The sequence below is a fragment of the Numenius arquata genome, chromosome 18 (assembly GCF_964106895.1).
Source record: "Numenius arquata chromosome 18, bNumArq3.hap1.1, whole genome shotgun sequence".
Classification (NCBI taxonomy): domain Eukaryota; kingdom Metazoa; phylum Chordata; class Aves; order Charadriiformes; family Scolopacidae; genus Numenius; species Numenius arquata.
The window spans coordinates 4364512-4467818 of record NC_133593.1 but is presented as its reverse complement, the minus strand read 5'-3'; the positions used below and the strand labels follow the sequence as shown (position 1 = coordinate 4467818).

At 47.7% G+C, this 103307-nt stretch overlaps 4 protein-coding genes across 6 annotated transcripts; 1 reads left to right on the top strand and 3 right to left on the bottom strand.

Moving 5' to 3' along the window:
* Positions 1–1416: 1416 nt before the first annotated feature.
* DHX33 (DEAH-box helicase 33) lies at positions 1417–14024 on the bottom strand. The gene is given in 12 exon segments (XM_074160571.1): positions 1417–3740; positions 4502–4588; positions 5484–5687; positions 6250–6377; positions 6962–7050; positions 7481–7640; positions 8019–8130; positions 8856–9041; positions 9837–10007; positions 10758–10985; positions 11695–11855; positions 13730–14024. Coding segments are annotated over 12 exon segments (2130 nt in total). The 3' UTR covers positions 1417–3431.
* A 739-nt stretch (positions 14025–14763) lies between these two features.
* DERL2 (derlin 2) lies at positions 14764–21153 on the bottom strand. 3 transcript variants are annotated; one of them, XM_074160593.1, is made up of 7 exons: positions 21049–21153; positions 20509–20574; positions 20159–20232; positions 19660–19753; positions 18927–19122; positions 18273–18363; positions 14764–16261 (listed from the first exon to the last, which is right to left on the bottom strand). In XM_074160593.1, the coding sequence occupies exons 1-7, from the start codon at positions 21139–21141 to the stop codon at positions 16156–16158; spliced, it is 720 nt and encodes a 239-aa protein (XP_074016694.1). In that variant the 5' UTR covers positions 21142–21153; the 3' UTR covers positions 14764–16155. The 3 variants fall into 3 exon arrangements, with proteins under 3 accessions (XP_074016694.1, XP_074016695.1, XP_074016696.1); XM_074160594.1 differs by having other exon boundaries at positions 14793–16261; positions 21052–21141; XM_074160595.1 differs by lacking the exons at positions 14764–16261; positions 18927–19122; positions 19660–19753; positions 20159–20232 and having other exon boundaries at positions 18331–18363.
* A 446-nt stretch (positions 21154–21599) lies between these two features.
* Positions 21600–22232, top strand: MIS12 (MIS12 kinetochore complex component). Its single transcript, XM_074160829.1, has one exon. The coding sequence runs from the start codon at positions 21600–21602 to the stop codon at positions 22230–22232; it is 633 nt and encodes a 210-aa protein (XP_074016930.1).
* An 11893-nt stretch (positions 22233–34125) lies between these two features.
* Positions 34126–90010, bottom strand: CAMKK1 (calcium/calmodulin dependent protein kinase kinase 1). The gene is made up of 15 exons (XM_074160566.1): positions 89454–90010; positions 79732–79779; positions 77961–78014; positions 70168–70219; positions 69460–69593; positions 68822–68858; positions 66355–66376; positions 64285–64373; positions 50859–51058; positions 50094–50147; positions 48610–48683; positions 44138–44225; positions 43439–43567; positions 42278–42381; positions 34126–35703 (listed from the first exon to the last, which is right to left on the bottom strand). The coding sequence occupies exons 1-15, from the start codon at positions 89907–89909 to the stop codon at positions 35631–35633; spliced, it is 1614 nt and encodes a 537-aa protein (XP_074016667.1). The 5' UTR covers positions 89910–90010; the 3' UTR covers positions 34126–35630.
* Between the last annotated feature and the right edge of the window lie 13297 nt (positions 90011–103307).

The window sequence follows — 103307 nt, the reverse complement described above, 5'->3', positions numbered from 1 at the left end:
TCCGGTGTTTGACAACCCTTTCTGTGATGAAACTTTTCTTCAATATCCAACCTGAGCCTCCCCGGCGCAACTTGAGGCCGTTTCCTCTTGTCCCATCACCTGTGACTTGGGAGAAGAGACCGACCCCCCCCGGCTACACCCTCCTTTCAGGGAGTTGGAGAGGGCGAGAAGGTCTCCCCTCAGCCTCCTTTTCTCCAGGCTGAACACCCCCAGCTCCCTCAGCCGCTCCTCACAAGACTTGTGCTCCAGACCCCTCACCGGCTCCGTTGCCCTTCTCTGGACCCGCTCCAGCACCTCAATGTCTTTCTGGTCATGAGGGGCCCAAAACTGGACACTGCACTCGAGGTGGGGCCTCACCAGCACCGAGCATAGGTCACTGCCCCAGTCCTGCTGGCCACACTGTTCCTGACACAGGCCAGGGTGCTGCTGGCCTCCTTGGCTACCTGGGTGCACTGCTGGCTCGTATTCACCCCTATTTTAACTTGAAATTAAAAAGCAAAGACAGTAGGACGTGTACTGGCTGCCTCTCCCTGCCCGGCACTCAGGAAGCTCCAGGGCTGTGGAAAAGCACTAGCGCTTCCCTCTTGGCGACAAGAAGAAGCAGCAGCGTACGTGGTGGAAGCTTCACTCCCCTCCATCGCCCCTCTCTGTTAGAATAGTTGGCTTTCTGGCAAGACCTCAGCAGTTTACTCAGAAAAAGAAAAAAATATTTTTATTTTTTTTTCCTTTAGCAATAAATACTTTACAGGGAAGATTGACCAAGGCAAACTATTTCCCGGCATAAAGCGTTCTCTTTGTCTAAAAGCTGGCGCTATTGCCCTCTATTGAGTAGAAGCACAAAAGGCCCATTGCTCACCATGTGGCCATAGCAGGAGAGCATCGATATCCCTTCATCACGTCGATATTCCTCCATATCACATCGATATCCCCTCATCATGTCGATATCCCCTCCCCATCACATCGCTATCCCACAAGACACTCCGACAAGGAAATGCTGGGACTCGTACCTGAATGTATCGTACCTGTGATCGTTTCTTCCATCCCCACAGCTTTCACGTCGCACAAAACAACACGCAGGACTTTGATTTTTGCCATCACTTCTTTATTTTGGGAAAAAGATACAAATTAGTTCCAAATAAACACCCATCCCCTCCCTTAAACAGACCCTTGGGTTAGACTGCCCAAACAAAATGTGCTTATATTCCATTTTTCCTCTACAGATGCAAAGTCTGTAAAACCACGGAACAGACAGACACAGTGCTTTGATAATTCCCTGCAGTGTGTGTGAGTGAGAACAACTGAAATAGCTGCATTCTCCTCAAATACCAGTCCAAGACTGCCGCTGGTTGTACGTACAAAAGTGCCAAGTTTTGCCTGTGCCCCACTCACCTTTTTTTTTTTTTTTCTTCATTTTTTCAAACCACCAAAGAACAATATCGCAAAGAGGCACGACAAAGGGATGTGTGTCCATTTCCACTGCACCCCTGCAGCCACTGAGTGTCTCCCTTCCTAGGAACTGCCTGAGAGATGAGACCCTTCCAGGTACCTACCTACGTACGCTCTTTGGGAGACAGCGATTTGCAGACCAGCACAAGTGACATTCCAGTTAAAAATAAGAAACAAAGAACGAAAGAGGTATTTTCCTCAGTTTTCAAAGAGAAAACCAAGGTAAAGCCAATACTGGAGCCCGAAGACGAGGCGTGTGACAATGTGCTGTGTCACCGTGATGCGTGTAACCAGAAAGGACAAAAGCAGCTCGTCCCCACCGATCACAAGCAGAGCCAGCAGCTCTCCCCGAGCCAACAGCCAGTGTGACCGCACCCCTGAGCGGCCCTATCCATATGCCATATATTTTTAGTAAAAGTTGCTGTTTGAAGGATACAAGGACTAAACACCACCATCCCTTCCCAGCCCATGTAAACTAACCCTGCTGTATCACACAACAACACTGCGTGTGCAGAACAGCTTCCTCGACCTTCAGCCACCTGACCTGCTTCAGCTCATCCAAAAATCTGTATAAATTACTACATTACGTCAACAGACTCTGTTGAAATGGGAAGTTACCTCTCCCAGAGAGGTTATTTTAGAAGTAAATTAGGATATCATTTAAAAACAACTCACATTTTTTCCCCCCTACCAACACACAGTGATAATGGAATAAATCCACTTTCCTTCACATTCAAGAACAAGTTTTCCCTTTGGAGTGGCACTAGTTTCTTAATTCCAGTATTTAAAAGGACAATTAAGTTTGGTATTGCCACTTTTCTCCAACAGGGAAAAAAAGAGATAGGTAGATGCCAAGGGAGTATGGAAGAAAAAAACAAATAACAGATGGTATATAACTGGTATATATATATATATACACCATATATATGGTATATAACAGATGGTATATAACTAGTAGTAGGTCTGTGGTTCTTGACAGTGTCAAGGTCCAAACTTCTAATGGAAAATCAAAGTATAACTGGGACAGGGTTGGGGGAGGCAGAAGGGGGAAGAAGCACTGGTGTCAGAGCAGAAGATCCAAACATTTGATCAATCAAGGACCTTTAAAAGAAGTCCAATCTCTAATCCACATTTTCATTTTGTAAGGCTTCCTCAAGCTGGCCTGATTAGCCGTTGTGGAGGGTGTGCCAGTTCCAAAGCCAGAAGCGCACGGGCAAGAGTCAGAAAAGCCAGAAGTATCCGCTGAGGAACAACATGCTCTAACAGCGAAAGGGTGACCAGAGATGATGCCAAAGATGCCACAGGCAGCTGGACATCTCCAAGAAACCACTGCTAGCCCCTGAGGCTTAGACACAATCAGTGAAGACCTTGTCCGAGCAGATGTTCCCATCACTGGCCTTTGCATGGTCCCAAATAAGACGGTGAACATGACATGCAGGCAGAATAACGTTTGATGAGGTAAAAGACAGTAGCACCTCCCTTCTAGAAACAGTAAAAAAAGGCATTTTTTTCACCTGTATGTAGACATTTAAAACTTTTTTCTCCTTTTTTCCCCCCCAATAAAACCTGGAAAGGATACAAGCACAATCATCAAAAAATACCAAGTCTGCTCAGAAGAGCTCTTAGGATTTCGTTTCCTCATATACAAATCTGTTAAACTTCAGGAAGTTTTAAAAACTGGAATCTGACACCAGCTCCCCTTTTCCCCCCGCAGTATAGATTTATCACACACACATACACACGCGCACAGAGTACATACTACCGTCCTCTTTTACAGACTAACTGTTAAAAAACGGGATGATTGTTCTAAGCCATGGAGACTTGTGAGGTCTGGCTCTCATGGAGAGGCCATTTTCCTCTAAGGTTTTTACCTGATTTGTGAGGCAAAGCTCTACTGCTCCCGTACGTTCATTACAAAACAAAAAAAATAAGTCTTTTAGGGTGAGCCTAAAAACCCCGGACCTGTCGATTCCAGACCCAGAGGGTCAGTTCTTGGCCGTTCGGAGCTTCCTGCGGAAATAGTCAGGCGCCGCATCGTAGAGCCAGTCGGCATCCACCACGCACAGGTCTCGCATGTAGCACTTGTTGGTGTGAAGCAGCCCGTTGTAGACCACGCAGGCCGGTTTGCAGTGGAAAAGCACGGAGGAAGGGTGGATGGCCACCGACTGGTGAGTGTCCACGGTGCTGTAGGTGCCGTCTGGCTGCAGCTCGGCCGCGTTCATGAAGAGGCTGTGAGCCAGGCAGCGGCGGATGTTTCCCGTGTCTGAGCGGGAGGACTCGATTGGCATCGATAGCTGTGCAGCGGCGAGAGACACAAGAGTAAGCGCAAGCGTGTATGTGCGCCCTCGTGGGGAAACACAGCCCCATTTTAGTGGGCTTCCAAGCTCAGGTGATAAGTGTCAGAAATCCTGGGGATTATAAAATGAATCTTGGGAAATATAAAAGGACAGCTAGAAAATCAGCTCAAGTAGATGTTTAGCTTAATCCAGGCTAATAGCAAAGAAACGATGAGCCGCAAAATGGATCCAGTCTCTCCTGGGAGTGAGTTTTAGGCCAACCAGCATTTGCAGCGGGACAGGGGTGCCGAACGGTGGCTCCCGTGTCACGTACAGACAGCAGGCAATCCAGCAGCAGCTCCCACACTGCACCTTCCGCTCTGTGACCAGCAGAACAGCGCTGATGGGAAAGCTGCTGTTAAATTAATGCCCGACTCCATGAAGAAGCCAGCCAGCACGGGCTGCTGGGGCTGACGGCACTCAACGGCACACACAGCACAGTCACATCTACACTAGGGCAGCCAAATCCCTGAGGAAAAACCGTCCTCTACCTGAGAAGCCTTCCTAGAGCTCCCCTTCTCGCTTCACCTCTCCTCAACCTACCGAGATTTTGGGATGCAGCTGCAGAGTCGGGAGTTTTACCTGACTATTCATGGGAGACTGAAAACAAACCCACATTTTCTCACCCCTAGGACTTGTTGCACAGTGAAATCAGTTTGGGGACAAACAGAAAAATGCAAACAGGTGGAACAGAGAAATACAGTATGGCAACGAGTTACCTTTACACAAATGTCCCTGAGCTGAGCTCTGACGTCTGAAACAAGCATCATGTTCCTGCCGTTGACAAAGTTCTCTTTGCACCATTCCTGCAACAGAGACGTCAGGAGTTAGAAGGGGCTCTTTCTTCACCCAAGAAGCACAACAGTCTTTGGATACCATGGAAAGCAGAATCCTCCAAACACACAATCTTTCTCAGAGAAAAGGTGCTAGCCCATTTCCTTGTCGTATTTCTACCCCTGATTACTCCCCTTTGTCTACATTCCCTCCCACAGTGCCAAGAAATGGCATGCTGTTGTTCTCTTCCCACTCAGAATTGCCCTGCAAGGTCACCGAGTGCTGCGAAACAGCACTTGCTATCCCACAGGTGGTGAAAACAAATGACGTGCAGAATGACAGATGCTGCAAGGGATGGGGTACAGGACTCTACAGATCTACAAATCAAACTGAGGAGTTTATAGGGTAGGATAAATCAAAATCTGCTTGTAAATATGCTCAGTGTTTTTGCAATGAATCCTGCCAAACAGCAAGTCTCAACACTCTCCCACTCCCTCCTGTTTCCAGCTGGAACCAGAGAAGGAAGAGCCCTGGCTCTGATTACAGAACCGGCCTCACGAAACTTTTGATAACCAGTTCTGCTACAGCTTTCTGGGGGATCCTTCGGCACTGGAACAGCTTTCTCCAATTACCCAAGTGTAAAGGATGAGTAAGTCCTCGCTTCTCATTCCTTTGGAAGGATGCATATTGCACCAACTGCGAACAATGCAGAGAGCACTCTGCTGTGTGCCAAAAAAGCTCCTCACCACCCTGGAGGTGTTCAAGACCAGGCTGGACAGGACTTTGGGCAACCTGGTCTAGTGGAGGTGACTCTGTCCACGGCAGGGGGTTGGAACTAGATTATCTTTAGGGTCCTTTCCAGCCTAAATCCTTCTACAATTCAGCTCAGACAGCTCAGACAGCACTGGCATCCTCAGAGCATCCTACCTTGTTGCCACTGACATTCCTGAAGGCCCTGTAGACATTGAGCAGGGTAAGATGATCTCCCTCGCTGGAGATGAATTTCTTCCTGACGGATTGGACTTCATCCCGCCGTGCAGGGGGGTTGTAGAGGACACTGTCCACTGATAACAGCGACACAATGGTCAGGATCTCTTCCGTACAGTGGAACTTGGGGGACAGGAGGATTGTCTGCAAATCACAGAACAAAACTAATTATATGTTGACCAAATCCACTTCAGATGGGCAGGCTTTTCTGCTCGCCAGCAGCCCAGGAACTTTACCAAGCATTGTTTAAGGCAATTTCATAAACATTTGGGGCTAGAGACAACTGTAAATCCTCTTACAGACTCACCAAGCAACTATCATGTTCTTTCCTGAGATTGGCCAATTCATATGCAGTACAAACATAGCGACTAACATCAACTACAGCATCAGACACTTCATGAATCTGCTACAGTGCTACCAGCAAACCTGGAAACTGCAAGGGAATTAGCCTTGTTTCACCTTCAGAAGTTCCAGAGGAAAGAAATTCTCTTTAAAAAAGTCTCCCTGAATTAAAAAACAAATGACAAGCAAATCAGCACAGCTGCTGGAAATAAATCTGTGCTTCATTAACATACTGCAAATGTACCAGTACAACTGCAGTTGCCCCAAATTCCAGATCTTGTCTAAGAAGTTCGAAAGACAAATGCCAATGGTACTAGGAAGAGCTCGTGAAACAAAAATTAGCTAATTTTTCTGTAGTTTTTACTTTAGAGAACTTTGGTTCCAGTGGAAAGGTTGACATCTTCCTTCCCAGGGGTGTTAGGACAAGCTGATCTTCCTTTCGTTCCACAGCTCCCAGCAGCTCCAGCTGCTCAATGGCTGCTTGAATAGCATCTGTCAAAACAAGAAGGTTCAGGCTGTGAGGCCCCTGGCTGACACTGGCAGGGATGTGAAGGATCAGCTGGTACCATCACTACATCTTCCCCTGGCCAGAGGGACAAGTACTTTCTGTTTAGAGAAATCAGTGCCCCAAACTCTGGTTTATCCTCCTCTATCCCATAGAACAATCATCTTTTTCAATTCAAGTAGCAAAACCAGAGGCAAAACTAAAGCTGCCATCTTTAGCTTTGAGCAGAAGCCACGTGAGATTCTCTATGGCTTTCCTTGGCAGGTAAGGCCCACCTTCATGTTCTTTATGACTCAAAACTGCTCCCTGCTCTGCTCGGAAGCTGGACTCCCCAGCTCTCTGCCCTAACCATGGCTGCTCTGACGAGGCTGAGCAAAAGCAACGAGCAGTAAATGAATCTGAGACTTCTGAACCAGGAGGAGAAGATGCAGCAGAGAGAGACAGCTCCCCTTTCACAGGCCTGACCTCCCATACTCCACCTTCTCCAAATGGCCTGAAGACATTACTTCTAAGCAAATCCTCGGTGACTCATTTGTCAATTTTTTCCAAGGCTGCCCTTGTGACTACTTACCAGGAGACGGTTTGGACATGAAGTCAAAGGTGAGCACATTGGGAACTCTCAGGGCCAGGAGCTGAAGCATCACGCTGGCCAGGTTACACCTGCACAGGCAGAAAAAAAAAACAATTGAGATTGCTTTTTTTTTTTTCCCTTTTCTTCTTTTTTCTTTTCTCTTATTTGCCTATAAGCTGAGACTGAGTCCTCAGATTTGTGCTGCAGCTTGGCAGGGACTAGTCCAGCACTGGCCAGTGAAGCCTGACTCCCTAAAACGCAAAAGGCGAGTCCAAGATTTGGAGGAAAGTGAAGAGAACTATTGCCCATGTGTGTTTGGAAACTCGAAGCCCAAATGCCCACCCTGAGCAAACGCTTCCTAGTTTTTCTGTTCAGTCTCTAGAATTCACTTTTCTTAGAAGTCAACCAGTCACTCCCTAGATCCAGTTTTGCTGTTCAGTTCTTTATACAGATCCATCTGTAACGGTATATGAAAGAGTTGTGGCAAGAAGTGTGATGGCATCAGGGTTCTTTTCTCACCTCTGTATCTCAGGTATTGTCATTTTGTCAAACTTCTCAAACTCATCCTCTGTGTAGAGCCGGTAACAGATCCCACTGTCCTCTCGCCCTGCTCTCCCTGTTCGTTGCCAAGCCTGGGCTTTCGACACCCGCTGGACTGCCAACACTTCCAGACCAATTTCTGTGTATGGAAAAGCATCGCTTCAGTCAATGTCTGCGTAACACACAGCTTTGAAAAACATCACTTTGTAAGATTAACAACAAAAAACATCCCAGGGTCTGCCACCCAAAGAGTGCTCAGATTTCACTCGGTTTAGCACCCTCAAGCAAAGGTAATTATCCTGTGCTCTGTCCATGAAGAGAGGATTCATTTGACAGATACTTACCCCTGTAATGCAAAAAAAACCAAAACCAACCCAAAATCCCACACCTAAAACCTACGACATTAATTTAGGCAGTGCAGAGGGTGTCCTAAATCAGCTCTCAGTGGGGCTTATTGCCTCAAATAACTTCTACAAAATCGAAAACAATCTCTGCATCATTCCTTAGAATTCCTCACCAGGGCTATACTTCTTTGCTTTGACCATGCCTGTGTCCACAACGTATTTTATTCCCGCAATGGTGATGGAGGTTTCTGCGATGTTGGTGGAGAGGATCACTTTGCGACAGCCCTGGAAGGAAGAGCAAACCAAAGCCAGTCAAAAGCCATTTTAGATCAGCTGCAACAAAAAAATGCTATTACTTTTGGCCAGCATGGGCCAAGCCCACATATTGCAGCATGCTCTGACCACATCCCGTGCTCACTATTGCCAGCTCTCGTAAATTAAGATAATCTCTAGTTCCTAATCAGTTTCTAAAACATGTGCTTACTCTTCTTGCAACAAAATACACCACCCAGGACAGCTGTTATCAATATGTCTTTAAACCATTTTGATTTCATTTCTGGCACAAGGAAAAGATTTGAATGCTTATTTATCTGCTGAATAAGTACAAAAAGGCCCGAGGCAGCACAATTTCCTTTCGTTATGGCCCTGACAAATATGCCCAGGTTTTTAGGTTTCTTAGTATTTGGCTGGCCCTGAAACTGCTTTCTTTGCATTTGTGTGATATGGACATGAATTTCCTATGAAATGTGGCAAATTTCAACTACTCCGCCCTTTTCACTCCCCCTAATCCTTCCTTCTTTTTACGATCCCGATGACTTATCTGTTTGTACGATCCTACTTGCATCAACTTATATCACACTGGAACCATTCACCCTAAAGTCAGTAGACAGTGGAGACTATTACTTACTACCAGTACAGACCATTTTAACCCCTTAAATTCCATATTTCTTCCAAACATTCATGCAAGCAAACAAACCGACTCATCTTGTTTACCCATCATATTGCCACACCTTGGGGGCAGCCTGAAAGACACGGAGCTGTTGGGAGTAGGGCAGAGAAGCATAGAGAGGCATCACCGTCATCTGTGGGCAGCCATCGGGGAGATGCTTGGCAATGTCTCGACAGGTTTTGGTCATTGCTTCGATTTCTTCCTGACCAGTCAGAAACACCAGGATGTCCTGAGAAGAGGGTGCTTCCTGGAGCCAGAGGAAAAAGCAAGCGAGAAGTTAAGATGGTTTGGATAGGGAAGGAGAACTGAGATTGAAATGAGATGTTGCCCTGACAGCAAGTCAGCAAAGCAAGTAAGGAAGAAAGAAAAGGCACACGTGTGGTGCAAGCAGCCTGACGTTCCCAATGGATTCACCAGAGGTGAAGAGTAAACTCCATTTTGCAGGATTGAGTCTTAACAGGATGGAGGAACCATTTAAGGTCACGTCAATCGCATTAAATAACTGTTCAGGACAAGTGAGGGAACCAGCAAGCACCCAGGTACAAGCCAGCAAACCCGGGTGAGAAGAACATTTAGGTATTAGGTATGAATTGACATCAGAGAGCTTTGCTTAGCAACTTCTTTTCAACTCCAGCCTTGATGTACAAGTCCCACAATCCTATCAACTGCAGCATTTTCAAAGCATTTTATGTGGGTAATAAACAGTTTTATTAAATGATTTATAGCTTAACTATCTGGCAGTTTCACATTCAAGCATTTAGTCACAAAATGTCTATAAACTGTTATTTTAATAGATCCCTACTTGCTCCGCGGTTACACTTTGTCAGTAAATTAGAACAATCTCCACGCTGCTGTCATCTTCTCTTGAGCCAATCCAACTCACTAACCCGGCACATTCCCAAACTATCCTGGAGGATGCAGTGCAGCATCTCAGGGACATCTCTGACTTGGCAGCATCAAGCTCAAGCCACATCTTCTGTGAGCACCCCCAGCCAACAATCTATGGCCCTGGGGAGGCACAAACCTGAGGAGACCACCGTACCTGGTGGATTTGGAAGACTGACACCAGCGCTGCTTGGAGGTAATCGCTCTGAGGCTGCTTGGTGTAAAAGATCTGAATGGGATGTTGCCGGCCTTCTAAATAGAGAACAGGAGCTCCATTGAAGTACTGGGAGAACTGGTCAACATCCATTGTAGCTGACATGACGATCACCTTCAATGTGAGTATAAGATGGGTTAGCACTGCAGTTTAGACACTTACCACTCAGAACCAGCCAAAAGCCAGCCTCCCAAGACCAAGATATGTGCTTAGAACAGCGAAAAGCACACGGAGTTTGGGACAGGAGAGTGATCTTTCCCTGTTAAAGCCATCACCTTTGGTATCACACAAGCATAATGTGTTGGTAAGATAACACGAGCAAAGACGTGTTAAAATTATCTTCTGACAGTTAATAAACAGACCTGAGTCCCCACAAAAGTAGGCTGCACAAAGGTCTTGACTGCTAGGACTCTACCAGTCCCCTCCATGCCCTCCCCATCAAAACCAACATGCTCTCACACACTTCCTCATGCACTCACATAAACTCTTGTGCACCTGACACACATGGGCTCCCCAGTGTGAGCATGTCATACAGCTGCCACATCAGACAGAGTGCTCCTGTACCCAGGGTGCCCTCAGCAAGAGTAGCAAAGCCCCCCCAGACAACGTGTCTACTCTACAGCTCACATCCAAGTGGCTCTTAAAAAAAAAAAGGCAACATGGGTTTGACCAGAAACCTTGTTCAGATATGTTATACCGAGCCCACACATTGCAAGTTCTATTCAGATTCAAAGGGGCTTTTTAGGAACAGGAAAACAGTCAGGGCTGAAATTTCAAACACTTTGGCAAACCCCAGGAGGTACTCAAAGCGCTTAAGGCCCAAGCCTCATCCCTGCCCCTCGCTGCCATCCTAGGTGCACATACCTTTAGTGGCAGTTTGCCCAATTCCTTTCGCTTCTTTTGTGCAGCTTTCACCACTCCAAAGAGTACATCCGTATGGATTGTCCTCTCATGGGCTTCATCCAGGATGACAATGCTGTACTTCCGCAGCATGGGGTCCCCGATAGCTTCACGAAGCAGCATCCCATCTGTTAAAAACTTGATTCTGGTTTCATCAGATGTGAGATCGTCGAAGCGTACAGTATAGCCAACCTATGGGAGTGATCATTACAGAAAGTACAAGCACATAGTTACTTTGATTTCTCGTGGCCGTTGTACCACAAAGAAGGACTGCAAAGCACCCTGGTCACTGCATCGCACAGAGCCAACCAGGACTCCAAGCAGACTTCGGAAAGCATAACGGTGTATTTGCAGACTGTGAGCAGTCAGTCTTGTAAATCTAATAACCCACCCAAAGGATGCTCTCAACATTGTATCCCAGTTGGCTTTTTCCCAACTAGAAGTTCATCACAAACGTTCCATCTTTCCTTTCCTTCCTCTCCTGCTAGAAACTACCCCACGGTCTCTGAAGACTTTATATAGAGAAAGTCTTTCTCCTCCACTTTTCTCCCAGAGATTCACAGACCCGCACACATTAAGCACTCTGCTCTCCTTGACAGTGACTTTTGATACACGAAGCAACGTGTATCAAAGAGAACGCGGTATTTTTTGTTTTATTCACTAACCAGTATTTTTTTCAAATGGAGGAACACAGATAATAATCAAGAAGTAAAATACCACTGCGAGAGAGTCAAACATATCCTCCCACCCCGAGCCACAGAAGCAGGTAAAAAGCCAATTTTTCCACTCAGGCATATTATTAAATCCTGTGTCTGTTTATCTGACCCATTAAGCCCTGACACAGTCCCACTGGCACTGCAGTACTAAACCGACTCCCTAAAGACTTTGTAAAGCAACCTACCAGTTTCCCCAGCTCTGTCTTCTTTTCATCCGAGACCCTGGTGGCTAAGGATATAGCTGCTACTCTGCGGGGCTGGGTCACAGCAATGATGCCTTGGCGGCCAATTCCTGCTTCGTAAAGGTACTGAGGGATCTGAGTGGTCTTCCCCGAGCCCGTTTCTCCTAAAGAACATCAAAGGAATAGAGTTTTTCCCTTTTGTAGCATCTTCAAATGAAAGGTCCCAAGTCATTTTTTTTTTTTATGTTAACTTTTAATCCTATTTCTGGATGAGGAGGCTGAAGGACAGGAAGAGGTTGGACAGCTTGCCCAAAGTCACACTGTAAATCAGCAGCAGGCCACAGCCAGAACCCAATGCCTTGGCTCTAGTCTCTAGACCACTCCTCAACAAAACGCCTTTCACCCAGGTTCTCTCCAGCCACACTCTGGTTTAGAAACATATTCCAGTCTGTCCGGATATGAAGCTGTGCGACACAGCCAACATAAGAAGATAATCGTGCAGAGCAAGGAATAGACACTGATTCGGTTTCATGCATATATTTACACTACACACTAGGAAGTTTCAAACAAGAGCTGTAAGCAAATTAAAGCAAAGCTTTTGTCACAACAGCAAGTAGCAAGTTATGGTTTGAGACTCTCTTAGAGGAGCAGTCAGGGCACGAGCAAGTCCTCTGCACCTTCCTGAAATCAGAGACAGTCCCTTCAGGCTCAGGAAAATGTCTTCTCCACCCATACAGCGCTAACTCACAACATGACAAACACCACCCCATTTCTACTCAGGTGTATTTCCAACACAAACTCTGTGTGGTCTACACAGATGGCCTCTACCAAAGAGGGCAATCAGCAAAAGCAGAGAGACAGCTACCATCAGTGCTTACTGCAGCATCGGCAACAAAAAGGGCGACTTACTGGGCAGAGTATAAAGCAGCACAAATCTGTGCTTAGAGGCACTGCAAGTGAAACTGTCTCAAAGCACAACGTGCAGGGAAGAGCAGAGAACGTTTTCAACATCACTGTCGTCTTCCTGCACGTTTTAGTACAGCTTAAAACACATCTGTGACTCAAATCAGACCCCCTTCAGCTTCCTACTAGCCTGTTACAAGAATTGCTTTACGTGAAAGAGTGCGAGGCTCTGGAAAACAGAGCCCTGTACTCTCAATCCTTGCAAGACAGCAAGGGCACGGAGCACGCTGGGGAGGGAGGTGAGAACCGACAAGAGACAGAGGAATAAGTGTGAGAGATTTAGAAGGATCACCACCAAGCAGAGAGGAATCGGAAAGCCAAATTGTAAGCACCTCAGCTGCAGACTGGAAATAGCATAAGTGAGCTTTTTAGCTCACTCCACAGCTGCAAAATTTTAAGTGGCGTATTGTAGAGTATATTTAGCAAGTAATAATGACAATCACGGGATTATACAGAGCAGAGGAGATAAACACAGTCATGTCTATCAGTTACCATGACTAATTTTTTTTTTTCAAGAGTTCATTTATAGGAACGAAATACAATGCATTTTTCATTTAATTTCAAGAAACACTGAGTCTTTAGACTTCCAGCTGCATGTCTTCAGCTCTGAAAATAAGACACAAAGCTTATTAGCCTGGACTCAAAGAAACCATAACAAAATTAGTCAATATCCCTGAAAATGTCTCTGAAAGGACGTTTTTTTGAAAAGTGGGGGTTCGCCACTTGGCTTGTAAGTTGAAGGTACTCCATGTGGACGGTGAAACAGAAAGGAGGGCGAAGTATTTTTGCCTTCTCCATAAAAATTAAGTCACCAGCTGCCTTAACCAACGCTCAACAATAAAAACATGGCCAATTTACCACATTTCAGATTTTTGCCCAGACCCTTTCCGTGCAGCTTCTCACGGGCCGCGCCATTCACGCACCCGGCCGGACCAGCCCAAACCCCGCGCTGGGGACACCCGCTGCCCTTCTCGGGACGCCGACAGCCACCTCGCCGCCGCCGAGCCCCGGGGCTGTGGCGCTGAGGGAACCCCCTGCCGGTGCCGCCGCGGCCTACCCGGTTCCCGGCACTCACCGATGAGGACGGCGTTCTCCAGGCCGCGGAGCTGGCTCAGCAGTGGCCCCCGCGCCTGGAAGATGGGTAGGCCGCGTCGCTGCGAGTCGGCGGTCGGCGGGTGCCGGCGCGGCGGGGGGGAGGCGGGCAGCATGGCGGGGAGCGCGGCCTTCAGCCGCTTGGCCGGGGGCGCCCCGTCGCCCTGCGGCATCGCCCCGCCGCCGCGCCTCAGGCAGCGCGTCGCCCGGGAGACGGCTCGCGCCCCGCCGTGGCGTCAGCGTGCTGCCCACGTGAGCAGCCGCACGGAGCGGGGCATGATGGGAGGTGTAGTCCAGGGGCCTTGTGGGCGCCATTTGCAGGGCATCGGTGACCCCCTCCCGCTTAGCTGGGATACCCACGGGAGCGAAACTCCAGCTAAAACGGGCAGAGTCGAATTATTTTCAGGGAATAATCTCGGAGAGGCAGCTTTGAGGGTGACATCATTCCAATTTATGATCGATCCCTGTCACCACACAGGGCTGAGGATGCACCCTCCGAAGAGGGCTGTGGTATCTAACACACTTCTCTGTGGGACAGGCAGCCTGAGAACACTCTCAAAGGCAATTAAAGGCCAAGTTAAGCAGTAATCTGACAGCAAAAGTCAATTTTGTCCCAGGGTACAAGTAATCAACGGTCCCGAGTTCCTTCCACAGGGACAGCAGGGTGTCACTCTGTGCAGAGGAGGGTACGGCTCTCAATGTCCCACCGCAGAGGGAGGACGCGTGCCATGAAAGCAGCTGCGGAAGAGCAAGGATGGACAAGCTGCCGTACCAACGCATGACTTGGAAGAGGAGGTCACCCTCGGGACGGGGCACATCGCCGTCCCCACCCCAGGGTTTGTCCCAGCCCCCGTCCCCATCCCTCAGCTTCATCCAGAACGTCCCACCAGCAAACTACGAAGAGGCTCTTCAACGCTGAACTAAAAAAAAAATGTTTTGATCCAATTCCTGTCTCAAAATCTACCCTGAAGCAACACTGCCCAGAACATTTTTAATACTCCCAGAGAGCAAGATTTAAAGTCTTTTGGGGAAAAAAAAATAATATAAATCTCCCTTAAGTTTTTATTATCTTTTAACAGATAAAATCCAGATACAAATGGACTCACCAATTTGGTTTATCAGAATCTAACACGCTGCTTGTGGACAAAGCGTTTCCCCACGCAATCCCAACACATTCATCTCCTGCACTACAAACAAGTTAAAAACCTGTAGCGTTTTTAAGAACAGCAAAATCTGAGACTAAGCAAGATGATCACATGTGCGTGAAGGGCGAGCCTATCCTCCCAAATTTGGGAGGAAGACAATAGTTTCAACAATACCTAGTTTTATCTATCATGATACAACACTGTGCTCTGAACTCCTCATGTAGATATTTATAATCAACATAACTTCAAGCTAAACCCCACTCAGTGTCACCGACCTGCGCTGGACACAGTCCTCCCCCAACAAAAGTCAGACACATACCAGAAACTCAACATCTTGAGCACACATTAAAGCTGTCTCTTCAAGGACTGGCTTTTTCCAACCTCTGTCTTTTCACCAACTGCCTCAAGACTGTAGGATTATACAAAAAGATTAACAAAAAAGGATCCACACGACATTTTATTCAACTCATCGTCTGAGATATTTGAGCAGTTCCGACTCCAGCCAAGTTTTCCTCCCTAGTGCTCCAAAGTCATTTAATGCCTGTTAGAAGTGTGCATGTGTGTGTGGGGCTGGATTTTGTAGAATTGCCTTTTCAAACAAACCAGGAACCTGCTGATGTGAACACACAGTCTTTGGGGGGAAAAAAAGCCATCAAATTTTCAGCCTTCAAGTGTATTCACACAGAGGCCCAACTGGCAGAACGCAAAGCTCGCGTTATGCTGCAGGGTGTATTTCTTAAGATTCAAACCAGACTGGAGTCTACAGCATCTCAGATTAAAAAAAACCTCTTTTGCCACTGAAATAGGGAGTTACACTTTCAACCATCTTGTAGCTGTTTTATCCAAGAATAAAAAAAATGAGTTAAAACCCCAAAAGTTGTTTCTGTCCCCTGTAAAGTTTCCCATATAGTTTCCTGTATCAAATAACTTGAAAAAAATGAAAAATGCTTTAGAAATCTCTTTAAACAAGTACTCATGGTCTTGTTAACTGAAGTTGACAGGAAATCATTTCCAGTTTCAGTTTTTTTGGCTCCACTGGATTAGTACTTTCATTACCAGCACAACAAATTCCCTGACTGGGAAAGACACTGGTAGCCTGGAAGTGTTGTGGATCAGACTGTTGTTTCATAAAGTGCTTGTATTCAAAACCATAGAGCCGTCAAAAAGCGTCCTTTCTGCCATGGGGAATGAGAGACTCCCCAGGATGGAACTTTATTCAGGTCAGTCTCTCCCAGTTGTCGCTGGGTTTTGGCACAGACAAGGATTAGCCTCCAAGGCGCTGACCTTCTCCCCACGCAAATCCTCCTGGTCGTTCTTCTGGCAAGGGATTGTAATTAGGGTCATCCTCTGGTGTATCAAATATTGCTTTCCTGGAAAACAGAAATTTGGTTTCTTTTATCTTTAGAATACATGTTTCACAATAAGACCAAGATGGCTCAAATTCTACACGTTTACAGCCCCCTCTCTCAGAAGCAGCCTACCAAAGCAGCCGTGATTTATCTCCAACTCACACGCGGGTATAATTAGAAGCCACTTAGAAGAAGGTCTAGAATTATGTGCCTAAATCAACTGAGATTGACAAGATTCAGCTGAAAGTTAAAATTCCACCTCCAGCATAAGGCAGAGTTTCACACAGCCAGCACGGTCTCCCAGGACAGGATAAGGGAGCAAAGCATGAATGGGATATTGAAGAGCTTTTGGCATCTTGAGAAGGGGACAAAGTAAGAGTCTAACACAGGCATTTGTTATTATACATAATAAATATATAATACAGACATATATTACTATCTCAGTCTCACAGGCAGGATGCAGGCACTGACAGGCAGTCTTGAAATCCACAGAAGAGCCTGCATTTGGGACATTAGAGGCTTGGGTTTCTTATCTATTACAAAAATCATGTTTAGTCTAGTAGCTTATTTTGCCTCTCTCACAACTAGTTTTTAAAGGTTCTCTCTCTGTAGATTTGTTTATCCAGAAACAAAAGTGGAGCACATTCTTTGAAATAAACAAACTAAAAAACCCCATTACAGACTGCATACAAACAATCATTATATACAAAATATCTTAAAAGTAAAGTGTATTTAACAAGACAGTTCTTAGAATAGCTAAAGCGATTACTTCACTCAGAGTGACAGGCCTGACTTTCAGAGAAGTTCTCAGAACAGGAAAAAAGAAATTACCAGGGATATTAGAGGATTACAGTTAAGACATCAAAGAAAATTAAACTATCTGGGGAAAAAAATTTCCACAATTCTAGACCCAGGTAAGAATCAGAAGCAGCCTTCTGCACACAGACATCTGAAAGGTTTTAAATGGCAGCCTGAAGAGAGGCTCACACCTCTTCCACAGAGGAAGAGAGTTACTGAGACAGCACAAGCTGCTCCAACAGCCTTGGGATTCCTCCTGCATCCCCTGGGAAAATGGGAAATTGCAAATATTACGTATTGCACGTGTCGTCAGACACCTGATTTCTCCAAAGTGCATTTATATGAAGGTAGCTCTCGCCAGAAACAGCCTTCAGCTGCTAAGGCCAAGTCAGATCAGCACAGGCCCACAGAAGCACCCAGCGCAGCTGCTCTGGGACAGCTGTTCTTCAGCCATCAGCTGTACAATTACTTGCTGAAGACAAACCCTATACTGAACAAAAATAAACCATCCATGTAAGTGGATGTGTCCAATCAAACAGGAATGACCTATAAGTTAAACTAAGCACGGGTCTGAATATGACATTTTAATTACCCAGGCTTCTGGAGTCCAGTTCAAACCAAAAAAAAAAAAAAAAAAAAAGAGAATCAATTCAGCTCTAGACAATTCTAAGAGTCTGACAGAGCTCAACTTCCAGTGTCTCAACTGCCCTATGGTTTAGGCAAACTGCTCTCCCCCAGGCTGCTGGGCAGCCCTCTGCGCAAGAGGGAACTGAGTAGGAATAGCCCCACTCAATAGTACAGACACCAAAACCTTTTGCCAAAGTTGTGAAATAGAGAATGATTTATAGATGAAAAAAATACTAGCTATATTTATGCCTCAGTCACCCTGTTCACACACGGCAGGACTCTTCTTACTCTTCACACCTCAGTATCTTTGGTGCCACCAACAGGTGAAACGCAGTTAGCAAAGACTAAAAAGTGTTACCAAAGAAATCAAGGGTTACAAGACGCCTTTAGCCTTTCTCCGCAACAAGTTAGTTCCCATTTACACACCTGTAAGGCCTCCCTCCTTTGTTTGGCAACACAAGACTTAATTAAAAGAGCAAGTACAGACACACCACAGCTCTGCCTCAAACTTTCCAAGTCACCAGGAGTTGATGTGACTGAATTATAAACAGTTTTCCATGCAAGCACTTTTTCTGCATCCGTTCCAAATCAAGACACCGATACTTACAGGACAGATGGTGTTCTCAGAAGCCTTCTACCACCGGGCTGATTGGGAAAGACATCCTCTAAGAAAAAATATATATGCCCAACGGCAATGCCTGGTACATAAAGAAAAGTCAAATGGTGATTTTCAATACTTCTCCTTTACCACTTTCAAATGCTTCAGTAGAGTTTTCAGGGGAAAAAAAAACCCAACAAAACCAACCACAAAACCACACATTGATTCTTTCAAAGAAAATCTAAGAAATACAAAAAACAACGAAGCACATTGATATCAGATGAGAAGCTTAACTTACGCCACAAGACATTAATACAAGGAAAACTGCTTGTCATTATGAAACATACTGATGTTATGGCTTCACTACCATTGATAAAAATAGTAATAAAAACTATTTTACTTCAATAGTCTAATGCCCACAACCAAATTATACACCTAGGCTGACTCCAAGTAATAAAAAGCCAAAGCATCATCTTTCCATCCTTGTTATAGTACAAAATACGCTACAGTGTTTAGAAAGCAAGAAAAGCCTGGTATAAATATAGCACCATTATATGAGATTTACTAAGTAAGAGGCATTTAGCACTTTGGTTTTTCCACATTTTTTTGTTTCACATAAAACACAAGCAGGAACAAATCTTTGTGATTCTTGCAATTCCTTACCCAGGAGATCCACAATGATGGAGTTCCCCAAAAGCAGTGAAAAGCCCATCAATACCCAGGGTAGAAATGGGGCTTGAAAGATGAGAAGGCCAAAAAAGTTCATCCGGACATAGGGATTCCTGCGGCTCCACACATACACCAGCATTATTGTGAATGCCTGACCCAAGAAAACCAAGTTCACAAACAGGCCAAAAACCTGCGATGGGCAGTTAAAGAAAACAGTTCACCCAGTAATTGCTGTGAGATCAAGCTTGAGAAGAATTTCACAGCTTAACCTGTAATCCCGTGTTTTCCATATAACTACTAACTCTGTTTTCCCAGGTTCAAGTCAATCAAACCTACCGTCACTCAAATTCAACACCCATAGCAGGATTCAGGGTTCCTGCAGCATGAACAATCTCTTTAAAGTATAATTTAGCATGAAATCACTGAAGCACCAGCATTTCTCTTAAACAACTTGAGCATGATTACACACCTGAGCGGTCCCCTCTTATCTCCTAATCTCATTTCCATAATCCTGTCAAGCAGTAAAAAGCCTGAAAGATCAGTCCGGTATTTAATAGCAACTGTCACAAAGCATTCAAACCTAACAAATATTCTTATCCCTCGCACTACAAACAAAATATATTATCATCTAAGGATTAAGACAAAAGTAACATCCTGGTTTCAGTTCTCATTCACGTATCTTCAGCTTTACTAAAGCAGATGGGAATTAAAAAAAAAAAAAGGATACAGTCATTAAAAGTCCTCCAAAAAGGAACATAAATACAAAATCTGCCGTCCGACCTCGAAAAGAGCCTTCTTCAAGCATTCGGCAGTAACGATATCTGAAGTTGCGGGTCAGGAAAATTTGATTGCAAATGAGTTTAAAGAGAGATCCAAGCAGAAAAGGATTAATTATACATGAGCTTAGACGCAAGTTTTAGACCAATTACACCCAGGAGAAAAATGTTACTTGGAATTTTCTCCCGTATGTCAGAAGCAGCCTGAAGGATCAGGCTTGTACAACAAAGTCTTAACATGACAAAAATAAAAGGCAAAATTCTCAACAACTTATGAAGGAGATCCTGTTGACATCCATTCCCGACACCAGTGAAACCGGCATCATTAAACTCCCAGGAACTTCACGGTGGAGCAGAACTGAACCTTTGCCTATAGGCACGCACAGCAACATGCCTGTACTCTGGAGCTCTGCCTTCCAAGGGAAAAAAAACAAACTTGATGAAGGATACAAAAAGATCATGTTAAATAAAAAATTAAAGCCAACTGGTCCAAAGAATAAGTAGTTTGTGATTAACCTCCATACCTGGAAATAAGACAAATACAAGGATTTTAAACATGAGAACTTATTTTTATTGTCTAAACATAAAAGTAACAGTATAACTGAAACATCTTTTACAGTCAATGAATCCAAGACCTAAGCTAAGACACTGTGATCTGCACTCCAGCTTCAATAGCTTTTTTAAGATATAATTTCAACATGAAAAGTCATAGTCACTTGCAACACTCCATTCTGAGAAGACAAGCACTTCCAAACCCAACCGTTTACTTAAAAACCTCCCATACTTTAGAAAACACTTACTTGAAAGTGTTTAAATATTAGTTCAGGGTTGAAATACAGCTGGAAGGGCGTGATTAGTTCTAATTGCTGAAAAATAAGAGAACATTTGCTGAAATCAACACACTAACAAAAAGCGATATACACCCAAATAAGTAATCCCCTTTCTCTGTCAAAAAGAGCACAAGACGACTTCAGTCACCAAGCTTTCTAGCAAAACCCAGCCTCGATAACCTCCTCAGCCCCCCTCAGGTTGTTATCATTTATTTGTGCTTTACTCCTCTCCAGGTCTCACGGCCGCTCCGAAGGCCCTGAGGGAGAAGAGACCCGGCCCGGGGGCGGAGTAGGTGTCCCAGGTAACCCCCTCCCGCGGCCCCCAAGCCCACTCCTCTCCCCAGCCCGCCGGCACGGCTCCAACAGCCCTCACACCCCCTTCCCGGCCACCCTCCGCCGGCTCCATCAGGGGGCGGGCGGCCGCCCAGGACCAGCCCCACCGCCCACGGGCCGGGCCCTCAGCGGGGCCGGCGGGAGCGCGGCCAGCAGTGCCGGGGCGACCCCACTCACCACGGCGGCGGTGGTGAGGACGCAGGCCGTGGTGTAGGCCCGCGTCACAGGCGGCACCTGCAGGTACTCCTGCCGGAAGGTCTGGTACGCCATCTTAGCGCTCCCCCCCCCACGCCGCTTCCGCTTCCGCCGCGCGTCTGCGCCTGCGCGCACCGCCAGCCGCCGGCGGAGCCAATCGGCGCCGGCTCCTCGCTTTGCCCGTCCCCCCGAGGGCTGGCGCGGTTGGTGATTGGGCGGCCTGTTGACCCTCGCGGCCGCTGATTGGTTGCCGGCGGGGCTGCCCTCCTGAGGGAATTCGAACGAGGCGGGAAGCGGTGGCGGAGCGGAGGGGCGGCGGCTCAGCACCGGTACCGGCCTCGGTCACGGCTCTGGAGCGGCAGGAACGGCCCCGGTGCTCCGGGTAACAGCGGGAGAGGCCGCGGCTGCGCTGAGCGTCCTGTGGGAACCAGCTTCTCCTCAGCCCCGAGCTCGGCCCTCCCGCTTGCAGCCAGGCCCGCCGCCCCGGGGCCTGCGGTTCGCTCTCCTTTCCTTACCGGCCGTCGTCCGCCGCCATGTCGGTCAATCCCATGGCCTACGAAGCGCAGTTCTTCGGCTTCACCCCCCAGACGTGCATGCTGCGCGTCTACATCGCCTTCCAGGACTACCTCTTCGAAATGATGCTGGTGGTGGAGAGCGTGATCCTGAAGAAGCTGGATGGGTTCCCCGGCTGTAAAATCAGCCCCAGCCAAATCCGGAAAAGCACGGAGAAATTCCTTCTCTTCATGAAGGAGCACTTTGACAAGCTCTTCAGTAAAATGGAAGAAGTGCTGCTGCAGCTGGTATTAAACATCCCTGAGAATGTGCTCCTTCCCGAGGACAAGGTCCATGAGCAGTATCCCTACACCAAAGAACAGTTCCAGGCGCTTCAGGACGAGATCCAGCAGCTGCAGCAGCAGTACAGGGCCGAGGCCTCCGCTGGGCAGGCGCTGCGAGCGGAGCTGGAAGAACAGGACGCTGTTCGGGCCGAGCTTGAGAAGATTTTGCAGTGGTTTGATGGGCTCGACAATATCTGTAGGGAGCACGGGACCAGCAACTTCAAAGAAAGCTTTGCATTCTTGACGCAGAACTCTAAGAAACTGCAAGATGTGCTGAAAGATGTTGAAAAGAAAAGCAACAAAATAAAGAAGCATGATCAGTTATTGTAATGGAAATGCTGACAAGACAACAGAAATCATTTAGACAGCTTGCTTAAGATGATTGGGGCATATCTTTCCAGAAGTGCCTCCCCTAATCCCTTACTCCTCCAACCCTGCCAGGGTCCAGACTGAAAGATGCTGAGCTGTGTCAGTTTGCACCTATTTAACACCTCCCCAGGGAAGCAGGGAGAGGAAAAAGCCTTGTTTTTCTGTGAAATGTAACTCTGAAAATGGTGATTGGGAATAAATTTTGGGTTGAATAACCTCTGCGCCTTAGGAGCATTACCTCTGAACACGGCACAGCATTTCTTTATTTTGATTACTTAAAAAGAAACAATCAACCTGTAAGAATGTCTAATTAGAGTTTCCAGACTGGTACCCGTTCAGAGTCGACGTTTTTGGACGTGGGGACTTTGTACCAGTTTCCCGAAGGAGCGGATTTGCACCAGCAGCATCTTCTTACGGCTGAGGTGCCCTTCTTTTAAAAGCCAAGAGCTAGGAACTCCTTAAAGAAGAGTGAGACAGTGACGCCGTTGTCAAGGTTCTGATGAGAAATAGATCTGTTTGCATCCAATACTGAATTTCAACCTCATTTCTGAAATTTCGGGGCTTCTTAGCATTCCCCAGACGTTGTGAAGAGGCAGCTTGTGTGGCCTTGAAGCCAGGACAAGCTGCTCCGCAGACGGAAGATACAGAAGCCACGGCAGGAAATGAGCAACTCGATCACTTTGTCTTACTTTAGCTTATGTTGCTTTATCTACATCTTGTTTGTTTTCACTTTTGTTGTCCAATGTCCTTTTTCTACTAAATAGCAAAGTTCATTTTATTCATGGTTAGTCAGATTTTCCTGTAAAAAATGGTGAGAAGACTGATATGCTCAGGTTCTCTGAAATCACTTAACCTTATTCTGTCTGTACTCAATTCAAAGTACGTTACACTCTGCGTGCGGTTTTCTGTTGGCCTCGGTGGGTTTGGAATCTGCTGCACGGACGTAGCCTGAAATATTAATACTAATTTTGACTTTACTGGTATCTGAAAGACATTAAACTTGTGAATAAGTTAGAAGTTACTGCCATAAAATAATAAAAAAGTATTAAGAGCATAAAATACACTTTTCAATTCTTTCTTCCCCGACTTGTGAAGGCTTCGTACAGAACTGGCTCGGCAAGAGCGGTGTCTTCAGCCGTACGTTGCCTCGAGGTGTGGCCGGAGACCTGTGAGACTCGGTGGCCACTGGTGGAGGAAATGAGTTTCCAATGTCCAGCTCCAGCTTTCTGGAGTCCGGGCGGAGGCCAGAACTCACAGGAGGAAAAAATAGGGAATGGGGTAAAAATTAACGTGTTTGTTCAGAAAACAACTTAGTGAGTTAAAACTTACCTAGTGTTCTCCAACCTGAAGTTTGAAGAGCAGGAAAATGTGATTAATCCAGTGTCCACTGTAGATAGTTTTACCAAAAAGGTGCATTGTCATTTTGTAGCATCGGTTTTGTTGCAGAAAAGCAGCCACGAGACTTTGAACTGAATGCAAATACGTAGCTATTGTTTCATTTCCTGCTAAATTGGAAAGAAGAGCATTTGAAGAATCCGCTGAGAGACGAAGGTGGTAACTCCAACCCCAGGAGCCCGGGAAGGGTTCCACAAGGGAGTCACAAGCACCGGTTTGACAAAGCGGGGACGAAACAATCGATCGTCGCCTGTTCGGGGCACGGTTCAGCGTAACGTCTGTCCAGAGCTCGTGCTGTCACCATACGGTCATTGAAGTCCTCAAAATTGTCGGTGGCGTGTATTAGAAATCAACGCTATAAATAGGTATCGGAAATCAATGAATACATCAATAATACGAACAGGTAAGAGCCGCTTACAGCCCGCAGAGGTTCTCAGCAGGAGATGGGTTACACTGAGCTCGCTCCTTAGGCTTCTCCTCAGCCAGGATTAAATGCTGTCGGGCTGATGACAAGCCCGTTTGTTTGAAATGTGTAACATATGGAGACGAGCAGGTCTGTGAAGGAAAAAAAAGGGACTTCGCCGTGACCCCTCTGGAGGGGCTTCTTAAATTCCACCACCATTCAAACCCTGCGACCTAATTTCTCCTCTTCGTTTTTGTTCCTAAAATTGATTTAAAGAATAAAGGTCTCCAGCTGCAGGGTGGGGTGGGATACACGGAGAAGGGCGATGCCACATATAATCCTTCCCAAAGGGTAATAAAAAGTCTCACCAGGAGACGCAGGGTTTTTCAGCAACGTGTGGCAGCACGAAATTGAACAATTATTTTATGAGAGGGAATAATGCTTTTATTTTTTTTATTTTTTTTTTAAATGCTTACCTATGAACTGCAAATAAGCATTAAAAGTCTTTTTTTAAGAACATTTTCAATAAACTGGTGGATGAAATGGCTATCCATGGCGGGTTTAGCGGAGGGGTTTGACACCCACGGGCTCTCACCTTACCCGATGCCAACCCAACCGTACGGAACTGAACACGCTGTCACAGCGCAATTAGCGCTAACGAAGCGAAACCCCGGAGCCCCATCAGCGAGCCCAGGGCAGGAGCCCCCCCTGCATCCCCCCCCAAGATGCCTGCAGTGCCACCGTGGCCGGGCTGCGCCGCCGTCCCGGGGATACCGGCGGCAGAGGGCACTAGGAGACCGGCCAGGGCTCCGCCGGAGGAAGGGGCTGGTTTGGTTTTCCCCTTCCCCGCACTTTCCCACGCACCAAGAGCTGCCAATGTCTCCTCAGATAAATCAGTTTTACCCTTAATGAGAAGGGGACACTTTTCTTCGGGAATTACACGCTGTGAGAAACCTCACGCGTCTCTGCCCAAACCCGGATCGGGACGTACCGAGTCCGTACACCCTAATGCTTTATTTACCTTTAAAGAGGACTTACTCTTATTTTCCCTCATTTTCCCTCAGACCTGTGCTTTCTCCTCTCCCCCAGGCAGCTTGTGCGGGGCCAAGGTCCTCTCCAGTGCTCCCCCCCCGTGAGCTGGGAGCCGGTACTGGGTGTGATGGTTGTACTGGGATTCACCCAGGCGTTGCTTTAGCAGCACAACACAGCGATAGGCGGAAATCACAACAGGCAACGATGGCAAAGTCCCCTGTAACGGCAAATGGGTAAATATCTCTAATAAGTAAATCTGACATTAAGCACCCAGCCCTGGGGGTGTGAGTGTCTGTGGGTAACTGGGGCAGGGCCGCCCCCACACTGGCCTCGCACCCTCCTGCTCCCCAAAATGACACCCTGCCACGTGCGCACCCATCCTTCGAGCCACCCCAACCAAATATTTTAAAAGAAATTATTTCCTGGTGCCCCGGAGAATGGTGTGGGAGATGCCTTTGACCTCCAGGCTGAGAATCACAGAACGATATGGGGTTGGAAGGGACCTCCGGAGATCACCCAGTCCAACGCCCCTGCCAGAGCAGGTCCACCCAGAGCAGGTTGCACAGGAACGTGTCCAGGTGGGTTTTGAAAGTCTCCAGAGGCAGAGACTCCACCACCTCTCTGGGCAGCCTGTTCCAGTGTTCAATGAGATACTTCATGTAAAAAAAAAGGTAAAAAATATAACCAGCTGGTACAAAATGTTACCAAAAGCCTTTTTTAGGAGGGGGAAACAGCCTTGCTGAAGTGAGCTGGGTCCAGTAAACACCCCGCAGCAGAGCTGAGGCTGAAGGGGAGTGAAGCCACCGCTTTTCTTACCGGGATAACACAGACTCCTGGTCCAGAGATGCGTGGGAGCCCTGAGGCTCATCAGGGTGAGGGACGTCCCAGCAGTCGGATATGCCAGCAGGATGGGGAAACTCTTCGAGCCCCGCTGCGGGTACCGGGAACACCAGGTTTTCAGCAAAACTCACCCCAGGGAACAAAAAGCCCTCGGTGGCTGCGGGGAGGACGTGCCGCTGGATTTGCAGCCCCCACACACGGAGAGAGGGTCGGCAGCGGGGAAGGAGCCGGCACCGTGTCCCAGGGGTGGTGGTGTCCCCAAAGTGCCCTGCAAACGCACAGGGGTTCAGCTCCCAATGCAAGGGGAAAAAAAGACAAATAAAATTAAGCAATTTTTTTTTTTTTGGCAGCTTTCTCAGTCAATTTGAGCACTCGGGGTCAGGCGACGCAGCCCTCCTCGACGTATACCCTGATGACGGTGTAATTAGCAGACGTTAATAAACCCCCACCTGGCAAAATGCCAGCCTTGGGCCGGAGGGTTACCATATGCCTCCTCATTAAAAGCTTTAATTACAGGCAGGAAACGCCGGTGGCAGCTACACACTTTAATTGCTTCACCTCAAGCTGGCGGCGGGTTCAGCTCCCTTCCTCGCTGGCAATCCCACGGTGGCCGGGGGCTGCCATCCCCATCCTCGTCCCCATCCCGCAGCAGGGCTGGGGGGACCCGCAGGGCAGGGAGGAGATGCTCATGCGACACCATCCTGTTGTAACAATGAAAAAAAAACCCACCCTGTTATGCAAAAAAATTTTCATTCACAGGGATTTTGGTTGACCCAGACTAAGCAAGAGCATCCCCCCTCCCCAGAACAGCCCTGGGAAACCTCCTCTGCCCAAAAAAACAGAGCTCAGCCGGGCAGGGGGGGATGCAGGGAGGGATGCGGGGAGGCCCCATGGGTGATACGAGTTGTCCTGGCTGGTGTCCCCTAATGGCTTTGCATACCACACCCCGTAAAATCAGAGAGGTGTGAAAGCACCTCTCTGGGATTTACGGAGAGCTGCCTTGGTGCGGCCTTCCCACCCCCACCCCACCCCCCCCCCCCACACCCCAGCCCCGGCATTAAAATAAATGGGGCGCAGAAAATGGGCATTCAGACCACGTTAGTGGCAAAACATTGATTTACTCAAGCGAAGAAACTCGGTCAGGGCTTGATGCTGGCGGCTCCTGGCTGTGTTTGCTGGACCTCCCCGGCAATTGCTTTGAAAAAGAACACGGTAAACAGCTTTTTCCTACTCAAGGAGAAGAAAACAAAAAAAAAAAAAATCCTTGAAATGTTTGGGCAGCAAAGGGATCGCTTTCACGTGTAAGATCATTTTTTGCCCCCCAGTTAAACCAAAGGAAAGAGGGAGGGGGATTAAACAGCCTCTGCTGGAGGGAAGCCTTGGAGGCGGCCACAGAGCAGCACAGGTAACGACAAAGGGTGAAGTTTATAAAGGGGATACTCCTGGTTGGGTCTGTGTCATCTGAGGGCTGATCACTGCCCCTTTGCTGGGGACAGGAAAAGCCACATCCCTCGCACAGCCCAGCACAGCTTTGGCTGCTTCCCCCGTCCACCCTGCCCCGCATCCATCCCACCAACGCTGCAGGTATTTTTAAGTGGCAGCCCCGGCTCCTGGGGCTACACTTGGAATGACAAAAATGTGATTCAGAGGTCGGTTTGGCTCCACCTTGGCTGTAACTAAAGACTCAGGCTTTTGCTTTAAAACCACCACCCGTTTATAGCCCAAAGTCCAGACAGCAGCTACTTACCAGCACCCGAACCTGCAGCTCGTAAGGACACGCTCCAGCATCTAATATCAGACCCAGCAGACCCATCTTCCCATCTTTTGTTGGAGATCATCGTAGAAAAGTTAATTTCAGCCTGAAGAGGCAAAAAACCCAACCCCAAACAATAAACTAAGCAAATGAACTAGAGAAATAACATTGAGACAAGATTGAGCCTTTGGAGCTCATTTCCCTGCGTGAACCCTGCCAGGCAGCGATGCCCCAAAACTGGATGCTTTGGACCAGATGATCCCACTTCTGGGGCTCGTCTGCTTAGAACCATAGAATTGACCAGGTTGGAAGGGACCCTCAAGACCATTGAGGCCAACCATTAACCCAGCACTGCCGAAATCACCACTAACCCATGTCCCCCAGTACCACGCCTGCCTGGATTTTAAATCCCTCCAGGGTTGGTGACTCCACCAGTTCCTTGGGCAGCCTGTTCCAGTGTTTGATAACCCTTTCGGTAAAGAAATTTTTCCTAACATCCATCCTACACCTCCCCACCCCAGTTCTCACACCCACCAGCCGCTCTGATTATTTTTGTCCCCTGTCCCCCGTCCCCCGGCAGCTCCCCAGCCCATCACCTCCCTGCAAACCCTCTGCCCGGGCAGCCGTGCCTCCTTACGCGGCTTCTGGGGATTTTATCGCCTCTCATTTCCCTGCAGAAAGAAAATTCTCCCGCTGCTTTGCCTCACTTATCCCTCCCAAGCTGTTATTACTCCTACTTACACAATTCAGAATATTATTCCCTCCTGTCACCTTAATTTCTAATAATTAGTATTTGGTGCAACGCTACAGCAGAAGTCAGCTCTTAATGAATATTATAATAAGCACTAAATTATAATTTACTGCTGAAGAAATCCATTTTGAAACGCAGCCCATTTAGAAGAAAATGAGGGGGAGCGCCTTTCAAACCATTTACCTGGCTGGATCAAAACCCAAATGGAGTCCCCAGCGAGATCCTGGAACGACTGTAAACCCTGGGGGCATTTGCTGGCCTGGGACATGTCACCGACCATGGCTTGGGGCTGGATGCGGGGTGGTGGCGGCGACGTGACCCACCGAGGTGGGACCAGGACACCGCGTCCCTGGGGAACAAGAACTTACGCAACTTCAATATTTTATTTACTCTCTGACAAAACGCTGGGGTCTTAATCCACCCAGGGTGGGAACGGGCGATAGCATTAAACCAGGAAAAGCGTTTGTGCATTAACGAGTCCTCGATGTCCCCATTCACACACCAGGGCCCCCCCCGCTGGTCCCTCTCACCGAGCGGTTTTCCTTCCTTTCCTTCCTGGTGGCAGCGGGTTCAGCCCCGTTACTATGGCGCTGGGGCACATCTGGGCATGTTTTTCTGAGCTTATCACGCCAATCGCTGCTCCCGTGGCACAAAGCAAGGCGCCACCGTCCGTACCCGCTCAGGCTCGGCCGCTCGGGATCACCCCAGCACTCAACGACCCGGCCCCAAAGGGGGTTTCGGCTCTCCAGGCACTGATTTGGTGCTGGTGTGCCAGAAGTATGAGAAAGAAGTTAGGAAATCCAACTAGGGGAAAAAAAAAAAAAAAAAAAGGAGGGGGAAAAAAAAAAGTTTAAAGTGATTTTTCAGCAGCTGCCTGGACCTGCAGGAGCTGGGGATGGAGCTCATCCCCCCTTTCCCCACACAGAGTCAGCCCGTGCCCCTCGCAGCTGCCGAGCCCCGGCCATTTCTGCCCTCATTTTGGGAGAGCTGCAGCCGTCCGTCCTCATCACCACCCCCAGAGAGGGTCATTGCCTTCCCAAAAACACAAAGACTGGGCTTGTTAGGGATAGAAATAAAGCTGCGTGGCTTATAAAAGTCAAGCAAAACCCCCTCTGTGTTTTAAACGGGGCTGCACCCAGAAGATGGTCATCGCTAGATCCTTCCTTACACGTAATGGAGCCACAAAGTGCTTTTTGCTCAACATTTCCAAACTAAATAGCAGGTTTTTGTCTCAGGGTGATTTGCTGGGAAACACCCGTCATCATCTCGGTGCGCAGTCTGTCACTGCATGCAGAACGGGAAAACGAAGCCACAACATCCTGACGTGGAGCACGGACGCGCCTCGTTACCTCTGCTGGCTGTCGGGGGAGAAGCGAGGGTGGGCTCAGATGGGGATGGGGATGTGCTGGGATGAGATTCCCGGCAGATAACAACTGGCTCAGGGCACAAAGGGGGCTCCTGCTTTCTTCAGGGAGACAGGTAAAGGGAGGTCAGGGATTTCCCAAGCTACGGCCACACTTGGAGACTTCACCAAAGCAAGTAAAATGGCAAAGCCCACCTAGAAACAACGTGGGTCGTCTGGCAAACCTGAGTGTTCAACCCCCAGAGCCATCCCCTCCTGACAACACAACAGCGAATAACCCCACTCCACTGGAAAAACACGCTTGAGGACACAATACATCCAAGTTTTTCCTTTTTCCATTTCCTCCTGCTGTCTGGGCGCAGCTGAGGACCTGGACCCACATGGGAGACCATCCCTGGCTGGAAAGGTTTTGTTCTCCCTATTTCCATCCCTTGACTGCAAAGCCAAACAAATCAGCTTCTGGGAATCAGAAGCTGCGCCCGGTTTGTTTAACCAAAGGGAACCTGCACTGTACACCCCCCCCCCCCCCCCCCCGAGTGATGAGCTGTTTGAGGGGACACCCAGCGTTCAGGGGACTCGGCTCCTCCTGGGCACCTCATCGGGGTTCTCAGGAACAGGCCGCAAAGGCATCAGGAGAACAAACAAAGCACAGGGCGCCTTAGTGACACACAGGACCCCGGAGCCAGTTCACAGCCTGTCCTTCGTACCTCGGGTCCATTCAGACTCAGAGGGTGAGAGCAATTTCCACACCCCTGAACTAACGGTTGTGTTTAGTATTAGTGGTTCTTGGGTGGAACATCAACGATAGGTGATGAGACATCACCTTTACCTTCCCCCCGCCCCGTTTTTTTGGTATTATAAGAACCAGAAGAGAGCGGTGCCTCCGTGTGCCTCACCTGGAGGAAGGTCCTCAGAGCACTGTGGGACCAGCCACCCAGTCCTGCCCAGTAGCACCAGACGAGCTCAGGTTTTGCTGTGGATTCCACAGACGCGCAGAGCTCACTCCAGCCCAGCCCGACCCCTCCTTTTCAAAGCAAATTGCACATTTCTTCAGAAGCAAATGCAATTAAGGCAAGGAAACATCACAGGTCACATTACAGCCAGATGCTGTAACGGCTGGGGATGCGGTACCAAAGCACAGCGGGTCCCTGAGCCTCCATCCAGGGAAAAGCCTGGCAGGGATGAGGGGAGCGGTGGAAGCCCGGCAAGCCCCTGGTTGCTGCAGTAAAAGCAGAGCGAGGGCTGGAGCAGCAGAGAGCCTGCCAGAGCCGGCAGCAAGAGCCACGTCAGGAACCCCACTGAGGCCACGTCTCATTTCTGTAGACTTTATTGTCATTTTCTCTTCAGTTCTAGAGTACAAAAGCATGCAAAAAATAGCATCTCTATTCATGGTACATATTTACAGTGTAACGGCCATGTGCCATTACAGTACTGAGTGCATATACATCATGCTTAAGTGATAGCATAGTACACATTTAACATCAAATATAATAAGAGACTTAAATAATAACAGAACAGGCCTATAAATCAGAAACAGCAGCAAAATTACGGCACAGAGGATCCAAATTATATCCCCAGAAATTGCAATTTATTTTTTCTTGAATTTACACTAATTTTTTTTTTTTTTTTGGAACGCTTTGACTTGATGGCTTGTGGTTACTGACTGAGGACCTGGGCATTGCCAGCAGCGCCTCTGAGCAGACATGGCTTTCCTGCAGGGAAGGGAAGGTGCAAGGCAGCGACCAGCTCTGGAGCTCCTTGCCTTCCCCGGTCCTACGGGAGGCTGCGTTCAGAGCAACGGGGTCATGGGATAATCCAGGTTAATTCAGGTTGGGAGGGACCTGATCAGAGCACTGTCTTTCACAGGAGTGAAAGATCCCTTTCACTGCTTTGCTCAGCAAACACCTCTGTAAATGTGCCCTGGTGAAGTGGAGAAGTTTGGTACCCAAACAAAGTTACAGATACACAAAACCCTCACTATCTGCTTCTTCCCTCTGGCAGAAAGGAGCCATTCCTGCCATCGCCATCCGACACGGAGGTGAGACCACCCATCCCAAAGAAGGACCAACTTTTATTGTAGCAGAACAACACTGAACAGGTAGCAAACCCCTGAAGATGTGGGCTCTGTGTCTGGCAATCACCAGTGAAAGGTGTCCAAGACTGAAAATGAGCCTTTTAACTGGCACAGCCAGGCTTCCCAGAGACAGCAATCCTCACTGCGCTTGCTTTGAACCTCTCGCATGGGCTGCGCCATCAAAGGACAACCTGCTATCGTGCTACAGCTCCTCACACATCTCACCGTGCTGTTCGGTGTAAGGAAGCCCAAAGCACCAGCTACGGGACATCGCTCACTGCAGCCGGGGGCGATGAGGGGCTCAGCACCAGCGAGGGCAGACGGGACCCTTAGAGAGAGACGGTGCCCATGGTTGGTGGGATGAAGCTCCTGGCTTTCTTGGGCAAGATGCAAGAGGAAAAGCACTGATCCAGAGAGAGCAAGCGAGCTCTCACAGCCACTCACCACAGAAATGGAAAAAACCTCCTCCAGCCCCTGTCGCAGCGCTGCTGACGGCTTCAGAGCTGGGCTGAAGGGACATAAAATTCCTCCCCAACAGCTTCCCCCCACAAGTCTGGCAATAGGCATTTTTGCAGGAGTCCTACCAAGTCTTTGAATAAATCTGAGTGGTTTTCTCGCTGCTAGCAGACCTTTTTCATTCCATTTCATGCATGTTTTCAGGCTGCTGTCTGCAAAGCAATATGGATGGGTTCTGGACATATAAAGGCGGGACCCACAAGGCTGGGAGATTTGCTGGAGAGGCAAGGTATGACCAAAGCTCAGCTGTACAACTCTGGTTGCTCCCTGGAGCTGTGGAAACAGCTCCAGAAGGATTTCTTTCAGCAGAAAGGGCAATTTTTTCAACATAGATTTTGAGATAATTATGAAATGCACCCATTTCCCCCATTCCCCTCCAAAACTGAAGCGATGCTCCAGCTATCACTAAAGGAACATGACACAGAGCTAATTTGTAATTGATCATTTGTTTGGTCGCGTTAATTGATGCTGAGAACAGCTTTCCTGCAGCCTTGCCCTGAAAGCTCCCACCCCCTTGGGCATTACTAGAATAACCCCAACAACTGGCTGGATTAGCAAAATGTCTCTCCATCCCCAAATTATTCTTACCACATATTAAAAACACAGTAAATAACCCCACATTTGCAGTCTTAGAGCTGTTTAGGCACCACTCAAGTATTGCTTAGAGCTCAGAAGAGCCATGGGGATAAGGATTACCGGTACTTCCTCTTTCCCCAGGGGTAAAGTGACTTCCCAACATGTGTCTTTGTCCCAAGATCATCCCTCTGTGCAGTTCAGGGGTTCCTCTGGCATCGGAGATGTCCCCCCCGCTGCCGGCAGCCTGGTCCTGCCACAGCAGAGCTCCACCATGGCCAGCCCTGGGGACACCAGTTGGAGAGACATTTTTCCACCATTTTTCCACAAATAAGAGGACAGTTTGGCCCCACCATTTCCCTGGGGCCGCTCAGCTCAGCCTCTGGTGCTCAGCAGAACCTGGTGGTGTCCCAGCGCTTTGTCCCCAGCACAGACCTGTTTGCATCCAAAGACCATCCCCTCCACAGGCAGCGCTTCCTCCTGGCCAGTCCCTCCTCCTGCTTTGCAGAGCCCCCTGCACCCTCAGCCTCGCCAAGACCCCATCTCCATTTGCACTCCCTTTCACCAGGTGGTTAAATCTTCATTACAAGGCAGCAGGGTTCAAGCAGGTGCTGGAGCTCACCAACCCATGGGATGCATTCTGGTGGGCGGCCGAAGCGGAACCACAGGTCCTCGGAGGATGCTGAGCACAGTTGATGAAGGCAGACACACAAATGTGGGCAGGATATACCATCTGGATGCGAGTGATGCAGAGCACAGGCCCAGAGCAGTAACCTTTACAGGATACAATCCCTTTGCCTGCTTTAAAAATTAAAGGTCTTCTTAATAAAGCACATTAGCTGCAATGCTATTTCCCAATTTGCCAATATTTACAGGCGAGACACGGGGCAGAGCCCAGGCTGGCGACTCCTTCTGGGCATCCCACCAAGGTGGCTAAAGACCAGCGAGGGGAAATGCAGGATGGGGACTAGGAGCAGAAGGCACCAGCAGCAAAGCCCAGTTAGGAAAACATTGGGAATCACCAAACTAGACTGCAGTAAACAGAATGGGAACACCAGTACACCAGTCTCTACCAACAATCCTCATACACAAAATTAGGGGACAAAGTCCCAAGCCCTCAGGATTAACCTAAAAAAAGACAGTAAGATGATTATGTAGGAACCAAATTTAATTATGTCCTTTATTTAAGTACTATAAAATAAAAATCCAATCCCATTGGCTTCCCAGAGGCATGTTCAAACTCCATAAAGCTCAAGGGAAAATATTGATGTGTATTTTGATGGATTGATGTCACTGGTTTTAACTCTCCCAGTGCAAGAGTGAAATTCCTGATTAAACACAGTCCATACAGTCAACAGCTACTGAAATGGCTGCATTTGCACTTTTAAGTGCAATCTCTCTCCTGTTGTCAAACTGTAGAGATGAAGCTTCTAATCCCAAGTTTAGAAGCAATCTATGGATAAAATAGCAGCATCAGCACGTGCATAAAAATTACAGTCTTAAAGTAAAATTAAAAATTAAAGCCTTAAAAAACCCAAAAGATCAAGTTTTGATCTGTGTTCTGTAGCGTTCCTTAGCTTAGAAACCCTCCACCAACACCTTCCATCTTGAGGAGCTCTCCCAAGTTTGGGTCATTGATCAGGATATTAAAGTTTAAAAGCATCAGGTACATAATTTTAAAGGAGCTAAGAAATGAGCGAGGGAAAGGAAATCACCCTTAAATAAAATTAACTCAAAACCCACCACTTTTCCCCTTCGAGAAGCAGGTCCGTGCGCACAGGACAGGGTGCAATCCCAGCTCTCTGGGAAGAGCACACTTGGTGCACTAAAGCCTTTCCATTAACAGTGTATCCCAGTGCTCCAGATCTCCACGATGTTCAAAGGCTCACTGCACATTACAGAGAATATCGTGTAGTTTTCCTATTTTACAAGACAGCCCCAGCTAAAGCCATCAATGCCAGCAGGATTTACGCTGTGCAAAACTGAGGGATAAGAAGAGAAGGGAAAAGGAAAGAAAGGCATAGAGTGACAGTGCTCACTCCAAAATGAAGATCCCATCCTCATTTAACCGATATCCATAGGAATTTTGCTGCCAGCTCCAACAGGAGCAGGATGTGTCCTCGTACACAGAAGTGCTTTACCTGTGCATTAAATAAAACTGTTGCCCTCTGACGTAAGATCTGGCTCTGACGTAATTTTTTCCCTCCCCAATGCTTGAAATAGAGAATGGAAAAAAGCAAGGAAAAAGTCTCTGGGGTGAACGACCCATGAGACAACGTTTGGTTTGCTGCGTTACGAATGAAACTATATTGATCGGCCAGGACACCCAACTACAAAGCCCACACGTGAAGCACAAGTGGAGAGCAAGGCACACATGGAGGAGCGCAGCCACCTCGCACGAGGAACGCAGCCACCCACGAGGCCGAGCCAGCCCTCTGCCAGCCACGCTGCCCGAGGACTCGCTCTTCTCCTCGTTGCTGCTCTGTTCCTCCTTTCTCATTGTCTGGGTTGGTCTGTTTTGGGGGTTTTGTGGTTTGTTTTTTTTTTTAACTTTGCAGGCCCTGGACTTGGTGATGAGGGTAGATGTGTGCTAGACAACACCACAATGGGTACAACAGCAGCAGCACGTGAGCGACCAGCCTGCGACAGCCAGGCAGCTTCAGGACGTAGCTTCATCTTCACACACATCGGGCAGCTCCGGGTCCCTGCCTCCTTCTCTGCTCCCTTGTTTTCTATGGGAATGGCAAGGAAATAAAGAGATTATAGGCACATAGCAATACAAGAAATAAAGCAGGGGGTGTTTTTTCCAATAGGCAACGCAGGTGAACAACTTCAGTACTACAAGGGAATAGCAAAGAGCCAGCCTGTTGTGCTGGTACCACACAAACAGCCCAGCTCAATGCGCTGCAGGGCTGTGCAGCTTGTGCCTTTCTTGGTCCCCGAACCCCATGGATGAGCTTTGCACTTCACGAGGGCCCTTCACCTGGCTGCAGCATCACGAAGAGGTATCTGGTTCTTGGAGAAAGTCTTGCAGACCATCAGCAATGCTTCCAAATTATCTGGTTTCTATTTGGGGAGTTCTGGTTTGCTTTTCTTTAATCTGATTTTTTTTTTTTTTGAAAGATCAGAGTGATGGCTTGGTACTATAACTGCTTCTCCAAAGCTCTGCTGTAAGAGACAATAAAAACTGAACGCTTCTACCAGAACCCAGCTTGCCCTGCTCAACAGCTGTTTGATTTCCGCTTCTGTGAGTCCGGTCCCCAAAATTGCTCAGCACATGAGAGCAGCAGTCCCTAAAACATGGCCAAGGTAACTTACTTGCATTGTATGTACACCACGATAGCTTCAAGCCTGTCCCCCTGCTCTTAATTTTCAGTGTCTTCTTCTACATAGAAGGCTTGAGCTTTGCTGTGGTGGGATGGGACGGAGACGGGACAGGACACCTACCTCTGCCAGTGGGGAGGCAGTGTGGATTTGAGGGTCTTGGAAAGACACTGAAAATACACCTAGGGCTGTGCCAGTTTTCAAAGAAACCAGAAAAGATCAAAATCATGTTCCCTACTCCATCTGCTCCAGCAAAGCCTGGCAATAAACCTGACCTTGAACCTGGAGCATGGACCATTTCCTTAGGGAGGCAACTTGAGAAACAGCCCCCTTTTCGGTTCCTGTCATCACCCTCTTTAAACGATTTATCACCCTGCACAGGAGCAGGAGCTCCTTTCTCTGGCACAGTACATCTCCCCGCCTGCAGCTGCCTGGAGAGTCCTGCCGAGCCTGCCCCGTGCCTGGGGTGCGTTCAGCACTCCCTGAGCATCCTCTGCCTCTCCAAACATCCTCTGCCTCTCCAAACATGGGAGAGGTGCAACACAAATCAGGTTGACCTGCCGGCTGTGCAGGGTGGTGAATATCAACTAAATTTGAGTTACATGCATGGCAGCTGTGATCAAGGCATCAGCACCCTGCAGTCTGCAAGGGAGCCAGGGCTCATGCTGTGAGGCCTGAGGCTGAACGTGAATCTCCATTAACTAACTCTTTTTAAGAAATAAGATTGTTCCTGCTACATTTGTTTAAACCCCAGGGGAGTGAAGCCTGACCTACACAATTATCCAAGAGACCATGTTGCTGTTAACCACAGTGGCTGCAGGAAGATCACAGCCACTGGGTATTTACACCGTGTTTCATGTCCAGCAAGGAACGAGCCTCACACCACTTCCCTCCGAGACACGGGCAGCACAGGACAGGGATGGAGTGGGACAACCTACAGAGAGCTGAATTACAGCATATACACACACACGCTCCTGGTAAAGTGCTGAATTCATCCACCGAGCCCCCGTTTAATACCAATAATCTGCCCTCGTCTAGGCTGGTGATGTCCCCTTCCTCTCCGCTGAGGACACAGGGAAACCAGCCACGTGCAGGCTGTGCAGACACTCCTGAAATACATCCTGAAAGAAAAAGGGCCATTCCTCATTAGGAGTTCTCTATGAAAAAAAATGTAGTGGCAGGCAGCAGCACCAGCTGTCACCAACAGCACCACGTCTGTCCCCATCCTCTTCCAACTGCCTTCTCCTAACTATTTTTGGAGAATCTCTGCAAGTCCTTCCTCACTGGGAGTGGGCCCCATCCTGGCTCTGGCTCATCCATGCATCTCGGAGCAGTAAACTGGGCAAGCCAGAGTCTCCAGAGCCATGGAGCTGCTCCCAAAGGGATTTAGAGGCTTATGGTTATTTCCCAGCCTCTCACCCCAGACCCGATCTCCCCAGACCTGGGTGGAGGCTGTGTCCTGCCTAAAAAGTAGTTCTTGAGACTTCAGGGTGAGAAGTTTAAGCGGTTTGTCACAGTTTGCATTGAATGCTATTTTGTTATTTACAGAATTAATCGGACTTATTCCTAGAAGGGTCTGTGCAACTGGTCAGACAAATCACTGTGTTTTAATGAAGTCCTGGCTGAGGTGGGGTGGTTGGTCACACAGAGCAGACAACTTTGGTCAGCCCAGAGCCCTCCCAGCACTTCATCAGAGGCAGAAGCACAGGGCAGTGGTGGGACAGCCAGAGCAGAGAAGGCTCCAGCTCTATTTCTTTTGCATAACCACTAAATATTAAACCTGAGCCCAAATTACAAAGTTCAGCCTCAGCCTTTCCCAAATTCTGTGATTCTTCCTCTGCAAACCTGGGGCTGAGCAGCAATTCTTGCTAAAACCCAACCGGCTTTTTTCAGCCTTTCCCTACCAAAAAAAGGCTGAAATGCCAAAGAACCACAAATAATAATAATTAAAAAAGTATATATAAACATTAGTGCCACACACACAGAATTACTGCAGTAAAATTGCTCCTACAGGAAGGAAGGAAGGATGGAGCCAAATGCTCTCACTACCACACAAATCACGCAGGCTGAGGAGAGGACACACATTTCTACAGCACCCAGGGGAAACACAAACACTGAATTACCTTAAAGACGGATGCAAATATACAGATGGGTTTAAGAGGAGCCTGTCCCTGAGAGCAAAACAATGAGACAAAGGAAGAAAGTGATCATGAAGATGATGGCAGCAGGCAAAGGAGCTTGTATTTCTGTACCTAACAAGCAGAGTGAAATGGAGGATGGAGCAGTAGTCACATTTAATTGCAGCTTGAAGGGACAGATGGGGACAGGCACTGGTAGCAATGGTACAAACCCACTCCAGCCCCTACTGCTGCTGAAAACTCCAGCTGTGCTTTCCTGGGCCATGTCATCTGGCACCTCTGGCGGTTTTGTGTCCCATCACTGTCATGGCATCACCACCATGTGCCATGGGACATGCAGCGGCTGTGCTCAGCACAAGCAGAGCCACACGAGCACGGGGCCACCCATTGGAGTGTTCAGCTGAGGGTGGGTCTTTGTCAGGGAAAATCCTGTGCCACAGTTGGTGCCTCAGTCCTTAGTCAGACTGTAAGGATACCTACCTGCACCATGGGGCATGGCTCGTCCCATGAGAGACACAGTTCTCTTTGCAGTGAAAATTGATGTGGTTTTTGGTTGGGTTTGACTCTGTTCTGACAGTGTCTATGTGGTACCTATCCAAAAATCTTCCTGGGACCGGAAATACAGACACTAAGCACTAGCAGAGACCAAGGGAGCATCTTTAGAGGAAACACCTGGCAAATTTAAACCCAACCTGCAGCTGTTCCCTTGTCACAGATGGTGCTGTAAACCCAGCTGCCCCAGTGCCATCTCTGCAGCCTATTTTTGAGCAGCCCTATGGCACCGAGCCCTGGGACTTTCTCAGCACAAAGCCCCCAGAGGCAAGTACCTCTCTGCTGCTTTGGGAGAAGCTCCTTCTGCTCGGAGACCTGGGTCAGCCACTTTTTTACCTCCCTCTCCCTCCTGGCTTTCTCATGCCTAGCCTACACGGACAGTATGGTCCTAAGGGCAGTGACGGCTCTTTTGCTCTCTTTTTGGGAAGGCTGGGAGCAGGGTAGGTTTTCTATACACAGACTGATCCCCCATACAGGAGCTGACAACCACATTTCATCAATAGTAATAGCAGCCATAATGGGAAAGTAAATTGGGTCTGTCAAAACACAGCAATTAATTTGATAGGTAGTAGTTGCAATAAATGAGAGTAATAAGATGTGGTGAAGCCAGTGCTGACTCAATTAGGAGAAACCTGGAGCAGGCAGAAGAAATGTAGCAAACACTGCTAACAAACCCAGAACTTAGCTGTGAACACTAAACAGCTAGGTTTAAAAATTACTCTGCAGCTGGAAATGTTAGAAATGATCAGTTGTTTCTGCAGCCACCTGCATCTTCTGGGAGATCCTGCACAAAAGGCAGGATCCGGTGCCACCTGGACACTCGGCCCTGGCTACCTCACAGCTCATGGGGTGACATGACAGCCGGCAGCACTCACACCGCTTCTAGGTGTGCAGAGGTGCTACTCGTGGGAGAGGCAGCCACTGCAAAACAAGAATTGCTGAACGGGGGCATCTTCATTTTAGTTCCCTTCTATCTAGTAAATGTGCCTGCCATTTTAACAGCTGCCTTTTAAACTTTTCAATGCTACTAAACAAAGCAATAAATAAATCCAGGAGATGATTTGCTACTTCCAGGTCTAAGGAGTTCTAAAGAAGCCTTTTCTCCTCCCAGTACTAATTTAAAAACCATTTCAAATTGCTGGTGTCTTGATGTTGTCCTCCAAAGGAACAAAGGCTGTGGCAAACATGAAAGACCTCCTGCTATCGCAAAGACTTCTGCAGGAAGCATTTCCAAGAACAGAGCCCAGCACACTGTGTACAGGTAGTGCAGGGAGAAAGTAAAAAAAAAACCACCACAAACAAATCAGAACACACTACATGATTTACACTTTCCTCCTCCCCAAATCCCAAAAAATGAGCTGTTACACTGGCTCCCTTCTCTTCCTATTTTCTTAAAGGACAGATCCATTTTAAGGATCATCAATTAGGCATCAAATACCAGAAAGACTCAGCTGTCAGAGGATTTCCTGCAAAATATATTCTCAGTATGGGCACAGATGTAAGATGCTTGAAGCAGCAGCAAGTGGAGCTCTGGCAATTTCACATACAGCTAAAATAAATAAATTGAGTGTGAAACGGGAGTTTTCTAATTGCCTTTTTTTATTATATAGAAACACAACAAGTTATTTTCCACCTGTACCGGAAGGAGATGCAATACAATGAGAGCAATATTGCCTCTCTGTAAAGACACTGTCACTGGGGAGGAGAAGCTCTGTGGTGGAGAGCTTGGGAACTTGGCAAGTGGCTCATTTTTCCCTTGGCTCCTTGTAAGCAACCACACAGCAGCGTGGCCAGAAAGCGGCAATGGCTTCTGACACTGCCTTTCTTGCAAGTCCCACTTCTGGGGTGCCACGTCCAGCTACAGGGGTGGAAACGATGCCTGACAGGCAGGAAATCTACAGAGCCTTTATGCTACAACAATATTATCTGTTCCTGCTAGGCCCTAGAAATTTATAGTCATCCAGACCCATTCAAAATTTACTTTAACTAACAGCGCTATTCATAATATTTGCACTGATGTTATATTTTATGTGTGTATTAAGGGCGGTTTTACTACAGAACAACCCACTATGAATTAAGAACTGCACGGGCTTAGTGTCTAGCTCTGTTTGAGCCTGTGGAAATAGCACTGTAATCAAGAGATAACTCACTGAACAATGAACATTCCCATTTACACTCGGTTCACTTAAAATCAATGCATTAGTTTGAACAAATTTAAAGCAATTTCCATTAGATTCAACCAGTATGGCATTTTTCAAAGTTTGAAGTGCGGTGAGACTCTTGGCACACCCTCAGGTGTGCCACACCTGCTAGATATGGTACTGGGATTTGGGGTGGAAAAGGATCATTTTGGGACAACACAGCATTGTTGTGAAGTGTAGCCATACGGATCCTGTGGGGTAAGAACATGAAAATAGGTGGCTAATTGTCAGGTCAGGCTAATTGTCCAGATGTAACCTACTGGACTGATGGCCCAGAATCCTGCCTCTGAAAGGGATCAGTAACAAAAATGAGGCAGAAAGATTAAGAATCAAGTAAAGGACAGAGAAATCCTCCCCCCACCTCTGTACATCCAGACCATTGTGCTTTAAAATTGTTGACGAACCTAATCGTCATTAATTTGTCTATTACTTTCTTAATCTCAATATAGTCATTTATATCCAGCCTCCAAAATAACCTGTTACAATGTGTTCCACTATTTCATAACTGGCAGTGTGAAAAATACTGCATGTTTTCTTAAATGAAAAAGCAATGTTAAAGCGTTCTCCGCTGTCTGCCCATGTGTCTCCACGGTGTCTCTGCCCAGACTTGGGCCCCAGACCACAGACAAACCACATCATCTGATTTTGAGTTTATAAAACATGCAAAACCACTTATCTGGCACCTTTCTGTTGTCCACAAAAAGGAAAGGAGAATTAAACCCTCCAACACATATCTAGACTAGACTCTAAACTTATTTTACATCACCAATCTCTAATGGATCTTTGATCGCAGCATATTATAAACGAACAGGTTAAAAACCAGACCCAAGCTTAGCACCTTACATGTGTTTAGGCCAAACCCATCTTAGAGAGAGAACTGCATCTATAAAAAGAGCTTTTAGGCTGCTTTAATGCATTGTATTTTAATCCTAGAGGACTTGAGGTAGATTTTATCTTCAGTGCTTGATTTAGAAGGGAGTGTTTTTTCCTTAAATCCTACAGAAAAAAACTCGCAAACTGCTTCCTTCATCCTCCCCACATACCTTTACTCTGCACGTACCGCAGAGCCAAGCAAGGCTGTATATACGTACATCAGCAAGTTCCCTGGAGCAGACATGGACCTCTCCTCCCGTCTCGTCTGAGCCTCAAACGGATTTCCAAAGGAGCGTTTTCTTAGCATGGCCTTCACTAGGATCTTTGAGGAAGAAAAACAGACCAGTGAGAATAGCAGGATGACTGACTCCTTGAAGCTAGTTCAAAGGAGTCTAACAACAGCTTCTTTAATAATTCATACATTTAACAGCATTATAGCTGGAGCACAAACTAAAGGAACCCACAGAAGAGCTATCTGACTTCCAGGCAGTGACACCACCACTCCCTTGGGCAGTGAGCTCAGACCCCTGGACACACACCACTGCTAGCAAGAGGTAAAGCAGAACCTGATGATCACTGCCTGCCACTCACAGTGGTCCAAGGCAGTGAGAAAGAGGCACCAGAGCTCTCCTGGACCATCCTCCCAGGCAGACACCATGCAGGGAGTGCCACCAGCTCCCGTGGGTGGGTGCAAAGGTCCTGCTGTCAGGGGAAAGGATTTTTTTCACTCCCCAAGCTGGCTGTTGGGCAAGCGTCTGTATTAACATCACACCACAAGAGCTTTGAAAATGGTTCCTCATTGTGCTCAGCATCCCTCTCCCCAGTACAAGGAACCCCCAAAGGCACTTAACATCATAGTAACTGCCTAGAGCAGACCTCCATTTGGCTACACACAAACTGCTGAGAGAGCCCCGAACACCCACTTGTGGTCCCCTAAGGCTGGCAGGCAAGTGCCAGCCATACACTCCGTTGACAGATGTCCTCTCCCCTGCTTCTCTGGCCATGTCACCTCCAGGTTTGGAGCCTTCATTATGAGGATCCAAACGAGGTGTCTTAAAACCTCTACGTTAATGAAACAAAACACACTTGGGATGCTTCTGGTGTTCTGGGATGTCTGGTGCCAGACACTTTGAGCAAAACGTGCTTGATGTGTGACCCTACAGCTTTTATGAGAGCAGCCAGCCAGATATGAACAGCACTGCTCACACAACCAGACCTTGCAGTAGTCAGACACAGAGTTCACACTGGGTTGAAAGGCCAAGTTTCTCATGCCAGGAGCACACGTGTACCCTCTCCAAAACTCCTTCACCAGTTGAAAGCTTCAGCAAAGTACCGTGCTCTTGACCCTTGCAGAGGATGTGGTTGTGGTTTATACATACCACAGCTGGCAAACTTGGAATCGTCTTCACAGAGTTCTTCACCTCCTCCTCCGTCACCTCCACCACAGTACAGTGCTCTTCCTCTAGTGGCAGGGGCTCCTCACCATCCTTCGTTAGCCACGGATGCACCTGTGTGGGGAGGAACACAGAGAAAGCTGTAGCTCTCCCTCCTACAGTCAGCAATAAGAGAGAAGTGGGGCACAGGACTGATTATGGGGGTAAGCTGTTGGTACTGCTCCATTTTCCACTTCCAGTGATGCATCTCAACCCTTGGAAATCACTGCATTAGATGGTGATAGAAACAGATGTGCTGCTTTGAGTCTGTTGACCACACAGGCACCAGAGGAGGAACATGCTTCCAGCCCCTGTAACACAAGTCCAACGATGACAGCACAGGCTCTGCAGCTAGCAGTCCCCATGATAATGTCAATTCTCTCGGGGATTTGCCAAAGATCAGCCAGCTTTTGAGTAATTTTAATTTAAATAAGTAAACAAGAAAGCTTTTGTCAATATTCCCCAAGCAAGCAGCAGCGACAGAGCTGTTAGACGCTGCAAAATGAGCACTCTCCCTTTCCGAAGCGTTGTGCCAGAGAGAGCTCCCAAAACAAACACCGGGAGCAGCTCTGCCTCATTAGAGGGTACCAAAGGAACAACAAAATCATTTGAGACAAAAGACTATAATATCAATGTCCAATTTACCTTAATTTCAGGGACTGTTATCCTTGTTTCTGGATTTTTATCGAGCATGCGTAGGATCAGTTCCTTGAGCTCTTCGCTTATCTGTGGTCTGAGTACAGAAAATTGCAAGTATATAGTTAACAGGGGAATTGTAAGTGCTCAAGGCATGAACAGTCCTTACTGCGGTTAGTTGGTAGAGAATCTGCTCCACTGAGAAGATATTTTCTCTGCAAACCCTGCTTGTTAAAGGAAGGTCTAGTTGTCTTGGCTCCTTCTCAGGCATCGCGGTCACTGCTACGGGCTTTGGTTATCCTGCTCTGCCCACTAACACAGCTACACGCTCGCAAAAGGCAGCGCAAGGGACCAGGCAAATGGATTGCAGGACATTTTAAAAACCAACACATTATAGGGGAATTTCAGAGGACTGATTCTGGGACAACACCACATTATTGAGGACAGAACTGGAGCTGGACTCTACGATACAAGAAGAGCACAACCCGATATGCAGAACCTGCAGCATGAGTAACCACACGCTGGAAGAAACATCCCCATTTGACATTCAGGTTCCCAGCTAAGCTTACAGGTTGTGTTAAATTGCTTCCATGAACACTGATGGCAGCCAGTTTGGCAACTCGGTATTTCCTACCTGTATAGGTCAGCCTTGGGGTAACAAAAGGAAGAAATGACTAAAAGAAATGCATCTGCCTGAACCCAGAAACCACCCTATTCACACAGAGCTCTTGGTCTTGCAGTCTGTCCCTCTAGACCAAAGGCTTCAATGATTTCTGTTGCTAATGGTGCAGGCAAGGTCCTTAAAACACACTTGATCTGTATGATCAAAGTGCTACTGAAATAAAATGCCAGCGTTATGACAGAATCACATTAGACAGTTGAAAGTCTGTATCGCAAATGACTTCCGAGGAGCCGCATTTCTGCATGAAGATGGGATTTGGCAGCTCACTCCCCAGCTGGGCTGGATTTCAGATAGAAAACAGTGATGAGGACCAGGTGCTGTGCCCACCTCCTCTGCACCCCCCACAAGCAGAGGAGGGAATAAACTATCATAAACCTAAATGACCACATCACAGTGAGGGATATTATAATCTGATGAAAACAGAGCTGCTGTTTAATAATTTATGAATACTTTCTGTGGACTTTGGTTACAGGTTCTTAAACAACCACAAGGAAACACTGCTCGTTCAGTGGGAAGGGGCAGAAAGTGGGTTCAGTTTAAAAGTCTGAACACCTTCAGAGCTTCATCAAGGGTCTGCAGAACACAGGCAACATGGGCCAGACAAGAGGAATGGCAGGATGAGTCCCTCAGAGACTTCCCAATTCCCAGGCTGCACCACGGGTGACAATTTAGGTGGGAATGGGAAGAACAGTGCTGCTCTTGACATGAGCTCCAGGCAGAAAGGAACAGCTGTGGGGAGTGACAGGGCATTTAGCAGGTCAAGATAAACAGACTCCTACAGGAGGACCACACTGAGACATGTGAGATGGTGTTTTTAAAATACTTATCAGATCAGTGCCAAATTGGCAACAGCTTTATTTAAAATACAAGAAATAGAATTTATAATCACCTAAAATTTCTGGGCACCAGATTGATTTCTACAGAACATAGGATTAACATCACAAGGAAAAGCCCTGTAAAGAGGACCACAAAATTTCAGGTGGGTTATAGCCAGGTAACAGAGTGCATCACCCTGTCTCCATTTTTGCTGCTTCTGCCATGGTGCGCACTGTACCTGATGGCATTTTTCATCTGAAAAGCCTGCGCTATCTGGAATTTCTCACAGTGATAGTCCTGTAACAGCTCTCAGGAAAAGGCCAAGCATCACAGAGCTCAGCACCCATTTGGGAGGGCTGCCAGCACCATAGATCATTTTACAGGGTGCCCGCAGGTCAGAGAACATCATCCTGGGCTTCAGCTCTTCACCAGGAGGGACAATGCAGAGCTTCTGTCTCTCTTAATACATGTTTGGACAGAAACTTCTCCAGCTTGCTTTTTAGTCATGCCAGGATCACTGGGGTGTGAGCTAACCCCATTTACCTTGTGTCAAACCAAGGACTCATTGACATGAGTAAGAATTCCAGAGCGATAAATATTTATCCCAGTGTCTCTAAGGGAAGGGAAGGGACAACGATGCTGGTACAGTCAGCTCCATCTCTGTCCTAAAGCTTGTCAGGAAACAGGCAATGAGTTTCCATGGACTGTCTGCAAAGAGGAATGTGTCTTTTGTAGCCATGGTGAAATAAATTGAAACCAAAATACTCCTAACTGTAGTGAGGTGCTAATTCTGTGGGAGGTCAGGGTGGACCCAGTCCAGTGAATTCCAGCTTTATGTACGTCTCTGTAACTGCCTTTATCTAGCAAACAGATGTAGTTGAGACAGCCGTCAACACCCAGTAACTCTCTGCTCCTCCAATAACCTGACGAGGGGTATAGCTTTTTTTAGACTAGGAGAGGTCACCGAAAAATCCAAATAAATCATGCAGCCCAATTATTGCTGAAGGAAGTGTCTGAATGAAGAACAGGTTCTTAGTACAACCCAGTTATCCCATTAAATGTTAATAACTTACTGCAGAGACAGATGGGAACAGTCACTGGTAAGCTGACTGCTAACCCAAATATATGATGGCTGAGAGAGGATAGGCACTTTGCCAGGACCCAAGCAAGAAGGGAGAAGACTGCCAGGGAAACAAACAATTTTTTTTTTCCCTGCTGCAGTGCTGTCAAGACAAAATCCTGCCCTGACCACAGAGCAACTGGTGGGAACACAGCAGCGTGGCATGACCAGCCTTCCTGCTCTTAATGCCTAAAGCCTGGTTAGCTGTAAGGCCTCCCCAACGGCACAGGTTTGGCTTGCCAGAATTGCTCTACACCCATGACTGGGCCCTCCGTTTGCCAATTAACGGGTGGTCTGACCTTGTGGCTGCAGGTCCTTGGGAGGTGCACTCCACACAGTCCTTGGTGTGGGCTCCACCAGCCTGAGCAGAGATGGCTCCGTCTGAGCTATCTGCAGTGGCCGTGCTTCATAGTCAATGGAGAGGTAATTAATGCATCCCATGGAGCCTGGGGCATGAGTCATCCCATCTAACAGAGATGTCTAAAATAGGACAGCCTGAGTACCCACTGCATTCTGCACACTCAGAAGGAAGCCTGGGACTGCCACGGCAGAGGCCGAGCCCTTCGCTATAGGTGCCTAAAAATTCAGTGAGCATCTCACAAAAAAAAAAATAACTCATGTAATAGATGGTGGATACAGGTACATATCACCATCGTCCCTTCCTCTCCAATATCAGATGTGCCTTTCATTAGAGTTTTAACTTCTTCATCCTTGTTTTAAATCATGTCATTTTATCTCTATGTTTTTATTAGAATGAGCAATTGGATCAAGAAGGTTAAACATTCTTTGCTTGACTACTGTGCTGATTTTGGAAGGAAAATAAAGAGTCCAACTTCAGCTACTTCATCTGGTAGCAACCAGGAGAAACAAATTAATCACCACCAGAAAGTCACCAGAGGCCTGAAGACAGAGGAAATGCTGAGGAGTGGCCAGTACATGAAGGGAAAGGCCTGGTGGCTCAGTGGCAGAGACCAAGGACACATTGAGTGTAATCATCTGCCAGCCTCATCTGACCAGACCACAAGCACTCATCACTCAGTCCTTTGACACTGAACTTCCCACTGCTCAAGTGGCATGTGAGTGGCCTTGCCTTGTCCCCCTGCAGCGGTGAGTGCTCTGGCGTGGGTTAGAGGACACATTGTGACTGCAGCTAGCCATCCCACCTAACATAGCCCAGCATCTCCACCAGGCAGCTCTGACTGCGGCCAACATAGGTTTCCTTCACTGACCAAAGAGGAGGGCAGCTTCTCAATATCAAACAGGGAAATTAATTTATTCTTTTTTTTTTTTTTCCATAAGTAGTCCTAGTCTGCCAGCACACAAGAAAAACCCACATTTTCCTGGAGCGTGTTGAAGGAGGCAGAGGAGGGGAGACGCACCAGGCTGTGGTTGGGTATCTCAGGACGAGCCTCCTTTCATGAGACACTTCCCCAACTCCAAGGTAAGTCCATGGAAGTGGCATGTGTTTTCTTAGACTGAGGTCTATAAACCACACTGCTTTTGAAAATACATTGAATTATTCCGGTGGCTACCACATGGGAGAAAAACAAAACCCCAACTAAACCATGCTTCCAGCATCTCCAGGGTCAAGTAGCTGGGGCAGAACTCCCTAGGCCCATTCTGAAACCCCTCCACTTCCAAAGATTTCAGGAGCCTTTTCCTCTAGCTGCTGTCTGCGCAACATAGACATAGGAGCAGCAGAAACAGCTGTAATGCTTGGACAACATCTGTACAAAACCCATGAGAAGGGCCTCACCTGCCCTTGTCTGTCCCTCTGTGGTGACCTACCAGCATTTATGTTGTACAGTGAATAACGTTGAAAAGTGAACTTTATTTTACAGTAGTTGAGTAAAGTTTACTTACTCTTCTGGGAACTCTACAGGCTTGTTCTTGATCCTGTTATGAAGACCCAGAATATATTCATCTATAAAAGGGCACTGTAAAACAAACAAAAGATTTTCCAGTTGTCAGATCTTGGCACTGCTTAGGCGTTTGTCATTCACGTAACAGAAGTTTACTCTCTGAAAAATGGAGATCCTGACACCGGCTGGCTTGTATCACTGCTTTGAGGTCTCTGTGTAACAAACGTCATTTGGAGCTGGGTATTACTATTACAATACCCGTTTTTCTATTGAAAATCCAGATACACGGATTCAATGCATGTTTCTCTTCAGCACAACTTTTTACTCAGGACTCATTTAGACCTAGATTCTGGCTCTTCCTACGTGGCAGGGCAGGCAGTACTGACAGGTGGCAACTGAGTGGTGGTGAATACTGCAGAGGATGCAGGAGCAGCACATTCACAGGCCCCATCAACATCTGTAGCAAAACTAAAGGAGCAGATGCACTTGTTTTAGTGGGTCAGGGGTTGCTGGTGGGCCCTGTCCCAGCCTGTCTGGTCAGATTAAATAATGAAATATAAAATAGGTACAAACCGTACAATATTAACTGTAGAGGGACACGTAGAACAGACAAATGTGTCCTTGGGCTTGTCTTTATATTCCCTTTTTCTGTCCTCCAGTGCTGCCACAGAGGGAAGTAGTATCACCATGAGGTTATACCCTTTCACTTGAGGATTTGGCCCAAATGAGACATCACTATAGATACAGGTCAGTCAGGATGGAAAATATTCTCTTAGGTCAGCAATATCACACCAGCAATAGAGATAGTTCTGCCTCTGCCATCTCCACCAGCCATCTCTTTCCCCTGAGCTGGATGCCTTATGCCTGTTGGGTGGGATCTGCAGTGGCCTGTGCTTGGACAGGAGGTTCAGGGTAACATCCTGCACACACAGACCACATGTACCTGCTCTACTGCTTCCCCTGGGAGAGCATGGGTGGGACAAGGGGTTTCTGGCCACAGGAGAGAGAAGAGCTATGACAGGACAGAGTTTGCAGAAGGCAGCTCTGAAGAACTGGCTCTGCCAAAGTGGTCTCCATTTGGCCCAGCTCAGCTCTGGCAGACAAAAGTTTTCTGTAATCTGGTTTTCTAAAGTGCTGCAGTGGCTTGGGATCAAACCTGTGCCTCTCTCCAGGCTCTATCTGGCTTGTTTCTAAATACAGTCAATATGGATAACCCTCTGAAAAATCATTGCTGGTGCTGCTGATGCTGCTCTGGGTTTGTAGCACAAACTACTCCTCTAAGTACAGGGGCCAACTCTAAAAACCATCCTTTCCACAGATCACAATATCAGCCCCTTCTCATTCACAGGGTGATTTGGGAAAACGGGAGCTAGCGGAAGGTAAATCTTTGCTTCTAATATTTGCCTTTATTTGGAAAGGAATGAGTCAAAAGCCATGCACGCAGACACTCCTATGCAGGGCTCCAGAGCCTGAAAGCCAGCTTACCTTTCCGTAAACAAAGCAGTACAGGGTAATTCCCATGGCCCATACATCAAGTGCCTGAAAAAAAGAATGTGCAGGCAGTAAATAAGATGTAAAACAGATGATCTGAATGAGCTGGACTTTCCCACTCATTCACAGAACATTATTTGTATGTATTTAAGACTTTCTGGTTTACTGTGCAGAGCCTCTCTGAAGTTGGGCTCCTAAAGGCATCTGTAGTACGCCTGGGGAATGAGGACTGTGCTGGGCCAGACGTTGCCTCCCTTGTCCTTGCTGTGGAGTGCAGTGACCAGCAAGCAGCCCTTTTTTTCCTAACAGGAGATGACATCACTCAAGGCTGAACCTCAGAAGTCTTTTCCAGGCAGAAAAAAACCCATTAGATCCTATTCCCATGTCTGCGTTACAGCACTCAGCAGTGCCTCTCACTTTCAGCGGATCAAGACATGATCTCGGTGCCCAGTAGCCCCTGGTACCTCTTGATTATTTTGGAAGGGAATCAAGAGTTTCCTCCTTTCTCTTTGGGCAGAAAAAGGGCTCTAACATGGCTCCTTTTTGGGCAGGCCTCCACAAAGTCTGGCTGCCCACTGCAGGGAACAACCAATGTGAGCTTTGCCTGGACTGGACACAGAATCAGAGCTTTAGTTTTACTTAAAAACCACCCCAATCTCCACCCCAGTCCCTGGGTGGGCAACACACAAAGGATGCGAGTGTGGTGCTGCCCTTTGTGCCATGCCTGGGGGTCCCAGAAAATTGTGAGAAAAGACCTACCTTTCCACTGAAACTTTTGCCAGTGTCTGAAATGGCCTCTGGTGCCATGAATGCTGGTGTCCCTGCCGTGCTGGAAAGCTGGGCATCGTTCCCTTCAAATTGATTGCTGACTCCAAAATCAGCAATTTTGACATGTCCATCATCTCCTAAGAGCAAGTTGGAAGGCTTGATGTCCCGGTGAATAATCTTCTGGTAGTGCACTGAAAAAAACACCAGGAGTATGATCTGCCACAGCTGCCAATGCATCCAGGGGAAACCTTTTCAGGAGGATGAAAATAAAGGTGCAAGCTCAGGCACCCCTTTCCTGCTTTACAGACCTGGTCAACACATTGCCACAAGAGCAGGCTGCCCATGGCACATCCCAGCTTGTGTTTTAGGATCAAGAAAGAACAAACTTCATGTAACTGTTCTGCTCTTTTCAAGCAGGCCATGTCTGGGGAGGGGAAGTCACCCTTGTAGTCGCTTTTTAGAATCATAGAATGGTTAGAGTTGGAAGGGACCTTAAAAAGATTGAGTTCCAACCCCCCCTGCCCTGGGGGGGGACACCTCCCACCAGACCAGGTTGCTCAAAGCCCCATCCAGCCTGGTCTTGAACACCTCCAGGGATGGGGCATCCACAACTCCTCTGGGCAACCTGGGCCAGTGTCTCAGCACTCTCACAGTAAAGAATTTCTTCCTAGTATCTAATCTAAATCTCCCCTCTTTCAATTTAAAGCTATTACCCCTCATCCTATCACTACGTTCCCAGGCCCATTTTTCTGCAAGGACCTCTCCTTAGTTTAAAGCAGCGCTGGGGAAAGCTGTCCTTGGGACATTAAAGAGCTGATCTGGAGACCAGCAGACACAAGCTCACTGGAGAGCACTGGTGCTTACATCCCCTTCCAGATGTGCAGCAACTGCGTGGCCACACTGTGATGTGAGCCAGTTAAGGCTGTAACAGCCCAGCTAGACAGTCAGGATAAACATCGAAAACCCTGCAGCAACAGTAATTACGAGAAGACATCTGCTCCGCAGCAAAGCTGGTGGCAAGCTGACATTTCCTGATGGTAATATAGGGAGAGCAAAAAAAAAAAAAAAAAAGTGAGGCAGGGATGAAGTTTCCCTTCAGGAGCTGAGCTGCCTTTCAGGCAGGTGTCTGGTATCATGCCTGATACCACAGGGCTAAGATTCCCAATACCTCAAAAAAAATACAGGCCACAAATCTACATGGGCCATACAAGTAGATCCCTGGAGCTAAGTCTGTGAAAACTGAAGGAGTTACACTAGGCAAGCAGGTACGCTACAGTTTTTATTATTCCTTCTGTACAGGAAAGAAATAATAAACCTCAACAAAACCACAAACCAATTCCCGTATCAAATAACTATTAATCTTGTAAAACACATTCCCTGCCTTTGCACAATCTAATAAAAGTAGAGGAAAAACACGGGACATTTGCCAGATGCTCTGTGTTTGTTCAGTGCCCATCTCAGCCTGGTACCTGGCAGGTCTGGGCACTGCTGGCTGTTAGGCACAGGAGAAATATGAATGTTGAACAAAGAAATAAAACACATCCATTGCAAAAATTAAAGCCATCAAACACTAGGGTCAATGAATATTTGTGCCTCCCAGACCAGAACATCCACATGCTTGACATGAGCGTTAAGGACAGTGACAGTCTCTGACCTCAACTGCTCAGAGGAGAAAATTAGCACAAGTGCCTGTGGGTCAGGGGAGCAGAGGCTGAGCATTCAGTCGTGAGCCTGACACATCCCAGGGCTTCGCAGCACAGTGTCAGCCAGGCATGTCTGCAAACCTGGCCCACGATTTAAATAATAACAAACTGGGATGGCAAGGAGATTGGCACAGGGAAGAAGTGGCTGGCCAGATCAGGAGTGGTGGTGCTGACAGCAGTGTCCAACCCATACATCGTGCTACTTCGCCATGCTGTTTAGGTGACAGTAATGAAAGTCTTGTGCCAGCTGGCTCAAAAGACTTATGCTATCTGCAAATAGTCTCCCCTATCCAGCTGCCTTGTGCAGAGGCAACAGCCATGAGGGAAGAAGGACAGGAGATAGGAATTGTGCACTGAGCACCAGCTGGTGTAAGTGAACAAGGCTCTATCACAGCTATAAAACTTATAAGAGCAAGAGCTCGTTTCTTGGCAGGTGTGATTTGGTGTGGAGATGCTAACCTGATGAAGGCAACCTGAAATCCCTTTTCTGCTCTGGAGAAATAGAATTCTTAAAGTTCCAGTCTGCCAGCTGATACAGGCATCCTCCCCTGCACATCTATCCAAAATGGGCTTCAGCCTTCAAAATGCACAGCCTTAATCCTCTCCTGCGCTGTGCCTTGCTCTGGTACAGTCCAGTACAATACAGGGCAGCAGAAAGAGTAAAAGATTCCCCCAAAATCATTCCCGGGTCCACTTGTAGGCAACAGAAGAATCCTGGCTTGTTTGAGAGCTGCAGAGAGCAAGCAGAACTGCTCATCTGCAGGACATCAGCATCACTAAGTGTGGAAAAACTTTCCAGCCCACTAACTTCTGCTGCAAGTCCAGATCTCTTGCAGATAACGCATTGCAGGGAGAACAGCAAGAAACAATTAATTCAGCAGGACTGGCCAAAGGCTGACCGGCCAAGCAGCAGGACCTGCCTGCAGTGACACAAGTATCACTGCCACACGCAGCAGGAGGAGCCCAGGGACAGAGCTGTCCTGCAGGGAAGGTACTTGTTAAATCAGCGTGATCTGCATTTCCAGCACAACATGCAGAGGAAGAGATGGCGTTATCCCCGCAGAACTCCAGAGGGAGAGCTAAGCATCTCAGAAATAGAAGCCTATCACTAATGATACCCTCCAGACCGCTAATGACTGTACCAAAGGGACAACCACACAACCCATGGAGTCACCCAAGGGGAGCAGGTGACAGCCACAGTCAGTTAAACACAGTCACAAATTAACCCTCTAATTTCACCAGCATGAAGCACCTGGGAGTAAGTTCCTTCCTTCCACAGACATAAGAGCAGCAGGTAGGAAAGGCAGCTTTGTTAGGGTCATTATTCAACATCAGTGGAAACCAGGACCCAAAAACAAAACACTCATCCTGCCTTTGGGGCTAAGGACACCTTGTGACACAACTGCCAGCAAACAGGAGCAGGGCTGTGTCAGGCACATTAGAGAGGAAAAAGCACTTTCAACATAAATAAAACCCCAAATGTGCACTAAAGAAACATAAACAAAGTATCTGCATCACCACACCTAAACTTGTTCCACCAGTGTTTGGGGATTTTCTTTCAAACCAACCCATGACCCCCGTTAGCTCTCTCCACCGGGAGCTGCGAACCCCTAAGCTGAGTCCGTGCCTTCCACAGGGAACTTTCAGCTACTCTGCGTCCTGCTCGAAGAGACTGGCCACAATGAGATGTTGGGTATTTCGCTCCCAATATTACAGAAACAGTCACGAAGCAGGCAGATATGTCAGCCCCAGTGAGGCTGCCCTGAAATTCAGCCATGGGGACGTGGGTGATGGATACAGCCTTGGGAAGGATCATCCCAGCAGTACTCCCTCCCAGGACCTGTGTGCTACACACAAGGTGGACATCAACAGCTAAACAACACTCATTCCCATGCAAATATACCTGTCTGCATCCCTCCCAAGGTTAAAATTGATGCTGAGCTGGCCAAAGCCAAGCACTTTACTGAAGCTGCTTTGGCAAACTGACAAAATGGTCCCATGAGTTGCTTTTACCTGGAAAGGATTTTGCTCTGAAAGCAGAGGTCAGCAGCTCTCTGGAACAACTTCCCTGGGCTCTGAGATGCTCTGCACTTTCTGTGCAGACTGACCAGATTCAAGAATAGATCAATCCCTTTTCATAATGAAAATGAAACCATGTAAGATATTACAGAGCCCTTCAGAGGAATCTGATTCTGCAGCGCTCCGTTAAATTTGGTTTTATTAGACCCATCCTTCACTTCAGTGGAAAGGTAACAGTATTTCAAGCCTATTTGCATCTGAATAATAATCCCATGGACTTCTAGAGCACCACCTAGGCAAAGATCCCAAAGCACATTAGAAATACTTGTTTGCTAAACCTCACCACCCTATGAACAAAGCAGTCAGGACAGGTGGGGGCCCAGGTACAATATTTTCATCACAGCTTGTGTTAGAAAGCCCAGGCAGGCATAACTGAAGTTGGACTTGGACAAACCCTAGAGCTCCGGGGTGGCCAGAAACAAGGGAAATCATGCCTAAAAGGCTAGACTATCTCCTGACTTTGAGCATGGAGTGCAGGCACCTAAGAAAAGCCTGCTGAAGGCTGATGCTATGTGGTGGAGAGATACAACCTCAGAGAAGGTTTTGGAACACCCAAAATGTGAGCAGCAGCTGGGAAAGGACCGTCTTCCTCTGTCCTTCTTAATTTCAGACACAGCTCCTAGCAGGTACACTGCACCTACTGCCTATAGCAGCTGGGATGAACCCATATTTGGATGTCCAAATTCAAGCCCATATGAAACAACTACCCAAAATAAAAGGTCTCCTTGAAAATTTGGCTTTTCAGGGCTTTGTATTTTTTCTTCATTACAACGTATTTTAATTCAGTTGGTATTAGCAGCATGGACACAATAGTTTAGGTGTTTATGTACAAAACAGAGTAACCCAGAGTTCTCACAGCAACAGGGACGTGGGGTGTCCCATGCTGGGGCTGCCCACTTCTCTTGCTTTCACACCTTCTTAACAGGGCAGAAAAAAAAAAGCACCCACAGCTCCCTGAGAAGCTGCCCAAGGCCTTGCAGCTGGTCCTTGGGGCAGACCTTGTCCCAGGATGGACTCTCTGAAAGCCTCTCCAGCAGCACACCTGGATTACTCACATCCTTTCAACAGTTTCAGGCAGTCTGCACCCACCTCTCCCATAATTTCATCAGCACCACAAACGTGGTTTCTCACCCTTGACAGTGTCTTTGAAGGCTGTTGCAACCGCCTGGTGGTACTCTGCCATCCAGATGCCTCCAAGCCTACAAATACTCCAGGTGCTGGCTGTCCAGGGAACAATCAGCTAGTTTGTACTTCCAGGTCACAAAACATACCCATTTAGGACACCCCCTTGGCACACGTTGAACATCATCTCTGTGAAAAGCCAGCAGGTGATATGGGAATGGTATTAAAAGAAAGCACAGGCTTATGTGCCTCTGAACTGGGGTCAGCGTCCCCACAGAACCAAGCTTGCAGTAGTCAGAGGCAAACAACTTTAATAACTACAAAATGAAGCTCTTGCAGAAAGCCAGTACTCTAAGTGTCATCACTGCTGCTGGCACACATTGCTCCCGAGAGGATCTCACTGCTCGGGAAGGTTCAGTGCAGGGCCGAGGGCCTGGAGCATTATGGCTGTAAACTTCTGTGGCTTAGAGATCCTGCAGCACTTGCATTGCAAAGTGGGGTTCAGGCAGGTGTGAATCCTCAGTGTCTGTGGTACAGTAGGTAGGGCTGGAGAAAGGGGCAGATTTTGGGGAGGATCTCTGCTGCTGGGCCAGCTAGCTCCTGCCTGAGCACAGCACGCAGCCCTGCCTGGGCTCTCCGGAGGTCTCCTGCCGCTCTGTCTCCCTGCTCTATCACTGCTCATTAGCAAAGCCCCGCTGAGCGCATCGTTTCTTTCTGTTCAGTCCCTTGGCTGCCTTCAGTGAGACAAGCCAGCTTCTTTTGCAACATGCAACTCATTTCACAAATGCTCCTCATTTCTAGATACTGCAGGCTATTCGGAGACTAAATAGGCTTTCCTTTTCATTCAGAAGCAAACGCCTGGGAACTGTCTGCCTAGATTAACAGACAGCGAAGACCAAGAGGGAGCAGAGATAGGAGTGCTAGAAAAAGAGAGATTGTTCCTTGGTCCTTTTAAAAAGGTGCCTTTTACTGCATTCCCTTCTGGAAACTTTAGAGCACCAGCAGGTTAATAGCAACTTGCTAAAAGCCCATTTAAAAATTATACATGTAAAACTTTGTAATGCACGGACATATCCTGCTATTTACCGAGGCTGATGCTGAATTGTACTTGATTAAAAACAGAATCCCATTCCCATTCAAGGGCAAAAAGCAATCCATATGGTGCTACTGCAGAGTCTGCTTAGTATTACTCACATCACCCCTGTAGCAAAGAAATGATTTAACACCCTCCCAAGGAAAATGCTGCACCACCAGCCAGAGCTTAAAACAGAAGGCTGCTCTTTGAAGCAAGCCTCTGTACTTGTCCGCAATGTTCCACCAACACAGAGCCAGAGGACACGGATGAAGGGGGCTGTGCAAGGGGAACACCTTCCCCTCCACACTCAGCTCATTGCAGGGGTCTCATGTAGCAGCTGGGCTGAGGATTCCCACTCCAATTTTCTCATCTCTGTTCACTACTTTGCCACTCTCTTGCTGCATCCATCAGAACTCTGCTGCTCAAATATGCTGCTTAAGCCCAGGTTTTACAGAGGGAGATCTCAACACCCAGCACTGCCCAGCCCTGTGGAAGAGTTCACCTTCCATTTACGCTCCATCTTCAGCACTCTGTTGCCCACCGCACTCCTGGCAGAAGGGATAAGGTATGGGATACTGCTGGTAGAAGGAATGGGGAAGAGAAAGGAGACGTAGCCTTGCCAAAGGCTTCTACACCTGTCCTCCAGCCCATGTAAGCACCATACGTCACCAGTCACAGAGGACACTGAGAGCTTCCTGCCACGGCTACACACGTGCCAATGGACCACTGGGGAAGTGGGGAGCAGGGCACCTGCAGCAAGCACTGCACAGTCTGTGCCCTGGGACGTGTCTAACGCCAAGCACTATCACTTAACTGCATCAAACAACAACAATGAAAATCAAACTGCCTGATCTTTCTTAAGAGGCTCTAGCACATCTCTCTGATCTGCTTCACCAGCTAATTACTCTCACTTATACGAAGTCCTCATCGATCAGTATCAGCAACACGAAAGATTTTTTTGCTTAGTTTTTTTTATCATTTAACTAGAGTTCTGCAAGTGATAAAACACAAGCCAGCCCCTCTTCTCCTGCTGGTGTCATTTATAACACCCAGCACCTTGCAGCTGTAGTTGCAGTAGAGCCCCCACCTCAACATGCTCTGTTTTGAGGGGCTCTGAACTTGCACAGGCAAGAGGCAGGAGTGGGTTTCCATTCCACATATAGGAACAGAGGCACACATAGACCACGTAGCTCCATCGGAGACTGGTGTCCCAACTCTGCTGGCCCACAGCAACACGAGATCTGAGGAACTTGCCTTTGCCAAGAGCCAAACCAGATCACACCTATCTACAACACTGATGCTTGAGAGTGCCTACCCTGGGCTTCCGTTGCAGTAGATTCTTCAGAATAGACAAGGCTGTGTTGACTCAGCTGTTGCTTCATTTGGTTAAATTTCCTTTTAAGATAATGGAAAATATTCTCACATATTGATGATCAAGTAGATTAAGTCTTATCTCTGAAAAAACAGCTTTGATCTGCACATCAGGCACTTCGCCTGTGATGCTCTGGAGCAGTAACGTTCATACAGGAGCCCTGCAGAGAACTGCTGCTGGAAAAGTAACTTCCAAACAGCTTTAGCTTCAACCCAATAGCTCGTAATGATGAGACAAGCATTCCTCCAAGGAGAGGACCAGAACTGCCACCCTTAGTTTCCCTAGACACAGTTGCAGTAGGGAAATCATGCATTTTCTACAGATAATGTTTTTTCTTAATTTCAGCCACAGTGACAGCAATTGTTTCAGCTTATCAAGAGCCAGATAAAATACTGAGCTTGCAGCTAAACAGCAGAAGGGACAGCTGCTGTGCTTCATCTTGACTGTGCAAGTCAGCAGGGTTTTCCCCTGGGTCAAGCTTGCGTGCGTGTTCTGTGCTAAGTGTCTGCTCCTGGCTAGTGTCACAGCCAGGCTACCTGCTCAGACAGACCTTTCCTTTGCTTATTCTTATTCCTTATGTTGGCTCCTACTAAATGAAGCTACTCATGTCCCAAAACTAAACTGGAACACCTGCCTGGCATATCCCTCGTGTCTTTTGATGGAGTACGCTTCTCTCTCACAGTCTCTCCTGTGGCTCCCAAGTCTGTCTCCTGACACTGGAGAAGAGTTTAAAGTATCTGCTTCTTGTGTTGAACCAAACATTTGCTCACACTAAAGAAAACATTTCTGGCCAGCAGACAGCAGCCTGACACTGGAAGAAAATCCTCCTGTTACACGCTTCACCTGGTACTGGTTTCCACTGTTCATCTGCCAAAGCAAACTGGCACAACATCAAATTCACCTTCACTCAGCAAAACCATTTACTGTGCAGTTATTAAATATAAGGCACCACTGAGTCAACCCAGAAGGAAATTTTACTGCCCTCAAGAACTCAAACCTGTATTCAGGAGTCACCATACCCAGGATATCAGAAGTAAAACAGTAGAATATCTGTGTTTGTCCTGCAAACCTGTAAGTTTTGTTGGGGGAAGTGATACATCAGCCCCTGCAGTAAGTATTTTCAGCCACATCTACAACCCTGAAATACTGTTGTGCCCTCAATTAATAAGGCTTGGGGGGCTCCAGGACTGCTAACTTTTTCTAACAGACATTCAAAGGAGTGGAAACACACTTAGCACAGACACTCTGCAGCCTTGAAAAGCCACCCTGAAGGTGTGATTGAGGTCTATAAACCTGGGGTGGCACGGAGAAGGCATGATTATTCCTAAGTCACTCCTGGCATCAGCTGAAGCCTGCACGATCAGACTAAGCACAAATTGGAACTGCTCCCCACAATATGCAAGCAGGAGGTAGCAGATGAAGATTTACACAAGTTTAAAAAGGGACTGGACAAACGAATGGAACAATATCAAGATAAAGACACAACCTTTGGCCAAGGAAAAGCCTGGGCCACTGGTCTCAGGGTGCTGGAAGGCATGCCGTGGGGTGCACGGCCAGACACCCACCTGGCTGGCACTGCTGGTGGGTCCCTGCTGTGAGGCACCCTGGGCTGCCTGGCTCTGCAGGGAGCACCGTACTCACCTCCTGGCTGCCAGGATCATCTCCTGCTGCAGCTGCTAACTCCTTCAGTGACTATTCGATATCCAGCACATCTATTTCTGCTGAGTGTCATTGGGAAAGCAACATTTGCCTTACTAGAAGGGAGACTGAAGCTTAAATAAGTGTCGCTAGAGGGAAGTTACAAGCGGAAAGGGAGGTAATTGCACACATCCCCAATTCACAGAGATGCTTAAGCACATGCTTTAGTTAATGACACAAATAATCCAGCAAAACTTTTCCATCCAAAGCACTTAAGTACGTTCTGAAATTACCACTCCAGTGGTACTTACAACACAGAGTCGACAGCCTGCCTCCCCAGTTCACAAGGATGTGTGTGTAATGCTGTCAGTGCTGGGGAAGTCTTGCAAGCAAGAGAAAAAGCAAATTTCCTTCATAGGGCTCATTTCACCAGGACAGGAATTAAAGTTTGCATGTGCTTAAATTACTCCTGAAGTTTAGGTTTAAGGCCAGGTTTAAGACAGACAACACATGAAAACAGAACTGTTAATATTGCCACACTTGAGCCTAAAATATTTTCCCAGCAGTTCAGGGACCAGAGGAAGGCATTCTCTACCATGGGCAGATCTCCCCGGCTCTCAGACCTTCAATCTGCCTCTGTCACTTCATTGCTCAATGAATGAAGCTGGGACTGCCCATGTATCAAAGTGCACTTCCCGGTATTAAATGTACTAAACCCAGAGATCTGGCCAAAAGCAGTCGACAAAGCAAGGCAGCACTGTGCCATTGCCTGCACAGGGAAGCTCTCTGCTCTCTCCAGGGAATCTGTCCCTAAGCCAGGCTTCCCACCTGGCACAGGGAGTTTCTGCTCTCACACAGACCACTGCCTCCCTCCAATGCTTCTCTCCAGAGCCAGGCCCTCACCCCAGGCAAGCATCATGAATAACCAGTGCAGTCCAGTCCCCATGGACACACAGGCAGCCATGGACCAAATGCCACGAGCAGTAATTTAAAGGGTCAGCCCACATGTCCCATCAGCTTGGCTCCTGCAGCCCCTTCCCGCTCACCATGTACCATCTGCATCAAGGGCAGCACACTGGCCTGGATTAACGCCTTGCAGGCTCCCACAGGAATCCATTTCACAACTTCTAATTTAATAAAACCCAACCGGCAATGATGCCTTTGCTGCTGTGACGACTGCGAGCTTCAAGCAGCTGCACGGTTATTGAGTCTCACAAATTACATAACAATTATGTATGCTTACATTAAAATTACCTTGCAATCTCTAGATTGCCTGGCAACACTTTTCCTTCAGCGTGCACAAACGGTGCACTTTTCCCCTGTAATTACATAATAATTGCCATGCATTTGCCCAGCAGTTCTGAGAGAACACCATTTTTAACTTTCATTCACTAATAAAATAAGTGGTTACTCAATAGCCCAAAATAAAGCATCCTATTGTTCCTGTTGTTGGGAGCGCTTGGGCATCCTATAATTTATTGCCCTGTTTCACTCCCTTCGCCTAGGACTACCCACTCTTTAATTATTTTTTTTTTTTTTTTTCTTTTTGACTATCTTCTAAACTTAAAGTTTCCTCTGAGCAGGAGCTGTTACACCAGCAGCATCCAGCACAGCAGAGCTTGGATCTCCCAGCTGAGCCATACAGGTTCTGCTACAATATGAATGCTAATGAGAATATAAAAAGCTGCAGTCTTCACCCTTCAAATTCTACTGAAAAACACTCTTGTGCTTCCCATTCATATATACATTTCCACTGACTTCCTGGGGTGATCAGACTGATTTTGGCAACACCTGGAAAAGTTCTGGACCATCACAGACTTGCAAACGTTGATTTCATTCCCTCCCACTGGTTTTAGACAAACAAAACGAGGTGGTGTTGCATTTCAGTGTGGAGATGGACCGGGGCACTGCAAACCACCTTCCACCTCGGCAAGGGCCATGATGCTCAGAGACTTGTTCTCTGGAGGGGTTTGAAACAAGGCGAGTCTTCAGCAAAAGCCTTGTAGAAGTGAGAGGCTTGCTCTGAGGAGCTGCTGAGCTTACAGGAGCCACCGGAGACGGGTGAAACAAAGGCAGTTGAGGCTCAAAGCACTATGACAGCATGAAATGTTCCTTTTGAGTTTGACATAGCAACATATTGGCTTTTAGAAAGCCCATTTGAAACAATTCCTTCTGGTTTGTGAAAGAAGCAGGTATTTATTTCCTAAGGTTGAAACAGCTGGAAAAATCTCACCTTGGACTAAACAGGAAAGGTGACACGGCTCTGTCTCACACATCACCTTTCACAGTTTGCACTGCTCATTGACAGGGGACGACGATTGCTTGCTCAAGTGTCCTTGTCTCTCCCTGCTGGCTGCTCTGCCTTCAGATGTGCCACCAAAACTGTGTGCTTGCACTGTCAAAGTAAGTCAGGTTTATAAAAGGTTGCCACACCTGAGAGATGCCAAGCTAACCTAGACCAGTCTCCAGGAACCCGGCACAGCGCAGCTATCTCTGCTGGCAGGTCCACACAGCGACAACCTCAAGGATGGTGTGGACAAGCTGCTGGATGGAAGAGGAGCCAAACCAAAGGCCACCTACACGAGCGCCCTGTCTCCTGTGGGGTCAATAGCTTGGGGAAAAGCGTCAGGTAGAGATGTAACACCTTCAGTACACACACTCCCTGCATTAGGCAGCCCGACAGCAACTCTGCCGGCATCCTTACATTTCATTGTCCTTGATGCTCTTTTCTTCTACAGCCTTGTCTAATCACTCTGAGCCCATATAGTTCTGGCACCTGCTATCTCTTCTAGCTATAAATGTCACAGGTTATTTACATGCTATATGAAAGAGTAATTCCTTCTGGTTTAAACTTGCTACCTGATTATTTTGTTTGGTACCCCTCAGTTCTTGTTTTTTTTCCAGAGACAACTCATTCCCTGTTCACCAGTTCCCTGACACTTAGGATTTTAAAATCCTCTATCATATCATCCCTTCCCATGATAATTTTCAAATCTTAAAAACTTTGGTCTTGTCTCTGTACAGAGGATGTTCTAGGACTTCTCGAGCTCTCTTCAGTTGGAGAGAGCCGTTTCTAACACAGGCTGAGCCAAGTTGCACAAAATATTCAAGATACTCCTTGCCTGTATCTAAGAGCTCTTACACATCCAAATAAACGTATGAGGGCCTTTTCTGTTTTCTTCTCTATTTCATTCTCAGTAATTCCCCAAATCTTGTTAGCTTTGTTGACTGTCACTAAGTAAAGGGCTGACATTTTCAAGAGAACTATCCAGAACAAAGTCTGAGTGAGAACAGCTAATTTAGAACCCGTCACGATGTACATATTTTTAGTGTTCTTTCTCCCCCTCATGCATTACCCTGCAGTCAGCAATATGAATTTTTATCTGCCATTTTATCATGCCATCACTTGCTATAATGGCATCTTCCTGCCAGTCTTTGCTGTCAGTTCTAACAATGACTACCCTGAGTAATTAGATGTCATCACCAATCTCTCTTATTGTACTCTACCCTTTTTCTGGTCATTTATTTTATGGTCATTATATTGAACAACCCAGGCCACACGATGGATTTCTGTTTCACTGCACTAGTGACTTTTCTCCACTGTGAAACCTGTATTCCTACTTTTCTGATTGTCTACTTATTAACCCACAAGAGGCCATCCAACCAAAGAGACATATGAACTTCTTTATAAGCTACTGTTAATGGATCTAATCAAAAGCTATTTGGCAAATCGAAACACAATGTAGTAACAGGATCACCTTATCTACATGTTTGTTGTCTCTGCTGGAAAACTAATAGATCTGTGAGGCATGAACCACCTCTGCAAAAGCTTCCTACTCATATTCAGGTCCACAAGGGGAAACACCAGCCCTTGCTGCTCCTCAGGGCTCATGCTCACAGGATGCCAGCACATAGACCGCTCTACCTCGTGTCCTCAATTCAGGGACTCCTCTTCTCCCACTCTGGTCAGGTTCATGCCAGCAGGGACATGTCAGCTACAACAGGGCAAGAAAAATCCCTGCTGTCATTCACAGACCTATTGTGGCCTCCTTGTATTCTTCAGGACGGGCACTCAAAGAATCTGACCTCAGCCACACTGGGAGAAGACTTACTGAAAAATAGGGATGATAATCAAGTAGGATACAAACAGAAACTCTGCTGCTGGAGTCTCTGGACAAAAGACAAAAGGAAGCTACCATTTTCTTAATGTCCTTTCTAAAGAACGCCTGCTCCTGGCATCTGTGATACTGCCCAGGTAAATCTGAGCTGAGTGGGGCTACCACCCACTGCAAACCCCATTGCATGCAATTAGAGGGGACTTTGCTCACTCGGCTCGCAGCCCACCAGAGTCAAGAGACTTCCCCCCAGCACAGCAGGAGGCCAACACACACGTTCTGCAAAGCTGCTGTCAGTGCTGGTGGTACTCACAGTACTCAATGCCCAAGACGATGTCTCGGAAGTAGAGCCGAGCCTGCTCCTCACTGAAGGGATGGTCACTTGGTACCTCCATGACAGGCCTGTTGGGATGAAGGAGAATAAGAACTTAGCAGAATGGCAGTAACACTCCTTGCTGGAGGAGTTTCACATTCTTCATCAACATGTCCCCAGCACTGTGGGCCAGGCTCCCAAAAAGGTTCTAGGTGCTGTGACAAAGGATAGAGGCGCAGCTATCCTTTCTGGATGTGGTGATGCCTACATTAGTGAGCTCGGCTAGCAGTGGCAGGTGGCTTTGCACAGTCCCCGAGCCAGCGTGAGCCACAGAGCCCTCACCAATACCAGGATTAATTGCTGCTGTCTGCACAAAATAGGGCAAACACTTCACTCACTCAGAGTCCCAATGGGAAAAGTGTAGTGAAAGGAACAAAACTGGATCTGGCCTATGGTTTCCGGCTAAAGCTGCTCAAGGATGTGAGCATCAGCATCACCAGGAGCTACCAGGCAGCAGTGGAACAGTCCCCATTGCTGTGCACTGGATGTCATGCATGCTGGGGCTCAGTCCTGAAGCAATGTCAGCGTGCAGCTAGTCTAAACCAAGGCAGAACTTAGATATGAACGACTGGCTCAAAGGTTAAGTGGGAATATTTCCAATGCATTGTGGTAAACTGCTTTGAAAAACCTATTTTGCTGTTCAGGGTTCAGCCACCACCAGAACTCAGCCATTCAGCCCTAAACAGCCAAGGTTACCTGGTCAGCTTCTCCTCTCCTTTCCTTTGTATGCCGCCACTGCTGAGAGATGCACAGTATCCTCTAAAAGCCCCTCTTCTGCCTGTGCCTGCTGAAAGCTGAGGGCAAAGAGGCTGTAAGAGCTAGTCAGCATCTTCTGTTCCCCAGCAGATGAACGGCAGGAGCTAAGGACTTCACTGCACTGGGGGTTAATCCTGCTTGTGCTCGGCAGCTTGACCTCGCATTTGGACATATGCCCACTGACTTGAGCTGGATTTAAGGGAATGCTCCTGAGACACCGTCCTTGCAAGCCAAACCCTGGCTGAGAATAGCCCATTGCCAAAACAAGGCTCTGTGGCTCTTCCCCTTAGCCCCCAGCAGCAAATCCTTCTTGCAGCATTTCTCTCTTCTCCCTTGCTGCCATTTGATTGATGACCTTCATCTCCCATTTGCATTTTTCTGCCACTGCCTTCCCTCCCTCTTCATGCACATTTTTCTGCTGCTGAAACCAGGGAGAAATAACGTGAGCGGTGGGACTGGCAGAGCCACTAATGGAGTCTAATTGCCTTCTGCTAGAGGCAGACAGGCTGCGCTCGGCCAAGCTGCACGTTCCCTGGACACAGCTGATTACAGGAGCCTTCCCCCCCCCCCCCCTCCTGACAGGATAGTCATCAGCCTGGTCACCAGGGAGACTGGGGAGCCTCTCACCAGCAACCCGCCAGAGCGGCAGCCTGCAAGAGGCTTGTTCATGGGGCCAGAGAGAAAAAATAAGCCTTTCGGGAATCTCCCCCACCCTGGGCAGAGCTCTCCTGACCTCGCTGTGACACTGCAGAGCTCCAGAATCAGCACAGGTGTAGCAGAAAGCAGTAAGGAGCCTCCCACCATTTTATCACTTCTCCTGCTATGGAGGAACATGCCAAAAGAAGAGCCTTCCACAATGTTAGTGCTGGGGGCAAAATAAGGCAGTGGGTGACAAGTAGATGTTGATGCAGCCAAGCACCCCTTGTGCCAGAGGAAGCCACAATGCAGCTGTTACCTCAGCAGAGTATTCCTATTAAAACCTTTTCTTCCAGGCACCTGATGGGGAATTGGCATCAAATTTGTTTTCCAGACCAAAGCCTTACACCAGGACATGTCCTCCCAGCCCATTACTATTCACCACAGCATTCCAGGCTGTAATAGTCCAAAGGCAGCTACAGCTGGATTTTGCCTCCCCTGCGCTTGCCTGCAGACAGTGGTTTGACCCGCTGTACATATCAAACCTCCATTTCATCTCAGAAGATAATGATGGACACCAAAAATTTCAACACAAGGGGTCCCAGGAGGGCTACTTACCCTTTCCTCAGGAGGTCAAACACTGCAAGAAAAGGAAATCAAAACATGAATGAATCAGAAGACAGGACAGGCCTTATTCATTTTTTAGCACCTACAAAACCACATCCATTCCCATACCTGCAAAATCAATTTATCTCCACTCACTTCTCTTCCCTCACCCTTGACAAGGACACCAGAGGATGCAAAATGAAAATATTCATCTCCTCAGGAAAGACAAATATCCCCACCTCCCGCCAGCTCCACACAGGGAGACAGTGGGTGATAAATTATCAACCACATTTCTGCTGCTGCCGGCATCAGCCCTTGCTGATTTGACCCCCACCTTATTCAGTACCTTCAGGGAGGGTGTTTGGTGTGATATTTCTGCTAAACTGCTGATACCAAATAAGATGGTGTAAGGACATGTTGTTCCATTTGTGCTGTGTCAATCAGCAGCACGGCTACATGGCTGTCAACAAGGTAAACGCTCCCTGGCAGGAGCAACTGGAAAGGATTTGTTGGTATGAGTTGAGGTTTGTAGAACACATGAGTTTGTGTGTCTGATTAGGGGGTTAAATGGGGGTTTGCCCCAGCATGGGTTACTGGCAATGTGTTTTTCTGATCCTGCCTTTGACTGTTCTGCAAACAGAAGAATCTGCCTTTATGCAGTAGAAGAGCTCTTTCCTCATGAATTACTAAGGAATTTCTTGCACCTCCCTAGAAATCCAAGCAGATCACCCTCTCCAAAGCACCAGGCAGCCCTGCCTACAGCTACGATGTCAGACCAGCTGAAGGTACAAAGCCAGCCTGCATCGGCTCATCTTGCTCTCCAGGGTGAAGAAGCTGCAGCTTGTGGCAGCATTTCATTATTCAACCATCTTGTACTATTGCAGGTTGCTCTGATTTCTATCAGCACCCTCCATCCCCTGCTCTCTTCCCAATGAGCACACGGCAGAGCATGCTCACAGCAGCCCTTAATGCCAGCAGTAATTAGCAAAGGGCAAACTCCACTTTCTCTAGTTTTGCTTTGCCATGAGGGGAATTTCAGGAAGGAGAAAGATGCAGTTATTGCTGGGTCAGCAGCAGGAGTAAGGAAACCCACTCACAGGAGGCTCAATCCTGAGCAGCGCTGAGCACCCACAGCTTCCCATTGCTGCCAAGGGAACTCAATTTGCCTGCACGGCTCTGCCTGAACCACTCACAGATCCCAGGCATAGCACAGGGGAGCAAAGAGATGATGGGGCATGGACAATAGGGACACAGCCACTGCTTGCTCTTGGACCCCCAATGGGACTAAGACATTTCCTACTTGTCCTGCTGCTGTTGCTGCCATTTCTGGGACTGTTATCTTGCTCCACAAGCAGAGCTTGTTTTTGGTTTGGATTTGTTTTGGTTTTTTTTTTTTTTTCCTTTTCTGCAGCTTTTTCTACTTCCTCATGCATTTATTTTCATTCCACAAAAAAGCTTGCTATCTCATCCCTTCCCTTCTCTTCACCCCCAGGAGTTCAGGCCTTTAAACAGTGGCCTCAGCTGCCCTCCCCACCACATGTGCGTCTGCCTTGGCTGCTGCTTCTCAATGCTGCCAGAGTGCCACTGGGGCTTCAGCCGAAAGGGAAAAGTGGCCTTTCAAAGGCAAATAGCTTCATTTGCTAGGCAGAGCCCCCTTTCACAGGCAGCTTCAAAAGCATCCCATAATTATTTCATGAGAAGCAGCCTTTGAGACTATCTCATCAGGAAATGTTACGGGTAAGCAGAGATCTAATAGGGTCAGATGTCTTCCTCCTCCGGCCCATCTCGGAAGGCATCTCAGCACCTCCCAGGCCTGTCCCTCCAGGTTTTGGCCAAATGGGGGTTAGATTGTGGTTGGCACTTCCAGGGATTGGGGGAGAGAAAGACAGAAATGGGTAGAAATTCTTCAGCCTCTGCATAAAGACAGTCAGCTACATCTTCCCATCTCAGCCACCCACAGCAGGGTCTGGCCTCAGAGGCCAAAGGCAAGAGCACTGCTGTCTCAGGAGGTCCCGAGGCTCAGCAGGGTGGTCACTGTGTCTGCAGGAACCAGAAGGGACACCCTGAGACAAGACTGCTTTCTAGAGTCACTGCCACTATCCACAGCTTACAGGGGGAGTCTGGAGAGACCAACCTCATACCAGGAGGACGAGAAACCATCCTGCACCCTTCCCTTCTCTCCTGGCCCTAGGACTGGAATAGACGTACACATAGATGTGACAGCAGCTCTGCCCTCCCCTTTTTAGTGTCCCCATAGCAAGGAAATATGCACAGCTCTACTAAGACACAAGGCTGCCTTATCCTACTGCAAGGGGTCCTTCCATCCCAGCTGCCTTTACAGGTGTTTAACTTTTCAGAAAAAATAAGTCTGAAGTTGGTACAAGTTTCCTCCTGGTATTGTCCCAAGCTCTGGTATGTGTTACTTGCATCACTAGGTCTAAGCACAGGTGGTTCTGTTAGCAGTTAATGACTCACATACCCATGTACAAGTTGTCCTCTGCAGGATCATCAAGGACCTGTAATTGATAACAGAGATAAGGGGAAAGGGAGAAAAGAAAAGAACAGCAGGAAAAAAAAAAAGAGATTTAAAATCAAATAACTTTATACTGCTCCCTGTACACTGTGCTGAGCTGCAGAGCATTGAGAACAACTTAGGCTAATATTTAGAGATTCCTGCAGAGAGAGGCTTTGAAGGACATAGATTTTCCTGTCTCCAGAAAAATCTGGGCTTCTGCCTGTATTTGGAGAAACACCCTACCAATAAAGGCACCACTTGTCCTAATCTGTCCTCAACCAATATTGAAAATGGCACCGAAGCCTTACACTTGTGCACCTTCCCAGGCTTGTCTACACACAAATTTCGCTGGTCAAATCTTGCTGCTATTTCTACCAGCAGAGCCAGCTGCCTTCTCTTGGGCACCAGCCCAAAGCCTGGGGTAAGTATGTCAGTTTGTCATACATAATTGGCATGATCTTGCTTGGAATCACCAGCCTACATTTCTGAACAGCTATTTTAAACCAATTTTGGCTGAAGTAGGAGCACTTGAAGAAAGATCCCTTTATTGCAATACAAGCCAGACCTGTTTCAGTATAGCTTAGGGTGGAGAAGCAGCTCACCTCTATCAGCTTAACAATGTTGACGTGGTCCAGTTTCTTTAAGATGGCTATTTCCTGATAGACTCTGTCCAGTGGTGCCATGGGTTTTGGTTGCTCTCCGGAGGATGCTTTTGACCCTCTGGGAGGAGGCCGACCTGCAATTGTGATAACATGGTGAGGAAAAACTCATTTTTCAGCAGCCCCTGGCACACAGTAGTGAGAAGCCACTGGCCCCCTCTGCAGAATACCTCCAGTTATTCTGGAAGATCTCATCACCTTGTTATCATCCCAAAGCTTTACAGTTTCCATCTGAAAGTGATATTTCTGAGCCCTGGTCAGACCAGCTCCTGCTGGCTTCCCAGCCTAGTCTGTTGGCCCGGTCCCATGGCCATGCCACTAGAGCCAAGTGCTATTTGAGGGGGTAGAAGAGCCCCTGGGAGGACAGGATCCATCCTGCCTAACTTCCAACACTTAATTAGGCTTCATAGGTCAACAGGGAAGTCAGCACTTCAAAGAGACTCAGAAAATCAAAGCCAGGAACCCAATTACCAAGTGCGCTGAATTTCCCTGTGGTTGTACCTGCCTTTTTACTATCCATTGCATTTAACCAGTCCCCAACTACTTGGGCAGCTTTCAAATGAGGCCAAGTTCTACAGTCCTTGCAGACAACATTCCTACAGAGAGAACTGCCTGGCTGAGGACAACAGGTAGACCATGTGAGATACCCACGTGGAAATCCATACTGCTTCAAGAGCTTCTTTTTGGAGAGGACTTTCATAGCCTGAAGGAAGAAGAAAAAGCAGTGTTAAAACTGAACAAGAGCTGAAGCGCTCATTGCTGTGATCCAGGAGCATTCTAGGCATCAGGGACTGACTCAGGCCTGTTCCTCAACCTAGAAAAGTAATCTCTTGGTTGGTGGCAGCCACAACAGCTACGCACACACCCTGACCCAGACTTTCCTCAAGGCACTGCTAACCATTTCCTTTATTCATCCTTTTCTCATGAAAAAATAAACGGTTTTGATTTATTTCAAACTGGACAAAGAAAAAGGACCCCAATTTCCGCATTTGGGTCAGGAGCTTGAGGGTAGAGGTGGGTTCCTCTAGCTGATCTTTATGTACCTGCTGTTTTGGATGATGCTATGGCTATATCACAAGTCAGAGCCACTTCAAGGCTGTTCCACCTTATGTTTTGCTTTATCAGAGGATCTAGGAAGCAGAAGAGCTGGAGTGTCACAGCCATACAGCTAACACTTGCAACCTACATGACAGGCCTGGAATAGGGTGAGGACTCAGCCCTTCCACCAGCTCCGCGCTGCCTGGGGAGGCCTTTTCTATTCCCAGAGACTATTTTTGCCCAATATACCTCATCCATGCTGCCAGAGCAATACAGAGCACCTGCAACACGATCCAGCACCATGCCCAAGACACTTCATGGGCATCCATCCCTGCACCATCAGAAATGGTGAAGCAGCGAAGCTACATCTGTGCCAGAGCATGGCAGAGACACAGGGGGGGAAACGTGCTTTTGCCAACAGTTTCCCTCCCTTCCCATACCCAATTGTGTGCTGGCACCATTGCAAACCCAGGCAGCTGAAGCATAGGAGGAGGTCAGGGTAATTTTTCCTGCCATCCAATTGGCATTAGCATAGTGGCAAAAGGCAATCCAAATTTAATAAACAGTCTCTGCGCCTCCATCTGCTCTGTGCGTTAATAACCTTTTTGAGGGCCACTCAAACAGCCCTGAGTGGCCCAGCAGATAAATATTTCATGAGAAACCAGCTCATGGTACAATTTGCTTAGGAAAACAGTCTATGCCCCCAGGAGCTGGGACAGTCACTCGCTCCTTCCCCTAGAATGGGTAGTTACTCCTATTAATTAAGCATCCAAATCTGTAATTCACTCTGGAGTGACCCCTGTGAAATATAATTAACCAAGGGCTCCCATAGGACACAGGTAAATGCCAAGGAATTTTGCACTAATACCACAAAGGCAGGCTCTCTGCATGCTACCTGTTTTTAATGTATACCTAGGAATGGGTCACCAAAACTATTTCAGCAAGCTCCTTCCCAAGCTGTTTTTCCTGGCAGTGATGCCACTGTATGCCCCAGGATCCCCACCTCCCATCAGTGCTCCCGCTGCAGCCAGGTTCATGGCTCGCTGAAATGATTGTTATTTTTGGTACTGATCCAGTGAAATCCTCTGGATTTGCACCTATGTAATTGAGAAGAGACACTGTGTAGTTTTCAATCCTGCCTGACAGCTCTCAAGCCAACTGTTGGAAACGATGGTGTTGAGAGACAGACTCAGAAGTGCTTATCTTTTACTTAGCACAGTGCTGTGTCCAATACAGACAGCCAAATGATTCATGGTCTGCTGAAAGAGGATCCAAGATGTGCGCAACCACCTCCAAGGATGGCCAGAACCAAGCCTATGCTCCTCACTTATATCTCTCCATAATGAAGATTTATGGCAAAAAAAAAAAAAGAATTAGGTGTATCAATTCTTGTTTCAACCATTGCCAGCCTGGGAGGAGAAGGCTCCCCTTGCTCCAATCTCACCTTGAGTTCCTGCCTGCCTTCTGGCAAGGAGCTCTAGAAAAAGAAGAAATAGAAGATGCAATTTTCTTCTGAAAGCTCCCAAGTTGCATCATTGCTTGGAGAACACAGCCTGAGGAACTGAACCATCACCACCAGCCGTGTCTGCATCAGGCTAGTGCTTCCTGGGGCAGGCTCCGGGGAAAGGCTGGAGGGAGCAGGAGGGCACAGAGAAGAGCAATAGCAAAGACAAGAATTGCTCTCATGGACAGAAACAGAGGGAACAAGAGCTACTGCTGTCACCCAAACTCCTTGAAGGATGCTACAAGGGGCAACGGGTAGATGAGGGGGGGTTACTGTGGGTAAGCTGACTGTAAACCACCTCTACTGCTGTGGAAGAAGCATCAGCACATGCTTACACCAACTTAACGCCAGTATCTGCTACTACCCAAGCAGGGCTGGATCAGAAGAGAGGACCTGTCCCACTGTGCTTTCAAATGCAAGTGGGATGAAGAGCAAACTTCATCATGAAACAGGCCAATGCCACTTTAATTATCACAAGAGCAGAGACAAGAGCACATGGCAGTGAAGCCTCACTTTAATTACAATGCAAGCCAGCAGGACAAGGCTTCCTGGCTGAATTGTAGCTGTGCATAATGGGAGCAACACAGGGATGCTTCAGCAAACCTCTCCTTCTGGGCTCACATGCTTGAAAGAGCCAAAGACATTTGTACTCACAGGCAGAGCTAATTACCCAGATAATGCCTTTCTGATAAGGAACCAGCTCAGAGCCAAGCCAAGGGATTTTCCCTTTGCACTGGCAAGCATTGCTTCAGCTTCCTCAGGAAAAGAGGGAGCCTAGGGGAGATTTCCTCCACACATGCCCTTACACCCACCTTCCTTCCGACTATTCACGCATAGACATGGGTCACGACATCTTCCTTCGAGAAGCAGCAGGAACCATGTGCTTTCCTTTGATCTACATTTATTATCTAAGTTCACTGCTCTCTTCCTAGCAACCTTGCAGCTGGAAACCACAGGGAAGCTGCTTCATGAGGATGCCCAAGGGAAAGGAGATCCCAGGTTCATAGAGAGGAGGGCAGATGCCTGGAACACAACAGCTTCCACAACAGCCAGGCCTCCAACCCACACCCTGCTGCTGGCAATGACAACAGCAAAGTGGCCATTATTTTGAGGAGGGAAGGGTGATAAAATGGATTGAGCCAAGGGAGCTTATTACCTTGTGATGCTCTCCCAGCACTTAGTATGTTATTTTATTCGGTAACAGAGAGACCTGCATTGCAAGGGACCCAAGTAAATGCAGAAGACCTGTGCACAGTCCCTACCTGCAGCTCCCAGGGGAGTGGGGATGTTGCTCAAAGGTCACTATTAACCACCTGAATGCTCTGCTAGTGCATGACAGCCCTTTGCAGGAGGGCTGAGCAAACCAGGGAGCATTTCCAGCCCTACCTCACCTGTCCTGTGTGACAACAACATCCCTCAGATCAAGCAGCTAAGAGGGAAGCTTAGGCTGGGAGAAAGGAGGGCTACACACTGAAAGGAAGTCCTAGACCAGCTGCCCTGCCCCTAAAACCCTGCTCCTGCATTTGTCACCTTTTGTCCAGACACCATTTGTCACGTTGGCAGCAGAATTACATTTGCAGGCTGTGCCCCATCCACACCATGACACCACAGCAATGATGCCTTCCCGGAAGGGCCACGCTCGCCTGCCTCCAGACATCTCCCCAAGGCTCCTGCCCTCACCCCGGGTGACCCAGCTCCTCACAACCCCGCTGCTGAACAGCACGGGTTGTTAAATAGATCATTTCCCTGGTCCTCACTGCACCAGAGAGCAGCTGGCAGCGGTTCAGTAGCTGTTATGTGAGCAAGAGGATGAGAAACACAGGAGCCATGCCTTCACTTCCCGCCTGGATGGCAACCAAAGGGGATTCTCCAGGGGCTAGAAAGTTCAAGGCTTGCTACTGGCCACCTTCTCCTCAGCAGCACTTTGTTTAGCCGTCTCTTTTCATAAACTTGGAAGGAATTTCTCTCCATCATTGACAGTTGGTAGAGAACAGCCCCTCCATGCAAAGGTTGTTAGGTACAGAGGCAGAGAGCACAATCACATAAATCTTGTTTCTTAGGAAACAAGATTAAAAAAGAAAAAAGAAAAACAACAAAAAGAGAAACCCACTGACAACCTACAATGCTATTGCTTTTGTCCAGAAGTAGTGTAACAAATGTCCATCATAACCACTTTTCTTTGCAAGCTGATTTAGAGATTGAAAATAGGATGGAGACATGACCCGAGGCATCACAGAATCAAATTCCATCAGCACAATAACTCCAAACTAGATCTCCGCCTAGACACATTCGCCTTTGCTTTTTATTTGCTGTTCTTTCACAGAGCTTGGCTCTTCTTCTTTTCCCCCCCCGCCCCTAGTCACTGTCAAAGCATCTCCTGCAAACTGAGACACCGAAACCTTTCCAGCTGTAAAGGGTTCCTTGGCAGAGCTCCACAAATGCTGCTCTAACAGCTTCATGCACCCCAACAGCAGCAGGGACCGAGCACAGGACAGGGACTGTCCGCATCCCCATCGGGTCTCCTCCTTGGAGGGAGCACTGGGTCACATACTTGGTGCTCAAAGTTCAATTTCCTCGGTCTAATACATTCCCTACATTTACGTCAGCACACTTTCACAGCCCTCCACAGCATTGTGGTTGTTCACAGCAACAAAGCATAAAGCCCTTGGAAGCACTTGCTCATCTTTAATGGAAGGTAAGAAAACCCACAAAGTAAATACAACCCATCTACATTTTCTCAAATGTGGTGATTAGCTTTTTTTCTTTATAGTTTTTCCTAATTCTAGGCCAGATCTAAAACTCATTAAAGCAATAGGAATCTTTCCTTTTGCTCTGACAGGAGCTAGATTCAGTTTCTGGTACCTATAAACTCTGCCTTTATGAAGGGAGCTAGCAAAGGCCCTATGTCTCAGCAAGAATCAGGGACACACTCCAAATTATACTCCAAAATAAAATTTTCCTGCTTTCTTTGAAGTTTTGCTCCTTTTTATTGCAGCACACTAGCTTTAACAAAATAAAGCAGGCAGCAACACCCTGGCCTCATGCTAAATCACTGCGCTTGTGAACGGATTATTAGGGGCTGCTCACTAAAGGCCAACCAAGGGCTGATTTCCTCCATTTATGTTATTACTTTTTACTGAGACAAAAACAACCCTCCAGAGCTAAATTTGGAGCAAATAAACACACAGAAAAGACCCTCCCCAACCGCCAGAACCTCAATTGTTTCTACTAACTGCTGGTAACAGGCAGTTGCATTAGGTATCCCTCTGGGGGGTCAGGGTACATTGCTGCAACGCGGGCTTGGACGGGAGCGAGAAGCAGAGCAGTGTGGAAGTCTCAGCGCTGGGAGTGCATGTGGGTCAGACCCACCGGGAGGTGTGGGGAGCTAAGCAACCATTAGCCAGTTACGCAATGTGTTATTTCTCTGAAGCTTTAAAAAGTCTGCCAGATCCTGGGCTCTTTTAATGTCTTGGAAAAGTGGAGGTCTCTCCATCATGGGTTGCCCGCCTAGAAAACACAAGCACAGGCACCTGGAAGGATGAGGGGTGACAGGTTGTTTGCATGTGACTCCAGCTTGGGAAAAGGGAAAGCTTCCACTGCCCAGCCAAAAGGGTAGGAAGCACATGAAACAGATTTTAGCATCACAGCCTTTCGGCAGCAGTGCAGCCATCTGCCCTCTTGTTTCCCATATGGCGACATCCACTGCAGTGAAACACAGGCAGACACCCCCGACGCTCACACTCTGGTCCCATCTCTCCATCCACTGCAGCACTCCACACACCTCCCAGGACCACCTCATAGCCCCAGGGTCCAACTGAGATCTCGTTCTGGTTCCTCTGCCTGTTGAAGATCAGGGTGAACCTCAACGTGTCCCTGCAATGCTGGCGGAAGGGGTCTGTGCATCCTATCCCTTCTCAGGCAGCCAGGCTGAAACTGCCCAGGACTGGGAACCACTCTCAGGCTGCAGTAGCTTTAAAGTGTTTGCTTAGATTAGAAAAAGAAATGGAGATTAAGCGGGGATTAACTAACACACACCAGGCTAACCTGGACACAGGCTTTCACTTTTGTCTTTGATTTGACCAGCTAAATCTACATCCACAGTGTTAACCTACATCCAAACCATGGACAAGAACGCAGCAGGCAATGCTAACTCAAACCCACCTCTCCCTGCTGAGTTGTGACAACCACCCTGGGCAGCCCACAGCGTGGCATCGGGATTCCCAGGACAAGAAGGGCAGCACCAAAATGTAAAGATTACAATTTTCAAAGCAAAAATATTTTCAGCTGGCAAGTAATACAACACGATGCTTTCCCACTCCGTGCTGCTGGTCCTGGCACTGCCTACGCTGGTAGGACAGATGGATCAGGGAAGCCACAGCTGGCACCATCACTCTCTGCAGAGCAAACCTGTCCTCCGCAGGGCACGGGAGGGAGGACTCAGAGGGCAGTGGAGAAAGGGAGCCATTGGAAACAGCAACCGCTCCAGTGCAGTGGGTGAGTCAGCTTGGAAAGGAAAGGAGATGGAAAGAATTGTGGTTCCTTTGCTTGGCCAGCTCCAGGGCACCTTGTCCAGATTTTTGCCTCATCTCTTCCATCCTTCCTTTCAAGACATTTCTCCTATGATTTCATGCCTGCTGGAAGCACAGATGGGCTAACAAACACTAACAGGCACACAATTCCACCTGACCCCTCCAACCTGGTGCGTCATTTGTAAATCCAAGAGTCAGAGAGAAGCTAGCTTGGGAGCAGCAGGGAAAGAACATGCTTTACATCTCCACAGCATATTCTTATACCCCTTGGTACCAAGACCAACAGCTCTGTGCACCAGGACAGGGAGCAGCACATGAGTCTGCCCGGGTGCTCTGATGTGCCTATTTTCACCCATGTGAGGCCACTCCATCGCAGCAGCGAAAGCAGGACCCCTCTCACCAAACACAGTACGGAGCAGCAACTGAAGTGCAGGGCCAGACCCAGCAGTGCTGCGTCGAGGGCATTGGGGTTTGGGTTCAACAGCACTGGAGCCACCAGCTCTGCTCAGCAGGTACCTGCCCTGGGATCTACCAGAGACTGCCTAAAGCTGTTTCCATGAGTCTCCAGGCACAGCCACACACAGCAAGGCAGTTTTCCTTTTGCTAACTGTCCAGCTCCTGCTCTCAGCCTGAACAAAACATGCCAAAGGGCAAGCCCAGGGACACGAGCACATCTGCAGACAGATTTTGCAAGAATCCTGCTGGGATGGTTGGGATTCACCTGAAAGGGCGAATGTCTCTCTAAAGGGGAGTGCCAGGGAAGGAGCCTTCAGCATAAGCAGCCTTTTTGAATCTGAAATCTTCCAACTTGGGCTTCAGCTCAGCAAAGGATTTAAAAGCCAAGGTTTGCCTTCTGCCCTGCACCCTACACCTCATGACCTGACAGCAAGGTCCTGTTGGGTGTATGGGGAGGCACCCACAAGGGGGTAAGATGCAGGAGAGCCAGGCACTGCCCAGCTGGGCCATGCTGTTCAGCATCTTTCTGATCAACACCCCCGTTTCTTTAAAAAAAACCACACCTGCAATGCACAGCAGGTGCTGAATACCACCACCCACATGCCTCTAAGTTCAGGTGACCTGCTTCATAGCTAGAAAATGTCAAGACAAATCAGCAATACGCTTCTGCAGCCTGCCTCCAAGATCCCCGCCTATTGTATACAGCAGCCCACCCAATCTCCCTCCCATTCAGCACCGCACGCAAGCAGATGTGCGGGCAGCAGCTCTATCCCCAGCAGGGAGGTTCAATTCCTTGCATGCTACCCAAATCAGAAACGCATATGCTAAAAGCAGCAAGGCAGAGGGGACCCAGCTCTCGGGAGGCAAAGGGGAATGAGGAGCAGAAGCAGCAAGGAGCAGAGAAAAGGGACACTTACGTAATACTTGTCATCATTCTCGTTGTAGGCCAGTTTCACAACACCATAGGAACCCTAAAAATAAACACAAATTACAGTGTCAGTTTAGCAGCTTCACCCCCCCTCCTTGCTGCTCAAGGCTGGTAGACCATGGCCTTACACAAGGGAAAAAAACCACACCTCCAAGACCCCAGGCCATGCCTACCCCTGAGCAAAGTCTGCAGGGGATGTGAGCCTGCAGCAAGGTTGTATGTTGTGGCAGCTCTGTTAGAGCTACGGGGCATTTGAGGATTAACAATGTCTGGAGGAGCTGAGCATTAGCCCATCACCTCCTGCCCTGAGCCAAAGCCACTGTGCCTGTCTTAACTCAAACATGGATAGGGAGCAGAGAGTAATTTTCAAGCAGATTCTTTTTTGTCTAAGTTTGGAAATTCTGCATCAACACCTTTCCTGTACTTCTGTGCAAGACAATTTTCAGAATGAAATCGCTCCATCTCTTGATAGCAAATGGACTCCAGTGAGCACCAGCTGTCTGCTTTCTTCCAACCACCTCTTGCTGCAGATATGGGCCTGGATCACTGCTGTATCCACTCCAGTGGCTCCAGTGACAGCCTGAAGCCAAACACCACCCAAACCACTGTTTTTTCACAGTTCTGTGTCAACATTATACATTTTATTATGTAAGTGACACATGACACCATGGCTAGGTATCGTCCCTGACAGATGCATGCTGAACAAATGAGTGGGATGAATACTACAGCGTTCAAAACATTTCTCTTGACTTCACAGAGCTGGAATGGAGGTCCTGGTCTCAGAGAACGACAAGCCACTTGGCTGATCCAGAAGCAGAGTAGGTCCAGGAGACTCTCTACCAGCCTCAGGGTGCCAATGTGCTCACTGTGACCTGCAGGGAAGGAGGCAGCAGGGGCAAATCCACCCAAGAGAAGGCCTCACACTCGCCTTAAATCCTACCTAAGCCAGTGACAAAAGCCATAAGCAGGTCTGAAGCTGTGTGGGAGTTTTAGATGACATTTGCTGTACCACCAGCAGTGATATCTCCATCCTTACACCCTGACTGCAAGCAACCAAACGCACAGCCCACTATGCAGATGGTATGGTTGCCTCCTCCCACAGCCCAGAGACTCTTGCTTAGGAGAGGACTTTGGGCTAATGAAACTTCTGTGAAGGTCTCCGCAGCCCAGGGTGCGGTCCCTTCTGACTGCAGTGTTCCGACTTCAAAGGTAGGAACGACTTCCAGACAGCACCGTCACTCTTGGACCCATCTGCAATGGTGGCAGACATCCAAATGTGCAGGTGTCTGAACTTCTCACCAGCCCAGACCTTTAAATAACTTTAGAGGAATCTCTTCTGAATCATTCTCCAGCTTTTAAACGTGGACTAGAATTAAACTAGCATCTCATTCACGGACATAAAAACTTCAACTAGTCCTAATGGGGACCAGACACCTGCCCTGATATTTTTCTTGGTTTTCCCTTCCTTAGGCTGTATTGATGCATCAAAGGCTCTTAGTGTTACATTTGGCAGGCAAACACCTTGGAAGGGAGCCAGCTTAACCACCTTCAGAGGGAAGGAAAATAAATTTAGATCTCAGAGGAAGTAGCTCCACTTTGACCTTGAACAAAATTTGCTCAAACAAACAAGGCAACAAAAAAAAAACAAACACAAAACAAACACAAGTTGCAAGGAGTCTTGGGATGGCATAGTCTTTCAACTTGTACTTGTTGGTGTGCACGCAGGTTGCTTGTTACAAACATGAGCTCCTATAACATACCTTGCCTATTTCGCTCTGCAGCTTGTACTGGTTTAACTGCACACAGTCCTGTAGATCAAAAGGAGAACATAATTAGAATATCGGTAAAAAGAAATGACTGAGTTTGAATCAGCATTGAGGAGAGGCAGAGTGCTGAATAATGAAAGACTAAATTTTATTTAAACCAGTATGTTACACTATAAGCACTGTATTTTTTTGGCAGCCCAAGACAAAGCAATTATGTGCTGAATTCTGACTCGGGCCATTCTGGCCTAAAGCCAGAGGCTCCTCCACCCCAATTCCCCAGCATCGCTCCAGGTCCAGCCCAGTGAGCCTGACAGCAGCCCCCAGCCTCTTTACATTAGCCATCTACATTGGACTCTGTTCAATACCAAGCAGAAAAGCACCTGTCCCCAGCTCACAGGGCTCTCAGGGGCTGGCAGCTCCCAGCACCCATGTCCATGAGTTGCAGCATGAGCCTGGCATGAGCCCATACCCTTCCCAACACAAGCCCAGCAAAGACAGGGACCCTCTGCAGGCTGTGCACGACAGCTGGGGCCGCACCCAGGGGAGCCCTCACCCAGATCACAGGCTGCTCTTGAAAACACATGGAGCCACGCTCCTTTGCAATGCAACAAAACCAACATAGATTCCCTTCAGCCAGTGCAATATTTGCCAAAATAAATCACCCCAAGGCAGGCCTGATCTCTGTTTGCAAGCTGCCCAGCACTGAAACCCCAAGGGGTGGAAGGGTGGTGGATGCAGACCCCTGGCAAGCTGTGACAAGGGTGTGATAACAGGGTGCTGAGCTACTTGACAGACTGGGAGCTACACAGGGAGTGAGGGTGGCCCCAGGCGTCAACTGCTGGAAGTCAAGGTAGAACAGAGGAGCCACATGGTCATCTGATGCACTGAAAAGTCCGCCATTTCCTTTAGTATCCTACTACCTAAAGAAAAACACTTTCCCTCACAGCTGCAGCAAAACCTCCATGGCTGCATTTCCCTTGGAGCTGACCCCTCCCATCATCATTAATTACAAGAACATCCCAGATGCCACAGAAGCCCAGGGAACTCAAGACCACAAGCACAGGGTGAGCACCATGCACTGCCCACACCGAGCTCTCCCTGCAGCTGCCCAGGAACACCCAGGGGACCTGCCCATCTTGGCCACCACGATAGGGTCTGCAGGAGGACAGCACACACCTTGCCATAGTGCTCCTGGCAAAAAGTCAGAGCACTCTTGTGGCGACGTCTGCAGTGCCAACACTGGGGACAGTGGGCTGCAGTGGCTTTTGCCTTGGTCCCGACTTCACACACAGCACTTCACTGCATTGCAGGTGAGGGGAGACCCCCAAACCTGGTGGGGTGAGGGAAGGGGGGGAAGTTTCCAACCATGGATTGTGGCAAGGGCTGAGCCTTAGATGGGACACACTTCCCCAGACAGCGTTTTTGAACACAATATTTCTCCCCAAGATTGCAAAGCACTAAAGCCAGCTGGAAAAAAATCACTTCCAGCCTCTGCACTGGGCACTTATTGGGGAACAAAGCTGATATAAAATATGCAGACAGGTAGATTAGCCTTCCCATAAACCTCAAAATAGCCCTGCAATCTACAGAAGCAGTGCCAGGACAGCAAAGCTGTGCCAGATACCTTTAGTCCATTTTTAAGAACAAGGGGTGTTAGAGCCCCAGCCCCGTGCAGCATCCCCACTGAAAGCAACACTCCTCTGCCTCTTGGGATGCATTAGAGTGCAGATGTGGTAGATGATAAATTTCCTTTTCGCCAGAAAACACTGCTAATGCAAGCAATCATCACAGTGAAGGAGAATAAAGGAACGGGGAACTGATGAGTCTTAAAGCTTGCAAGCAGTGGCTTGTCAGGAATACAATGAATGATTTAAATCTTGATCTTGTTTCTAGTGAAGGAAGATTTTTTCCACCACCCTGACAGGGAGGAAGAGCCAACTCTGAGTAATGGGGCCTCAGAGGTATATTAACTCTGCTGCTAGCAAAGCACATGTCTTTCCAAAGGCAAAAACCAATTCATCAGAACTTGGAGCAACAGAAAGGAGAGACCATGACCCAGCAAAAGCCAAGATGTAAAGCACAAGACCACTGAGATATTCAAAGACAAATCCCATTTAGTTTTGTAGAAAGGACTCCCCTCCCCAAAGGAGGGGACAGGAACCCAGGGTATGGACACATGGAGGACAAATTCCTCTGAAAACCATATGTCAGTAGATTCACTTCCCAGCCCAAGGCTGTGCTTTGCATCATGGCGATTTCCACAAATTAAGCAGGAATGGTTTTCTGTTGATGTCTCCTGCCCTGGGTTTCCCCGGTGCTCAGCTTTGCACCCCTCACCTCATCCAGAACTGCAGTGCTACAGAGATGGGGAAATGCTCACCAGAGCGGCTCAGACAGGCAGGAAAAGTGACCACCCCTCTGAGAAAGCCTCCAGCCACCTCAGTATTGCCTTCTCTTCACACCAGCAAGCTTGCTTTGACCAGGTCTCATTAGCTGTCCTCCTCCCCCAAGTAGGGATTACCCACACAAGTACAGCCCTTTATATGCAGCCATATACTCTTGGGTCTTCACTCAGTATCTTGTTTCAAGCCAAGGTGGCATCTCTAAAGCACAGACTCTGCAGCTTCTCCTCACACACACACTGTCCAGGAAGCCATAGTGGCATTTCTTCCCTTCCTCCTGAAGGAACGGAGTCTGTTGTGTGGGATGTAGTCCATCCACCTGGGCAAACTCTTATAGAGCACTAGTATTTAGTCCTTCCTTAGTTGCACTACACTTGCACCAATTCCTTTGACTCTGACCATCACCTTCCCACCATCCCTCTTACCTCTGGCTAGAAATTACCACTTATCCCACACCACCCGCCTTTGGGGCTGTTTTTTTGAAAAGAATGGATAAATACCAGGATGGGAACATAATGAGAGGGTCTGAGTGAAGGGGGATGGCAGGGCCCAGATGCCCAGGACATGGCAGGTGCTGTAGCACAGCCTCCAAGAGTTTACGCTATCACTGCATCCCCACCCAACACACATCCCCCTCACTCTCTGCTCAGATAATTAGCGGTGAGAAGCACTATCTTCTTAGCTTCTGTGGTGCTTCAAGCACATGAGCTCACACAGCAAAAATCAAACCAGATTATAGGTGCTTTCTACCTTTTTTTTTTTCCCTGTACAGAAAGACCATAATTCACAGCTCAAGTGACTCCTGCCCCGCGTGGCTGCAGACTGGCAGGGTTGTTACTATGTTATTATTTGGTTCTCCTGCAGGAAGTGGGATAATTGTACTATTCCTTTATCTAAAAGAAACAGCTATCTCTGGGCCAAGTGTTTCTTAAAGATAACAATTGTACAATCCTCTTGATTTCATCACGCCAATGTATTTGCAACCGCTGATAAATAGGAACAGAGCAAGAACCTTAATGAGATCCTTTAATGAAAAGCTGTCAGCAAGTTAGACTGCTGCATCCATCCAAGTGTGCAGTAATTGTCCTTCCTTAAAAAACAACGTACCCCATTTGTTAACATGTCCAAGGTATTATTCAAGACGAGGGTTGGGGGATGAATCAATGCCACAGAAAACAAAAATTGATCAAAAAATCATAAAGCACAGTGAAGTCCAGAGTCCAGGCCCAATTCCATAAATGCACTGGTGCCACTGCTGTGTGACAGAAACCCTGAGAAATTGAGAATGGAGCCTTTGCTGTCTGTGGGGACACCAGCATGGGAAGAAAGTGCCAGAGCTGGTTTCCGAAGTAATATATTCCTGAAAACAGACTGTCTACATACACACATATATGATGGAGAACTTTTTCCCCTAAAAGAAGCCAGATTCACTAATCTGAAAAGAACTACAAGTTACAGCAATTCAGAGATACACTTTAAAGAGAAGTATGAGAAAGAAAATTGGGAACTACAAGCCAGTAATGAAGATAGCACTAGTTTAAACTCAAGCTGGCTGGAAGAAGTGAAAGCAGTTCTTAAAACAGACAAAATGAAAACAAGAGCCAGAAAAGGGGCATTAGGAGCAGCAATGAATACAAGTTAGAAAGTTGTCCAGGGACAGAGCATCACGACTGGCCGCTGGCAGAAGCACTGGCCACAGCTGAGCAGAAAGTGCAACACCAAGGCTCAGCACCATGGTCTGGGGTCACCCACATGAGACCCCAAAGTTGGATGCAGGAGCTCAGGCACCCAACAGGTCCCTGGAGTTTCATTTAGAAAGTGGCTAGAAGCATAAAAATGAGCTGGGAGTGGTGGGATGAAGGCAGCCCCCTTCCAGCTCCACTGCAACTGTAGCTTTGGGCTTTCTCCTTCTCTCAACCCTGCCCTTAGACAAGTTGAAAATGTAACTTTTAAGTACAGGTTAATTAATTCAAGGAAAAGAAATTAACAATGCCTTTGGGGGATTCTTCTTTGAAGAAGTGTTTTCCACATATCTTTGATCTTTTCAAGAGAGCTCTAGTTTGAGCACCACAGTAAGACCTCTAGAAGAAATTAGTTTGGGTGACTCATGGGGCTGGAAGGAGAAGGTCTCCAGCCCACGCTGCGTAGGAACTCAGTCCCTGCCACTGCCCTGGTCCCAACCAGGTTTACATTTGCACACAGCATGGAAATCATGACCTTGTAAAGAAAACCAGGCAGCTTCAAGAGACTAGAGGACCATGAGACCTGGATCAGCCCAACACTGAAGCGCTGCCTCTCACAGCTCCTGACACCACTTGCTTCAAACCGGTTGGCCAAACAAGCAGAAGGTTTATGATAAAGATGTGGAAAGCCAAGGTAAGAAAGGATAAAGAAGTAATTTATTTTCCATGCCCTGGGATAAGCCATGAGCATCAAGCATAGGAAAATTTCTTTTGTCAGCTCATCTTCCTCCCTGCATGCTTGGGCGAGCAGCAGTACTGAGGAGGCAGAACACACTGGCCCAACTCATCCTTTCCACTCCTGCTAAAGCGCCCCAGGCAGTGGGGAGCTGGAATAACCTCCCACTGATCCCAGAGGGTGGAGGGACCACGTGGACACCAGGACTGGAAGAAGTGGGATGCCAGGGAGTGGGTGGATGCAGGGGAGAGAAAAGAAGATTCAGCCAGAAGAGATCAGACAAAGAGAAAGTACAAAGCAATTAACTGTGCTGGCAGATCTAGCGAAGAAGGCTGGAAAAAGACATTTTTTACTCTTCTTCTAGCCACTCTTTAAGTGAGACTTTTCTTGTCTACCTAAGAAGGTTGGTTTGGGATGGCAGAATAAAAAAAACCAACCACAACAGCACTGGATTTTCAAATGCTACTTTCCAGCAAGCAGGACCTCTACCCTTTCACAGATACAAGCTCTGCCATTTTAGGTGGGACAAGCTCTGTCAAACACAGTGACAAGACGCCCACCAGTCTGTACAAACACGTTCACAGACAGCCTTGCCCTGGTACATACAAGCACTGGAGCATCATCCACACAGCAAAGTATAAGCTGCTTTTAGCAGCCCTGTGGAAAACTCTCTCCTCTCACCATGCTGCCAGCACCAAGCAGGAAAAGGGAACATCACATCAGAAGCTATGTAGGCCAGCGACCTAAACTCTGGGACCTGTGCCTCAGTTCTGCAGAGTTGCGTACCCTTAATAACTTCAACTTAATCACTTCTGTGCCACAGCTGAAGGCAAAGCCATTCCCTTCTCAGAGCAAAGCACTGATGGGCAGCAAAGGCAGCAGAAATCCCACCAGCCTAGCGGGTACTTCTACTGCAGAAGGCAGCACTGAAAGGACCCTCCAGGCCATGGTCCATGAATAATCAAAGAAAGGAGGGGAACAAGCAGGGAATTTTGAAAATTACAGATCGATTTTGATAGAGATATGACAGATCAAGTTAATTAAGTACACAGTAATGCCGTCGGGAGAACAGATTGGGCTACTTCTCTTGCAGAGTTAATACTGCAGATCCAGACTTGTCAGCAGTAGCTGCAAGACACCAGCAGCTGCCAACTCTTCATCCCAATTAGCTAATTGGTGGCTCTGCTTGGTTGATCAGGAACTGCCTCTGTGCAAGACAACAAGCCCTGGGTCTGCTGCAGTCCTGCTCTACCAGGAACCATCCTCTTTTTAAGTAACAAACCCAAGAAAGCCCACTCAGAAAGCAGGAGTTTGGGGTATCAGACCTGGGGACAGGATGTCACAATTCACTGCCTGCTCACAGCACCGCGTGAAGCCTCCCGCAGCGTCACAGGCTCAGCTTCGGTTCTTGGCCCCCGATCCCTCAATACAAGCTTTCCTCCCAGCCTGTGAACAAGTATTAAATCAGCATTAAAAAGCTCAGAAGCATCTCTGAGCACACTGTTCTTCCATAATTCAGCAGAGAACAGCAGGAAAAGTCACCTCTGCTGTATCCCCATGTCCAATCTCTCCATATAACACATCTCTCCTTTATTTCTCCAGATCAGTCAAGGATACAGAACTGCTGACAGCGAGACAGTGAGCCACCGCTCCTGCTATCACTGAGAAGGGAAAGCAGATTCAATCCTAGATGACTATCGGCATAACACAGGAAATTTTGATATGCAGCTCTGCCATCCATCTCAGCTCCTGATGGATGGCACCTGCACACATGATAAAGCCCAAATGCTCATGAACTTCATCTTCATTTTTACACAGGCTCTAACTCACTCCAGCAGCAGCTGCAAGCTGGAGCAATGGATGTTTTACCACCTAAAAGGCACCGACTGATGATGCTGGACACTCAATGCAAGGAGCAACTCCGAGAGGGCTTTAAGCAGGTGAGAGAAACAAAAATACACAGCTTGTCTAGAACAAGATGTGTCAGAGTCATTTGCAGGGAGATGGGGCAATGCCGTGACCAGTGAGCTGGATCTTGTCAGAGTGACCTACCAGCCTCCCTGCTTACTGAGGGTCTGTGTATCAAAGCGTTCAACCAAAACCAGAACAGCAGCTGCTGGTAAGCACACCATGATTGTATTTCTCATCACAAGGTTATTTTATCCCCCACAGGGCCAAAAGCCTCAACAGGGAGTCCCCTGTAGCTCTTAGAAGCCCTGCCCTATGTCCTGGCTCTGCTCAGTCTTCCCTGCCCACATGCAAGGCTCTGCAAATTGCTTACTGCAAGCACTGAGCAAATGCATGTAACAATAGCAGACCTGCTCTCCATCTCTCTTCCAAATTCCCTGCTGTATCTCAGCTGTATAGCTCATATTTAGACTGCCAGTATGTCTCACAGCCATGAATACCATGACCCTGCAACAAACATTCAGCAGCAACTGGCAGGTCACTGGCGGGATGCTGGAGTTCAGCTGCACATTCATCTTGCTGTCACACACCTAACACATTTCTCATTAGTCAGCCTCAAAAACTTATTCTGTAAACAACTATGCATCTCTCAAGTCCTTCTGCTATTCCTTACAGGGTACAGATACTGTCCCTATAAGCTGGAAAGACAAAGCATGGCTCCCAAGAGCACCACTGCAAGGAGGAACACCCTTCTCTGAACACACACAGCTCTTGCCAGAGCTCCCTTCCCCCTCCTACTGCAGCGATGCTCCATTAATATGAATGATGCTTTCCAACGAGCACAGCTTTGTTAAGCAACTGGGCTGCTCTGGAGCAGGGCTGTAAATAGTTATATCAAAGTGACCATTAAAAACACAGCACTGCGTAATGGACTGCTGCAGGAGCACTGAAATGAAGGGCTCTGCATCTGCATTTCAAACTACCCATTTCCTACCCCAAGGCAGTAGCTATCGCTCCCCAAGGCAGTAGCTATCGCTCCCCAAGATGCAGATGCTCTGAAGAGGACAGAGTATTTTGAATTTGCTTGCAGATGGGAACGTGCTAGTCACACTTGACTGCAGTTACTTTGAAACAAATTTCGGACAAGCCCCACTCCTGGCACAGTCAAAGTACTGCAGGATGGGAGAGCTGGCACACAAGTCACATCCGCTTCCAAGAACCAGCTCCTCTCCCTCCCCAACTCCCTTAAGGCATTTGGCTGTTGGTAAAGAACCTGCAAGCTCTGCAGTGCCCCTTCTGCAGATATCCTCTATCAGCTGAGGATGCTATTACCCCATCTCACAGCTAACATGACCTGTAAATGGTCACGATTTGCTTGTGCACAGCACCCATCCTCTCAGGTTCCTACTTTTCAGGAGGGAAACACTAAGCCACACAAATGTGAAGCTCCAGGTCACTTGGACCCACACTGGCAAAAGTCTGAACTCCAGTGATTTGGGTCCCTTACAACACAGGGTGGGACCACAGTAAGATTTAAACATCATGGCTGGAAGCACCATGGTGCCCAAGAGCAACACACTGGCACCAGCAGAGCCACGTTCAGCAACATGCTCCCCATTGACTGGGTGAGGAAGAGTTAGATGGGCCAGCTGAGCCACCAGCTGATGTCTCTGTCCCACTTCAGTGCCAGGACACAGCAGCAGAGGTGAATTCTCTGGGTGAGCATCACCGTGTTTCCAGCTCTAGAGGAAAGAGAGATTGAAAATGGCCATGTAAAGGGCCTATCCCTCACCAGGAGCAAGGCTCATGGTCACAAGATGAACCAGGGACTTCTGGGCTCACCTCCCACAGCACCAGGGCAAGAGATGCAGCCCTTCTTGCAGAGTAAGGCCAGCAGGTCCACACCACCACCACTCCTCTCTCCAGCATGCCACCTCCTCTGTTACAGCACCTGAGTGAGACTGTGGAGTTGTGGCACCCACAGACATCTCCCACCTCTCCCTCTGCCCTGCCCCATTCCCTAAGAGCAGAAACACAAGGCAAACATGACTAGGAAACAAACTCAGTCCAGAGAAAAATGGCAGGACAACTTTAGTTTTTCTCCACAAATAGCATATAATCTCAGGAAAAGGAACAGCCTGGGTTGGGGGGCAATCTGCAGCTACAGAAGCCTTCCTCCTTGTCCTTCCCTGGGAGAGCAGAAGGGGACAGGTTTCCCCACCCAGCACAACACAGGGAGTTGTAACCAGCAGCTGCTTCCATCAATACACTTGACCACCAACAGCATGTCACACCTCCTGTACCCAGGCCCGGTACCGAGAGAGCAGCCACAAGATGGACAAGCAAGAACAACTGCCACAGCCACCCTGAGACACTCCTCTGAAGGAGAGAGAGGTCACAGCCCTCAGTCACTGCTGTTACAAACCCGTACAAACGCTTTAAAGACAAAGGAAAATCCTGACAGGAGTAGGAAACACCAGTGCACTTAAGCTCTTTATAAAATTAAATCATGCCTTCAATAATGGCAAAATACAATAGGAAATACATAATCTTCAGAAGCTTAAATCCATAAAATACCATCAGCAAAGCTGCTGTGACTGATAAACTCCCAAAGGGCACATACAGCAGGGACATGAGAGCAAAGCCATTTGGTCACAGCCCTTTCTCTGAACAGCCTGACAGACCTTCTGTGTGCTACCACTACACAATAGGGGTCCTGGCCCTCAACAGGACTATCCCAGGGAGGTGAGGGCTGAAGGAGCCAATGTCAGGACCAGGGCTACACCCAGCAGAGGTTTGGGGGATGGATGCAAAGGTGTTCAGACATTCTAAGCTATTACAATCCCTGGCTTCAGGGACTTCCCCCCCCCCCCCCCCCCCCCCCTTAGAAAAAAACAGATCTACTGTTCCAAAAGACTGAAGACTCCCATTACCAGTTAAAGACTTACCTTACCGTGACACCACAATTATAGGGGAGAACATGCCTACCTCAGAATCCGATATGGAAACCCGATTAGACTCTATTGTTGGTCTCCTCATTATACGTGGTGATGGCCCTGTGGCATAAGGGCCATAACCTGGAGTGTTGCTAGAAGCCGAATAACCTCCTGATGATCTTTCCTGAAGAGACAACTTCCTACTTGACAGGACAGGTCTAGTGAGAGGTCTCTTAGGAACATGCCTGCAGTAAGCATCTTCTGGCCTTTGGGAAGGCAGAAATTCATTCACTCCCATGTCACTGTTGACTCCATTTCTTTGGATGTCTTTTATGTTATCAGAAAACACTGTGTCATTTTCTTCTGTGTTGTCTTCACCATTTTGGTCACTTCTGTCTGGGCCAACAGCCACGTCTATGGCTGCTACCCGCTCTGCCAGTTCAGTCTGTGTGTCTTTGCAGCACGTGTCTATGCCTCCATCTGTGGCATTTGTTGGAGAGTCCCCCATCGCTGCGTCCAGCTGGTATGGTCTCAGGTGGCACTGCAAAGAGCTGCGATGCTAGCACTCACAGACAGCATGTGGCATGAAGGAATGTCTCCATGAAATACCTAAAGGAAATAAAAGCAGAGGTAAACTGAATAATAATGTTAACTCAACACAAACATAACCAAGACACCTATCTCTGGCTTTTTCCAACATAAAAGAAAGTGAAAGCAAAACACTGACATGCTGTAAACAGGTTGCAAACAGAAGGAAAGGCAAACCCAAGCATCAAGCTAGACTTGAAAGCAATAAAGATTATCTGATGTGCAACAAGTGACACAACTAAAGAGAACTTCTCTTTCCGTAGATGGGCTGACAGTCAACCAGTGGTTACAATAAAAGGAGAAGTACAGCTTCTTAAACTGAGGGTAAAGGGTCAAACTTTCAACCTCTTGAATTCTTATTTATAGGGTACAACAGCTTCTGGTATGTAAACAAACCCAGTGTGCATACAGCAAATCCACAGCCATTTAGGGCCCCACAGCAGTCTCCCTGTTGCCCTGTAAGGCCCTAGAGAGTGTTGCAGAACGGCCTGGAAGCCATGGCTGGTGAGTTCCACACTCCCAGTTATTTGCAAGACAGTCAACAGCAAAGGCAGAGTTTAAAAGCAAGTCTGGTTCCAGGGTCACCCCGACCCCCCACAGTCGCAGCCTGTGTGCAAACACACCTTAACCTTGCTGCCCACCATGGATACAAACTATATTATATTGTTGCAAATCAACAAGGCTTAATGATTACCAGCATATGGGAATCTGCTTTTCCTTTGGAAAAGGCCAATAGAACACAAAAATGCAATACAAAGCTAAAACCACTGAATAAAAAAATAAAAATCACTGTTCCCTGGATGCTAATTTCAGTCTCAATTTAAAACAGATTTCAGTCTTGCCAGTGTGGTCCAGAGCAGGAAATGATCCTCTGCAGCACATGGCTGTCATCCCTTAATCACCTCTGAAGAGGCAGTGCTGCAGGATGCATCATCTCATCCCTCTGCCCGGTTCTGGTAACTGGTAAAACTTCATTTTAATCACAGCATCCTGGACTGCATTCCAGTGAACTTCAGTGTGCAATAGTTCAGAGTTAAACCCGATCTTTGGCTCCCTGCATGCAAAGCAGGTTGTGTAAAAATCCCTGCAAGCCAGGTGACACTTGCATCACCCTGTTTTCACACTGGATCTGTTTAATTTCCATGAGGAAGGGTGGGAGTGAGCCCCATCCAGCATCAGCCTGGGAACACACACAACACCCTCCTCAAGGAGCTCAGAGCAATGGTTGAGTGTGGCTCAAAGCTGCCCAATGACACTTGGGTAAAGCCACCACAACTGAACTCTGCTGCAGAGTGAGACAACCCTCCGAGTCCCCCACAGAAGCACAGCAGCCAACCTCAATGAATCTTTCATATCAATAAGGAAACTAGAGAAAGATCTGGATGGGAAGCTCACCCAAGGTCGCATGCCAGGCACAAGGGACATGCTGGGCACTCAGTGTCACCGAAAGGAAACATCCAAATCCACAATCCATTCCTCCCCACAGCCCACTGTTCATCTCCTTCCCCTCCTTCTCCACCCAGGTATAATTTCCCCCCCCCTTCTCCTGCCTTTTCAGCAGTCTTGTTTGAAACAAATTGACAAGAAGTGTCACTCACTCAAAACAGTAATGAAATGGTAAGATCGGCTTTAAAAGCTTCTATTAAAGCTATATTTAAACCCTTCAATCCCAAGGCACAAATCCCTTTCAGAGCCAGGATGCAGGAACAGGGGGGTGGCTTGCAGAAGCAAGGAAAGGGGTGCAGGTTTGGTAGAGCACATACTGCATGTGGTCCCACAAACCCACAGGCAAAGCAGCACAAGCCTTTCTCCCCTGCCAGACCTCCCTGCTCTCCCAAACCCAGGCTTCAAGCTAGAAATCCAGCTGCTGGCTCAGCAATGAGCCTGTCCTTTGATACGGATTCATGGGAAGGCCACAGGGGGCTTGGAAAGCTTCCGAGCCTGACCTAGGAGCATCGGGTCAGGGCAACCGCAAGCCTGCAGACACACTGCTATCTCTGAAGGGGCTTTCCTCGCACTCCAGAGCCTGTGGAGCAGCACAGTTCCCAACAAGACACTCACAAGGACTCCTCATGGGATGCCTGCACACTTGGCTTTGCTTCCCAGGAGCCGAGGTGCTGAGCTTCACCCACAGATCTGCCTCCAGCACTGCCTGTGGAGCAGCAGCCTCCAGGACTCTCTGCATGACCAGGAAAGCATCAGGACACATCTCTGCCATCGTCAGCTTGCCCTCTGTGCCACCGGGGCTGGGCTGCAGCTCTCCAGCCTGCATGTTTCCTTCCATCAGAGAAACTATTTTAAATGAAGAGAAGGAGGGAGTAAGAATCCTTTCACCATTTAATCCAGCTTCCACAAAGGAAATTCCAATTCTAACCTGCATTAAAAGCCTGGCTTTGCTCTTTTGCCTACAGAGAAACGAACCTAAGACCTTTCCTTGCAGCAGGTTTAGCTTCTGGACAGTCACAGCTCACCTCACTCCTAGAGAGCATCAAGAGGAAAAAAAAATAAAAATCAACCTGCAACTGAAGCCCGCAGCTCCCCCACTTTCTTCCCCCCTCCTGCCATGAGGCTTTCCCCATATGCAGGAGTGAGAAGAAGAAAGCATCTGCCCATGTTGCTGTGCAGCTGCCATGAAAGCGCACAGATCACCCACCTGGATTGAACACTTGGGTGTCTCTCGCACATCCTCACTGCTCAGCCAACAGGAAACAAGCCAGAAGCACTAGGAACAGCAGTCAGGTCCCGGCAAACAGCAGCGCTCGTGTCAGCCGCCTGCACAGCTCTTCCTTGCCTATAGCAGGCACCCGGGGGGGGGGGTGTCACCCCCTCAAAACCAGCAGCACAATTGCACAGCTCTAACCCACAGCTCAGGCCTCAAAATAAGTCTTCAGCTAATTGACAACTTAAATAGATAAACCCCATAAATCAGTTCACCCCATCAAAACAAATAGACACATACAGCATCACAACAAATACTGTGCTGCTAAAAGTATGCTAAAAAAATCCAGCAAGACTTAAAAGAAAATAATTGTTCATCTGTAGAGCTGGGATTTGTTTCAGGTTCTGCTGTTTTGAAGGATTCCTTCTGACTGATAAATCTTCCAAAAGTATATTGGAAAGCAATGCTTTCTGAATAAGCAAATCAGTTACACACAGACCAGTCTTACTGTGCATAAAACTCAGTACAAAAGGCAATTATTTCTGCAAGGCAAAAATCAATGGTGGATTTGCCATTTGTCAGGCGGCAACACAACTGCATCTTGTTGTGATGGGAAATCCCAGCAAAACAGGGACACCACCACTACCTTCTACAAGCTCCTGCACAGCTTTGGGTCCAATACTCTTCACTCTGCCACCACCCTGATCCCCCCCAACACAAAACACCTGCTGTAGATCAGAGGATCATGCTGCAGACATGAACTAAAGCTGCTCATATAAGCTTGTTTGCAAAATTAATTTACTTACACATCTTATTTACCATTTTCCCCCTGTAGCTATTCCTCTGCTGCAGGCAGACTGCCACTTCGATGGTGTTTAACACAATATATTTATCAAACGGCTGCACACGTTTCCCAGACAGGCACTGAGCAGACCAGGGTACAAAATACCCTTTTGAAAACGATATTATTCTGGAGAAAATCTCTCTGTATCATACGTGGGAGTGGGAGATGAGCGAATGCAATAAATTTTGCTGCTCAATAAAAGTATTTCAAAGCATTGTTTGAAAAATAAAAAAACTGCAAATCTAGTTTACTGCTTGGTCCTTCCATTTGGGTAACTAGAAACAATCCTATGAGGAAGGACAGGCTAAAAGGCCCTGAGTCTCAGCAAATCCAGCTTCATTTCCCAATTTTGCTACAGGCTACCCAGAAAAGTGACTTTACAGCTTCATCTGTCACAGTTCCCATGTTAAGAGGAACGACACAGCCCTTGGGTCACCTCATCCTGCTTCTCCTTTCTGTCTCTGAGAACACATCTGCACTGCACCAAGGGCCTTTGCAGTAAAATAAGTCACAGTGAATAACAATGATGAATATTTGCATGGAAAGTGTTCCAGCAGCAATTGGATACTTCTTCAAATGCCCATGGATGGGGTCCTCTGTGCCAGCATGGGGACTGGCAGGGATGTCACCATGAAACCCTGTTTGAAGGTCACATCCATTAGGTGCCTCTTGACCAGACAATACCCACGGGCACCCTCAACGAAGAGAGGTCCCAAAGATCACAGAATGCTTTAGTCTGCCACTTTAATATACACTAGCAAGGTCAGGAATCAGGCCAAGTTTTTTTTAAGTGTTGCAGGCAGCTGTGTACCAGGCCAGGCTGCCTGCAGAGGGGATGTCATCTCCATCACCAGCATCCTTCAACTCAGGTCAGAACCTCCACCAGGAGCTCAGTCCTGCCTTGGGGCAGCGCTAGGCTGCACATCCAGCCCTATTTTGTGTTTCCCTTCAGATGTTCCCCCAGAACAGCACAGCCAGGGTGAAGAATCTGCTTCAACTGCTGTCAACCAGCACCAGAAAGTCCCTTTAAGGAGAGAAACAGCAAGTCCTCAGCTGAGCTGCCAAGTCCTGAAGAGCTCCTCGAATGACATGTTTAAAATATTAGGTCAGCAAGTCCCTTCCAGAGCCCAAACTGTCTCCCTACACCAAGCAATACAGCCTAGAACTATTTCCATCCTGGATTCTCTCCTGTGCTCCCTGTTCTGCAGCTGGGTCTGCAGACTTCCCCAAGTACTCACTGTTAGTCCACTACCCTGACATGAGGGAGGTATTTCCACAGCCCCACCCTGATCCCATCAACTTTTTATACATGGGGGAGGCACTTGCCCGAAGTCCAGCCAGCTTGCTCCAAGACCTTCAGTCTGGAGAAGCTTAGGAGGGACTTACATCCCACAGCCATGCACCAGAGCAACACCTGAGCTGCCACGAGCCCTGCGAAGTACCAAGTGGTTTGAAACACACAACTCTTCAGATCTAAGGAGCCAACCACTTATGGGTCTCATATCAGTGGTGGGAGAGCAGTCAGAGGGTTCATTTTTTCTGCAGCAATTCAATTCAGAGCATGTTGGCCTTAATTTCAGGTCTGCTCACCCCCACCACATCAAGCAGGGCACCTGAAGATGAGGTTGCCTCCTGCCCTACTCCACTCACACTGCTGCTGTGAGGAATCAGGCATTGGAGAAGCACGCAAGCTTCTTGGCATCTGTGAAAACCACCTTCAGATATCCACTGGCTAAAAAGCAGCCCAAACCGAGCAGCAACGAAGAACAAGAAACTGCAGCCCTGTGAAGCCAAAAAGAAAGCAAATCCCCACAGCCCTTGCAGAGATAATCAAGACAGATGTACACCAGATCAGCCATTTGGACTGCATTCTTGCTGGGAAGAGGGTAATCGCTTTTGGTACCAATTCCCAACTAGAAACAAGAGACATTAACACAACTCAAGTAATAAATAAGAATATACTGTTTGTGCTTTTTGCATACACACCATACTTTTGGTTTATCCTGTGGCTTACAAGGCTCTCGTTTCAGAGCATAGACAATCATGTCTTGCTGAGAAATCACTCGATCCTGCTATAATCATCCTAGTCTTTTTCTCCTCTTCTCTCCACAGTTCTTGGCGGTGAGCCTGGCTGTTGTGCCACAGCTGAAAATTAGATCATAAGAGCAAGACGCTTTGATTACGTCTGTGAAGCTCCTAGCACAGCTTTAAAAGTAACTGCTGAATAACAAAGAACAGTATTTTTGCAATTCAAGCACTGCGTGAGAAATTTGAAAAGCAGGTTCAGGCCCCTGCTCCTGCCAGATTCCTTGAATGACAAAAACACATCCAAGACCATGGTCTGGAAAACGCACCATTTCTACCTCCTCCTCTGTATATGCCTTACCAAGGCAGGGTGTTTTCTGAGAGGATTTGGGGGCCAGTTCAGCCCCTGAGCTACAGACAACAAGCACCCCTAAGGTGCCATCACCCCAGGCCTGCTCTCCCTCTCCCCATGAGGAACCCTGGCTGCAGGCAGGACCCAGGGTTTGGGTCCAATGCAGGATTGATGCTTTCATGTCCCTGGGTGTAAGATGGGGATGCAGATGTGAAACAACAGGGCTGAGCTCAGCAGCGAGCTCCCGATATTATCATGTAAAAAAAATAAATAGAAGTTACACACCTTCACACCATGAAGGCCACATAACCAATTTTATGAGTAATTAACAGCATGTTTTAAATATGTTTTGAAACTGGCCAGGATGCTGAACTGAAACTTCCAGTCTACCAGCCTACAGCATGAGATAACCACCACCTTGTGCACAGAGTACTGAGCTCGGGAAGTTTTACAAAAGATTTCCCAACTGCATTATATTTCATCCCTCCATGTTCTAATTATATGATTAAATACATTTGCATAATCAGATGCAATTACACTAATTGCATATATAAGCAATAATCAACCAAAAATTGGTCTGAAGAAGAAGTTTCTACTTAAGGAAATTCCTGTAACAAGAAAACACTGAGGAGTGCCAAATCTAAGTGATAGTGGTATTAACATTAAACACTCCAGATAATGCCAGTGAAACAGGAGCCCTGCCAGAGCATTATTTGACTGGGGGCAGCTATATCTGCACATTTTAACCATGGCTTCGGTGGGGACAACACCAATGAATCATAGAAAAGTTATGCTCCTTTGTACTCAAGCCCTGGCTACAAACTACTGTCATATGGGATCTGCCTGCCATGTTTTATAGCAAAGGTTCAGCAAGACTTGTAGACATCAGACCCTGATGCTGGACTATATTTGCTTCTACTTTAATTTTTTAAAGCTGTTTATCAGCATATGAACATTGGAGGTGGTTTTATTTTGCAAGTTACAGTCGGGGAAGCACTCAGCCCACATATCCCACAAGCTTTGCTTCCAATGATGCAGAGTGCTTCCACTCCCTGTTGCAACATCCCAGTAGGGACCACAAACCCAGCACATGCCAGCACCCAAGTCCACAGGTCTACACCATCCCTACAGATGACCTGAGCTCAGATTATAACAAATCCCACTTGCCCTTACAACAAGGGACACAAAAGCTTTGCAGGTGAAGGACTCTGGCCACTGTGCCAGCCTGATGTCAGCCCCTGAGACCCACAGCAATGAAGGATGGGAGGATGGAGGAAGCTGGAATGGGCACAGAGATCAATTTGTGCTGCATTACCACACAGAGGATGTCCCAGCATGGCCCCAGCCACACCAGGTGGTTTGCCCCACCTCCAAGTGACCCTAGGAACAGTGCAATGAAGGAATTTGGCTTGGTAATACACAACATCTGGATCACTCAAACAGCTTGATGTCAGAGGAGAGTAATAACTCAGGAGACCCCCGTTTCCAAAGCTGCTCCTGTGCATGCTCCCATCAGGTACTTAGCTGATGCTGACCTGGACCTCAGAGCCTGCACAAGCCATCCTCCTCTTCCAAACTCGATCAAGAGTGCAGGAAATACCCCAAATGCAACCTCCACAGGGAAAGCTGAAACCCGTAATCCAGTGGAAAAGCAGCCTTCTAACCAGCAGCTATGAGAGTACATCCTGTTACAGCTTGAGGTTGCACAGGTCGGCATGGGGAATGTCAACTCACACACAGAGGTTCCTTGTAGCGTCAGTATAGAACCTGCACAGCAGAGGGAACAGACTCCTGGGGTTGAATTTGAGCAAGGAGGAAGAAGAGGAGGAAGAAATGTCATAGTTGCTGTCACTTGCTGAGCTGAGAGTCAGCGTGATTCCCAGGAGAGGGGGTAGCAGTGGCAGGGAGCACAGTTTGGTGGAGGTGGCATTTAAACAGCCGGCGAGGGGGTGCTTCAAAAAAATAACTGAAAATGTCAGATTACAGGAGGTTTGAAAATCTTAGATTATTTGTAAGTTATTAACAAGCAAGGGAGTAGCCAGACCCTATTGATTCAAGAGCAAAATAACTACCTCAGAATTAGGAAGTCTTTAATATTTACAGTCTTCATCGCAGTAATGACTTTCCAAATGTCTGTACCATGGGGAAGTAAATGGCAGGTAAAAGAAAAAACAGTTTTGAGTTGCTCTAAGGTAAACGGATTCATCTCAGATGAGCTATCTTCTGCTGCAATTTGTAATGATACCTCAAAATTGCCACAGAAGAAGATACAGCAATGAACAGACCAAAGTGAAGAATTCAAGAGGAGTTGAATGGCATATTAGCCTGTAAGGGCAGGGTCTAACCATCCACAATGGCCAAATCTCCTCCACTCTCATGGGAGCAGAACTGAGCACTCAAATCAAACCTGTCTCTAAACTACTGCAATTACTACAGTGCCTGCGGGTGACTGTGCTTCGAGACAGGACAGATCCGATCAAAACAAGCCCAGGGTACTGGTGAGTAGCCTACAGAAAGCATCTCTTGTGGCACAGAGAGAAAGAGAAGGGAATGTAATAGAACTGAAAACAACACACAGCAGTGAGCACATGCACAGATTTGCATGACCAGACACAGCACACTGCATTTTGCCCTCTGGTTTTAGTGCAAGGTCTGGTTTTTAAGCCTGGTTTTTAACCCAGCCTACAGCAAAAGCTCCAGGAAAGCAGGGGAGCCTGCCAACCAAGTAAACCAGCACTGACACACCAAACTGTGGCCCTGAAGAACAGAAAACAGGTGTAAGCAATGGCTGATCTTCTGGGATTGCTCCCTGGTGGGACTATGGGCTCCCTCCTGCACCAGTGTGACAAGGAGCCTGCAGCAGGTGCTCGCACATGTTAAAACAGAGACCAGAAGCTACAAGGACCACACATCATATACAGCTGTGCCCACCTTCCACTGATCCTGAGGAATAGGCTGCCTGCTCCCTTTGCAAGGCAATTTCGTTTGAGCCTGCTGCCATGCAGTTAAAAAACCCCCAGCTTTTCCTTTTTAAATGGAGTTTCTTGTATTTCAGTTTGTGCCCATTGCCTTGTCTGATCCCTGGGCACCACTGATATGAATCTGGTTCCATCTTCTTCACCATCTCCTCCCATCAGGAATTTAAAGACATGTAGAAGACCTCCATCCATCCCCCAGTCCCATTCTCTACCTGCTGCTAATATCCAGCACGTATGCAGGAACTTCACATCTCCAAGGGCTCCTCCTCTGCCCAACTGAATTCAAAAGCTGCAGAGAGGAGGAGCAGAGAGGAAAACATGCCACCCTCCTCTTGCCAGGACAAGTTCACAGAAATCTTGTAAAAAACAGGTCCGGTGGCATTGCTTTCAGCACTCTTGCATCAAACTTACGCAGGTTGCAAGTGAACCAAGGGGTTTCCCAACCATGGATGCTGCCAGCTCAACCCAGGGCCTGCAACAGTTCTACATGAATTCCTCAGTTCCTGGGATATATCCTGCAGCAAGGCTCCATGAAACTGAGAGGCATCCTGCTTCCACAGCAGATCCCATGATATATAGTAGTAAATAAATTGAGGAGGGAAGAAGCAACCCAAAATTGGGCAGACAGGCCGCTTCTTTAGCGACAGTATCTCAGCCCACAGCTGCACATCAGCAGACAGCCTGCACACTTCCCTGCTGTTTCTCTCCTCCTCCCCAATTTATTTATTTCACCAGCATATTTCTCAGTCCTGCCTGCCTCCTCCCCTGCACCCATCAGCACCTTCCATACCAACTGCCATGGTTAACTCTGCTTTTGAGGTGCTCACAGATGCTCAGATTTCCTATTGATGCACAATATGTAAGAATTCAATGACAGAAAAGCAAGTCACCGTGGAACAACGCTGGTATAGTTTAGGAGCAGCAAAATGGGATCTGGGAAAGCACAGATATAGATCATCAACACAAAGTAATTCAGCATCAAGATACCTTTTCTAGTCTCAGATCTCACAGCACAGATCAGCATTGAAGTTAATGTTGTTTAAAAAGCATCCACAACAAACCCAACAAGCCACCAGGCAGGACAAGTTCACATTTATACATGTCAGTCTTAGAGGTTTATCCTCCTTCCAGATAAGGAAAAAGCTTTCAGCTGCCTTTGAGAGATCTGGAAGTATTTCAGGGGATACATCGAGTTGCTTAGGTCTGTAAGCCAGCTGCAGGGAAAAGTCTTTCTGGCATTTTAAAAACATTAATTTCCAGCTATTCCAGGATTGTCAATCTACAATAAAAACATACAGCACAGAACACCGCAGGCTTTCTTCTTCCCAGGGGTTCAAATATGGATGGAGATTTCTATTCAAGGTGATCTTTGCAAAGAATTTTAACCAGGGAAATGATCCCAGCACCCATCTCTAAGTGTCTACGGGCAGAAGGTCTTCTGCAGATCTGCAATATCCCAAGGTGAGAGGCAAAGTACAGAGCTACACAGGGCCAGACAAAAAGCGGTGAATGCTCTAAGACAAGACAAATGGACTTCAAATTCAGAGCTCAAAGTATTTGCTGTGTTTCCACATGGATAGCTCCCATCTTCTAATAATCTTCACATCTTTAGAAACCCCAGAACTTGAAAACATGGCCTCAGCTGACCTGCACAAAATCAAAGGCGGCAGCAGCAGAGAGCCTCTCTGCACAGAGAGAACAGGCTCCAGGGGATGAACAACAGATCCTGCAGGAGTCAGAACCAGGTAAACCACCCCTACAATTACCCTTTCCATGCACACATAACCCACACTGCTCGGAAACAAAGGGTAGCAGGCTTCCCAATTCCTTTGAAGCCTTAAGCTTTAGCTCTTTAAGCCAAAATGCACTCTCAAAGCCCTAAGGTCAATGACTGGAGATTATCCAGAGAGTCACTAAGCAAAGGCTGCTGGGGAGAAAGCTGTTCTTTTGAGTCATGGCAATGCTATTCCAGAAATTTAGGCTGATGATAATCTCAGCATTTGTCAGAGCATGAAAAAGGCTTTGCAGCATGAAAGAACCAACAAAAGTTTCCAGGTGAAGATTTACTTGGAAAAGCAAGTGTGGAAGTGCCACTCTGGGGCACTCTAGTTGCACCTCAGGGATTCTGGCTGTGCACAGTAAGCCTGGGGCTGAGCGACAGCCATGGTCGAGGCGCCACACTGCCCTGGGACACCAAAGCCATTCCCCTATTCTCCATGGCCCAGGACAAGTCCTGTGTGTCATACTCAACCAGCCAGATCCTTCCTGAACATGAGAAACAATGCAAACCCATCCAACAGCTCTGCAGAGCCATAACAAGAGCAGAAAAATGCACATTTCTGGCCATCAAGTCAGCAGGTGTGGGAGGAGGACAGGAGTAAATCTGCTGGGAAGGAGACATCCCCTGGTGAGGGAGGTGCAGTTTTCAACCACAATGCAGGATTTAGTCTTGCTTCACATGCCCCAGCCCCAGCGAGACATGCTGAGCTACAGGAGGAGCTCCCCAGCTGAAGACAGAAGAGACACAGCACACATGGGACCATCTCTTTGCAGGATCAAAGCCCCTTTCCCAGTTTTCAACTAGGGTTGTAGGACCCTTCTCCCTCACACAGCAGGCAAAGCCAAAGAACAACACCCTGAAAACCCAACATCAGTTAGAAGCCATCAACCTCCAGAGGATTTTTAGGTTCCTCTCTGCCCTGGGCTCCACTGCAGACCACACCCCTTTCAAATAAAACCTAAATTTGGCAGTTTATCTCCAAAATTTTCAAGGCAAGTGAAAGATGAATACAGTCTTAAGAGGAAAGCAGGGAAGGAAATGCTATTAAACTGCACAGATAGTAAGCAGAGACATGTGGAAAGATGGGATCTGGTTTACAAATGTACTTTGAGCATTGCTCATGCAGCCATGCCCAGCAGAACAGAAAGTCTGAAGCCAATTGACTTGGGCACCAGTAGCAATACGTGCCCCCGTCAGCCATCCCATGTCCCATGAGACACCCCTGCAATACAGGGCAGGATATCACTGGTGGATGAATTACACTGCTCTGGCTACTCAGATATCCTTCTCTAGTTGCCAGGGGAAAAGAAATCAAAGAACAGAACTGGTAACAACGTGAAAAAAAAGAAAAGCAAAGCATGTGTTTAAAAGCCTTGCTGGCTCCAAGCCACATTGCTCAGCACCTTCCAGGTGCATCTCAGAACAATTAGGCTGTACGCAGCCATAGAGTTTCTCAACACACTGCTTCTCTCTGTGATGTCAGCTCTACTCCACCAAAACACTCAAGCACATACTTGAACTTTAACTATGGTCTCAGGACATCAGAAGGGACAACATTGATGTGCCGAAGTGCGAACAACACTGAAAATCTCAGCCTCAAAAATGTGGAAATACTCATGAGATGTCTGGGTGAATGTGTTTCACATGTGTCTAAACAAGAGAGCTGCCCAGTTACACTGGAGCTGTCCCAGGGCTCCTTTCCCAGGAGGGGAAGAGGACATAAGCATTTTCTTCCACATTTGCATTTACAGCTCTTTCTTAGGGTAGCAGGCTCACATCAAGGAAGCACTGGAAATAATTCCCATTGCATCCATCCTCTTAGATGGGGTTCACCTCTATCCTGCTTTCTTCTTTCCACCTGCACAAGCTGTAACACGCAAACAGCTACCTCGAGCTACAGGGAGAGAGCATCACAGCACCACTGCCCTGGTACCACCACTCCATCAGCCCCCAGATGGTCACGCAGATCATCTACACTCAGATCAAGTCTTCAAAAAAAAAAAAAAAAAAGAAGTTTATAAATCACTGCTCCCACCATAAGCTGAAGATGCTCCAGCATCACACTTGGATGCAGTTCCTCTGGCATTGTCCCTCTCTGGCCCTAAGTCACTGTGGCTGTCTGCTTTGCAGCTGCTCGAGACTGAGAGGTGCATGGAAGGGCAAGGAGCACAGTAATCTCCTGTGCTTTCCTAGTTGCTTGATGTCTGGGAGGCACACACACACACATACACTCATTTAGAAAGGGATGCCAGAAACACCCAGTATCATCAACCAAAAGTACAAACCAACCCACAAAGGTAACACACTTGGAGGCAGCTTTATCTGCATTCTCTGCACATGAACTAACCTCATCTGGAAGGTCTCCTGTACAGTAACAGCACCAAATCACTAACATTTGCCTTTATTATTATAATAATATTATCATGTATAATCCCTTTGCCTTTGAGGATTAGAAACAATCTTGTAAGTTAGTTACATTTTAAAACAAAGAACACAAAAGAAACTTCTTCTGCAATTACAATCTGGAAAACATCTTGAGGAAGTGATAAATTCCTCATTACTTTCTCTCTGGAATTCTCCAAAAGGGACTGCCGGTAAAGTGTTTCATGCTTGTGACCCAGGAGATCCAGCATAGACAATTATAGAGACCTTAAAACCTACAAGCCTGTGAATTATTCTC

Excerpts from the sequence above, each read along its gene's own strand:
- CAMKK1 (XM_074160566.1), bottom strand. The coding sequence starts at position 89,909 with ATGGGGGACTCTCCAACAAATGCCACAGATGGAGGCATAGACACGTGC. Across the intron at positions 50,148-50,858 it reads GCAAAAGTTTCAGTGGAAAG|GCACTTGATGTATGGGCCAT; the intron begins GTAGGTCTTTTC and ends TCTTTTTTTCAG. Across the intron at positions 48,684-50,093 it reads ACTGCTTTGTTTACGGAAAG|TGCCCTTTTATAGATGAATA; the intron begins GTAAGCTGGCTT and ends TTTGTTTTACAG.
- MIS12 (XM_074160829.1), top strand. The coding sequence starts at position 21,600 with ATGTCGGTCAATCCCATGGCCTACGAAGCGCAGTTCTTCGGCTTCACC.
- DERL2 (XM_074160593.1), bottom strand. The coding sequence starts at position 21,141 with ATGGCGTACCAGACCTTCCGGCAGGAGTACCTGCAGGTGCCGCCTGTG. Across the intron at positions 20,575-21,048 it reads TCCTCACCACCGCCGCCGTG|CAATTAGAACTAATCACGCC; the intron begins GTGAGTGGGGTC and ends CTTATTTTTCAG. Across the intron at positions 16,262-18,272 it reads CTGAGAACACCATCTGTCCT|GAAAGCAATATTTGATACAC; the intron begins GTAAGTATCGGT and ends TCTGTTTTCCAG.